This window comes from Chiroxiphia lanceolata, chromosome 8, assembly GCF_009829145.1.
Source record: "Chiroxiphia lanceolata isolate bChiLan1 chromosome 8, bChiLan1.pri, whole genome shotgun sequence".
In the NCBI taxonomy this organism is placed as follows: domain Eukaryota; kingdom Metazoa; phylum Chordata; class Aves; order Passeriformes; family Pipridae; genus Chiroxiphia; species Chiroxiphia lanceolata.
In genome coordinates, this window is record NC_045644.1 from 16857366 (window position 1) to 16959334 (window position 101969).

At 37.8% G+C, this 101969-nt stretch overlaps 4 protein-coding genes and 1 long non-coding RNA gene across 10 annotated transcripts; 3 read left to right on the plus strand and 2 right to left on the minus strand.

Annotated features, from left to right (window-relative positions):
* The first annotated feature begins 1396 nt into the window (after window positions 1-1396).
* On the plus strand, window positions 1397-29589 carry PDE6C (phosphodiesterase 6C). Of its 2 annotated transcripts, none has more exons than XM_032694873.1 (23): window positions 1397-2072; window positions 10494-10646; window positions 10761-10850; window positions 11108-11248; window positions 11758-11832; window positions 11921-11985; window positions 12094-12160; window positions 12889-12936; window positions 13227-13376; window positions 14046-14189; window positions 14274-14342; window positions 17818-17964; window positions 18337-18444; window positions 18551-18660; window positions 20668-20755; window positions 22156-22256; window positions 23339-23446; window positions 24030-24093; window positions 24863-24937; window positions 25065-25148; window positions 26023-26176; window positions 27480-27482; window positions 28941-29589. In XM_032694873.1, the coding sequence occupies exons 1-23, from the start codon at window positions 1593-1595 to the stop codon at window positions 28991-28993; spliced, it is 2577 nt and encodes an 858-aa protein (XP_032550764.1). In that variant the 5' UTR covers window positions 1397-1592; the 3' UTR covers window positions 28994-29589. The 2 variants fall into 2 exon arrangements, with proteins under 2 accessions (XP_032550764.1, XP_032550763.1); XM_032694872.1 differs by lacking the exon at window positions 27480-27482 and adding an exon at window positions 26892-26894 and having other exon boundaries at window positions 28941-29361.
* LOC116790150 lies at window positions 8115-22240 on the minus strand. The gene is made up of 3 exons (XR_004358275.1): window positions 21666-22240; window positions 21209-21416; window positions 8115-8494 (listed from the first exon to the last, which is right to left on the minus strand). It is a non-coding gene; the product is annotated as an uncharacterized LOC116790150 (long non-coding RNA).
* Window positions 25443-66693, minus strand: LOC116790147 (protein FRA10AC1). Of its 2 annotated transcripts, none has more exons than XM_032694879.1 (14): window positions 66473-66693; window positions 47214-47290; window positions 45120-45212; window positions 44990-45035; window positions 44102-44178; window positions 43313-43396; window positions 42752-42836; window positions 39456-39501; window positions 37058-37171; window positions 36044-36086; window positions 34458-34582; window positions 33784-33822; window positions 32410-32494; window positions 25443-31968 (listed from the first exon to the last, which is right to left on the minus strand). In XM_032694879.1, the coding sequence occupies exons 1-14, from the start codon at window positions 66506-66508 to the stop codon at window positions 31926-31928; spliced, it is 993 nt and encodes a 330-aa protein (XP_032550770.1). In that variant the 5' UTR covers window positions 66509-66693; the 3' UTR covers window positions 25443-31925. The 2 variants fall into 2 exon arrangements, with proteins under 2 accessions (XP_032550770.1, XP_032550771.1); XM_032694880.1 differs by lacking the exon at window positions 66473-66693 and adding an exon at window positions 51412-51532.
* On the plus strand, window positions 51639-85168 carry LGI1 (leucine rich glioma inactivated 1). Of its 4 annotated transcripts, none has more exons than XM_032694876.1 (9): window positions 51639-51752; window positions 69863-70311; window positions 70692-70763; window positions 74530-74601; window positions 74705-74776; window positions 78846-78917; window positions 80139-80308; window positions 80728-80892; window positions 80976-85168. In XM_032694876.1, the coding sequence occupies exons 2-9, from the start codon at window positions 70121-70123 to the stop codon at window positions 81794-81796; spliced, it is 1635 nt and encodes a 544-aa protein (XP_032550767.1). In that variant the 5' UTR covers window positions 51639-51752; window positions 69863-70120; the 3' UTR covers window positions 81797-85168. The 4 variants fall into 4 exon arrangements, with proteins under 4 accessions (XP_032550767.1, XP_032550766.1, XP_032550768.1 ...); XM_032694875.1 differs by having other exon boundaries at window positions 51650-51848; XM_032694877.1 differs by lacking the exon at window positions 51639-51752 and adding an exon at window positions 66895-67183.
* A 10798-nt stretch (window positions 85169-95966) lies between these two features.
* On the plus strand, window positions 95967-101662 carry SLC35G1 (solute carrier family 35 member G1). The gene is made up of 3 exons (XM_032695294.1): window positions 95967-96187; window positions 100061-100241; window positions 100755-101662. The coding sequence occupies exons 1-3, from the start codon at window positions 95980-95982 to the stop codon at window positions 101512-101514; spliced, it is 1149 nt and encodes a 382-aa protein (XP_032551185.1). The 5' UTR covers window positions 95967-95979; the 3' UTR covers window positions 101515-101662.
* Window positions 101663-101969: the final 307 nt, after the last annotated feature.

Below are 101969 nucleotides of genomic sequence, written 5' to 3' on the forward strand. Positions count from 1 at the left end.
TGCTGATTTTCATATGCATTTTTAACTCTGTATGGCAACTGCAGTCCAGTAAAAATTAGTGTCATACCTGGTGTTTCATATCATGGTCAGAGGGAAAACTAGTGTAGTGAGTTAGCTACACACCAATCAGTGACCTGTTCTTTGTGCACGAGAGTATCTGTGTTAGTTGCCCATATTGATTCTTATAGATCTGTTGATAAAAACGAATGTTGACACACTGTGGCTTCTGGAAGACAGATGAAGTTGTACTTTGGCAATTATTCTTTACAAATTAAGAATTGCCAAAGGGTGTATGTTTCTTTCTTCTTACATCAAGAATCTCTTTCTGCTTCTAAGCAATGTGGATGCCACAAACAGAAATAAGATTAGTTGTATTGCAATCTTCCTATTGTGCTGAAATTCAGATCTGTTTCAATGAACACAGATAATTTGCTGTTATAGTTGGCATTCAGTTTAAACTCAGCCTTCTCACTCAAATAGCCTTGGGGTGTTTGCTCCTAAAATTCAACAGTTTCCATCATTCCTTTTCAATTCATGTGAGTAATGTTGAACTTCTGATGGTAGGAAACTTTAAAGATGCATAACCATGTATATTTAAGAGCAGAGTCATGATTCTCTCTTTGCCAAATATCTGTCAGTTATTATAATTTTTCTGCTATTTAAGACAGCAGAAATATCAATTTTTTTCTGAAGAAGGCATAGAACCTGACTGGATAGTTATGCTTATAGAATAAAAAATTTTACTGTCTCCTCAACTCAGAATTTAATCAATTTTCTGATTTTGTTTTTTCTTTTAGCTATCTATTTTAGAAAAAAAATATATAACCAAGTCATGTCTGGCTGTGGTGAGTCAAATTCTAATTCTTTTATTCCATCTTCACCTAGCACTTGAGCAAGCTCGGACTTTTGTAGGTTCTTTAGTTTTGTGAGGTCTTTAGGATTTCACCCATTTTATGCATGTATAGCTTAATAATTATTTACTTTCAGTAATCCAATTTCTATCACCTATTCCCTATTTCAAGTAAAACTAAATTTCACAATTTAAAAGATTTCTCCACAACATTCTATTTTCCTGCCCTTAAGTAACTCTCACAAATACACGTGTGTACGTCTGTGCACGTGTCTAATGTGGGATGAGCATCTAGCTCATAATAACTTTTAATGGGAACTTTTGTGTGCATAGTACAATATATATGCTGTGAATGAAGGAGATAACATGCAGGTATACATATCTACACGTCAAACAATTTTATAAGGTCTAAGAATTAATTGGTTAGTTTAAAATGCTAAAATGATTCCCTGAGGATTTATGAGCTAAGAATGCTCAGGGGTTTAGTGTCCTGACATCTCTTTAATTAGCAGTCTCCAAGATCTCACACTAAGAAGATGCTAAGCCAGTGCCTTCTGTCATATCTCAAGAGTTTCAGAAGGCTTGAAAGCCACAGAGGAAGGTGAATGTATTATGTCTGTGAGCTATACAATATGTACAAAGTACATTTTTCTTACTAGTAACAAGTTAGGACTTCTTCCTACCACTCCTGCTTTGATGGTGATGAATTTCTAAAAGAAATCCTAAGAAAAATCCAGCAAAAATGGGTGAGGTAAATAAAGATGCTGTTGAAAAATACCTGGAGAACAATCCTCAGTTTGCCAAGGAGTATTTTGACCGAAAAATGAGGGCAGAAGTGCTGGGAAGTATCTTTAAAGTGAACCCTGGAGATGTGAAGGAAGGAGTCAGCTTCAAAGACATGTCTCGTCTGGAGGAAAGTAACATAATTTTTGAGTTGATAACAGAAATCCAAGATGAAGCAGGTGTTATGGAAAAGATAGTGCACAAGGCCCTGCAGAGGCTGGCACAGCTGCTGGCAGCTGATCGGTGTAGTATGTTTCTTTGTCGTTCCCGAAATGGTATTCCAGAGGTAGCCACCAGGCTTTTGGATGTCACTCCAACTTCCAGCTATGAGGAAAATTTGGTAAAACCAGAAAATGAGACTGTTTTTCCTCTGGACATCGGGATAGCGGGATGGACTGCTCATACCAAGAAGTTTTTTAATGTACCTGATGTGACAAAGGTAAGTGACTTCTCCTGGGGAATGGGTTTCTGTGCATTTGCTTATGCAGTTTCCTACCCAGGTAAAAAGTCATTCTTTCAAAACATCTCAGAGACAAAATTCAGACCAATAACATGAGAAAAGCATCAGCAGATTGCATAAAATCCAGTAGAACCACATCATGTAGCCTTGTGAGGTATTTCCAGTATCCTCATAGTTGTTGTAATGTCAATGACTATAATAAAGGAGAAGAATATTAGATAAATAGAGACCAGTAAATATTTGTGTCTCTGTTGAACAAGGCAGGCTTCTATTCTGTTTTCCAATATGGGCTTGCAAGTGCTCTCCCTTATCATTCTGTGCTGCCATACATCTATCTCTGAATACACCTAATTTGCAGCTTTTGTAATGAAGATGCATCCTTATAAGTAGGTGACTGAGGACAGATGAAGATGATGCCAACATATATGTTCAGGTTCAAGTCAGTGTTTGATTTTAAATGGATCCAATCAAGTAGGTCTAGATCCAGGGCTTTTGTTCAGAACCATCTATAGAAGAAGATTAATGAGTCTGATCTGTTCTGATATTTTTGAAGTTCATATTAAATTTGCACAGAATCACCTTCTGTACTTAAGAGGCTGATAAAGGTTATTATAAATGTTAATTAAAATTATGAGTGACCTAACAAAAATTAAACATGCATGAATGACATCTGCTTTAGAAACTACTCTGAAATATATGGGGAAACATAAATATGCTTGGATTGTTGAAGACTTCTTTAAAAATAGCTAACCTTATATCATCAGATGGTGACATTTTAGTCTTATGTGGAAAAGCTGAGCATAATCAAATGGTGCTAAGATAATTCTCAAGATGACAGTCTGGATTCTCAGTATTTCCTATAGAGTCAATTAAAAATTCCAGGCCGTTTCAGAGATAGAAATTACCTCAATGTCCTAAGCTCATTGTAAATAATAAAAATATTTATAATTGCCATTATCTATGCTTTCCAAGAGGTAAATGAAAAAATAATACATTTTATAAGGCTTATAGTTATAAAGGGCTATTTTTAAAGCTCAGAAACAAATTAAAACATATATATATGTGAAAAGAACATTCTAATATATAGTAAACTACCTCAGATGTAAATAGGAATCACAGGAGCAAACAGAAGAATGACTGATTTGATAAAACAAATCAGTTGATTTTCAACTGACCACTAACGTTTTCTTCAATGACTGCTGTTCTGACAAGAAGAGTCTGACTTACTGCCTCTTACCACCACGTGGGGGGATTGGAGGATAATCCTTCTAAATTCATAAGACTGATTACCTGAGAAAAGATCAGGAGGATCAAGAAAGATGTGCCTCTTATCAGACACTCCACTGCTTCTCAACATCAGTATGCGAGAGGCGCCCAGAACAGGGCTGCCCAAATATTTCTGTGTTTGTAGTAGGATTTGTTCAAAATTTTGTGAGAAATGTCATTTGAATATGCTTAAATGAGAGAAATTTTCTGTCCATCTAATCCTACTAGGTATTTTGCACTCATAAATTAATTCATATCAGCTTGATATCTGTCCAGTTATTATTCAGTCATTCTAAGGTAATTTTTAGTTAGGCACCCATTTACTCTCTTAGGATTACTGAGGTCTATGCCATTAAGCACACACTTAAAAATGCAATTAAACCACAGTCTCTTTAATCTACATTTGGTAACTAAATGTCATATAAATATTTACATTTTATAAGTTAAGTACAAAACTCCCAGAGACTTCTCTGGGACCAAGGTTTGATATTTAAAAACAACCCCAAAGACGTCAAAATTTTCATGATTTCCATTCTATGTGTACAAAATGTTCCTGTCCAAGTCCACACTCCTCACACAGGCAAAGCTCCTACTAATGTCACCAGAATCTTTACCTCCATAGGGAATCCAGAACTGCAGCTTGAGTCAGTAACATTTAAGGAATATGATTAGTCCATGGCAGCAGAAATAGGCAGCCACTGAAGCCTTTATCATGTTTTGAAAGGATGATCATTTTTCAGTTCACTTCATACGCACTTCAATCAAACTAGATTATCTGCTAGATACTAGATTACTCAAGTTCTGAACAAAAAATTACAAACAGAATTAAGCCAGAGAGGAATTTTGCCCCTACTGCCTTGTCAGAATACAAAATGCACAATGACTACTTCTAGATGGCTATAGTACTTCAAAAATGTTGTGTCTAGCCACTTTCTACTGTTGACACATTCCATATCCAAACAGCATAGTGCTTTTTAAATCTTAAGTACATAACAACAGTGACAAACCCACGGTGTGACATTTTCATTCTTTAGTCATCATGCCTTTATAACAAAAATAAATGTAATAAAAGATCAGAACAGCAATAAATCATTGGGAGAAAAAATAAATGACTCCACTTTTAGTGCCTGGTAACCAGTTCTTTAGGGATTATCTCCTTCTTCAACCTGGAAAGGTACCAATAAACGTGAGGAAGCTCCTCATCCTGACTAATGCTTCAGAAAAGAAAAGCAGAGGAAAAGATACAGACCTTCTGTAATTCAATTAGCAGGCAGAACAGTCTCTCCCCACAAGATTATGGACCTGTTGACTGTGAGAGCTAATAGTGTTTAATCCAGGATTTAATAGTTGTGAGAAATAGAAGGCCAGGCAGGACCCTTACCCTAACAATTTGTCTCACATTATTCCCAGGGTCTAGCAGAGTATGTGACTCAAATATTACAAAGGAAAATAATAGGTTGCATAAAAATTTGGTATGTCCATTACAATTCTTTAAATAGTAACTGATAACACAGGCAACATTATAAAGGACAGTAAAATTACTTTACATTTTTTAGTAAGGCATTATTTCCAAATAAAACTAAGAAATAGTTCAACAAGGAGTATGTCTTCTGGGGAATGAAAATCTCACATTCTCATCTTGTAAGAACCAATAATAAATACTATATATTTGCTTTAATCCATAGTCTATTTAAATTATTACACTATTCCTTTCAATTCAGAGGTATCTGAAGACAAGGATTTAACTGAGGGTTGGAAACTCAAGAAAAAATATTCCTGGCTTTAGTAGAATATAAAATTATAAAAATGGTGAAAAAAAATGCTTCTAAAGAAGTGAAAGCTTTTGGATTAGAACTATAAATGGACTGAAATGTTCTGATGCTGAAATAAGACGATGCCTCATTTTTAGAGGTCCTGTACAAACCTCAGTGAAGTGAAGAAACAAGAGGTCACGGAGACATTCCAATTCAGATTAAGCAGTCAGACCAGTGATCTTTGTGTCACTTAATTTAAACACTGGAAATCTATGATACAAACCAACTTAAATACATCTTCAAGTTGCAAGTACTTGTATCATCCCCTTGCAAGCTGATCCAGCTTCAGACTGCAGCTTTACTTCTCTTAATTGCAAGAGTGGGAGAGACTTTAATTCCAGGCCTGTCTGAAGCAACAGGAGTTTCAGACTGATGTGAATGTGCTGGGCCCCAGACTCCAGGCTGTGCCTGAAATGAGGTGGCCTTTCACCTTGGAAGAATGTGCATCGTGAATGTTAATTTCCACTCCTCTGTCTTATCATCTTGATAATAAAAATCAGATTGTCAGAAATTCACACTCAACACAGTAAATATTAACTGGAAAAATGTAAACATGTTCCTATCTGTTATAAAGACAAAGGTTCGGTCAGTTTACCAGAAAATATTTTAACACGGAAACAAATTTCTATTAATCCTGCCTTTCAGAAGGAAACACCAAACAATTCTTCCCTTGACTTAGTGTTAAAAGAGGAAAGCTCCCAAAATTGAAGAAAAAATGCATGTTAAAAATTAAAAGGAAAATCTCCCTTTTAACCTAGTTTTCTTAGTTTATGTGAAAAAATACTTAAAGCAATACAATACAAATCCAATTTAAAAAAGTTCCAAAATAGCCACTACATATGGCAAGTAACAAGCAGGCATTTCACTGACAAAACTGAAAAGTTCAACCCCCAAGTGCTGTTAAATATATATTAATTTCTACTTGATTAAGTTTCACAACCCTAGTGATCTTGAAGATAACAAAGTCAATTTGTTCCGTAATGCTAGTAAGTTACATCTCAAAATGCAATTTACATCCCTGACAATACATGGTTTTTGGAGTGTGGTCTAAGGAATGGCCAACTCATTTAACTAATTGGGTTTGGTCTTGAATCAGATTGATGACATTTTGTAGCTAATGGTAGGTATTCTTCATTTTCTATATTCATACTCAATTACATCATTATGAAACAAAAACATTCATGAGTTGAAATTAGGCTAAGCAGAAGTATGAGATGAAGCAATATAGCACACCAATACCACCTACTGAGTGTTTAAAATTTTGAGAAACCTGAACCAGTGGAAGACAAAAGAGTGGAAGAACAAAATATCAGGAAGAGAAGAAAATACTGCAGAGCTACCAGAAAGAAAACCAGAAACATGTAGAGATAATGCAAGGAAATACAGGAGGGTGACACCAGCTCCTCATGCCAAAGATTCTTGTGGTTCCCATTCCAGTAGTGCTCCACACTCCAAAGGATGATACGTTTTGACCAGTCTAAGCTCATCTATGCAACACAAACCTCCCGCCCAAAAGAAGCAAAATAGTCATAACTGCAAGGGGTCACAGTAAGCCCTTCTTCCTCTGTGCTTTACAAGGAGAAAGAGGTGGAGAAAAACAGGCATTTACTCTCTTGGCCCTATTACTTCACCTGCAGGACTAAGTCTTATCACTTCTGTTCCATTGGGTCACTTCAACCCCATGTGGCACTACAGGTTTGGGGAAGAGTGGCTGGAAGCTGCCCAATGGAAAAGAACTTGGGGGTGCTGGTTGACACCAGCTGAACACGAGCCAGTGTGAGCCCAGGTGGCCAAGAAGGACCAGGGCATCCTGACTTGGATCAGCAATAGTGTGACCAGCAGGACCATGGCAGAGATCATGTCCCTGTACTCAGCGCTGGTGAGGCTGCATCTTGAATCCTGTTTCAAGTTCTGGGCCCCTCACTACAAAAAACATACTGAGGTGCTGGAGCACCTCCAGAGAAGGGCAACAAAGTTGGAGAAGGATCTGGACCACAAGTCTAATGAGGAGCAGCTGAGGGAGATGGGGGTGTTTAGCCTGGAGAAAAGGAGGCTCAGAGAGATCCTTATCACTCTCTACAACTACCTGAAAGAAAGGTGATTGTAGTGAGGTGGGAGTCAGCCTCTTCTCCCAACTAACAAGTGACAGGACAAGAAGAAAGGGCCTCAAGTTGTGCCAGGGGAAGTTTAGATTGGATATTAAAAAACATTTCTTCACTGAAAGGGTTGTGCTAGCTAGCTGTGCTAGGTAGGTGCTGGTGCTACCTTAGTGCAAATCCAGGACACGTTGCACGTCTTGGGATGTATCTAAAGAACTGATCATTGTATAGCAAATGGCTTGGTATCTCAACTTTAAGTGGAGCTAGCAGAAAATGCTTTCAGATGTACTACAGTTAAAGAGTTAGCAGCAGATTGTTTTTTCCATAATTTCTTTTTTAAAGCCTATTTTATGATTTGATTGAGAGCTGAAAGTTCAAAACAGCGCTCTAAAAGACAGTTTGATCCATAAGAGCAGGCTCAAGTAGACTAAATGTCCACATTCATGTAGTCATGGGAATACCAAGATGTTCCTCGGGCTCTGGTATTGCAGACCACATTTCCTCTGAAAAACTCGCATGACCAAATTGCTTCTTCTGAACACTTCTTAACACCACTGCTTGTACCTTCAGCCTGGAGTTATTGAACAAAGTAAGACATAGCAGCTGTGTCCTGCTGATTCAGCTTCTTTGGTATATATACATCCATTTTAAGCATTCAGAAATACAGGGGTGTCTGAAATTTTTATTTATTCCCTCATAGCAGTACACAGTGTCCCTAAAACCAGAAACTTGAGCCTCACCATCATGCTAGATGCTCTTACTGATGCAGAAGGACTACAAAATAGGGTTAAATTATCTATGTGATTTACTTGATTTTCAGTGGCTAAAACAGAGATTTAGAATTTGTTACTGAAGCCCAAAAGCACATCCAAGTCCAGAATGGTTATGTCAGTAGGTAGTACATCTCAGAGAAAACCAAGTATTTCCATGTAATAACATATTTGTTTAGCAGGCTATTTGATTCTTACACAGAAGAGATAGATTGGCATTTTCTGTCTGTTGTGTGAGATCGCCCTATGCCTTTCTCTGAGAAAAACTGAAAACAGCAAAACAGGGAAATTTTGTCAAAAATAGAGAAGACATCCCCTTTTCATGTGGACGATATATTCAAAACTGGCTACACTTTCCAGGGACCCAAACACAGCCTGACACATTGAATGCTATTTATAAGGATGACACAGGCTGTCCTTAAGAGAATCAACTCTCAGTAAGAGAGTCCAGGCTGTAAACATAGAAAAGAAATTTAAGAGTTACTTCCAGAAATTGAATTCCTTTCACCAAAATGCAGTTCTAGAAGGAAACATAAAAGGCAAATGTAGAAGACAGACTATCTAAAGAGTATGAAGAACTGAAGGGGAAAAAAAATCCAACCCTAATATTTTGATCACATAATAAAATTCAGTCTTCCTTCTCAGGGTTGTGTATGCTATAAATTCAAAATATACTAGAAAAAGTTGCTAGACCAAAGAGGGGGAAAGGAAATTAAGAGGAAAGATCTAAATTGCAGACAAAAAAATTTAGTTCTGGCATTTCCGAGTACTGTCACGCTTGATTTTATGCTCTAGAAAATATTTATTTGTTGGGGTTTTTGTTTAAGTAGCTCTCTATATAACTTATGAAAGCTGAAATTCCATTACGTGGCATTCTGCAACATTCTCCAGCCTATCAGCAAGGAAGACACCTTGAGATCCACCACTCAGATCTCAGCTGCCTAAGCTAATGCAGTCATCAGTATCAGTAATATTTACCAGCTTTGTGGGTGGACATGGAGTAACAAGTCAGTTGCTTTATAAGTGGCTTCACAAATATTTGTCAACAGCAGAAGACCGGTAAGATTTGGGAATCTTGATTCTGCATGCATGTCCTTAAAACAGGACTCCGTTGGGCTTGCTCTGGCCAGCTGCCATTCCTATCCATGGTGTCCCAATGTAGTCTGACCTTCCCTGGTTACCAGGCCACTTGCTGCCTCCTGACATTCTTATTTAACACCAGCTGCTCATCACCTTGAGAAATCAGAAGCAGACTTGTTAAAGGAAATTCAAGGAGATTCTGCCATTGACTGCAGATCAAGACTTGAGTGCTCATCTCTCTGAAGAAGTCTGAGCACCGCCCTTTAGCAGTGGCATATGTGAGGGGATGGAAAAGGCTCAGTGAAGACAGCCTGGCTATTTTAGCTGCTTAGTAGAACCATGTCTCTTCTCAGTATGCACATATCAATAGACTTCAACCCCCCAAATCATAACTCACCTCATTCAGGTGTATTTTCATAATAACATCGCAAAACATAACAGCCCTTAACAAACAGATTTCCCCCAAAATTTTTAAATCTCTTTTTTAAAGAGAACACTAAAGCCATTCAAGAAAACACCAAGAATTTCTTCGATATGAGGAAATAAAACAGTTTTCCATGAAACATGAACTAGCCTCTCAGTATTTTTTATATTAAAAATTTAAAATAATAACTTTTGCTAAACCCTCCTAAGCATTCAGTTTCAAGGATGAAACTGGCTGGATAGTTAGTTGTGGCTCATTCATTAGTCACATGGTTTTATTCCCACAGGATCACATACACAACAAAAGCAGCTCTGTGTTCTGATCCCCCTAGTCTTATACCCTTCCTTTCACCAGAAGAGCATGTTGGGCTGGGAGCAACAGGACTGGGAGCCTGTCAGACAGGAAGAAATAAGAAACAGCTCAGCCACATGTGTACATGCAGGGGATGCTTCTCTGCCAGAAGCATTTTTAGCCAGGACAGATGGTAGTTTTAAATACTAGGTGTTGGAACAGTATAATGAATTTTATCTACAGAAATAATTAAATAATAGTAAATATTGACATAGCTGTGAAGTAAATCTCTTACATGCAAGCCATATGTATTAGATTCATGGGTTATCAGGGAGCAGTTCTTATTGTTCTTTCATTTATTCTAGATTTTCACACATTTTTAATTCCTCAAATTCCTCAGCATTAGAATAAAGACCTGCACAGAACTTGGTTTCAGAAACTATCTTCATAGCCAATGCCTAAGTTAAGCTTGTACGTATAACTCTGCAAGATTGAGTTAGATAATGATAAAGGGTTTTTTGCAAGTATAAACCTACTGCAGTGTGAAACTGTGCTCACAGCATTGCAAACAGAAGTTGTCAAATGAAATGATCATTTGGTCTTTGCATGTAACTAATTGTTCTGCATTTAATTTGTGATTTTTTTTTTTCTTTCAGAACAACCATTTTTCTGACTTGCTGGACAAAAAAACTGGTTATAAAACAGTCAATATGTTGGCAACTCCAATTACACAGGGTAAAGAGGTGCTTGCTGTTCTGATGGCACTCAACAAATTAAATGCCCCCGAGTTCTCAAAAGAGGATGAAGAGGTAATAACATTAAATGACACACAACGATATAGCTGTTAGTTCAATTAGTAGTTTGAGTGATTCTATCCCTTGGTTTGATACTTTCATCTTATTTTTGCTCTTTATCATTTTTAGGTATTTAAAAAATACCTCAATTTTGTGTCTTTGGTCATAAGAAATCATCACACATCGTATCTCTACAATATCGAATCACGAAGAAGTCAGGTATAGAAGAATTTTTCTATGATAATACTTATTTATTACAATTATAATTGATTGATTGATTGATTGTGACTTAATTTTTGTGTGAAACCACTCTTATTCCCACTATTTTATATTCTTGCATGCTTACTGAAGTAAGGATACCATCTATTTTTTCATATGATAACAGTAATGCACCTTATCATTTTGTTCTGGAATGCCTAGGATGCATATGTTTCCCACTGCTATGAATATTTACCCTGTTTCTCTTTTGTAAATAGATGCTTTTGTGGTCTGCCAACAAAGTATTTGAAGAGCTAACAGATATAGAACGGCAGTTTCACAAAGCACTGTACACTATTCGAATGTATCTGAATTGTGAAAGATACTCCATTGGTCTGCTGGACATGACTAAAGAGAAGGTAACAACTATTTTGCCTACTTGCTAGAAATGTCCTACTCCTAACTTTAAGTCTCAAAGACACAAAGTTACCATCCTTTCTAGCCCTTTGGGATAATTTATATAAATTTAACCATGTTACAAAGATTACATGTGAAATATAAGCATGGCAAAGGATACAATCATGATAAACCTGAAGGCTAATTTTGAAATAATTTTTCATACTAATAATTCCATATGAGAAAAGGTAGAAGAGGGAAGTGCAGATCTGAAATACCTGCCTTCTAAAACAACAATTAAGCTGTACAACTGTCTAGAGATAAGATTCAGATTAGCCTGCAATTTACTGGTAAACATTGCCTGGATTATAATGAACAATGTTTTCTTAATATTGTCTGAAATGTGACCATAGTAAACCATGGAGAAATAAAAAAAAACATAAAATTGGAATCCACAGATGTGATGTTATCTTTGAACACAGAACTGGTTTGGTTTTTTTCTTTTGCTAAACCCTGTGTATCATTTTCTCAGGAGTTCTATGATGAGTGGCCAATCCGGCTGGGGGAGGCAGAGCCATACAAAGGCCCCAAGACACCTGATGGACGAGTAAGGATATTAATTTTTCTTTTTATGAATCTTAAGTTTGACATTGAGGTTGTACAGGTCACCTACATGTTTTTCTCTTTTCATTTAGGAAGTTAACTTTTATAAGATTATTGACTATCTTTTACATGGACAAGAAGAAATCAAAGTCATTCCGTGAGTATTCACTGGCACCCTGCAAATGTGTGGTAATTAGATATATTGCTGGGATAGAATAACATGTCTATATTGTAGAAATAATTTAATTTCATTGTCTCTCTAAAGGTCACCTCCAGCAGATCACTGGTGTCTTATCAGTGGACTGCCAACATATGTTGCTGAAAATGGACTTGTAAGTTCATAACAATAGTAAAATCTAAAAGTTTTAGTTCATACAGTTGTTCTGATTGAACAAAAAAAACAACCCCAAACCTCCACATGACCAAAATCCTCTACAAAAATACCATGTTGTTCCAGTGTCATTGGTTCCTAGTGAAACCATGTGAATCAGTAGTCTGGATGGAGACAAGGCCTCAGCACAAACGTCCAAAATATCTGGAAAATTTTCCTCTGATTATGGAGATATCAGAGGAAAATGTGTGCATCTGACGTCACTTTCCAGGTGTGCTAAGTCTCATAAAAAAAGTCAAAAGTAAGAAACCCATCACATACAAAGTTTTAAAATTTTCTTTTTTTAAGTAATTCAAAGTCTTGATGTATGATAGCTATTAGTAACCCTATGGTATGTTTAATAGAGCCCTTAGAACTCAATTATTTCATTCTAGAAACCCCCATGCCATTTTAAACTGGAAGTCATTTTCTTAATCATTATGCTTTTGCACTGTGAGACATCCTACATGAGGGAGTTTGCTACAAATACTCCAGAGTGATGTCTGGTAGAATAACCACATCTAATTTAATAGGAACAAAGTTTTAAAACTAAGTTTTAATTTCTCTAGCTGGCTGGGATGTTTACTGTTCCTAGCTTAGAAAATAAACATGCCTTTTTAAAATATCAGGCTAAGTCTTGATACCCATTATATTCCATTTAAACAATGCCTCATTTTCTTTATGCTGCAGATTTGTAACATGATGAATGCACCAGAAGATGAATATTTCACATTTCAGGTAATTTCAGTAATGTTAGTAATTACAGATACGTAATTAATTATAGTTATATATTTATACATATATATTTGTTATATTATAGATATAATATAATTAATTATATCTATATTCTACAATATAGATATTGCAGACAAATATGCTAATGTTTGCCACTAATTAGTTATACAGTTGATTACATAAATAATTTCTCCTTTGTGATGCATGGATCTTGTTGTTGCATTGCTTATATCAATAGCTGTGTTATTACTTTCAAAGAAATATACATTTCCTGGTTTTTGGCTTTCCTACAGAAAGGACCAGTGGATGAGTCTGGATGGGTTGTTAAAAATGTCCTGTCATTGCCTATTGTCAACAAAAAAGAAGAAATTGTGGGAGTTGCAACATTTTACAATAGGAAAGATGGAAAGCCTTTTGATGAGTATGATGAACAGATCATTGAAGTAAGCTTAATAGCATTAGAGGGTTTAAGGAGCATGTAATGTTAATAAAAAATATTATAGTAAAAAGTAATTTTAAATATCTGAAAATTTCCAAATAGGCTGTATTAACATCCAGACAAATGTTTATCTTCTTCACCATACAGTTTCTTAAGAATCAGAGATTTTTTTTGCCTATATAAAACAAAAAAATTATGAGCAATCATTTACATGCCAGTAACAAAAAGAAGTCCCATAAAATTTTATTTTCAATCATTTGACTATTTAGTCATGGTCACCATGGGTAAGCAGAATGGCATGCTTCTTGCCAATGGATATTGAGCCTGTGATCATGGGAGTTCACATAATATCCATGATCATATGTACTCAGGCAAGATAAGATGCTACACAGTGTATCCAAGTCCACTCACCTGACTTAAGCTTCATAAGCCTCAAAGTCTGCTATATAAAGTGGGAATATGGGGCCTTAATTACTAGGCTGAGATAAACAACCTCATTAAAAGCTATGAGTACTTACAGAACCAGTTGATGGAAGATAAAGGCCTCTAACAAATAGAGTGGCACATTGTTTTTCAAAGGGTGCTACCAGAAGCTGGACCCTAAGAAAAGTAAATTCAAATTGTTCATTTTATTGTCCTGGCATCATCTCTGCTTTGTTTGGCTTTGTTCTAGACTCTCACACAGTTCCTAGGGTGGTCTGTTTTAAATACTGACACTTATGATAAAATGAACAAGCTTGAAAACAGGAAAGACATTGCTCAGGAAATGCTTATGTACCAGACAAAGGCCACTCCTGCTGAAGTTGAATCTATCCTGGTAAGTTTCTGTACACAACCATAAAATTAAAGTGGGAAATTTGCTACACAAAAACTTAATTTTCTTACCCTTTTTCATTTTTAGAAATACAAGGAGAAATTAAATGTAAATAGTTTGGATGAATGTGATCAAAAGGATCTTGTCAGGATTTTGGTAAGTCATTAAACTGAAAATTCTGGTGATGTATTTCTGTCAGACAGTAATGTGTCCTCATCATAGAAAAAGTTGCATATAACCAAATCCTGATTAATACAATTGACATTAGCTATCAGTGCCACAGGCTAGATGGAGCTTATTTAGTAATACATGGTCAACCTCTACTGTTCCTGTATGTGAGACCCCACCGTTACCGACAGGGAAACATTCTGTCCCAAATATACATCAACAGACTTGGATAGTCAAGGCCATATAAAGAAGTGTTTATATGAATTAACACTTAAAGTGCTTAACCTTTTAAAATATCCATGGAGACAATGCTATATCTGTAATTGAATTTATTTAATTTTGAAAATAAAAGAAGGGATATTGAAGTGAGGCCTCTTTCATTCTCAGTATGAGTATCATAGAATCATAGAATCATAGAATAGATTGGGTTGGAAAAGACCTCCAAGATCATCAAGTGCAACCCCTGATCCAATTCCAATTACTATATCATGGCACTAAGGGCCATGTCCAATCTCTTTTTAAAAACCTCCAGGGATGGTGAATCCACCACCTCTCTGGGTAGGCCGTTCCAATGCCTGATAACCTTGTTGGTTGCCTGGGAAAAGAGACCAACCCCCACCTGGCTACAACCTCCCTTCAGGTAGTTGAAGAGAGTGATGAGGTCACCTCTAAGCCTTCTCTTCTCCAGACTAAACAACCCCAGCTCCCTCAGCCTCTTGTGCTCAAGTCCCTTCACCAGCCTCGTTGCTCTTCTCTGGACCCGCTCCAGCACCTCAATATCCTTCCTGAACTGAGGGGCCCAGAGCTGAACACAATACTCAAGGTGTGGCCTCACCAATGCAGAGTACAGGGCAGTATGTAGGAGTAATGTAGGAGTGTCAGTGGAACAAACCTACTTTCAGATTAATTTTCCTGCATTTCCTTAGGCGGAGAAGTCCAAAGACAGTGATCCGTGACTTCACAGTGACAAAACAGATTTGACCTAATCAGGTCTCTGTTCTACTACTCTGGTACTACTAAACCAAAAATGAGTCATTTCTTTTCCAGACTGTGCAGTTCTCTGGTTGCCTTAGTATTTCAACCTAGAAAGGAAGTGCCTTTTTGAAAGAAAACTCCTAATTTTTCCCATTTAGTGCACTTCTTTTCTTGTGCAGCAGTCCTGGAGCACATTCACCGGCCTATTTTATCTGAAAAAAAACCTCAAAGATGTGCTCCAGGAAAACACTGAATGAACTTCCACTGCTAATAGATCAAAACAGAGCTAGGCTGAAGAAAAAAGGTCAAATATACACAAATCTGTTGATTTCCTGTACCAACCACTTCACATATTTCCTACTATTACACCACATTTGCTGAGGTACACATAGCCATAGGGAAAAGACCTCTTGAAACTATTTTTAGCTATGTACATGTGCATGCTGGAATGCATTGGTGTTAATGTTTTACTGTTTCTACTAAACAGATACTCAGACAGCTTGCAAGTGGTGAAACAAAAAAATATAAACAGATCATGTGTAGTTTCACATACCTGTTAAAGGAAATTTATTCTGGCTGCATGCAAAAACTGCAAAAAACAATAGATAAACATTATAAAATTTCTCTACTGGTAGAGCAAAACCTGAGTATTATGGTAAAGGCTCCAAATGTGAAAACATAATACTGGTATGATTTTTAAATCTCCAAAAAGCAATTAAAGTGGGTTCTCTCAACATTGTGAAGTCACAAATTCAAAGGTCTAATATCATCTGCACTTCCAAGGCTACATGCATGTGCTTTATCCTATTACAAGACCTGGAGTCCCAGATACCTAATGGGATAAAGCAGGTGTTTCTAGATCTGATGATTCACAAAGTAATGGGTCTTAAACCATCACTTGTCTAGGTTTCTTTGCCCTTGATCTCTGATTTGCGTAGATATAAAGGAAAAACCCAGGGAGAAGAAAATGGATGTTTAGCCTTATTTTTGAAATACATGCATACATTCAGTCATCTTTTTTCCTTATCCAAAAAGTAGAGATCATTTATAGACTGCTATGGAGGAAGGCAGTCATTGTAAAAATATAATCTACTCTTAGTGTTGCATCAGATTTCCTTCAGTTAATTCTTGTTTGGATTGGAGCACATTCTTTAAAATATAATACTGCTCCCCCTAGGCTTTGGGATACACAGATGAAGAGTGTCATAGAAGAGTTCACAAGTGGTGCTGGGTTTCTTAACTTTGGTATCTTCTGCATTTTAGAATTTAGTATATGTTTTATGGAGGTTGTCAGTACAAGTTGGACAAAACTCTGTGTCTGCCCTTCAGAGAGAAAAATCTCGGAATGGCAACCAGACAACTTCTAATGAAATTTAGTATGTGGGGCAAAGGTTCTGTACTTACACAGTCTACTACTTCTGGAATGATCCCTCATTTTCTTCAGTGGTCAGACTGTTCAGAATAGACTGCTGTAAACTACAGAAAGGCAGAATCACCAGCAACTACAGCACTAGAAAGTAAATTACTTGAAGGGATTTAAATAAACCATAATAACAATACATACTATATGCTTGGTACATTTAAGAATTGTAACAATTTTTACTTTGTGCATGTACTGAGACCATTCAATAGTGAAGCAGTCAAGAATCTACTACATCAGACAAATGAGAACATAAATAAGATTTGTGAGTTTATAAATCTGATCTTGTAGGATTTTCCAGTCCACTTTCCATATGTCAAATCAACCTTACAGATTTGTCTATTAAGTGTATATAGACTAGTACAAAGAGAGACTATCACAGGAGAAAAGGTAGGACAGACCTATTTTGAGAGCTGGTTATGGAGCAGAAACAAACAGCTAGCACTCCAGAAGTCAAATAATGTACAGGAATCTTTCCTTGTCTATAGTGTCTCCAAGAGAAGACAAGGTTATGGGTAGGTAGGCATGCAAGGAAACTTTCTGGTAAAAACAAAATGTTGTTGCTATGCTTTATTCAACTGTAATAGTAAAAAATGTTTTGGTCTAGACAGGTTGGTTTTGGTTACTATATGCTTCACTATTCATAAGATCCAAAAGGGAAGAACACTCAGTGAGAACAATTTTGGTTGTGAAAAAGATAAACTGTACCCTGGAGGTCAGGCTAAAAGTGTGAGAATCATTGGATTTTTTACCAGGAAGGAGAATTTCCAAGGCCTGAGGTTTCTAAAATTAGGAAATGTTGAGATGGTCACAACAAATTGTGTTGGAATTCAGAGTAGGAAGAATCTGTCCAAGGCTTTTATTTATTGTCTTTGAGAAGAAAGCCAGCAGTATCACAACTGTGTTTCATGACTTAATACACATTAGTTTGTACTGACACCTGAGGCCTTTGAAGACGCAGTAAGCATACTTTCCTTGAGCAATATTTCTACTGAAGAAAATGAAAAAAAAAGCTTTTCCAACTTTGTTCTTGCCACAAAACCCCTTGTTTTTGATTTTTCCTAACAGAAAGAAGAATTACCTGATCCAAAAGATTTAGAACTGTATGAATTTCGCTTCAGTGACTTTCCTGTTACAGAGCATGGCCTGATAACTTGTGGAATACGACTGTTCTTTGAGATAAATGTTGTTGAAAAGTTCAAAGTCCCAGCTGAGGTTTAGTTTATTTTTTCCTGTTTATATTTATTTTTAAATAGCTGATTTTAGGTACTTTAATCTAGAAGTAGATAATACTAAAATATTAGCGGTATGGTTAACAACCTTCCATTTTTAATGAAACATTTACATATTTGTCATAAAAACATAAAACTAATCTTGAATTGTGTGAGCTATATAGGGGATTAAATCAACATGCATTTCTATAAGAACAATTTGCTGTTTCAATGTTTAATTCAATGAAAAGCATTTATTTTCAAAGAATTGGCACATTATTACAGTAAATTCATAGTACATTCCAGTAATTTTATAGGAATTCCATTGTTTTGTTTCAATTAGCAGCACAGTCTTAATCACTTTTGTTCCCAATAGGTTCTTACAAGATGGATGTACACAGTCAGAAAGGGTTATCGAGATATCACTTACCATAACTGGAGACATGGATTCAATGTGGGACAAACAATGTTTACTCTACTGATGGTAACGTTGCTAATATTAACCTTACATTCATTATTTAGTTTTCTTTCAATTCCAAATGGGAAATTCAGGAAGACACACACTTGGAATTATCTGTTTTCTTTTACAGACAGGCAAAATAAAGAAATACTATACTGATCTAGAAGCCTTTGCCATGGTTGCTGCTGCTTTCTGCCATGACATTGATCACAGAGGGACCAATAACTTGTACCAAATGAAGTAAGTACAAATGCTCAAAAACATGGTAATGTACTGTTTTTCGTGGCAAATGAAAAAAAAAGTCAAAACTTGCAAAAATATAAGGTATATATTCCATATTCTGGCATGAATAAATAATTATTCATGCTACAGAAGGTTTCTGTTTCAGAGCACTTCAGACAGCTGAAACACAAAGACAAAATGCAAAAGCAGAATCTTAGAAGGGTCACCTGATGCTGCATTTTTAAGAGACGCTACCAATGCACAGATTGTAGTAGACAAAACTTTGTGCACGAGGCCACAAAGAAATGAGAAAGGGCATTTTGTCTTTTTCAAGACAAAGGGGCATAAGCACTTTTCTGGAGAGGGATTAAAGATGTGACATAGACAAGTGCCAGTTCAGAGTAAGACAGGATTTTTTTCCTCTTTTTTCCACTGCCTAATATGACTAGCTCAGTTGTTCCTTCTCACACTCAGTTTCCTGACTGATGTAGCTCCTTTCCTGAGGTGTAACCTCATGTTATACAGGATTCTGAGCTAACAAGTTTGAGTTTACCACTGAGTCCACATACCCAGAAGTTACACATCAGGAGGTTCAGCTTTGCAGTTCATGCTCCCTCTTGTTCTGAGAAAATATTCTAAAGGATTTCTTTGTGGTTTCTATTTTGTTTGTTATAAAACAATATGAATTAGCAGATGCTTGTTATAAAATGATATTAATTCATTTTAAATTTACCTTTGTATTACAACAATATATATCATGGTGAGACTCACTCTTGTCTTGAAGAGTGAAGAATCGACCATTTAGTCTCTTACATGATCTGTGGGTTTGTTTCCAAGTGCTAGCCAGAGAACACACGTTTCTCAAAATGTCACGTGTACCAGAAGACTATAATTTTCTGACTACAGTTTCCACCAGCTATGTCTCCAGAATGATTTATCCTCCCCCTCTGACCCTGAATACACTTCTCACAGGAGAGGCATTTCAGCCTCTGTGCTAGAACAGTGACGCAGGGGGATTTTCCGATTATTCCCAGGGATTCTCCAGGTGACGTAGGAGAGAGAGAATGACAGACACTGATTCTTATCCAGTGGACTGCCTCTCATCCAAACAAGTTTAAGGTGGGGTTTAAATCCTCCTACTGTGGTCTTCCCTCTACATGAGGTCATATGCAGTAAAGCTATTTATAAAACTCATTAGGCTTTACCACAACAGTCTTAATCACATCAGAAAATACAGGTATGATGTAGCCCATCCGGGGTTATCTGAGGAATACAGCTATTAGCTGAGGGAAGACAGGAGGGAAATACAGTTCTAAACATGCAGAACCACCTGGAGCCCTTGTAGGCAGGACACTTCTCCCTTCATCCCACCATCATAGTCTGACGCAGAATTTCCTCTGCTTGAAGCTTAGTCCAATGTCAGGGGAACGCTTTTAGTTTTGTGATAAGACTGAACACACATAAGCTGTCAGGACTTGTGTGGTCCATAAAATGGTGATTTTGGGGGGAGGGGATAAGCCCAAGGGCATTAGAGGACTTAAATTCCATTATACTGTTATTTCAGATTTAACTTAGAGTTAACTAGAATCCCAGGGAACATGACCCAGTCATTACGGATATACAAGAGTTCAAAAACCATACCACAGAATAAACACTAAAGGATGGATAAAAGCTATTTTTAAGGTACACAGGATTGGCATAGATTGTACAAACGGCAAAACTGAACATGCAAGACAAAATAGAGGCATATATAATAATACAGCTTTTGTGTTTTGAGGTATCTAACAACACCTTTGACTTTAGTGGGCGCTGAACACCCAGTGCCCTCCAATTTCCGTCATTACTCATTCACAAAAATGAAGGCAAGCAAGTTGGATTTTTTTCTCTGTGTCATACCAATGGTTAACATATACAGATTAAACTATTGAACATGGAGATCAGAAGCATTTCAACCCTAAATACATGAAACCTGAATAAAAACTATTGTCTTCAAAATAATATAAATAATTGCCTATTTTTCAACAGGTCAGCTGCACCACTGGCAAAACTTCATGGCTCTTCGATTTTAGAAAGGCATCATCTAGAGTACAGTAAAACCCTGCTGCAAGATGAGGTACGTCATGGACATTCTGCTTACTACGATCAACACAAAAGATCCAGTTAGGTCATAGTGTTCCAAATTTTACTGGGTCTCATTCATTCCTCTATGTCCAGATTAAGAAATTATGCTAAAATTCAGACGTTTAAGCCAAATTCTTACATATTTTCCACTTTTAGAGAAACATCGGTAATTCCACCAGAAACAGACTCGCTTCAGATAGAAAAGCTTTTCCTCTGGGCCTTACTCACGTGTCTCAGAGTTTTTTCCATTTTCACAAAACAGCTGATATTGAAACCAAAGCAGAAAATACAATATATACATGACAACCACATGTTGTCATTAAACTGCTGTGCCTGAACAGAGAACCCAGTTCAGCTTCAGGCTCTGGCAGCTGAGGAACAAAGGGATGGAGCTGTTTATGGAGGGCCCCCCTGCTGCCAGGCCAGATCCACCCCACACCTTTACCTTGCTAAACAGAGAAGGGGTCTCATGAGGCTCTGCTGCAGCTCCCATTACTGATCTTCCTGCACCAGGCAGTCGCCTGCAGTTGCCCTTCCCCAGGCGCTGCCGAGGTGATGCTCCCCACTGCAGTGTCCCCAGGCCCAGCTGCCCCACAGGCCCTTCTCCTCCACCGGGGATCGGCCTTCCTGCCCTCCTCAGCGCCAGGCTCTGGCTGCAGCAAAAGAGACAATTTACACTCTTTACTCTGTATTTTCCACGGAAATAAGTGATTTAAAGCAAAATGTGCATGCATGCACCCCTTCCATCCCTTGTTTACAGCAGCGTGGCAGGTACCCACTTCCACCCTTATTTTCCACTTCTAATCCTGTGGTGATGCTGTTGCCTGACCTCATGAGGTCATGGAATAAATCCTTATGCTAAGCATTTGTTCGTTGAAAACGAAGAAACAAAACACCTTTACCTTTATTGATGTCAATGTACTTTTTCAAATGTGAGATGCTGGGGACTAACTCCTGCTCTTGGCCAGAGCAGTTGTCAGGACCTCTGGAGGCTCTCACCAGTAGCATTGCTGTTCCCCATGCTCACAAAGGCATTGTCTCTTCTGTTAAAGAAAGAAATAAAGCCAGGACACTCAGAAAACTGCTGAGAGTGACGGTCTCATTCCCTTTTAGAGGAAAAGTGCATTGCACTTACCATGGTAGGCCCCTAACACCACTGCAGGCAATAGTACCAATCCAGGTTAACAGGGGGAAAAGGTCTCTCTACTGGAAAGCTTTAAAAATTCTTGGATAATTAGATTTATGGAGTGTGAATTTTAAATTTGTAGCATTATTTTAATTTAGGGACTGTAGTCAGCCAATTTTGTTATACTATGCTGCGAGAACCTGTATAGTACAAACCACAGACAGTGTTATAAAAGGAATTGAATTCATAAACTTTCCACCTTGCAGAGTTTAAACATCTTCCAGAACCTAAATAAGCGCCAGTTTGAAACCGTCCTACACTTATTTGAAGTTGCAATAATAGCAACTGACTTGGCTTTGTATTTCAAGTAAGTACTAAATTCTGTATAACTTTGTACTGAAAAGAAGTCAATCCTATAGAATGTATAACTGCAATTTTTAATTGTTTATATGCATAGAACTTTACTTAAAATTGTTATTTAGTCTAATTATTGTAAAAACCAAGACATTCTTAGATTCATTATAAGCTTACAAATTAGAAAATACTTAAACATATACAATATTTCGTATAAATTCAGTAGGTCATTTCAATATGCTTTAGTTACAACAAACACTATTCCTGAAGTGTGGATTTGGAAGCCTAATCATAACGTTGTGCACATATGTGATATTTAGCATACCATACAGTAAATACACTAAACAAGAGTATGCTGAAAATGAATATGGTGCTTTACAAAAACCCTACGGACATCAAATGATGTGCTAAATATGCCAAAGACTCCAAATATCAAATCATCCATTCTGTTCCTGTTAGTGACTTGATGTGCTTTTATAATGGGTATTTTCTTTAAAGATATATGGAGCCTTTTGTTTTATGACTGGGGCAATTTAAAGACAGAAGACAGGAAAAAATTCAGAAAGATGTTTAATAACAGTTATTAAATTTTAAATAACAGTAATTCCATTTTTTCATTGATTCTAAACAAAAATTAGAAGATTTATTAAGGAATAGCAAGACACTTTTTATGTTTTTGAAATTTCTTCTTAGTCAGGTCTTAGCAATTCTTTGGATTTTTGATGGGAGGAAGTGAAAGAATATTTATTAGTATTTGCTTCGCTTTTCCCAGTTCAGTATGGTACAGAAATGCACATGTAATACTAAAGAAATGAGAATGCCACCCCAGTTTAATATAAAGAGGTAGGAAATTGGTTATTTGTTGCTTTGTCAGAATTCTGACACATTACTTTACATGTCAGTAGTATATAGCAAAATCTAAATGTCTAGGTTACCTGAAAAGTTTGAGTTCAACAGGAGGGTTTCACTTTGATACTACTATGACTAGGATGCTAGTTTGGAAAAGCATAAATATAGTAAATATGGTTTTCTATTTAATTATTAATATAATAACTTATGTTCTCTAATATATGTTCTATTGGTATGTTTTAACAGGAAAAGAACTATGTTTCAAAAGATTGTGGATGCAATTGAAAAAATGGAAACAGAAGAGCAGGCAATTAAGTATATATCTATTGACCCAACAAAAAAAGAAGTAATCATGTAGGTGGTTAATATTTTACTCTTTATTCAACCAGTTATCTAGAACTAGATTTTAAAAGAATTTGGGCTCCTAAACATGCAAATTAAGACTTGATGTTATTGTCCAATGACAAGCATAACCATGATTTTAAAATAGATGTCTACAATCTTCTCAAAATGTGCAAAATGTGCATCCATCTGCATCTTAGGTATCTAAATTAATTTTAAAATCCAGACTTTTTTTTTTAAATAATTATCCTAACTATCACAGAATCACAGAATACTTATGTTTGGAAGGGACATCTGCATTTAGTCCAATTCCCCTGCCATGTCAGGGTCACCTAAAACAGGCTACACAGGAACATGTTAAGGTGGGGTTTGAATGTCTCCAGAAAGAGAGAATCCATGACTTCCCTGAGCAGCCTGTTTCAGTGCTCTGCCACCCTCAATGTATATTTGTTCTTCCTCATGTTGAGGTGGAATTTCTAGTGTTTTAGTTTATGGCCATTGCTTCTCATCCTGTCACCAGGCAGCACTGAAAAGAGCCTGACACCATCCTCTTGACACCCAAAACTACACTCATTTTGGTTTTTTTTTTCCAAAGGGCTATGATGATGACTGGATGTGACCTGTCTGCAATAACCAAGCCTTGGGAAGTGCAGAGTAAGGTAAGTACTTTTGAAATAGCCAATACTGCATTTACTCTCTGTTTTACTGCCCATCTGTTGTACGATCAATATCTGCTGATATATATTTAAGTACCTGTTGCTTTCAGAAAAGAACCTCTATCTTTGTCACTGTGAGTGTAGGTGGTCCATGATGTCTCTCCTCAACCACTTCACAGGCTGCCAATCTTTCTCTACTTGTCCTTCCTCTAAAATTGGTATCCCAAATTCTGGCAGCTGTATTTTTGTGCTATACAACTTTTACTACTCTCCAGCTATTTTTAAGGTACAGATTTAACAAGAGTATGGTTTGAATTGTGTCTGTTCTGTAGATCTAGCCATAGCTTAAACATGCCAAAAATAAATTCTGCAATACAGCATGGTACATAAGTACTTCAAGTACTCCAGTACTTATCGACCATCCTGCTGAAGCACATCACTTAGGCTTACAGGAAGAAACATGTTTTAACAATGCATAATCAAAATACAACTGTAGGATGCTTGTGGAGTCTTCTTAAGTTCTATAAGTTACAGTACTACAAGACTGTTATGTTGCTAACATTGCCTTGTTCCCACTGACAATAATCTATCATTTACTCAGCATGCATCAGGATATTATTAATTTGCTGGAAAAAGCCTTCAGTACAGCAGATAGTACTGCTGAAAAAAACTGACAGGTTTTTTTTCCCCCATTTTCTGGAAAGCCTTGTTCTTTTATTTATTTAAATTTACTGCTTTCTGCTGATAATTCCACTGAATTGTGATTATTCAGGTTGCCCTCATGGTTGCAAACGAATTCTGGGAGCAAGGTGACCTGGAACGAACTGTGCTACAGCAACAACCTATTGTAAGTACTAAATAATTTAACTGTTAAGCAATATTAACTGTCATTAAAACATCCATGATGCTTACTAGATCATGATACCAAAAAGTATGATATCTACATATTCTAAATTACTGCTCTTCTGTTCTAGCCTATGATGGACAGAAACAAAGGAGATGAACTACCTAAGCTCCAAGTTGGTTTCATAGATTTTGTGTGTACATTTGTGTACAAGGTAAGAGTGACTGGTTTTGTTTTCCTACTGCAGCAGTTCTGACGGTACAATTAGCGACAAGCTGTTGCAGTTAAAAAATTCTAGACAGCAGCAGGACTCTTGGTCACAGGGTGAACAACCATCACAACTGTCATAATTTTTCAAAGATTTCAAATTTTCAAAGAATTGCTCCCACAGAGCAAATGCAAGAGATATGAATCAAATTCATATAAAAGGAAGATACCAGTGAAACTTGAAGGTGCTGAGGTTTTGTTATTACCCTGAGCGACTGAGTTACAAAGTCCAGTTTGATTCTTCACAGTCCCATTTAATATAAGCGAGCAACATGCGGATGGTTACAGAAAGCAGTTAAAGGCACAGCAAAGGGAACAGAAAACTTGAAATACTCTGGATGTATAGATATTCTGTACCTTCTATAAGGCATTGAAATGTCAACATTATTAATCCTTGTCTAGTTTTTTATATTATCCCCAAGAGTCATGCAGAAAAGCGACATGTAATATTTTAACATTTTCAGATATATCCTCATCTGCTTGAAATATACTACAGGACAATAGACTTTTTTATTTTTTCCTGATAATTATACGATAAAATATCATGTATCATATTTATAACTGTATTATATGAGTCAGACTATCATATGTAGGATTAGGGAAGATACTAAAATGTGCAGTATACAATGCCAATATTTTCCTAACAGATTATGTGCACAATAGGGCATTATTATCCCAATATGGTATTTTCAATAATATGCCTTAGAATTAGATCTAACAGAAAAATTAAATGCTTTCTCAGCAGTATTTCCACAATTTCAGGTTTTACAACTCATCAGTGCTTAAAATTTTTAACGTACTAATTTAAATTGTTTGTACAGGAATTCTCAAGGTTTCACAAGGAAATTACACCTATGTTTGATGGTCTTCAAAACAACAGGGTTGAATGGAAAACACGAGCTGATGAATATGACGAGAAGATGAAAGCTATTGAGGAACAAAAGAAAAAGGAAGAAGAAGCAGCTGCCCAAAAAGGTTAAGTAACTTCTTAGATTTTCATTTACATATATTTGTAAGGCAGTCAACATATTCTCTCTCTCTCTCAAATTCACACATGCAGTGCACTTGTGCAATATTCTATTAAACTTTATACTAATAGTATGCAAGTTCTGAATTTGCCAAATTAGCTTTATCTTTACTTGGAAGAAGAGTAAACTTTAAAGATGACACAAATCCAGTATGCTGACTTCATTTTCCAAACTGCAGGATTATATAAAATATGACCATCACAAACGTGAAGGGAATGTAAAATTTCTTTTGCCTAAAGACTTAAAATTGAATGTAATTAAATGCTTATCTGAAATACTAGATATGTATTAAAATTCTGTGTGGCACCAACCTCAAATGTATTCAGGTGCTTTGTTTAAGCTGGAAATGAAAAACATAAGGGAATGGAGGGTATGCATTTGGAACAAAAAAAAGCAGTGCAAATCCCCAATTCTCTTCCAAGTTTAAGATAAAGCTTTGGGCTCTACTTCCCTACCACAAGTTTCTTGGCTGAAATACACTCTCTCATGTTACAAATTTAACACTAATCTTCCAAAGAGAGTCCAAGTCCTGAAATTGAAAGCATGGTTCTGCATATCCTAACCTAGAAGAGAATCTGATTTTACAGAAACTGAGAACCTATCACTCAGGTGTAAGAGTCAAATGAGTCAGTTATTTTTATTCTGTAATGCATGTGCAACAGCAGGTCAACAGCTATGCCAATCAACTGAGATGACTGGTTCAGAGATTAAAACAAAACCACGTGTGATTAAGCCAAAGTGATTAATTGTCAGCTAGTTTGAAGAAGAAAAGTTAGTTTACTCTGTGTTTCACATTTTTAAAACATAAAACAGTACTGAATCATTTATTTGCTCATCAGTGTCTGTGGGAAATAGGTGAGTATTCTTCACAGTTCACACAAAAGAGGGGCTACTCAAGGCCACCCATCAAGTTACTGTCAGTGTGTGAAGTGGAACCAGGATTGTTGGCTCCTAAAAAAATTGATACTAGGTTAAAATAAAATTTTTTAAAAAATTAAAAGTTTTTAATTTTGGTTTAAGTGGTTTAAAAAGTACTTTAAATTACATGATTTAATCAAAGCGGATTTTTGGAAAAGTTTAATAGAATTAGTCAAATATTTTGGCCTGCTCATGCTGTGATACCACTTAAACACACTTTCACAGAAATTACACCCTCCAAATTGTGTCCCAAATTTATTTTCAATGACACTTTTTTTTCTTGAAATTGCTCGTATAATTTTACTTAAGATTAATTTATTACTGAGAACTAGCTGGTTGTCAGTACATAAAAAGTATTCTTTTCCTTACACTGGAATGTAAGCACCTGAACTTCACAGAAATATTAGCAAGACAAAACAAAACAACCTGAGATCTCCTTATACACCTTCAAACCTCCTTACATATTTGCTTTCTTGGCAAAGAGTACAGTTACTAAAATCAGATGTTATGCCCTTAAGCATAAGCTTCTTAAATAAAAACAAAATAATACATTTAGGAAGAGTTGGGTATTTCCACTCTCACTTGAAGTTAGGATCATCTTAGAACATTGGTATTTTGGAATCACTTAAGCCACTGACTTAGGAAGTATTTTCCCACAGGGAAAACAGCCAAGCACAGACTGATTTGCAGGAGCCAAGGATCTGGCCTTTGCATAGAATAATTGGTATCCCAAAAAGAAAGAGAATTATTCTGCATCTTTTTAAACACACACTGGAATGAGGCCATGCACATTTGTGAAGGACAGATCTGACACTGTCAAATCAAGGCCATGTAAATATATGGGTTTGTTAAGTCAGTTCATACAAACAAGAATTTGATACATGCTGAACCATGGTCCTTTCTCTAGATCACACTGACCGGGCTATTCTTAGCCATTCAGTAGACACAAAACAAAATAAACATGTTTGCTGAACCACTACAGTGGAAAGTTCAGAACAGAAAGTAAAACAGAGCAGAGTATTAAACTGAGAAAATCAAATACATAGTTAGTAACATAGTGTTGATTATATCCACAAATTACAGAGGGTAGGACACTGATTATGTGACATGTTTCAATGCAGGTGGAAAGGGTCGAAAATGACCTAGTAACATGGTGATCCACAGCTTTCAAATGTAAGTTTTAATTCTAATATTGGTATCTTACCTTAAATGAACCTGGAAACGCAATTGATTACATTGAAAGAATCTTAACTATGACCAATGAACATCTGTGGAATCATTTGAGAGAGACAGTAACAGAATCAGTAGCTATAGATAAAAATATAAAAACTATCTCTCTCTCTTAACCAGTAATTACAAAGGGATTCACGCAGGGTTGAATAAAGGTTTATGTAAACAGGTCAAATTAAAGTTTTTGTATCATCTGCTTCAAAAATAGATTCACAGATTATATTGATCAAAGAGTTCCTTTTTTTTTTGCATGGCTTGCATTCCTCAGTTTTGTATGTGTGGGACAGTCATATATACTTAACTGCTGAAACTTTCCAGTAAGAGTGGTTCAGTGTGTGTTTGGTCCTTTGAGAAATGTTAGTATCAACTCCTACACTATATGCACATATGTATATATAATGTGTCATTGTTTCATATTCCTATTTCCCAGACAAGCAGTGAAATTTCAGAAGGTCAAACACACATAATATGCATAAAACAAAAGCAACACCTCTATAACAAGAAATTAGAGCAGGTAAAATTAACAGAAAATACTCATTTTACTTTTCTTATCTGTTTTTTAGAAAATCCAGGTGGAGGTGAAGAAGGAAAATCCAAAACATGTGTAGTTTTGTAATTCTTTGTCTCAAACTGTTCCTGCTACAGAAAAGACATCTAGAAAGAACGTCAATGAACCCCAGTGGATTTCTGCTTTGCATAGAATAGTATAGCTTGATCTCTTAACAATCCTCTTAAAACATTTGCCATTTGTTGGAAATAATTTTTAATGAAGTAAAAAAATGATTACAATTAAAAACTGAAAATAATAACGGTGTGAACTGTGCGCTCTAGGTATTTTTCCATGTCGCTCAATTTACATAGAGTGTTTTTATTAAAATAGGTCATTCTGCACACTGTCCAGAAAACATACAATTTTTGGCAGATCTATGAAATTATGGAATGAAATCTAATGTGTACAATTCAAACAAAAAATTCAACTATTGCTATTTGTATACTTAGATTTTTATATTACGTGTCTTTCCTTAATCTGGGATTCCATCCATTCCCTTCATTCTCAACACTATATAAAGTTCTAGAGTAAACATCTCCTTCACTTTAGGAATGCTCAACACAATTCCCTGGCTCTGTTTATAAAAAGCAAGCCCATGGTACACTGTGTTTTTTCAAAATTGCCAAGAGAGTTTGCTAAGATACCAGCATGTCCAAAGTAGGATCTACATTCAAAAGCATTTTAAAAGGCTCACATACTCCCAATGTGCCCTTTTGAAAATGCAATAAATTAAAGTATTTGAAAACCAATTAGTTGGCAACAATTTAATAATGAGAAGGGAAAGGAAAACAGAGGTAGAGCACATTAGAATTCACATTACCTCTCTCTCTACTACCAGAGACAGACTGCACACAAATTAGCTCCTCATAAACAATGAAGAGCTACCAAAACCTGTTCTTGAACAGTGACAGTCCACTCCATACATTCTACTCAGGTCTTGCAAAGCCAGCTCCTCCTGCAGATGGAGGAGGGGAAATGGCTGGTATATTCTGCACAGATCTGAGTTTTCACTGGAACCAGTTCCAAATCCAAGGAGATGGATGTCAAATGCAATTCCTGCAATAAGCAAATTCAACATGCAGACTCAATCCTGCCACTTTTCCTCCCCCTTTAAACAAAGAAGACCCACACTTTTTTTCCCCTCTGAAGGGCCCTCAGTATTCACAGAGAAGGGAGAATCAGTGAATTGCTCTATATAAACCTTTCCAAGAAAGCTCTATGAACAGAAATACTGTGTACAATTATCACTCAAAATTAAAGGAATCCCCCAAAAAACCCCAAATGCTTAAAACATCCTGACTTATAAATGAGCCAAATATTTTATGCAAACAGTTATGACATAAAACTGGGTATCGTGTTATTTTCTGTATTAAATGCAGCTACTAAAGAAAACTATTTCAAGGTTGTTTGATAATGTAATTTTATTCAAACTGTATTAAATGATGTATTTACTATGTATAATGTAAATTTTTATAACTGTATTTTAAAGACCCAAAGAGGAGTTAGTTATCCTGAACACATACTTAATATACAATACTTGAAGCAACAAATATAGCAACACATTCGACAAAAGCCCCTTTGGGCAAGTTGCACACGTGTAAGCAGATTGCTGCAGATTGGATTTGACTCTCAACCAAGCTTTCAAGATGACAGAGAATTAACCTTTAAATCCACCTTCTTACCTAAAGAAGCCTTCATGCAAGGCTACATTTATTTCTTACTCAAGGACACCCTAAATATGTCCTTGTACTGTCATCTATTATGTAAGTACAAACTGTTTAAAATGTAATTTTGTTAAGTAATACTTGTAAATAGAGTTCTCAACTTATTCATGAGTGCATGTAAAATGTTCATAAATACACTGCAACCATCTCTGCTGGTTTTTTTTCCACATCAAATACTTACTATAAATACTTTCTATACATATATCTACAGTGAGAAGTACTTATCAAAAGATATATTTTATATCTTACAATAGTAACTTTCCTCAGAATAACATGAAAATTTAATTTAAAAAAGTTTGTTCTTTGTATCCAAAGTAATTTGCACCTGACAGAAAAAAATACCCACTGTACTTATTCATGTGCAGACTGTTTCTTGTGAAACATAACTGAATGAATCTTTAAAGATATGTTGCACCTTGAAGAGGAATACAAATCCAGTAAGTTTCTCAAGCAATATACATGCTTTACTTGTATATTTAGGATTACACTTTAAAGAAGGATTAACATTCAATTAATGGAAAGGAGATCAGAAGCCACAGATAACATAAAAGTCACATGTACATCTCCAGTAGAAAGCCACATACGTATGTTTTACATCAAAAATTTCACCAACCAACCAAATTTTTATAAATGGAATTATAAGACACATTAAATTTTAGCTAAAATTTAAAACAAAGTCACAATAAACTGAACTTTTTAAAGGATTATGGGAGACATTTCACAATTTACTTAATTCAAGCAGAGTACATATTTGATAAAACTTGAACTTCTCCAGTAGCACTTTAAAATACTTATGGAGACTAATACCTAAATATTAAAGTCTACATGGCCAATAAAGTTAAGGCTATTAACTCTTGTTAAATAAATTAAAAATACAAATATATTAAAGTGTATGGCTTTAAACTACTCACAGAAACTTACAAATGCTCCTTCATAAAAATCTGACAATACCTGAAGTTTGGGATAAAATAAAAAGCAGTGAACTTCTGATGTAATGTCAATAAACCATATTCTTGTTTGTTTAAGTCTGGGTGCCATATATCTTTTGCACTGAAAGAGTTATTTCTCTTGTTTCATGAGTATGCTACCTATCATAAGAAACAAAGTTTTTAGATTTGAAGCCTTCTACAAAGATAATCTACCCAAATGGTTCATATGAGTGACTGTAGAAAAAGTATGCTGGCAGAAAGAGGTCTCCGGTAAATTATGACTGGATTTCCAGACTTCCATCTTGACAATTCATGAAGAAAGTCAGCCTATATCAATTTCAAGGTTTAGAGAAACAAGTCTTGAAAATACTCATCAAACTCCTCCTCCCTGTAGGAACAACAACAACAAAAATGTCAAAGACAGTTCTGCTTTGGATTTTTACCTAGGAGATAATCTTTGTATGAAAAATATTTAGCAAATTTCTTCTTAGAATTGTAGAACGTATAGATAATTTTGAATTATTCCAATACCCTTCACAATTTCTCGACTGTGCAACAGCAGTGAGCTGTTAGGATTTACTTCTAAAATAATTAACAGTATAGTAGAAGGTAAGAGAGCAGTGGTATCAGTGGCTTGAGAAAGGTTTTCATCCAGAATTGTGTATGACTCCTCTTTAAAAACACATTTCTAGGTTAGCATGGAAAAAGATTTGATATAACTTTAAATGTCAGATTATTCATTGAAACACTCAGGAAAAATCTCTGCCTTTGCAGTTCTGAATGGACACTGTAGATTTTACCAGCTACAAGTTCACAGGATCAAACTAACCGTGATTTTTCATCTGCATCTTGTAGGGGACCTTTCCAAAAGTCAGCATCTGAAGGACCATCTTCTGCATCGCTGTTATTAGAATCTGTTAAAAAATTTAAAGTGTTTATTAAATAAATTGTAAAATAATTAATCTTTTTTTTTTACTTACATAGCAAATTACTAGGAGCAATGTTTAACTACAATCATGAGAATTAACACTTTACCTTGCATAAAGTGAAAATGAAAATGTTTTGCAACTGTAATCAATGTAGCATCAAAAATATTCTTGGATACCATGAACTAACATTTTGATCAAACATAACAACAATCGTGTGAAAACATTGCTCTCGACACAACAGCAGCACAGCATTTTGTTCCTAAAATCAAACAATCGCAAACCCAGAGTTACAATACAGTTTCAATTAATGACATTAAATGGATCAATTACCTTATTTCTACTTAAATGATTATTTATATCGTGACTTACAGTGAAATTGTCAGAAAACTGCATAACTGTTTTGTGTAAGTATATAGGAGTGAAAACTCGTATCGGAAACATGCACTGACCTAGAAAAAAATGATCTTCCAATAAAGCTTCCCTGGCAAAACAGAAACTTTGGCCATGGTCCAAGTCATAAGAAAACTGCTTCAGGTCTTCCTGTAGCTAACTGGGAAAACCTGGAGCCTCGAGACATCCTTAAAAATGTACAGCAGAGCACAGAAATCAATAGAAACACTCAATCCCTTCTAGACGGTCTGCAGCAAGAATTGGCATGACCAGAAGATGGGGTTTTTTTAATCAAAAAGAAACTGGAGACTGGAATTACTGAGCTACAGAGACAACCAGTGCCTAAAGAGTTACTGAGACTGAGTGCTCGTGCAACAAGTAGGTCTCTGAGGTACTACTGGTGGTAGTGAAAAGACTTTATTAAAGCCTAGGATGTATTTAAAATCTTTATTTTTTTGAGCAGAGTACATACAATTCTGTGAAGGAAAATGTACTAGTTATTATATCAGAAAAGTACTTTCCTCACACAGCACAGATTACACGGCATACATTTGCACACCTGGACCCATGCAATTAATAACGTACCTATTTTTGCACCCTCTACTCTTTTCTGGAACAGTCTGACCTCTCACTTTTCTGATTATTTCTATTCTGTTATCTGCCCACATTTTCATTCTTTGCTTAAACAATTTCCTTCTTAAAATTCCCTACAGTTTTTCTCCAGGATATATAAGTAATTAATTTGAACCTTCATATTTGTTTGTTTGCACACAGCATTTTTATCTCATAAAATAATAAAAAAGTCAGCTAATAAAACTAAGATCAATCACAAATGAAATAATACAACTTATTACAAAAACATAAGAGATATTAAAATACTTTACCTTTATCAGAACTATCTGAATCTTCTGAAGAAACCTGATCTGTAAAGAAGCACCAAGATAGAAAAAAACCAGTAAGCTTACCTTGGTTATCTGTTATCTTAAATTGTTCACAAGGATTACACACAGTTGTTCACACACATTGTTTCACAATGCATTACACACAAACATGTGCACAAACACACACACACCACACTCAAAAAAAGCAAGCAAATTCCGAAGTAGAAGGATTTTTTTTTTGCATGAGTACAAAGGTCTCAGTTTTAGTTCAATTATGTTATCCCGAGATCTGTGGTGTAAAAAGGTTATCTAACATTTCCAAAAGGCTTTCAACCCCAAAGCCTCATGAAATGAAATACTTCACAACCCTTTCTGGTATGCAATGTCCAATTCTTGGACAAATTTTCCTTATAATGCATATTTTTCAAAAGGTTCTCCCTCTCTGCTACATATAAGAAATTTATCTTTTTTTTTTTGCATCTAGGAAATTTTACCTCAGAAATTTATCTTTTTGACTACCTGTGTTAGAATCAAGAAAGTTACATATCTCTATGTATAACTAAACATATTTATCTATACATAATTATGCGTCTATATCTATGTAGCTATAGCAAAACTAAGGTTCAACTAACACATTTGTATATTTTAATAACTGAAGGTTTAAAACTTAAATGTACCTTTATGGGTCTTTTTTTTGGACTTCTTTTTTGTTGAACGAGAAAATTTAGTCTTCTTATTTTTTGGCTCTTTAGAGTCCTGTACAGCTGTGCCTCCTTTCTTGTGTGTTTTGACTTCTTTCCTCCTTTAAAAAAGATGAATATATACCTTCTCTATTATATGTACTTCTTATGCAACAGGAAATCTGAAGCATTTAATTCAGTCAAACAGTTCTCATTTCTTCAGAAACCTAACAGTAGCTAAACTGAAAAAAATTAATTTGGTTTTAAAAAGAAAAGTTCTATAGAAACGCAAGAGCTCTAGAGCTGAAGGCAAAGGACAGGAAATGCTAAACTCACTAATATGACACATACAGACAACAAAAACAAACATTAAATACAGAAAACAATTTTATAACATGCAGAATTCTTACTTATTTTGAGTTTTTTTCTTTTAGCAAACAACTTCGTATATATGTAGTGAGAAAAACACAGTTAATACAGATTTTAAAATATATTTTCATATTTGATAGCAACAAAACCTGAGGTAGAGGACTCTCAAGCCTAAGAAGCTGCTGCAAACAACAAAGTCATGTGTTTTATTTTCAGCATTACTTATACTGGCTTGTTGTAAGAACACAGGCTAACTTTTTCCTACTTCTTTGTATGAAGAGGTCAGTGAAATTGTTTCAAAGTAAGTATTACTCTGGAACAGTCTCAATGTGTGTCCATGCTTATTCAGAACTCAAGTGGTTTTACTATTTTAGTTCCAAAAATCAAGACAGATCAAACTAATCTCAGCTAATGAACTATCCCTCCTAATATCTGCCTACACAGTGCTCCAGTGAAGAAACTGCGTATGAATTAACTTTCAAAATGGATTGACTACTAGATGCATGTTTGATTTGTGTTACTTTAGAAATCATTGTTTCCTGGCTCAGAGGTTTGCCTTTCATATGCTTTGCAGATAATTGTATGGGTTAATTACTGAGACATGCAACTAAGTTAATGCCACATCAAAATTTAAAAAATCATAAAACCCGAGTGTCAATAGCTGTGGAATTCAATAAGATTACACATACTATATAAAAAACAAATTTAAAAAAATCTAATCTTAATGCACACATTTTGTAGGTTCAAAATATACTCATTTTCTCTCCAATTAATAAGTGATTCTCAAAGAAGAACAAACATTCAAATGCAAATTTTCCGAGCACAGTCGCTTGACTCACACATAAAGCCACTATTCCTAGTAAAAGGAAAAGCATTTCAGCTCTGAAACACAGCAAGAGGGGATATTTAAAAAGTGTTTTGCATAAATGTTCAGATAAGAAAAATAATCACTAGGCTGAAATTAAGCACATGAAACTTCTGTGGTGGTAGGGATGGGATTCTTCCAGTTTGAGAGGTTTTGCACTTTCGTTAGTGCAGTCCCTAACTCTCAACAGGGACAAGCCAGTGACTTTATAAGAACTACAGAACGTTTATGCTAGTTCAGCATAAATGAAGTTCCTAACCATCTAGGTGAAGTCTTTCCCCTATTTGCTGTTCATCATAACTGTAACCTATCAATAATTCACCTCCCATATTTTAAAATATTTCATTACCGGTGATGAAAGTTTAGTTTGTAGGAACATTCTGGACATAGCCCTGAAAAAGAGAAAATAAGAACATTGCAGCCATCATTCTGAAAAGCATAATTAACAAAATTTAGAAGTAGATGTTTCAGTAGCTTTTCCTTCAAAACTGTAGTTACAATGTAAGTGCAGCCAGGATTTAGAAAAATACCACAACAAAATTCTTCAGTACAAACCCAGATTTTACTAAACCTGGAGAAAGATCACAGGTTTAGCATTGGCAACTATTCATTAAAAAAGTATCCGTGCTTATCATGTACAGACATCATATTTTATGGATCTTTGTGGACAGATCAAATTGTTCTATAACACTGAAGACCCATAAGTGTCTTAGAGTTTTGCCAGAGACCAAGTGCTCCTACATGGAGTGTCTTGTGCACAAAAGAAAATAACCACCATTAGCTTGTTTTACACAAAGAACTGTGTAAAAGGTGGTAGGTTTAATTATCTGATGAATGTATCAAAATATACACAATACTGAAAAAGAAAATCCCAGTCAAGATGCAAGAATGGAAAAGAAATTATTTAATTAAAGATAAGAACTTTGTAAGAAAACATAAATATTAAAATCCGTAGAGCTGAAGGTGTGCAAGAAGTTGCCTGGTCCAAAACCCTAAGGACTCCTAAGGGTTGTAACTGAATGAGCAATGACAATGCTGAAACCCTCCCTGCAATGTCGTACTGTCCATTAAAACTAGACATGCCTGTATACAGAAGCTTATAATCGATTATTCTAATTTTATGACATCATTCATTATACAGTATGAAGTGGTCAATCTGTAACAACTTCATTATATATAATGATAATAGCTGTTCTCTCTAAATCAAGACCATCATACTACCACCTGTGATTAAGAAAATTATATCCTATTCTGCATTTCTCACTTTGCATGAACTAATATAATTGAGTCTTGTTCGATGGCTTTTAAAGCACAAGATATTTGTCTACTTTTAAGTGTACCTATCCTTGAAGGGCTGACTTACGCAACTTCACAAGTGCATTCCTCTTTTCACCATGTTCAATGTAGCCAAAATTCACCTCCCAGCTCTTCAGGCCTTCTTGCTCATCACAGTGCTTATTTCCACAAGAAAACTGACCTGTAAAGAGGTCAAAACCAGCAAAGTGTGGTTCAATGATTAACATGCATAGGTTTAGGCTTGTTATTTCCGGTTTTGCTCAGTTTTTGCTTTTCGTGTTCCATTCTTTCAAATAAAAAAGAGTGCAAATCTAAAAATAACATCTAGAGTAAGGAAACAAAAACAGAGAACAACAAAGCAATCAATCAATCAATCAAACGTGCCTAATACTGCCTATTTGCAAAGAAAAAACAAAACTGGAACTCTGTTTTGAAATGTATGGATGAAGATATGCTAAGAAATAACAAGCCTAATACTGAACTCTGAAAAAATGAATGTTACTAGGATACATTCTATATCCTAAATAATTACTAACTTAGTAGTGGTGATGGATTAGGAAGTGTGATAACAGACATGCATCTTTAATGACATCAAACTATTGAAAGCATCATGTACATACCAAATGAAGATGCCCACATTCTTATTGCCTATCTAATTTACCTGATATACCGGACATGCAACTTGTATTCTAATGACCTTCCCTAAACACCTTTCTTGCAAGAAAAGGAAATCCAATTTTGTGAGAAACAATATGTCAGCTTTAATAGCTTCCTTCAGTTCATTATGTGAAAGGCAACGCTGATTTTAATACAATCTGCACATAACCAATGTTGTTTACAGCACTGACTTCCTAATACTGGAGAAATAAAGATATGTTTATTCCTTTTGCAGAAGCCTGATTTGTATACAGGGCTGGTAGAAGGGATGTGAAGGATGTGTATTAATAGGCTCACAAGCAGGACTGTTGGTGAATGATTAACCTCAGAAAATTCTGCTTAAGCTGCTAACTAGTGGATTGGCAGTGTCCTCAGATACTTCGGTTCTGCAACGAAACACCACTTGCAATGTGAACATTTGAAGGCACCAGCAGTGGTTCTCATCACCACTATTACTGACACAGCTAAATTAAGTACACACAATGCGAATTATCAGACAGGCAGGTAATAACGTTTTATTAGATTTGAGTAAATCAATTTATATTGCTGATTTATATTTGAAAATAGCATTGAAGACCCACGCCTTTTTTAAAGGATCGTTTAGAACCGCACTCAGGAAGAGTCCGACATCCGTGAGCGCGTTGGGTTCTCGCGCCCTCCGGTGGTGAAAGGGAGGATTTATCAATTCTTATATTCCATTGTACACTTTCCATCAGCGTTCCATTAAAAAGCTTGAAACATGTAATTCTGCACTTTTTGCCACATTTTAAAATATGGAGTACCACATATTAAAATTACAATGCAGCTTTAAATTCTTTTCCCCCATGAAGACATAAAAATAATTTATTTCTCATTTAATTTTAATTATCTTTTTAAAGCATTCAATAAAGCACACAACAAATGTAACTATCTGGTAACATAATCTGTAGTGCTGAATGCAACATATTACTACAACCACCTTTAGAAGTTCTAATCTTTATAGCTTAAAAATGCCATCATTAATGTTTACGCTTCCCAATGTGATATATACATTTTTAAAAACATAATTTTTTTTTAACTTTCTGTAGTATACTATAATAGAGCTGTTTACAGAATGCAGCTCTCCACAAAACTGTAGCTGAGAGACACTGATCAACAATATCACCCCATACAATTTTCTTGTGTCTGCATCCATGACTTCCAAAAACTACACACGTATGAGGATCCACCCACAGGAAGAGCAATCTATTCACCTCATTTTCTTGCTTGTTCAGCAACTTGAAAATGCCCAAGCAACTAGGCCATGGAATGGGGACTGCTGTGCAAGGTCCCATTAACACACTGGTGAGAATTCACACACAGAATTAAGCTGCTGATTCAGAAACAGGATTGGGAGACATGATAACCATACTCACTATTCCCACTGAGGCTTTCAATTCCAATTTAACCTCAAACAGACATCACACAAGAAACTTTGATTAAAAAGTTAACCTTTTGCAGAACAGCATTGGAGAAACCATTAATAAATAATTTCCTGAGCAAAAGTACTGAGAGACTTCAATTAAGAGTATTCTACATTATCAAATGCGTTATGGTGGTGTTCATTACAAATCTGACCTTGTGAGAATAAACCAAATGTTCTTTTAATGTTAATATATGCAGATCAGTGTGCACTCTAGACCTATGTGCATAAAACAGCGAAGTTGGAAGTTAAGTCAATTTATCGTCCATTATTACCTGATAAACTTACCAGTATTGTCAAATACCGTCTAACAAAATTATGTCAAAAAGCATCAAGAAATGTAATAAAAAATGAAAGATAGTATTACCTTTTCCTGAAATTACTTCTTTCTCATGTCGCCATCTAAATCCAAACTGTTAAGAAACAAAATTAAGTTGTAAATACTCAATGTATTCAGTATTGGAAAGAATAATTTCAGTTGATTGATTTCCTGCATGTGGTTCATCCTTTCAATCTCGGTCAGAAAAATTTAATTTCTTTCTCTTTTAATTAAATATATCTCTCTGCCTCTGTTTGTAGAATGGTATTTTATTTATAAAAATACTTTACATATTTTTATTTTCACAGGAAAGTCTCCATACTGAAAAACAATTACAAAAGCAAAAATATTAACATTTCCAAGTGGAAGACAAGTTGGCCTAGAAATCTGGAAATAAAAACAAAAGAATAAAATGTATTCTATTTAATGACCAGGTGTCAAACAGATTTCAATTCTTGGCAATAGGAGACATTTCCAATCTGTTAAGCTACAAAACAAAGCAGAGACAGCAAATAAGAACTTTTCTAGAAAAATAAGACAACAACGAGAAGAAAACATTTCAAGTCCAATGCATATCAAAGTAAAGCTTAGATGCAGAGCAGAGCTAATGCAGCTCCCTTGTTGCATCACAAAACTGACAATAGAATTAAACTATCTGACAATACAGATGGTCAGTTACCAGCCTGAAAGCTTGCAGACAAGATGCACTGAAGGTTCAAAGACAACCTTGACCTAAAAATTTCTTATCTAGGGAAAATGTAAGGAGTAACAGACCCATCACAAGCAATAGCTGTCAGAACACACTGTCTCTAAGTAGCCTCATACCAGAGGTTCACATCGGCATTTGATTAAAAGGAAAAGATTGTATGTTCTAACCACACAACGAAAAGTGGGATCATGGATCACAGGGTCCTCTTTGACTGCAGTGCCAGCAACCAAGATGAGTGCAGGCGTGCAAGTGAGTGTGTGAGCAGCAGTGAAGACCAAGCCAGACCATCAGCAAGGTGAAGGGCCTGGGAGCATGGAGGGTGAGCGAGTCTGCATGGGTCAGCTCTGGGTGTGAGAACATGTCTAGGGCTGACAGCACAGGGGGTGTGCTGCGAGGCCAGGGGAGTCTCAACCATCTCTGTGTGGATGTGTGTGTGTGTGCACAGCCATGTGTGCACGTCAGTGAAACAGTCTAAACCAGCAACTGCAATGTGGCTGCAGTCTTGAGGATTCATATATCTTAGAGCTTCTTACTGTTTTCTTCTGAGCTTCAGCCTTTGACAAGGTGCTCTGCTTATTTTTCAGACCTCAGGAGAGACGTTCCCATGAAACTTGCCCTTATAATTATCCAGTATTTCAGAAAACATAGTTTTTTCTTGGAAGAAAAATTCCAGAAGAGATCTGAGCTACAATCTCTATGCAGAGATCTTTAGAAAAATTATCTGACTAGAAGATTTTATTGGAGCAAAACAATTACAGCTGTGAAAAGCCAGATGAGCATGTATGTGCGAGTCTCAATCTGTGCAATATAAACGTCTAAAACATTACAGAAAACTGACCTCCAACTTTACTTTGACTCCATCTAAGCAGGATATAGAACCAACAGAATCAAAGAACAGCCCAGGTTGGAAGGCACCTCGACAATCATTGTTGTTAACCTTGTTCAACTATTCATGGGAAAGGAGGCAGAGATGAGATTATCCAGCACCCTGTGCAATTGCAGCTGCAAAACCTCCAGCCCTGGGGATTGTAACGTGCCACTGGGGAGGCTGTTCAGCAAATCAATGCTTCCACTTTCTTATATCAATATGAAGTACCATCATATAAAGTATCAACAACTATCATACAAAAAGTTGGCCAGCTAAGAAGCTTGTTATCTACCCTGCAACCTCTCATAGCACCAGCACTGCAAATCTGAAAGCACAGACTGCATTCCATTGGTGCGAATGGGATCAGCAGCCCATTTCAGACTTCCAAGAAAAAAGCCTGCTTTGAAATCCTTCTCTACCAAACATAGGCATGGATAAATCAGTAATTGAAAAAAATCTCTTGTTTTTCCTATTTTTCTAAGACTTTCTAAGAAAGGACTTTCATATGATCAGAACGTATTTGAGAACAGAAAGTATAAATATTTTACAAACTGCATGACACAGCAGTTATGCTGACATGGCAATTCCAAAAATATAGGTAATGACTTGTATAAATGGGAATTAAGAGTGACCTCAAAGTTAGGACAGACACACTTGAAGTCTGACAGGGAAATACTGTTCACACAACACACATACAAAAAAAATCTAGGGCAGAAGGGTTTCCCCACGAAAGATAGCAAACACACAGAAACTTGGCACAGTAGTGAAAGAAACAAAATCTGTAAGTCTGCTCTAGGGAAATCAGCTAGGGGACAGAGAGGACATTGAGCAATATGAAACAGCTATAGGAAAATAAAATGAAATTTGCTCAAAAAAAGGAGGGAAGGCATCTTCAGCATTTTAATTTTTGTTAATTTTAATTAAATGTTCACATTTTACTGTTCCAATTGTCTTTAGATGACTATCATCTTTTCTGCCTAACAGAGTTAAGCCCAGTTCTTTCGACTGTTTACCAGTTAATGTAGTTTTCAATACTATAAATAGTCTAAAAGAACTATATAGACACTGTTTACAGCACTGGGTTACTGTGTGTTAACACCAAGACACATCTGAGTTTAGCTACACTCTTTGCAAAACCAAAATAGAAAATTCCTGTATGCTCTCTGACTAAGAAGTTAGTCAGCCAAAAACTTGGAGAAAATAAAGGCTGTTCCAGTTAAGAAGAAAACCTGGTGCTGGAACTGGGCTGTTTCTCTTAAGAAATTCTATTTATTTACAAGGCACATACAGATCCTGTTTCCACAAACAGAAAAAAAGAACAACCAGCAAAAGATGCTACTTTAGAATAGACTTTTCCAAAATTGTTTCTGCCAGCATTCAAGTACAAAACTCTTTTTAGACTTTTTTTTTTTAACAGTAACATTCCAGGGTTTTCTAGGCTTCATCTATTGCTCCTCTCCAAGCAACCTCTCTAGCCTTCTTCCTTTAACCCCTTTGTGTTTTCTGCCTTTTTCACACACAATGTACCTCTTCATAAAACACCATCTGACAGAAATGCTCGTATTCCCACAGAAGCACATTTTTGAGGCAGTGACAATGCTTGGATTCAAACTGCTGCTGCTTATTAAGTAACTTGACAAATTCTCACAACTCTTTCTCTAGGGAAGGGGTACAACATTCTGGTTTCACAATGTATCCACAATCATAAGGCAATTTTTAAAAAGGACATACTTCAAAACCGGTGTGATTTACAATAATTAAACATACCTTATTCTCTTTGTATCTGCTGAGATCTGCTATGCAGTATTCTTTGAACAATTTATCATAATACTTCTTTGCAAGCCTCTTCTCCCTATAACAAAAGGTATTTTTTATTAAATATAGAACATGACACAATTCATTTTACATTGTAATGACATTAACAAGATGTTGTTTCATGCAAAGAACACAAGTTGCAGAGAAATGAAACAGATACACACTTACTAAACTAAGGAGTAATTTCCATAAAATTGGAAAAATATACATAAAATAAATCTGCAATACATACTAAACTATGTTTTTTCAAACTCAGATTTCTTCAGAGTTTTCAGAACAGTCATTTGAATCTCAGAGAATGCACAATTATTTATTAGTTTTTCTGTCATCAACTCATGTTACCACTTGAGCAATATCGCAATATGAAAGACCTCCTAATGGTCTTTCATTTTCAAATGCATCAAAGATCAAAGAATGATCACTAAGTATGCACAGTAATTCTTATTAGTAGGGGACACTACAAATTTAGTACAAGTGATCTAAAAATAACATGTTCTATAATATTTTCAGTACCAATTCATGTCTGCTTCGTCTTCTTCATTCCACAGGAATCTATGGTTTTCTCTAATAACATCAAGATCCGTCTTGTCATTTGCTCTATAAAAGGACACACTTTTTTTTAGTACAACGTAATATTAAAGTGAAAAGTCCATCAAATAATAATTTGGTAAGCATCGGTATTTCACAGTTATGATCTCCACCCCACAAGCATAAAGGAATACATTGCTATGAAATAAAACTACCAAAAATGTATTCCCTGGCATACCTGTTCCCAAAAAAACCCAAAAAACCTCAGGGTGGAAAATGGCCACTGCAATTGTGGATGACTTGATCCTATCTGAAAACACTTTTTATACTCTTTATTGAAGACAGTAATTTTAAAAGGCAGTTATATATATCTCTAAAGAAGGTTATCATTATTCTGGACAATGGATAGCATTTCTGCACATTTCAAAAGTATTTCAGACTGTTACTTTGAAGGTACTGACAGATATTTCTCAATGTACCTTCAATTAATGCTCACCTGTCATCTTTCTTTTTGCATAACAAAACAAGAATAATTCAGCTCATGGTAAGGTCTCATCTAAAAATATGCAACCAAAATGAAACAATGCAATTTTGGTTTTTTGGATTTACAATTTACAACTACTGTAGTTACCATTTTTGACCAAAAAAATTAGTAATTTCACACACAGCCACATCCACTTCTGCCCCTAAAGCTATAATATATATTTACCAGTTTGACATTAACAGGGGAGCTTTAGGGTCACTTTTAGGGGAAAGTTTGCTAATGGTTCTCACCCAGTTCGTCGGAAGTCTTCTATTTTGCCACCATAGTATAAAATGTAGTCATGCACTAACTTTTTATGTCTTTCATACTGAATAAAGCAATTAAGGATTGTTTCAGAACTTGTCTTCTTTTGTTTAGTTTAAAACTAAAAAAAAAAAAAAAAACCAAAAAACTTTTTGTATACTTAAGAGAAAGACACTTTTTTCCTCACAAACAGTTCAGTAATTTCCAGAAAGAACAGAATTAATTAGCAACTTTTACTTAATAACCTCTTGTAGAAGCTACTTTCCAAATACAGGAATTCAAGGCAATTTCATGTTTAAAACCTCATTCAGCTGCCAGACCTTTATAAAACTGTCTTCCTTTATCAAACATGCTCTGTTCTCATATACACAGAAACCTGGTTTATTTTCTCAGCTGTAATTTAAACAACAGCTTCTCGGTACTGCAGTTTTGGTTTAAAACAAGTTTGTATTTCTGCATTATAAAAATAGTCTGGTTATTAAAATGGAACAATTTATTACATTTTTACCATCAACATACAAGTAAAAGTTGTATGCTTTAGTTTGGAGATGCAAATCATGGAAAATTATGTAATGCTTTTTAGAACACATTGGCCTCAGAGACATAATTTGAAACACATTTTGTACCACAATTTGAGCAAAATTTGTAATTATTTATTCAGAAAATAAGTCTCTTCAAAAATAAAAACATTATATATGCCTTCTTTTTCAATTAACTTGTATCTCAACAACAAAAAGTAGCTCCTTTGAAGAATGACTCAGTATCTGGTACTGCACTGTCAACTACTGTCATAACTGAGAAATCCCAGTATTTTACCACAATGGATAACCTGTGCTCCACCTTCAAACTTGAAGAAAAATGAAACAGAAGGATACAGCACTCATCGATATCAAGTGAAATCTTCTTTTTCTTGCTTCTTCCCTGTTAATAACAAACATACTTCAGTGAAAGCTATCTTTCCCTTAAGGTAAAAAATATCTCACAAAAGCAGTATATAAAAGATACCTATCACATTCTTCAGCTGCGAATTGTCTGTGAACCACACTGCCTTGCTTTGCTTTTTGGAACGGCTTTACCAGAAGGTCATCTTCCTCTATTCTAAAGGTAGGTGGGAAAAAGGAAGAAAAGTTAGTCAAGAACTTTCCATAAGCAATAGAATTTCCATATGCCAAACCTTCCATTACAAAAACTGTTATATTGCTAGTTTCTACATGAATGAAACAAAACTTCAGAACCAACATCAGCTTGGACTTTACCTCATTTGCAGAACAAAATCAGAAAGGCAATCACTTACAGTTAGCATTTAAAGGAAAATGTTTAAAACAGCCACTTGTAATATTTATTTTTATCAATACTATCACTGTAGAACCACAATGAAAAACCTCCAAAGTTTCACTCTACATTCTAAGTCCTCTACAAATCTCAGCTACAAATCTCAGCTACACAGCAAAGTAGGAACAGAAAGGACAGTGTGCTCACTGAATGAGTGTGACTGCTAATAACCCTATCCCACCCTTCCATGCCAATGGCCCATCACCTCATTAAACAGCTCTACCTCTTGTAGTGCAATCACATGAATCACAAATTTAAAACTCAACTGCCATGTTGTGAACCATACTTGTTCGAAAACATAGAACTAAAAATACCTTAAGAATTCAACAAAGTAATAAAAAGTTAACTATAAAGAGATGCATTTTAGCTAGTAAAGGTATATTTAGTTAGTTTCATTCATGAGTAGAGGTGAAGAAAAGATTTTTCCACAATCATCAGCTGACAGAAAGAATGGAAGTCAGAAACTTGAATAAAGCAAGCCAGAGAATTTGTATTCCAAGCTATGGAATAGAAGTCTAGAAACTAAGGGCATCATTTGCTCAAAAGGACTGTAAGCACAAAATTCCCATAAAGAGACTCCATAAAACAGTAATTTGGAAAAAATTTAAGACTACTATTTTCCTTAAAGTGAAAATAAATATCATCATAGAGCAAGAAGATATATACATAGAGTGAACCCACATAAGAGCCCTATTGGGAATCAGCAGTAGTGTGCCAGAACAAGGATAATGATGGTATTTTTGAAAGGCTCCTGATGGTTAGTTAATATTCCACCTCGAAAGTGGAAGGGTAGAATGTATAATGGCCTTCTAAAGAAAACAAAATCTGAACAAAACCAGTCACTGTTTTAATGGAGAACAGCTATATTTATAAAATAAATGAAACACCACAATGCCTGCTCTTATTCCAGTGATTAAAACATGAAATTTTTTTCCCAGAATGCAGTCAGACACTACAAAACCCATTCTTTCAATTTTTCTACAAAGGAAAATATGCAATAGACCTAGGAAAGTTTCCAGAAAGTCTTCTTAAATAAAGTCCAGTGAAAAGCAAGGGAGAGACAGGAAAAAGAAAAGTACATGCATAATGTGGGCCAAATGTTCAGTATGGTGCAGAAAGTGTCAAAGGACTACACTGCCAAAACAAAATAAATACATAAATAAATAAAAATCTTTATAACATAATGAAATCAGACTACAAATTTCCAGGTCACTAATTGTGGGAACTACTGAAAGAATTAGCAAAAGTCATCTCAAATAAGAGATGTGCAGTTACACTTCAAGGATTGAATGCAACACAATTCACCAATTCCCAGGTCTCTTCACAAATTAAATAATAAAGAAGTAGCATTAGTTCTTCGCTTTATATCTATATATGTTTTATATTTACAAAGCCTGCTACCACTTGGCCTTTCTTGCCTTGCTCTCCTAGCAGTTCCATTTGTCCTGATGGATTCACAGTGAAGTGAACAGTGCTGCCAAATCCCAGCAGTGGATACTAATGCTTGGAAAAACGAAACACTCTGCTCCGAGAACTGAGGAGGATATAGACAACAGATGGAGATGGCAGAACAGATCTCAATCAGCTGCCCCAAGGAGATGACAAGCTTTGGCAAGCTTGACATGAGGAGATGCAGAAATCAGACTGATTTTTTCAAAAACCACTTCAACACCAGACTTTACATACAACAGCATCATCTTCTATGCACACTAAGAGGCCATTTGCACAAAATGTGTAATGCAAAGTGTTAAGTCTATACTACATTACCTTTTAGTTTTTTGCAGAGACTTCTCTCCACTCTCCTCATCACTGAAATCAGAATCATAGCCTCCATGGCCATGTGCCTGAAAATAACAGACCAGTCAATATATCTGCTAATGTAACATGGATATGGCATAATTACAAATTAGTACTGTCTATCATGTATAAATAAAAGAGAAAGACAGAGAGGAAGCAAAAAAGTGCAAATTCTCACATACGTCTAAATGAAGCCAAATTCAACAGACAATGCAGAGTATATTCCAAATAACACAGGGTAAAGAAAGACACTGTCAGTCTGTCTAAAGATCCCTCTATAAATAATTTATATGCAGATGTCCCCATATTTAATCTTCGCATAGATACAGAAAACCAAAAGTATGATAAATACCTTTGGTTTTTAATTTCAAACAATGTTCCTTTTATAAGAAAAAGGTAAGTATTCTCCCCAGAAGCAAGTCTTCCAGGGGGCTGGAGGACAGCAACCAATATGCTCACATTATGAACAAAGAAAGATGGGAACAAAAGTTTCTTGGGCTGTGGTACAGCATTTTAGATCATTAGATCTTATACTGGTAACTGGAAATCTGACTGAAACTGTAACTAAAATACAAACCAACAACATGCCTGCAAAAACATACCACCTAATCAGCACAACATTCCTACCAGGAAATGAAGTCTTTCTTCCATAAACTTTGGGACTACAATATCAAATTAATGCCTTCAGCAACCAAGCACTGACTGATGCCCAGATACATCACCTCCATTTTTCAAAGTACACTACTATGTTCAATTCCTTCGGCAGAAGCAATGGTTTAAGTAGATCCTATCTCCTCTCCCTCACTCTTACTCTGGTACCTTCTTCCCAGTCGCTCAATTACAGTTGTGAAACTACACATGAACCAGACAAAACAACTCACCCAAGTTACAAAGGAACCTATCCAAAAAAGAGTATTTCAACTCAGGTCAGTTTTCTGACAGTTCATCCAGAGCCCCTGCAACCAGCTACACCAGCCAGCTGAAGGGGTAGCACAGGGAGAGGGCAGCCAAAGCTGGGAACTGCATAAACCAGCACAGACATCAAAAAACCCTTTTACACAGCTGAGGTAAAAACAAGAGGGAAGGTTATTATATATCTGCATGTGGAAAGGCTCAAACACACACTACCTATCTTGGTAATTCAGACTGTGAATGAGAAAAGAAACATATTTCATTCAGCTGATTCTTACATCACGTACAATCACACCCCTCCTCAGACAAAAAGCTGAGAAACACAAACTCTGCAAAAAAGACACATCTCTTCAGGATAATTTTGATGAGGTGCCTTCTCTTGTCTACTGACAATCGATTTGTATCATGCAGAGTATGTACAACACAATCTTCTCAAACTGACAGTGAAGGATTGGTTTTAAGATTTTTTTAATTTTTTTTTATTATTGCTAATAATAAACTAATACTGTAATGTTCCTTCCACTCTTGAATTCTCCTAAGGAACACATAGCTTGCATATACATATATATTTGAACAAAAGCAAACCAGAACTTTCTGATTTACCTTTATGCTTTCTATTTCCCAAGAAACAGAAAAATTATCAGTTACCAGACACACAAACAAACAAAAGTGCAGCAGATGTCAGTGGTTGTCATGCACAGAGCAGCAATGGTACTAAGTTCCATAGCTGATGTGGTTCTAATAGTCAGTCTACCACTACTTTTATTAACGAAGCTTATGTGGTCTTTAGAAAAGGTTGAACACTCTAAGAGTGTGCAGAAAATATATTTATATTTGGCCTCTAAATTTAAAAAATATCATGGTAATCCGGGAATGTTTTAAATAGCAAAAGTAATGCCTCCCAGATGAACACTGAGAGCTTCCTTCACACTCAAAAGGGGAGAAGGTCCCAGCCAACACAATGAGCATGAAAGTCAACATGAGACAGAAGAAGTATAGAAAAAGGCCAAAAGAGGAAAGATCAAATGAAAGGAGATTTTCACTAAGTAGTTGACCTTGGATGATGGGGCCCAGGAAAGAAGTAGACATCCTCAGTAATCAGCTCTCAACTGATTCCAGGCATGATTCAAACAAAAAGAAAAAAAGACACAAGAAAAGCTGCTCCAACAGAATCATACTGCAGGGCTCTCAGAAGTTGATGACTGACTTTTGAAAAGTTAACTGTGAATATAAGGGCAAGTATGGCTAAGGCAGGCATAGGCTGCTCTTCCGACAGGAAAACTCTCCACAGCTTCAGACATTCCTCTGAATCACTACAATAGCTCACAGATAAATTCAGAGTGAAAAAGAATACAACCCATGACTGACGTCCTGACACTTCTAGATCACTCCTCCTTCAAAGGCAACAGCAGATGGGCAGGTACTGCACTGAAGCTGAGTTTGGCATCAGCAGCTCCAGCAGTGCCGGATGGCACTCTTGGAGACTGGGACTGAACAATTACTGACCTGATGCCTTACGATGATATCAAGATGACCTGACTTTTAGGTAAAACATTTCATGAACTCCATCAAAGAATCTCATCCATAAATGAATCTTTCCATTTTGGAAGGACAATGTAAACACACACCTGCTTCATACTGTAAAATTTCATGACAGATTTCTTCCCCACAAGAAAAAAAAAACCCAGAGAACAGAGAACCCAGATAAAGAAAATGTATTTAATATTTAACTGTAGTAAAAGAGGGGTAGATACCAAAGCTTTGTGCCCAAGCTAGCAGATGTAGACATGGGCATGCAAAATTGTCAACAATATTTAAAATAACTATTTTCATTATTTAATAAACCCTTTAATATAAACTTTGCTTTGATGGAATTTGTCAGAGACTCAGAATGCTTTTAGTAAATTATTAATGAAAATACCAAGTGTTTTATCAAAATGCAAACCTGAAAGGTATGTCACTTAAATGGTACCGTGTATTTCGTCTGTTGCATCAACTCTGAACTTTTTATTCCCAAACAACAAAACAAATTGAAACCACAAAATTAAAACAAATACCAATATGTTCTGGGGTACATTTAGCTCACATTTAAGTAATCCCAACATCTTGGATTAACTAATAATGAAACAATCGGAGACAGAACAGAGTCCACTTAACTTAGGAGTCCTAAACCCCAGCAATTTAAACACAGTAAATAAATGAATGCTGTACACAGCTGACGGCAGACATAGATACCAACTCTTGATCTCAATACAGGACACTACAGATTCCCCAGCACTGCATTCACAGCAGGTATTTGCATCCAGAGAAGGCACCTCTCTAATGAGGTAAATGGACACATCACAGTTCATGTTGGCTCCTGACCACAACATATAGCTGAACACAAAAAAGCAGTTAAAAAAGAAAAAATAGTCAAAACAATCCTAGACAAAAATTCCCAACTCGTGGTTCCTGACCTCGGCCCTAATCTTGCTACTCCCGTCATAAGCGTCACTCATCCTTCCCTTTATCTGCCCAGCACACAGGTCTGTGCTCATGTCTGCTCACAGCCCAGATGTGGCCCAGAACAGGCCCGAGTGCTCGTTTTGGTACAAACTACTCTGGGAAGGACTGAAGGGAGCGTGGGATCTCTGCGGGGGCTTGACTGGCTTTATCCTGTCTGGATAAAGGGTGCCATGTGTAAAGTCAGAATGCTTCACTGTAACACACTCTTCCCACCCTGATGTCTGTGAGGCTTTGTAGCCGCAACTTGGGGGAAAAAAACCTGAGAGTAAATTCAATTAGCTTCAAATTTACTCTTCCTTGTAAAATCAACTACAAGGAGTGCTTGCATATACTGTACAGTGAACGGCCCTGACAAAGAGAAAAGCACCCACAAGATACTGCCCCTTTATTAAAACTATGAAAGAAGAAGCAGGAGTAAAAGGTAGGCATCAGAAGACCACGACAGCGAGGATTAGAATTTTGTGGAGCTCCACGGAGAAAAGTCACATCGAACGCCGGCCCGTGTGGGTCCGACGCGGCTTTGAAGCCGTTCTCATGCCCTGGAAGCCGCCCAGTCCTCTCCCGGCCCGCCTGACCCGTCCCCCACCGCCGGCGCGGGGCACGGGCGCGAACCCCCGGCAGCCCGTCCGGGGAGGGCGGCGCGGCCCTTCCCCGCCCGCCCCGGCCCCGCCGCCATGGAGGCCGCGGCCTCCGCCGGGCCTGTCCCTGCCGGGCCCCCTCCGTTCCTCCCCCTCCCTCCTGCCCCACTCACGGCCGCGGAGAGGCGCAGCTGGTTGGGCTCCATGGCGGCGGCGCGGCCAGTGCCGCCTGCGCCGCCCGGCCCTGCTCCCGGAGCCGGCACTGCTCCGCGAGCCGCTCCCGGAAAGCGGGGCAGAGGCGGAGCGCGCCCGTGCCGGGGGCTCCCTTCCCTCCTCCCTCCCTCTCTCCGCGGCGGGCGGGCGGCGCGGGGCAGCGGGGCGCGGGGGAGGGCGAAGGCGAGCCGGCACGGGAGGGGAGGGGAAAGCCGCTCATCATGTTTAGGGGCGAGGGGAGTCTCCCTGCCCGGGAACCCGGTGCGCGGCCCCGGCTGCCGCGGTCTCCGCCTCTGGGAAGGTAGGATTCGGCCGCAGGGGCTCGGAGAGGCCTCGGCGCGCCCCTCTCCTCCCCGCCCCGGTTCGCCCCCTCACCACCCCCGGCGCTTTCGGGCAGGTCAGTCCCCACTACGGGGGGCACCGGATCAGAGCCGGCTGCGGGCACCGGGGCCCGGCGGAAAGGGTCCCTCGGGGGAAGGGTCGGGGAAGGGGGGGACGGCGTTCTGGAGGGGACCCCTGAGGGCGAAGGGGACGCCCAGGGAGGAAGGGCCCCGGGAGGTGCTCCGCGGGCAGCAGTTGCCAGGCGTGCCCGTGTCGTGCGGGAGGTGCGCGCTGCCCTCGGCGCGGCACAGCCTCGGCACGGCGTTCTGTAACTCCGATTCTGCTTTTCGGTCGCATCTCGCAGCTAGAAGGACAAAATGTGACCCAGAACGTATGTGACCCAGTTTCTCTGTGAGGACCGACGGCAACTGGGCACTAGAGTTTTAGAGCCTGCGGGTTGTATCAGAGAGAGGAGCTTTATAAACTGAAAGTGTTTTCTGATAAGGTAGCTGGGAAGTACCAGTCTTCAGCATTAAGTCATCAGATACAGCAAGTAGCTGTCAAAGAATGGTTAGTTTCCCATCAAACACAATACCTGAAGCAGCATTTTGACTGCTGAGCTCTGGAATGCTTTAATCAATCCATCACGGATACTTTCTTCTGGACTGCATCAAAGTTTCCATTTGTGTTATTGATTTAGATTCTTAAACCACAGATACACTTAATACAGGGAAATACTTAAAATACTACTGCTGTCCTTGCAGTATGCAGGGTATAAAATACAAGTTATAGGTAGTTGCTGTTACACAGTATGGTGATCACACACCATAGTTGACAGTGTACCTCTTTACCTTGGCTACCAAATCTCCCTTTTAAAAACAAAAGTATTTTTTCTACTGACCTAGTGTTTGTGTTACTCATTATGTTATTGCTGCGAAGGGATATAAAGGTGATGCTAAAGTGTCCCACAGAAAGGAACTGAGTGGGACTATGCTTATCTGAGTGTATGCAGTATTCTGCTGAAGTCCTACTGAATGTGGCCCTTTTCCTCTAAAGGGCAGAGACTGTTGCAAAAATGGAATTCTCCTAATTAATAATTTAAATATCTCAAAATAAATAATGTATACCCTCAAAGCTGTAATAGCAGACATCTTTTTGTTGTTCCTGTCTTATGAAAATGCCAGACTGCTTTAGTGTGAATGAATCCTGACATGATTCTGGAAAATGGGCCAACATATCATTGATTATGCACTTTGAAGAAGAGTGGGAAAGGTAGAGGAAAGATTTACAATTCTTGAATCTCTTGGCATTGTGTTGTGGCCACAAAAGCCTGCATATAGAAAATATAAAGTTTCTGGGACAGGAAAATTCTGCAGTGAGTCCAACTGTAGCAACTGCTGTAGATGCTGAAGTTATTTTATAAACAGCTTTTCTCAGAATAGCAGCTAGATAATTTCATCTTGCTATGCTATGCTTTTCTGATATCTGACTTGTGTTGCTTTCAAATATCACCCGATTGGTTTTTGTATATGGGCTACAGTAAGCTACAGCTGGGAAACTGGATCAGAAATGGCCTCCCAAATAAATTAGAAATTGGAACCGAACCTGTCCTTAACCCCTGGTATGTGCATCATAGTTTGCTCCCGTGGGAGTATGTCCACAGTTTAAATCCAGCAACAGTATGCTTTGACACCAAGAAGGCACTTCTCCCTTATGAGTCCCACAGGACTGGAAGATATGGGAAAAGAAGAGAAGAGAGGGTCATAACTCTTTGCAGGGCAGGAGGTGCTACGGTTTTAAGTTGGATTTCAGTGATTGTACAGCCAAACTTTAGAAGCACAGCTTTCCTTTACAGATAAATCAATCTATGGGTTAGCTGCCGCTGAAGAGAGCATTCCTCTTCTAGAAGTGGCCCTGGTGCTCATCTGACCACTTCTGCTGAACTGCAGTATTTAATTTTCTACCAGCCTAGCTCCTGTGACTATCCTGCTGTGGTGTCTGAGTAATAGTGGTGGGGCAAAAAAAAGGTTAGGATGGAGGGATGGGACAGGAGTGAAGGAGGAGATGAGAAAAGAGTTGCCCTTTCAGCAGCAGCTCTCTATTAGATCACTTAGCAGTAGTGTGACACAATCGTCTTAAATTACAGTAGCCCTGAACTTCATGGTTCACAAAGGAGACATCGCTGTAGTTTTTATTTTAGTCCTGCCCTAAATCTAGAATGAGCGAAGTGTGAGACCTAGTGTATCCAGAAAGCTTAAGTCAGATATGGTACATACATGACAGAGATGCAGAATTCAAAGAATACCAGCATACTTACTGAGCTGTTCCTGAAAGCTTCCAATATAGGAAAGTTCACAGCATAAATAGCTTAATCTATTAACCTCTTAGGTATAAAGGATTTTTTCCTACTATCTAAGAAAAATCTTCTTTGTTGCTACTTGAGATAATTTCTTAATACCCTTCACTAGTTGATACAGGAAGCAAGAATTGATCATCATTTGAATAACAACTTTAAAAATTAGAAGACACATATGCCCACAGCCTTCCCTCTTTGCAGCCTAAGAAAGTACTTTAGCCTTTCTGTATTGGTTACATTTTGGAGAACTCTTATGTTCTATTGCTCTTCTTCAGACTCAGATTTCTCTATATATTTCTAAGAAACAAAAAGTATAGCTGTTTAGTCCTTAACAGTGTTTAGCCAGGAAGAAATACATCAGCCTTCCTGCAGAAGATCTTCTGATAAAGTTGTTTGAACTCAACAGCTTCTGATTTGTTGAATCAAAGTTAGTTTGGTTAGCCAATTAAAACATTGGTCCAATTTTTAATGAAATAAATCAGGAGGCTTTGCCAGCAGGCCTGAAGAGGCAGCTACCACTGGTATAGAGAAAAAGGACAAGGCAGTCAAGCACATCCATTTTAAGAGCTGTTTGCAGGGGACATACCTGACTACATTTGAGTTTGATTATGAGACAGTAACGTGGAACGATCAAGAAGGCTAGTAAAATTGTGACCTGTCCTGTCTAATCTTTCCTTTTTTCTCCATTAAGTCAGTTATTTTGTTGACAAGTGAGGAAATTAGACTTTCTAAAATTATTTGATATTGGCACCTTCCTATCTTCTACATGTCTATGAAGTAAGTTGCCAAATCATTTATTTTCGTGTCTTCATAGTGCAAACAGTACCTCAGCATCTGTCATGTTCCTGATTTTTATCTCCTCCTATCTGAAGCCCCCTAGTAATTTGTAGAAAAGCAAGTAAAACGAAAAATGGATGTTCCCATATGTGCCATGTTTGTGCCATCACATTCAGTAAGTGTAGTTTTTCATTTAGATGTACCCGTGTACAAGTTCAGGGCTGCACTGTGCCTCCCAACGAGCCCCGAGGAAGGTGTACACCTCAGTCAGGCAGCTGACTGAAGCTTAAGACTTCCTGACAGTCAGGGAAAACAAATGGGGCTGTATAGGAGGGACAATGGCTCATGCTTACCAGTTCCTGTCACTGGTACTGGTCACTCCAAACTGGTCATTAAAAGACTAGTCATTTGTAGTCATCTGGAGGTTATGTGGAGAGAACAGGCTGTTGCAATGCACGTTTATTTTGTCAAATTCAGTAAATGGCGTGTTCCACAATTTTTTGTCATACAAAGAATATCAAATGTGGAGCTTAACTAGCCACTAGATGTCAATGTTGCTGTGCTAAAAGGCAAATGCAGTTTTATTTGTTTGGCTGATAACGTAATTTATTCAAGAAAAGCACTTCTGTGTTTAAAGTTATTTCCAGTATAGAGTCAGGTACAAAAAATAATCAGAGGCAAACCCATGCTGTGTCCATTATTTCAAGATCAGCTATGCAGCTATGTGCTATTTTGAAGTTGTAATTACCATTTCAGTGTGTAATCATTGTTAGAAAAGTGCCTTTGGAAAAGCAGCATCTGATTTATCGTCAGTTTCCTTCCTAGTTCCAAAATCCCAGACCTTTGTATGAGTAATGAAAATCATTGTATTGCATTTTAGTTGTTAATAAGATAAAATAGAGATAGTAATATGATATCTAATTCTATTACAAGAGTATCAAATTTCCTAAATTCCAGCTATTGGTGGACATTTTCCTCTTAATTACTCCTGTTAAACATCATTGGATATCAATGTCAGATACATTGTGTGGGGACAGAATTTCTAAAACACTAGGACTTCCAATATGAAAAACAATTTGAAAAACATAGTTCTTTTGCAAAGAGAGCCAACAGATGATGGCATTTTACAAGGCCATACGAGGTAGAATTTGACCCGTGGACCTTTGTTACTCCTGGCTCCTTTACTTCAGGGATGAACAAATCACTGCCAGTCTCCACAACCACTTATTGCCTAATGCACTGAAGATGCTGGTTCTGTTGTCTGTCTACATAGCATTTTTTTTGAGACCAGGATTTGGAAATTAGTATTATAAACATTAATGAAAAGCTCAAGAAGAGAACAGTGCACATCTCAAATTCCAGATTAAGCTCATTCTGCTGTTTGGATAAAAACAAGTATCAAAGGATTTTATTAAAAATGAAGTTGAATCTTTCTGTTCATCTTAAAATCTCCCAAGAAGTCAAATATGAGGAAATTGCACCCTTATTCTCAGCTGATCAGTTTGGTAAACAGAATCCCAGTTTAGGCCACAATGTTAGAAAATACAGCCTAACCTGATTTATTCCATTTGCTCCATCTCCTACGACACAGATAAGGCCTTTCAACTTTACACACAATTCACAAAAAGTTTTTTTGTTATTGTTTGCAGAGGAGCAGCCTTAATCTTCATTATTATGGACTGAAGTAGTTTAAGTCCTTCTCAACAGTTTATTTGATGGTAGCATCACTTCCACTCTTAACATGCTAAAGAATCACAGATACACTACAGAAGAAATATAACTGTTTTAACTTCTAACATCTATTTTAGTTTTCTTGACTATGACTACAGAGTTATGTAAGAGTCTTATAATAATATCTTGAAAACCAGATTGTTTCATTCATTCATTTTGTTGCAATTAAGGGAACACTTCGAGCATCAACCTTGATCCTAAAACTTCTGTGTACTTCAAAAATATCATTAAAATAAAGTTGTCTTTGAGCCCTTATTAAGATGTATAGTGTAAATAACACTAGTATGCTCCTGTAAAGACTGATTAAGTTATGGAAATAATAAATCAGACTTTCATAAACAAATGGTACTTGGAAGCAACCTTCCATGTTATTTCTAGAGTTTGGGATTATTTTTGCAAAATGGAAAGAATTTTACTTGATAAATCCCCTAGAGATGTATTATGTAGACTTCTGTCTAGTGTCCTTTAATTGTCACTGCTAGTGCCACATTTGTTGTGTGGCAGGTAATTTTGGTCTCCAGAGCTTACAGTCTGGCAGCTGTGCTGAGAACAAAGCTCACTAAAAGATTATTATGTAGGCATGCATAAACAAGGGTAGTGACTTCAGCCTGTCAGGAATTTAATTAAAAAGTAATTACCAAAATATACAAAATACTACTTCTTAGTTTTATCAACCTGCATTGAAATAGGTGGAATACAGAAACTAACTCCTTCACCATGTTCCAGTTTTCCTTTGAGGAGATTTTAGAAGTTCATTATGCTTAAATTCCCTGAAGTATGAACAATTTCCTAAGAGAGCAAAGAATGCTTAATCTTACTTTTACATCTAGATCTTCTATGGTGGAAAGTGGCTGATGGCATTCAATTACATAAATACAAGAAAAAGGGAAATCTTTTCCAGTTTGATATCAGAGTTATTATATAAGATGAAAAATGATAGACAATAGTTAGCAAGAGAAGGAAAATATAGTAATGTGGAAATAAAAAAAAACCAAAAAACTGACAAACAAGCAATGTACTTGTTTTCTTTAAATTATATTGTTTCCCAATGGATTTTTTTGGTGGCAATAAAAGAATATGTGAGCAAAATTACAGTCCATTGCACATTTAAACCATAGTGGAAACGATACACATTCTCTTGTTTCCTGACATGCATTTTTGTGCCTAATGTCTACCATGTATTTATATTCATAATATTCACTTATGAGAATTGAGGAAAAGTACAAATCATTGACAGTGAATGTTTGGAATCCAAAGTCTTCTATACAGAAGGGAGACCCACAAATCATGATCTTCTGAATCATGGAAGCAGTTAAGCACAATTTATGTACCTAGTATTCAGCATAACCTGGAAAAGAAAGGTGCTTCAAAGTCTGAGTCTAAGAGAAAGTGTAATAGAGAAATAAGGTCTCATTCCTACATACATGTTCCAGAAAACACCTGGTTTTTTGGGAGATATGTTTCCTCTTAATTTAGAAGTTGAGATCTTAATACAGGAATCAAGAAGACCAGTCCTACAAACTGTATTATGCACCTGGTCAGACGTGTTCATCACAGTGTTTTCCACCTAAAGCTAAGAAAATATGTCAGAGATTATTTGCAGTATACCATGGTGTAGTCAATTGTTTGGAATCTCACAGACAAATTTTAAAAAATAAGGTATAAGAGCATAATATGATGTAATGATGGCAGTCACTTCATCTTATTATATCAGTAGGATTACTTAGTAAAGTAGTACAGTAGCTGCAAGCTGACAGCATCTATGTTGAGGTGATCAGTAGCTGATCCTTCAATGGAAACTCAAGGGTACAGGAATATAAAGAGGCTGCTCTGAGCAGTGAAATAGGATGAATCAGTTAAAAACTCCTATTTCACAGTTTTTAATGAACATACTTTTAGAGTACTGCTGTGAGACCTCATTTAATTAATAATACCATTAGCCATTCTGCTAGAAGTAACCTTTTATTAGTAAAAGTATACTACTGATTGCCAGGTTTTGGAAATAATAGAGATTATATTTCAAATTAAATACAATTTTGTGTTATTTAATCAGCAATATCATTCACACATAAAGTACTGAAATACTATCAACCTTTCTATTGAAAGTATTGCCAGGATACTATTCATTCCATGGCACCTAAGTGGAATGGGAAAGATAGCTATCTTAAATGGGAATAATTAGTCTAACTTAGTTACAAATATCAAGTTTTGTTATATAGCCAGCAACACTGAGCTGTGCAATACCCACAACTCTAGAAGTGAAAATGGCAGACTCAAAAAAAACACCGAGGAAAGTATCTATGGCCAGTAAAAAGAAATATTCCTGCTTGCACCCTGGGGGAGATCGTGCTGCTTGCTGAAGCCACATTCAATTTGTAAGTCAAAACATTAACAGTTTCATATGGAGATGACTGCCTTTCTTGAGTGGAAATAAAACATAACCACATGGAAGATAAGGGTCAGGATGTGAAGTAGGATTTGAGTGAAAAAACATTTCCTTTAGCATTTCATTACATCTTCTCACAAGTTTGCATTACACTGGCCTCAAATACACCATTCTTAAAAGATGGATTGTGTTATTTAAAGTTATGTTAGGATCTGGTTTAATATATTTTAACAATCTTTAGTAAATCCATGCTGCTCTTTCCCTGTACAACTTTTATTTGAACCTCAGCCTTACCAGGGTTGGTATTTGGCAGGTTTCTATAATATGAGTCTGTTAACAACAGGAAAATACTATTCTAACTACCTCATTTATCTTAGATGTGGTCATAATCCAACCACAAGTTTTAAGAGCTAGAAAAATTGGTCTTTCGAGATGAAACATTGAATTCAGTTTCTAATACAGATCTCCTGAAGCATAATATTTATCATATGCTTTTCTGTTGAGTTTCAACTTTTCATTGTAATTTTCTAAAAATCACTAAATTTTTAAAAAAATTAATGTGGCTGAGGAAGTTTAAGATATTCTGTATACAGACATGAACCTGTTTTATTACATGTTTGGGAGCTAATGTATACTGTGGAATGAAATGCCCATATTTCTACACAGGAGTTACTTTAATGGCCAATATTTTGCCATCCATTATTTCTTGAAACTTACCCTTTAATTCATGTATCTTACCTTCACATTCAAGATCAGATTGTTATACTTTGAAAAGATTTTACTACATTATGAAAGAAAAGTAAGTTTTATTCAGATACTTGCTTATCTCCATTAATCCAATCTTCACTCTCCTGAAAGGATGCAACCAGTGATATTCTCCCAACATAGAAAAATTATTTCTAAAAGCTGGAAAACATTTTATGATGCCTTTAGTTGCAGAATATAGAGATAAATATATTCTGGAAAGCATCCTCAAAACTTCTACATGTCCAAACTTGGTAAAATAAAATCTTTCCTATGATTCCAAACCTTTTCTTAGACAAATTTTGTAAATAAAGGGTTAATAATCTTAAGTCAAATGACACTTAACTATTGCAGACTTCACTGTTTTATGCAGTAAATGAGTTGGAAGGTTATGTACAAGCATTTTTTCACTTGCACTATCCATTAAATTGTAGACAGGGAGGTACCCTCCAAAATTAACATTAGCTTTGTCAGTATTGTCACAGGACACACGGCCAGAAGTTCAAAACAATAGCAGTTGTTGTAGTACAGTTTTTAATGCCATTTCATTGTTTTCTCGGAAGTAATCAAGTAAATGATGAATTGTCATCCTTTCCACTATATAGTGAGAAGACTATTGAAACATTTTGATATTTTCTTACTTGAAGACATCAATGCCTGCAGAAAAATGTGCCCATACAACAGACTATTAAATTGTTTTCCTAGTTAAAAAGAAGCTAATGTGCCATTAATATATGAAGGCACTGTTGTACTGTGATCTAACACTACAGTATGAAAAACAAAGCCTTAAACTTGCGACAACATCCATGATTTGTATGGATTTGCAGTTCAGTGCAGTCTTAAAAACAACACAGATACCCCAACCTCAGAGCCCGAGAGTCTTTATGAAAGGGCATCACAGCCCTGGTCACAGCTGCCCGTCAGCTGCATCCACACGGATCCTCCATGGCCTCGGCAAAGAGGGATTTAGCTGTCTTTGGAACATCACTCATTTGGAATCTATAGCAACCCTCCTCTAATATGCGAAGCTATTTTTAGCATCAGGGCAGCCTTGAAAACAGCAGGTAAAGCATGAAAAGAATGAATAAGTGGTTGTGGTGCTTGCCTGTGAATAGAAGCTATATATAGCTCTTGAGAGAGATCTGAATATATATAATGTGTATGTGAAGGGGCATCTGCCTTCCTGAGTGGAGGCAGGGGCATCAGAATATACAGTATTATTACTACTCCTGACCTGATCAGTTATCTGAAAAGTTACTATTTCCAGTTGTTCTGTTCAGGAAAATAAATTGTTAATGGAATCAGGTATCTTGATTCAGTCTTTACTTGCAAAGAATGTATAGCCTTCATTTCCCTGAATGAAGAGCAAATTGAACAGCAGGAGACTATTTGCAGCTCCAAGCTCTTTTCAGCCAATACTTACTCTGAGAAGTTCTCTAGAGACATTTCTCAAGACCCCCTCTCCATGTCTGGAGGCCAAAATCTGTGATGTCTCAACGGTTCTCTTGAGTTCCCACTCCCGGGTTTTCGCTCTTCTCTCTTTCTCTTATATATTTATCCATTTGCTTCTAAAAAAATTCTTAGGAAAAAATGCCACATGTGCCTTTGTTTAATCAGTAGTGTGTGCCATTTATTTAGCTGGGGAGCTATATTGCTTCATTGAGGAGTTTATTACTTCTTACTAATGCCTTATATTGAGACTGGGAATTAGGCCTTCCAGTTTTAATGACTCTTGCCTAAATCACAAGGGCAGCAACAGTGGAAACTTACAGATGCCTACAAGTGATTGGTGTCTGAAAAAAAAAAGTAAGCTGTATGGTATTTGGATTGTTATCTTAGAAAAGTGATAATTAGGAAGCATTTTGAACTCAAAATGTGAATGTTACTATACTCAAGGTGGGGAAAATCCTTGAGCTTCTGAGCAATCATAAATAAAACATGTATTTCTCTTCTGCTATGAGAATTATATTTAAAACTACAGACAGTTCTTAGATAAAGATGCTGTATTGGTTTTGTTCTCCCACTGCAGAGGAAGAGGGCCAGCAGCCAAAAGAGCATCTTTTCTTAAAGCTGTACTGAGTAAATAGCATGTTGGCATATGAGCAAACAGATGTGATGGACTTCTTCTGCCCTCCAGAGTCTCCTCTGCTGGGGGATGTGGCTCATAAGGAGAAGGGAAATTCAGCTTGGTGCAGTATCTTATTTGATGGAGAATCTGTGCTGGGCTTATGCAGTAGCAGCGTGCCTGCCATGGTGTAGGGTGGGGTGTCAGGCAGATCTGGCATTTGCCTGAGGTAGCAAGGATTAACTTTTACTGAAATAAGGTATTTTTCCAAATTTCTTGCATTGTTAAGAACAATAAAAACATCAGTAAAATACTTACGGAGCTATTACCAACAACCCCTGAAAATGTTTCAGCGCTGATCCAAATCCCTGCTTTGTAAAGCATTTTGATTAGCAATGATGAAACAATAATATGTGTTTGATGAGGCATGTCTTTCTTATTGTGCAATTTATTATGTCAGTGGCACTCCAGCAAGGCTTTTACTTGAACTATTTCAGTGACTTCAGTGGCACTAAGATTTCTTTCATTTTGAATTATTCAGGATGTAAAAACCTTGTGTTTTTAACAAGTAAAGACTCTCCTCAAAAGCCTGTTGTCTCTGCGATGTTACAAATAAATTTCCTATGTACATTTAAATAAATAATATTTTGTTACTTTTTTTCTGTCTGCAAAATGACAAGGAAAACTAAAGACAAGTTTATAAAGATTAGATTAATTCTTCAGGGAGCCAATGCCATGAAAAAAGTACAGAAGGGCGTGTAAGATAGCACAGGTCAAAGAAAGGATTTTGTAACATGCCGTCTGCTTTTAATTAGCGTCTTGACAAACTGGAAGAGTTCAAACATTTTTCCATGAAGAAATGTATCACAGACTTTTCTAGCTGCCAATTAAATGGCATTTAGCTACAGTGACAGTAGTATGTTGTTTTGGGTCTGTAGAAAGCACTTGCTCATGCTAGAAAATCTGGGACATTTTGTTTTGGATACAGGGTTCCTACTGGACTGGATTTTCTATCCCTCTTATGCCTCCTTCTGTAGGCATGAAGGATACCTTCTATGAATAATCTATGAATAACCAATAAACTAAGAAATAGTGCAAGGAGTCGGCAGAGATCATAATTATCAAGTGTCAGTTTGTATACACCTGTTGAAAGTCTGTCCTCTGATCAGATAATCACTTTTAAGCTATGCTAGCTAAATACTAGGGCATTTTATGACGTTCCTTTTTTGTCCATTTTTGGTACAGACTGAGGTACTTTGTCACCAGTTCTGTTTTATGGTTCATTTAAATGTTTGTGAGCATTTGTAACATGGAACTGCCCCTCAGGAGTGTGGCTCCCTATACATTTTTTCTAACTATGAAACCAGTGGTCTCTGCCCATTTCAGCTTCTGGTTCTGGCTCTAGCAATTTCTTTTTTTTTCTGGAAAGACTTGGGCTTGTTTAGGGTTTGATTTGTTTTCTTGTTCTTTTACCAAATCATTTATTTAATCCAGTTTAGAGAATAGCATTGGAGCAAGAAACACCAGTAGTGAGCTGTGGAAGAGAGCAGAATCAAGAGTACTTGGAAGAGTGGGTAAGAGAGAAACCATCCCATTAAGGAAAGCATTGCACAGAAGTACATTCTTAAAATCACCACACCTGTTTCTTCAAAAGTCATGAGACCATTTCCAATTATAAATCAAGCACAGATTCTCTCAGTAGTACCATGTTTTTAATGTCTCATCTAGCTATGTAGGGGGGAGAAAGGCAAAAAAGTAACTTACATATTTGAACAAGACTTTTCCTCCCTGAGAGGTTCATATAGAGGCCACTTACAGTAGGATGTATGCTATGTGATGAATGTGATGCTGGTTCCATTGAAGTGGATGGGCATGTTGTCTGTCTCAAAAGTGTCCCCATTTTCAATATGTGAGAAGTTGATCTTCCCTGAGTATAAATCAACTACAGGCAAATCTTCTTGAAAGTTTTCTTGAAAGATTGAAAAAATGCAGATTTGTGCACCAAGTGGAAACCTAGTGTTCTTTTATATTGTTTCTTTTCTTATACTTCCCCCTGTATTAGGTGTGGTCTCAGTTCGTGCTGGGAACCATGAAGTAGCACAGCTTCACACATCTTTGAATTGGGCTCTGCTTTGCTCTTGAGCTTGTATGTTTGGTCTTTCATTTCCCCCTCAGCTCTAAATATCCATTGTTAGGATTTTCAAGGCAAAACAGAGACAACAGAAGCAAAGCAAGAATGATTTGTTTAGGTCTAGAGAAAAGTGGCTGGTAATCAGGACAGCAGTTAACTTCACGCTACTGGATTGTGTGCCACAAAGCACACTGCTTTGTAACAGAGTTTAGGAGCCTTTCCGAAACCTGAGAAAGCAACTGGTCCCAGTCTGCTGGGAAACAGAATGCAGGATCTAGGGAAGAGCTGAGGAATCCCAGCTCTGGGATTTATATAGTGGTCCAATTTTATTTCAAAGAGCAGGAATAGAGAGCCCCAGGAGAAACTGGGGGTCAATACATTACCAGATCAATAAGACTTGTTCTCATGGTGAAGGGCCAGTCCAGTAGAGATTATGTCCATGATCTGACCTGAAAGACAGTTAATGGGATTTTTGGTTTGATAGTTTTGTTCTTTTTCTTTACTTACATAAGGTAAAGCTACCAAGTTATGACACTGATTTGCCTGCACTGGAAGACAGGCCAGCATGTAACAGGCATCTCACAGAATGTGTAAACTCACTTAACATTAGCAGTATTGTCACCATCAGCTGTTCAAAGATGATGGATTAGGTCTTTAAAATTTTGTGACACTGGTTTAAAAGCCATATGATGTCAAAATATATTACATTTTGGATACTTCCTATCTAGCTTCTTAGCCTTTATCCCTCTTGGTTACCCAGGAGGTTGGATGAGGTATTCTCCCAGGGTCCCTCTCAGCCTGAGAGAGCCTTTCAAAAATCACAAAGGGTAGAAATCCCATATCTTTAAAGTGTCTTCTGAGGCAATTTCTAATATTTTCTATTATTTAAAAACCTACAATTGAAAATGAAACATCAAGAATCATAAAGATGTTGAAGGTCCTTGGTTGCAACAAAATAAAACCTAAACATAGATTTATTTTGCCTGGCTTCTCTTTGAATGAAATACATTGTGCATCTGTTTTTCTTAAAGAGAGATCATTCAGATACCACTACATCTTGTCTGACATACTTCTTGTCATCAGTCAAATTATGGTGTACCTAAGGCAGCGAGCAGTTCTCGAGACCCCTTCACACTCACCAGGATATGCTCAGTGGAGTAGGTGTTCTATATCACTTTGCAGTTTTGGCCATGAGAACTAAGACCTGACTCACATCAGAGGTGATCACTTCTAACTCCATGGTGAACTGTGAACTGACTACTTCATGCAAGGGAAAGGAGACCACCCTCCAAGTTTTTCTTTCCTCCAAAGCTGGCAGCAATTAAGTAGCCATTTCCTCGGCTTTTTGGCGCAGGGACTGGCCTGGTTGTCCTGCTTTTAAGGAAACTCTGGTGGTATAATAAAGAAGGATACCCATAACACAAACTTGTATACACAGGATAGGGCAAAGTCAGCAGAATTTTCCAAATAAAAAGTTTTGGGCAGCCCTGTGATCATTTCCATAGCTCATCTGTGCTATGAACTGTTGTAAAGGCATCTCGAGTTTTATGCCTAACCTGCAGAAGGCCTCTTCCTGGCAATGGCTCTTGGTGCCAGATCCACCAGGAAGCATAGTCTTTTCAGAACTGTTTAGAATTCAGAAGACTTAGTTTTGTTTATTGGAAGTACAGCCTCATTCTCAGCTGCTTTAAATTTGCCATTTGCTACAGAATTTGTTAAAAGGGTGGCACTGAGAGAGCAAAAAGCTGAGACTCATGTTTGTAGGAGTCTTTGATCTCAAAATCCTTCTGCTCCAAACACAGTGGTAACATAGCAATGACAATGTTTTGCTCTTTAGGAGATCCTTGAATACTGGGTGTGATTCGGACTATTGCCCATCTGTGTGGTGTAATATTATGGGCTGAACACCAAGCACAGTAAAATTCACTAAAGGCTCATCATTATCATCATCAGTGGGTTTGGGATTAGGCTACATATGTGCAGGCAGCTCCTCCTGAGCAGAAAAAAAGGCAACACAGTTTTCTAAAAGCAGGATGAAATTAAGGACAACTCTAACAGTATATGTATCTGCAAAGGGAAATGTACTGAGCATGAAACCACAGGAAGCTTATTCAAATTTTGTAGTATGTTGATAATAAAAACATATTGGTCTAATACAAATATGCAAATATAGTCATTGGACAGAGATTATCTCTCAAAAATATTAAATATTTTTTTAAATAATTTTTGGTCCTATGTTCTGAACATTTGTGTTTGCTTTCCTCAAATATTGTAGCAAACAGGTTTACGTGTAGTATTCACATTTTAACCACTGGAGAACTGGAGATACTGGAGAACATTTGCTAAAAATGTATGCTTAGTAAATATTAATAATAATAAATGCATATTTTTGCTCTAGAAACCAAGCCACAGAAGTTGTGGTAACACTGCCTGGAACACAGGCAGTGGTGGGTGGTGAATACCTCTAGTGAGAGCAAGCAAAAGTAGCTTTAATTTTTATTGTCAAATACCTGCACCACGCTTGTTACTAGATGGTTGATTATCATCAAAAAATGTTATCAAACCATTTGGATACACTGGAAGAAACAAGCTGTTTGATACCACGTAGAGAGCCACCGCGTGGGGATCGATGGGTCACTACGGCGTAGTTGGCTCAACACCGAAGAGGCGAAATGTATCTGCAGAGTCGTGCGGAAGCACCGGGGCCGCCCGGCTTGGGGCCGGGAGAGCCCTTCCTTGTTGCGGCGAGGGCTGACATCGCGGGGACCCGGCGGTGACGGGCGGCCGGGGCGCTCCCTCAGGCCCTTCGGCCGAGGCCGCGGCTCGGCGGGCGCCGCCCGGGCCCCGGGTTGCCGGGATACGGGGCCGCGGCGGAGCAGCGGAGTAGGGCCCGTGCCGGGCCTCAGCCGGGGTCCCCCCTGGCCGTCCCGGAACATGCCCGCCGGCCGGGCCCCTCCGCCGCACCGCAAGGTGCGGGGTTTTCGGCCAGAACGTCAAGTGATGGGAAGCAGACCGAGGAACGCATCCACAACTCCCTCATCCCCCCTGCTGGAACCTTGCTGAAAGAAAAATAAATGAATTTTGAATCCATTATGCCTACTCAGTACCTGAAACACCCGGAAAGACAAGCAGAGAGTGAGAGCCAGGCGCTGGTCCGTGGGCACAGCAGGCCACTGCCTGCTCCACTGGCCAGCAAACAAACAGCGATGGCATTGCAAAGGGTGAGCCAAGTGTCGCTGGGGCTGGGGAGAAGCTGTGCCACTGGAAATCCACAAACCAATGTGGTTTTAAACTACCACATGGCAAGAAATGAGATGCTGAGCTTGGCAGAAAAGGCCCCTGGAAAATTATGCCTGTCTTTTGATGGAGCTGTTATTCATAACATTTGCAATTTTGGAAAAAGCGGTTGTTTTGGCATGTAGTTTGGAATAGAAAACTAACTTCCAGGCGGTTCTCGGCATGGACAAAACCAGAGTCAGGTTACTCCTCTGCTGCAGAATGTGCTTTTGTTACTGAAAAAAAGGCTACGCTGCAAAGTTTTCAGGAGGTTCGCAATGTGGTCAGAGTATTAACTAAAGAGAAATGCTTAGGTAATTGATGGTGGATTTCACTGAATGAGCCAAAGGAAATAAAACACGGGGTTTCACCATCAATGGCAAAATATTGCCATGGCAATGGGTAGCTTTGCCAGGAATAAACAAACAAACAACAACAGGCCTCTTCTCTTTCAGAAAAAAAAGTTAGAGAATTTTCTGTTCTTACCTCACCAAGTCTGTGCCGTTGGACATCTGGGAGGGGAGAAGATGGTGTACCCTACTTATGCAAGTCCCACAAATCCAGCTCCCTTCTCAGTTATACAATTAGATCATTTCCAGAGCAAGAAGTAACCTTTATATGCAGGGGAAGGCATTGACATTTGCTTAATAATTATTTCAGTGCTTTGGTTACTGTAATTCTGTACCATTTTCTTACAGAAGGTGGAAGGGCTCAAAAATAACATAGGTTTCTGTCATTCTTAGATGAAGTCAATTCTGCTTCAGGAGAATTGCTGATTGCTGACAGGGAAGATTTTCTTAAGAGCAAAAGCATGGGCCCTCACTTAAATTAATAAAGAGCTTTATAAAAACACAACACAGACAGTGAGGGAGCTGAGAAAGCACGAGCTGCCCTTTCTTCCACAGGCACGGATGCCTGGCAGGAAGCCACGCACAGGCACTGCAGTCCTCTCCCAGCAGGGCCTTTGAAGGTGGCCGTCTGCTTCTGAAAGCTTTCTGGACATTTTCGGCTGCACCCAGTCCCTCAGAGGATGCAGCCCCACCAGCTGGTGCGAGCTCTGTGCACCTCCTCTCGTCCCAGGCCGACAGACCTCAGACACTGCCCAGTCAAGGATTCAGCAATGTTGGGGGTCCTGCCTTGTATCCATACACTGAGTTTCTTGCAGTTTTGTAGGCTGTTGTTCCCCTTTGCCATATGCATCCATAGCACATCAAATTCCTGCTGGGCACCCATATCTGGATATGCACTAGGGCCTTGCTGGCATTATTCCTGAAGAAGACAGACATGGCCCAGTGTTGATCTTGAGATTTCATGGCCTGTAGAGCAGGAGTAATGGGCCAGAGCCAGGTAGCCCCTGTGGAATCAAGGGAGAGGTAACCAGAAGTCGAGAGAGATCTTATCAGGAGATCAAGCATCTCCTGGTGAGGAGACAGCATCTATGTGAGCCTGACTGTGTTAAATGTCTGTACCACTGGGTTGACCCTAGTAGGCTTTGTGAGCTGTGTAATGTCAACAGTCCTACGGAGAAGTGTTAAGACCCGTTAGAGTTTGCAAAACTCTTCTAATAGCAATCCTATATTGAAAACGAAAAATTATCCCATATGGCTTTCCAGCCATTTGGCATTCATTAGTTTTGTCTTACCATTCTTAATATAATGACACTTAGATGCTGCTTAAGTTCCCTATGAAATATTTATTGTAGTTTACTGTAAAGTGGTCAAGCTGAGAACTGTATCTTACAGGGTACTCATACCACACCTTGTACTCATTTCAATTGCAGCCTTCAGGCAGTATTGTAAAGATTCATCATTACCACCAAGATCCTTCCCTATCCTGTCACTTTTCAAAGAAGGTCCATTCTTAACTACACGTTTAACGTAACTGGTGTTTAAATAACAATTTTCTTTTTTTCCATCTAAAATGATCAAAACAGTTTCCAAACAAATAAATATTTTAACTTGAACTTCAAATTAATGTTGTCCATATTGAGCTGTGCTTGATCCACTTTATTTAACCAGCGCAGGAAACATGTAACAAATAAGAAGGGTTCTTTTAAAAAAAAAGAAAAAAAAAAGGCAAAAAAATAAAAAAAGCTGCAGTTACTTGGGGTCTTATTTTGCGTGAGAAAATATTTTGTTTAGGAATGACAGTCATAGGCATTCTCTCATACATTGTAATATTTTCCATGTGTGGCAGCTTGTTTTTCAGTGGTATAAATATGTGCAATAAGGGCTAAGGATAAAAATTAATCTAACAGCTTCTGCAGCAATGCTTTTGATGGTTTCACTCGATTTCATTTTCCTGTGGATACTGCCGTTAGTTCTGCTGCTTGAAATATGTGAAGAATAATTCTGAAAGGTTCACGAGGTTGTAGGGATCCAGTAAGAGATGACTGATTTCTCCCCCACACGCATACACTCCACCCCACACCCACTCACCCACCCACCAGCAAAACATAATGCTGTACTATTTTTGGTAACAGGGAAAGGGCCTCCCTGTGAAAACAGAAAGCAGTGTATTTCTCAGTTACATCACTTTGCAATCTAATGCTGTGTTGTGCTCAGTGTTTTTGTGGTGATGCAAGTCTTTTTTTTTTTTTTCCTTCCTTTTTTTTTTCCCTTCAGCCGGTTGGATTTTCCCCATCTTACAGCACCTCGCAGGTCTCTTCTCTGAGCAGTACGTTGCCTGAGTGAGTGGAAACATACAGATCAGCTGCAGGTTTCTGTCTACAAAAACAGAGTGAAAGAGAAAGAAAAGGGTTGGGAAAGCAGAGACAAATATTGACCTGGACTTATAGAAAGACATCCAATGGCTGAATAAAGAACCCTGTTCATGTTTTGGGATATTCTTTCAACTGGCTGGAACGAGAGCGGATCAAAAGAATGGGAAATGCCAGCAGACCCTTTAGAAGAATTGCTTATTTCTTATGCCTTTTATCTGTGCTTTTGCTGACTGAAGGGAAGAAACCAGTGAAGCCAAAATGTCCTGCCTGGTGTACTTGTACCAAAGATAATGCTTTATGTGAAAATGCCAGATCTATTCCTCGCAGCGTTCCGCCTGATGTTATCTCACTGTAAGGGCTGTAAGCATTTGGTTATTTAATTTATGATTTAAAATGAACTAGGATGTGTGGTGTTTTCAGTGCATACAGAAGGATGCTTGCTGCAGGGAGTACCTCCAGCATTCAGAATCATCAGCTAATGTGTTAAAATTGTGTTGCATCCTTGAATCCTGATTTTTATATCTCTTTCATCTGTCTGTCTGTCTGTGTATGTGCACACATCTCATTTTATACCTTCTTCTGTACTACATGAAACCTGCAACATTATTTTTTTGGGGGGAGTATTTTTTTTAACTAATATAAAAAAATTTCTCTGTGATGACCAGATCAGTATTATAACCATGGATATATGATGCTACATTAATTTATGGTTGTTTTTTTCTTCTTTACAGATCCTTTGTGAGATCTGCTTTTACTAAAATCCCAGAAGGGAGTTTTTTGCTCACACCATCTCTGCAGCTTCTGTGAGAAATATTTATATGATATAATTTTTGTTATGAAATGTATATGTATTCATAAATATTTTAGAAAGGGTCTCAGTATTAATTTTATAGGAAACATCAGCAGAAGATTCATTAGATGATAAAATACAAGACTTTTTAGTAATTTGAAAGTGCATGTTTAATTTTTTCTAAGTGTTTTTACTTAGTATTTTGCAAGGCTATCTGTTGTCAGTGCTACTTGGAATTATTACATGCTGAACCTTTGGTGACAGAATGTTTGTTATCTTCATTATACTTTAATTAACATCATAGTAGGGACTTGAGCATTGCAACAACTACTCTTGTTTCTTTTCTGCAGTCCTGGGACCTGCTCCCAGTATAAAGCTCTCCATTTGTAACTCCCATAGACTGTGAGCTCAGAACCCCTCAGATCAGGTCCCTCATTGCAGTGGGACAGATCCTGAGGTCCTTTTCCATGTAAAATTGCCATTGACTTCTGTGGAAGTTTAGTCACTTCAGTGGGAGTTTTGCCTTCATAGCACCTGGATTTGAACCTGTTTGTTATTTCATGCCTAAAAGTAATGAAGATTTTCTTCCAATTAAAAAAATTAAAACAGTTATTTCAAAATTAAATGAAGTATACACAGAAAAAGAATATTTTGGGATGTTTAACTACTAGGTGCATTTCAACATAGGATTTTTACAGGCTCACAAGCTTTCCTAGAAATGTGGGCATACGATTATATAATTGTGAGCTATACAGAGGTAGAGGGGGTGTAACCTGAACTGTTTATAGTGGATGTGCTGCCAGGCTGACACACACCCAGATTTGTCTCAGAAATCCGGCAAGACAGACTCCTCGATGTGATCAAAATCAAAATCGGATGTCTGTCCCAAACTGACTTCCCGTGCACTCTGGATGTGGTCAGAGGTGTAATGTTGATGTATTGGAGCCCTATGACTGTTAAATTAAACGGCTGGCATACCAATAGCTGAAGCCCTGACCCTGGCTGTACTCTGCTACCTCAAGTGGAGCTGATAAGGAGGTGCAGACATACTGTACAATTTTGGATACAGGGTAAATAGGTAAATGCAGTTACTATGGAAACCTAAATGCTTTTCCATGGTGCTTTATTCCAGAGAATCTTTTCCCAGTTGGTCACAAATCACAAAAGGGACACATTTCACATAATTCCCGCAATGGGCCTTTCAAAGGAGAGAAAAAAAACCCAGCAGCATTGGTGGAGCTTGTGTCTGAAGAGAGTGAGTAGGACATCATCTCTCTTGGCTACGATACACCACCTACACTTGGCGATGCCACTGCCAGGCAGGCAGAACTGGGTAGGGTGGAGTAGGACAGACACAGTCATCTTATTTTGAGTTATATAGTGCCTGGCACAGTAGGGTCTGGCAACAGCTTTATGGCCTTTTGGTAATAATAATAATTTCCATTTCTGCCATACAGTGAAACGCACGTTCTACACTGCTGTCTGTAAATGCTGCAACAAAACCTATGACCCCAGAAAAGCAGGTTTTGTTCCACTATGGGCTCTGATGAGTGATCTGGTTTCCAGATATATTTCTAACATGGTAGTTGAGCTGCTTGCCATCTTTGAAACGTCAGGCTGCTGATCTAAGGCTAATGACTCCTTAACACAGACCATAGGAGCAGGATTGTATCTGTGGGGACAATACTCCAGTTTGTATATGAGAAAGAAAAATTTTCATCTTTGGCAGAAGATAGTAAGGGAAATAAAAATATAGAAAACTCAGGTTAATTAAAAATTACAGTAAGTTTTAGCTTTGCATGATTATAGCTGTTTTGGTGCTTTAATTTAGCCAACAGCAAGATTTAGAAGCCTGTATGTATTTCTATATTAATAGAAATACATATAGAAATAGTACTAGTCTCCAGCACTACATTTTTGAAGTCCAAATGTAATTTGGTATCTCCAGTACACCAGTCTAAATATGGAATATGTCTGCTGCTATTATTATTTACTACTATTTTTAATGTAGTAGCGGCAACAGTCTCTGAAAAAATCATGGTCTCATGCTAAACACTACTTGTAACTCCCAGGCCAGGAGAGCTTTTCTTCTTGTGTAGTATGGATGGTATGCTCTGTGCTCTTCATGTGACAACAAAAGCACGAAGAACCTACACAGCTACCGTGAAGTGCCAGCAGGAGTATTTCCTAAATATAGAGAAAATCTCCCTGCTCTCATCTTCAGCACTTGTATCTCTGTGTATCAGCAACGTGCTGAGAGTGCCCTTATAAACTGGTGACATGAAAGCCCATAGAAAGAAGGGAGGCAATCATGGCACCAGGATTTGTACCTGCTATCACTGTACAGTTCCTGCTAAGCCATATAATCCCTGGTTACAGTGCAGTGTCTTCAGTCTCTGTCCCCAGAAGTAGTTGGCTGGTGGGTCTCAGATCAAGCAATCTGGTGTTTGAGGTCAGAGAGTGGGAGAAAACCCACTTTGTGCATCAAATACGTGTGACACAGTCACTGGGGAGAGGTATGAGATGGGAGGCAAATGAGCTCACCAAGTGCAAGACCTGGCAATCTCTACTGTACCTATACTATTTAAAGAGATACCACCCTGTTCTTTACATTATACACTAGAGTAAATAAAAGGAAGAATTATCCAGTGAAATCACATCAGAAAAGTAAAATTAGTTGCAGGATTTACTAAATTGGTCTTTTGGTTCAGAAATTTTACAAAAATACTTATTTTCTCTAAATTTGAAGTATTTCTTATTTCTGACAATAAGAAAGAATTTCCTGCTTATATTTTTTCATACAATTCATAAAGGAACACACTTAAAGTGCAAAAAACATATTCTGTAATAACCAAGTGAGAAAATAAATCAACTGCAATTTTGTCTTAATGAAAACTTCAAAATAAGAGATGAACTCATTAAGTGGATTAATTTGTACTTGGAAATCTTTCATTCCTGAATGTCTAAGGATGTCATAGCATGAATCTATTTATCCATCAGGTCCAACTGATTAAAATATAGATATGTGTCAAGAATTCCACTGGGGTAAAGTTCACCGTAGTTGATGATGTCTCACCCTATTAAATCTGTGGCAGTCCAGAGCTGAATTAAAATGGACAAATGCAAACATGGCTGATAAGCATAAATAATACTGGCAAAATCAATGCTAGTGCACTTTTAATACTTACAAAATTACATAAAATTAAATGTGTTGCTGATATTTTTACTGTTAGATGCACACACTAAGAGCTATCTCCAGAAGGTACAACCTGGTCTTAAAAATAATTCTGATTTGAACACTGCCTAAATGAAGAGATTTTCCTTTTTTTTTTCTCTAACTTCTCAGTACCCTCAGGTTAAATAAGTTTACAAAGTTAACCTATAACTGAAGGGATTTTCCTGCTTGTCAGTGGTGCAAATTCAACCTGATGTCTGGCTAACCAGCAATTTAAACCAAGAGAATTTAAACCTCTGTAGTACTTGAACATCTCATTGTTGTCCTAGTATATCTCCAGAAGCACTTGTACAATCCCGTTGTTTTACTGGCATGATAAACCCACGTTTACATTCCACAGAAGTCAATGGAATTTTATCAGATAGCCCCAGTAGACAATTTTTGGGTCCTTCCCTCTGCAACCACACTATGGTGCAGTATATCAGCCTTAAAGCCTTATAGTGCACAGAAAAAACTATGAAACCAGGCAGTGGAAATTCGGCCTACCATGGCTTGCTGAACCATTTTCTAAAGCTGGTCTTTTGTTTTGCACTTTTTTATGCAGGTTGTTTACGTCCAACACTTTTGATGTTATTAGTGATGATGCTTTCATGGGCCTTCCTCATCTAGAATATTTGTGAGTGGACAAAAGTATATTTCCTGGCATTATTGAATAGAGTGGGTGGGCTTCCAAGTTCCAGGCATTGCTTTGACCAGAATGACTTTACGACCCATTACAGGTTCATAGAGAACAACAACATTAAGTCCATCTCAAGAAATACTTTCAGAGGACTGAAATCTTTAATTCACCTGTAAGTAAAGTGGTTGGATATATTACTTGATATATTTAATATAGTAACTGAACCACTGTGTTGTTGAATTTCTCATTTTGATATATATCTGTTCGTACTTGTTTAAGTATCAATAGCAATTTGATTAGAATGTTAATCTTTGTGTTTCCACCAAAGACTTCCAAACTATGGTATGTGTAGAAGGCAATGACCCAAACAGCTTCCAAGCAGTACATGTTTGGCAGTAGCTCCCTGACTTTCTCTGCTCCGAGCACTGGGGATTTCCAACTGAGCATGTGGGAGCAGAGAGAAAGGAGTTGGGAATCTTGGCACTGGTGAGGTGAGTCCCAGTTTGGGACATGGGGAGGAGGAAAGTGGGAGCTGTGGTTAGGAAGGCGAGAGGCTGAGGCATGAACACACAGCTCTTCCCAGGCTCCCCAGTCTGGCATGGATCCAGAATAATATTTACAGCCATTCCAGGGACAGGCCATCACTGACTGTACCCATGTCCACTTCAGCCACTAATGGTATCCAAAAGACTTTGACTAAATCAAATTTGAAAATTCCCACCCAGAACAATTTTAAATCAAAGATTTGCAACAAGATGCATTTATTATGTCTTACCGATCCACTTATTCCACTTCACTGTAAAGCAGAGCAACCAGACTCCAGCAGGACTGGCTTCAAAGCCCTGCTCTGCACCCTGTCCTCTCCTGCGCGCAAGCAGGAGCACCCCACAGTCAGGACCTGTCACACACTGACACTGAGGTCTGCATAACATTCCTTGTGTTGCTGCTCAGCCCTTTGGCTATCTTGGCCAACCCTTGCTCTCTGACATGCTGCAGCCCCTTGCTGCATTAGCCAATAGGGGAAATTAGTCCAAGGCACTCTGGATGCCAGTTGGGATCAATTCACCCTATGCCCACCCCAGCGAGGGAATTTTTCACACTCTGCTCAGCAGGTGAAAAACACACTGGCAACAAATACCTACAACATTTCACTGCAAACACAGGAGTGGCATCGTTGTGCTCTGAGCTGGTGAGGCAGTTTCTAGACAGGCTTTTGTCTCTTACCTTACAGCAAGTTTATCTTTTAACAAGGAATAAATTTAATTAAAACACAATACACACTATAAGAAGACAGAAAAAAACCCAAAAATAATGGAAAAAAGGGAGACTAAAATGTGTAGTGTGCCTGACATGGGTTTATACCCAGTTCTAAGCAACTGTATTCTGAAGCATCTCTGTTGGGGTGTGTGTTATAGATAGAAGAATGGATTCTGACCTTTTGGCCTTAACATGATGACCTCCAGGAGGGTTTTGAAACAGTGTCATTTAACTTTTTCTTCCATATATTTTGATAGAGGAGAGAAAGCAAAGGTTACATTTAAAATAGTTAATGCATAAACATAACAGTGGAATTGCAATTCACCACATCCTTTACCACCAAGCCTACTGTGACTACTCATGTAGATAAAGTTACTTGTGGAATGGCTCTAGGTCTGAGGAAGAGGAAAGAGAGAGGAAAGGGAAAAAGCTACATAAAAAGGCTGTGCACATCCCATAACGACCCATAGTAGAGGTACAGGCATAATTATACTGTTCTTAAAAAGAGTAGATAATTGGATAAGGCTGGTAACTGGGACCCTATCTTCAAAATATTTATGCACATGAATAGCTTTATATTCACAAATGGGTCCAGTACATTATTTATCATATTCATTTACTTATTTATTATCTGCTGCTGCCAGTGAAAAAATTGCTTTTCTAATACAGAGAAAGGCACAGTTTCTTCTCCACAGAGCATACAGTCCAAGAGTAACATCTTGTCTTGCCTGCTACATTGGTTTCTGGGGAGGCTTCAGGAGTCTCACAAGAGAAAACATATGCAAAAGACAACCACATTTGAGGAACCACTGCCATTTGCACACATATTTTTGGGACATAGAGTTGTGCATCATGCTGCTATTGTCCATGGAGTGCTATTCACAAAGACAATGAGAAATTTGCAGAAAATAACTGCAAAGGCACCACAGAATGTGACCAGTTTAATCTGCTTGCAGAACCACTCCCCATCCTTTGGGGAAAATTGCACATACATTTTAAGAGCAATCATTTGGCACCCTGAGGCATTTTTCATTTAAAAATGAACAAGAGAGTACTTGTGTACATAAAATATATTAAAAAGAATCTTAGTAAATAAGCATACAAATGAGTTTTATGAAGTTAGATAAGATGAACTTTGTTCTGTTTAATCTCTTCACTTCCTTTTCACAACATTAGTTTTGCAATGAGGTAAGCTACCCAAACGTTTGTATTTCTATAATGCCATTAACTTTGATAATTACAGTGTGTCCTTATTGTAAAAGAAAGCCATCTAATATTTATTGTTATGCAACAGGATTTATTTTCTGATCAGAGTAGATTTAAGAAAATAAAAATTGAAGAAAAATAACTTCTTTTTACTAATTTACTAATTTGATGTCAAAATCTTACAGTTAGCACTGGAAAATAATTTCTATTCCCAATATATAATTTTGATTGCATTTCTTTCAGAACTGTGACTGTAGTGTAACTGCATGTTTGAGTCAACCTTTACTCTCTTATTATAAAGCCAATACCAGCACCAAACACCAGCACCATCTAGACAACCCAATGGTTTCTAATAAATAAGTATGCTTTTTAACAGTGAAATATAAAATACATAATTTTCATTCAAAAATTGACAAAGGCATAAACTTATTTAAATTTTTCTATCAGTCATATTCCCATGGCTGTGATGAACCACTGCTACTTCCAACTACATCATCCTTTTCAGTTTGCTATATAACAATATATAAAAACTATACAGGGCATTAAACTTGTCTCAGCTTGCAAGTCCATACAGCTTTCTCCATGTGAGTCACCTCACTTTCAAAAATTGCTCTTGAGCATAAAATTACGCATAAGTGAAGCAGACGATACACACACATACAGTATTGCAATCAGATGTACTTTGAAAGTGGTGAAGTCAGAATGGACTAATGGAATCCTCTTACAGTTACTATTCCTGATAAGACAAACAATTTTAAATGAGGCAGCAGATCTAGTATCTCTAGGCCTGTTCTTGAATTTAAGTTTATGCTTAAGTGTCTTTGCTTGACTAAAATAATTGTGGTTAATAAATAACTTTTATGTTTACAAATGAAAACAGAAGAGGTTCTAAGTCCTACTAGTTGCAAATTCTAACTGGGATCTTAAACTGGAATGATTTCTTTCTATTTTTGTTTCTTCTCATAAGTAATAAATAATTTTGTTAATTGAAAGAGGTGTAAACGATACCCTACAACATCATTCTTTTTCTGTCATGCACTCTAAGACATCTCCAAGACCTTTGGTGGACTCACACAGATATGTCTGACTGAAATGTTATGTATTGTTTGTTTAAAGCCTGCTCACATTTCCTCGTCACTTTTTGTAGCTAGAATACTCACTGAATTGAAATGAATTCTCCCAATATTAAAAATTGGGAATTAATGGCAGGTTTTTGCTGGTCCTGTACACACATACACACACACACACACACACACATGCACATTCCAGGATAGAAATTCATGCAATTTATTGTCTATTACTGCATATTTCCAAAAACTATGAGCTAAACCTAAACCCATCACAATGTAACATAGTACCAAGATTTTCCTTCCAGAAAAGATTACAAGAAAGTGGGGAAAGTGCAGTAATATGAACACCATGTATTGAGATCTCTTAAGGAAAACATCGGTAGATCCAATCATGACTAATTGTTTTAAAACGTTAAATGGCATTGGCAAAACACCAAAGGTGATTGCACTTTTTACTCTGCTAAGTGAGGTATTGTAAATGCTGCAAGGCTGTTGAAGAGTGTGAAAGTAGAAGGAGGCTTGGCAGTTTAGCAGAAGGAAAAGTCACAAAGTAAATGAGCTAGCCTTAAAAGCAATCTTTTACAATGAAGTGCTGGAGAATACCAGTGTTCTTTACCTTAAGAAAAAAACCCCACACAGTATATTACACCTTGCAAAAATGTGTAGTTTCATGAACTAGTACTAATACTGAAGTGTTTTCTTTTGCAGGAGTCTTGCAAATAATAATCTCCAGTCCCTTCCAAAAGACATATTCAAAGGCTTGGATTCTTTAACAAATGTGTAAGAAAGCAATTAATTAATCTATTAATTATACTAAAAGTATAAGGAGTTTATTTTAGAGGACATTCTGAGTAACCATTCAAACCAGTAGCAAGTAAGGGGATTTTATTACTGGATAGAGACTACATAGAATGAGTAGGATTCTTTTTTTACCCACTGTTGTTGAGAATTTACATTCGTTCTGAATATTCCACCAGTTATGAAGATAAGTAATATTGTTAGTAGTTATGTAATAAAGATGCATGTTCATTAATACTTTGTGAATAAGAAGGAAGTATCCTTAGGGATGCATGAGAGAACAAGGCATGAGGGGAAGGTTTTTAATGGAGTAACATTTTAATGCGCAAGCAATTTCTGGGAAAGCTATCTTGTATCACAAAAGCAAGTGTCTTACTAAGTACCATATCCCCTGCTAAATCTAATTGCAACCAAACCAAAACATCAGCTTGTTTAAATATAACCAAATACCAGTAAAAATACAAAAGATAGATAAACAGGTAAATTCTGTAGTTGCTTCATTGAAATAGATCCTGTTTACACTATTCAAATCTCGGTTCACCTGATTTGGCATAATAAGCACAGAAAAAGCCTGCTCCCTGTATTCACAAGGTAGGCTGAATTCCTAGTGTAGAGCTGCAGTAGTAAGATATGGAGATGGTCAGTGTATCTGGTAGCATTACTTGGCATGACTGACCATGGCCAGGTGGTTACACAGTTTGGTCCTGGCACTTGCCTGTTCCTGTACATACGATCGGAAGTCTAACTCAAGACAGCTGTAAAAGACTTGAACAGAACACCTTTGCTTGTGTCTCCTAAAGCTCTAAATGAGTATATCTAAAGGGGACAGTGAATACTGACTGGCTGACCATAAGGTTATGTTAATTCCTATTTTGTTATCTAGAATGCTCTTATAAAGTGTAGTCCAAAAAAACCAGGGGTCAATAGTTTGGTAAGCTTTTGAGTACCTGTAAACTTGGGGAAATCAACAAAAATGTCTGGCTGATCATCAAGTTAAGGTCTCCTTGTTTACCTTACTATAATTAAATCTCTGTGTGTGCTGGTATGTGGATTTAAATATGAGTCAGGACAAATTGAGCCAGGAAGGCATCAAGTGAGAATAAGCAAGAGGACACATATTTAACATGAGCCTGTTTTTTTGTTCTACAAGGAGGAATACATCAGCTGACTACTTATTTTCAATGCATGATTGATTTGTTGTAGAGATCTTAGAGGCAATGCATTTAATTGTGACTGCAAACTGAAGTGGTTAGTGGAATGGCTGGGCAGCACCAATGCAACAGTCGAAGACATTTACTGTGAAAGCCCAGCAGAATATAAGAAGCGCAAAATCAATAGCCTCTCTCCAGAAGAATTTGATTGCTTTATTACAGGTAATGTGCTTCAAATTATTTAATCTTGTTAAATTGAAGTCAAAGCTATAGTTTTTCATTCTCTGCTCATTTTAGCAGGAAGTCTGCATAGTGGATGGAACTTCCACTAAAATCAATATGAATCCTGTGCAGGTGTAAGTGTGGCATGGGAATCATTTGCGAGCGGGGTCTTATATTGCAGCATCTACTCAGACTTTAACATGTTACATAAGGATTTGGAGAACTGGAACATAAAACAGCACCTCTTTCGATTAAGAAAGATTGAAAACCAAATCGCAGTGCTCCTTTATCAACAGAAAAATTGGACTAGTGATGAAACACTGTAATTTGTAAAAAATTGCTATCTGATAAGCAGATTTTTTTCAGTACAGTATGTAAAGTATCCCTATAATTATCATCTGTTGTGTGCACTTTTGCAGAATTTGTAGTTTATCAGTCCCTGCCATACCAATCTCTGTCAGTAGATACTTTCTCATATATGAATGATGAACACGTGGTTATTGCTCAGCCTTTTACTGGAAAATGCATCTTTCTTGAATGGGACCATGTGGAAGTGATGTTCAGGAATTATGACAACATTACAGGTATGACTACAGCTTGACAAATAACATTCCAACAGCTGATCCAAAAGTGGTGCTAACCCTGTCTTTTACTTTTCTTTTCATAGGTACTTCGACTGTTGTGTGTAAACCTATAGTTATTGAGAGTCAGCTGTATGTCATTGTCGCACAGCTGTTTGGAGGCTCCCACATATATAAAAGAGATATTTTTGCTAATAAGTTTATAAAAATTCAAGATATTGAAATCCTTAAAATCCGAAAACCCAATGACATTGAAACTTTCAGGATTGCTGAAGACTGGTATTTTGTTGTTGCAGACAGTTCAAAGGCTGGTTTCACCACAGTTTACAAGTGGAATGGGAATGGATTTTATTCCCATCAGTCTCTGCACGCCTGGTACAGAGATACTGATGTGGAGTATCTTGAAATATCTGGCAAACCACATTTAATTCTGTCAAGTAGTTCCCAAAGACCTGTAATATATCAATGGAACAAAGGAACCAATGAATTTGTTAAGCGGTTTGATATCCAAGATATGGAAGATGCATATGCAGTGAAACATTTCAAAGTGAAAGAGGATGTATACATTTGCTTAACAAGATTTATTGGGGACTCTAAAGTAATGAAATGGGGTGGTTCAGCATTTCTGGATTTACAAAGGATGCCATCCCGAGGGTCAATGGTATTCCAACCACTTCAGATAAGTAATTATCAATATGCCATTCTTGGAAGTGATTATTCTTTTACTCAAGTCTATTATTGGGATGCGGAAAAGGCAAAATTTGTGAAGTTTCAAGAATTAAACGTACAGGCACCAAGATCTTTCATACATGTCTCCATCGATAAATCCATAGATTTTCTCTTTGCTTCAAGTTTTAAGGGAACTACATTGATTTATAAACATGTCAGAGTTGACTTAAGCGCATGACACTCATAATTCTGAAATTACATGAGACTTTCTACCGTAAGTGGACAAAATGAACTAAATGCATGATGACTCTCTTATCTTACTTCCAAATGAATGCCTTTAAAAGTTGAGATTGCTAGAACAAAGTATTACTAGTATCTTCATCTTTAATTGTCAAGTCTAGTGGTGTTGGAAGTTGCATTTTTTAACAAAAGGAAATTAAATTAACTGTTCTTTGCATCCACAATATGTAAATATGCGTGCAACTGCATCTGTTGCTATAAAGAATATTAAGATGTACTTTTCCATTTATTTATTCACCTGTTTGAAAAAACTGCCAAATAAAATGTTTACATTTTGTGTCTTTCACATTCCAAATATTATTTGCAGGTGATACTTTTTATTTGTGTATATATTATACACATATAAAATAAACCCAAGAAGGCATGTTGCCCAACACAATGTTGTACTGCATAGAAGATGTCCAATATTGAAGATCAGGTGGGTTTTACATACAAAAAGAAGTTCTTGATAAAAATACTGCATTGTAACACAAGTCTATAAATTATCACCTGGACATATCCTTGCAGTTATGTGAAGCTTCACTAAATTAAACAGAACTCTACCCAGAAAAAAGTATCTAGTTATATAGATCTGGCTATAGGATGAAGGGTTCAGTAATACACATCTAATTATAGGATGGGGATTTGTACTGTGTATAGCTGGAAGCACCCAATTCACTAAAATTTATAAAGAAATCTGCAGAATAAAAGACAAGGTAAAGGTCTGTCTTTCTCCACCTGATGCTGAAGCAGCACAAAACAAATCTCTTGTATAACACTGGGGCTGTTAACTGTGCTGAAAGCTAGAAGCACAGCTTATTTTTCAGCTAGCAATATTTCTATAGCTGAACTGTCACACATCACTTGCATGAATTCTGTGTGTCCCTGTCAAGTCTTTTCACTGTAATTGAATTATTTAGTCTTCAATGAATTTATTCCTTATTCTGAATGAAGCTAGTGAATGCGAAGTAATTTTTTTCTACTATCCTGCACTGAAGTTTAGTAACAGATCCTTCTGAAATTCAGGGAATTTTGAATTTGGCAGAATAAATTCAGTTTGTATAGAATATGCAACTCCAGGAAGGATACCTATATCTGTTAAGCTGTGCCAAGTTCGAATTTGGCATCAAAATCTATTACAAACTCAAAGTTAAAATAGTCTTTTGTTTACATACATCTAGTGCATCACTTGTGAGAAACCTACACTGCTGCTGAAGATAATTTGGTAGAGCTCAGGAAGAGAGCTCAAGTTTATTTTAGAAACCTTTGCACTTCACTTGAAGTTATCAAGCATTGTGGCTCCAGTGCCATCTTTAAAATATACACATGAATACCATGTATATTTATACACATTTCTAACATTTCTAACATTCACAAATGTTGACTGGCAAATAAGACTAATCATATGCATGTCAGCTAATCACATGAGCTGATTAATGTGTATTTTAAGAAGCCAGTCCTAAACACTATGTTTCTATTATAAAGAATGGAGGGGGTTTATATTAAATGTTATTTGAAAAGAAAAAATTTCAATTGAACAATACCATTCTAATTGGTAATTTTTTGGATACCTTTTTATTCATAGCTGCCTGGGTTCTGGTCAGTAATTGGCTTAATAACTACCTATTCCATAAGTATTTACAGTGTGTCTAGAAAGATTTTAAACTATGTTTCACAGCTGAAACGTCCAATTTTTTTCTTAATAAATACATTTTCAAAAATCATCTTGATAAATCATCTCTTGTTTGACAGGTTTCTTTTATATGTCAAACTTTATTTTCTTTATATATTTTTAGCTTTTGTATGAGCATGATTTCAAACCCCAGATGAACCCAAATAATCTTTTTTAATATTTCTCACTGTTGGCTGCACATCTGTGATTATGAACTCAGTTTGTCCATTTCTTCTTCAGTGCTTGCATGGCAAAGAAATGAAATGCAAAGTCGTGAACCCATCTCCAATCTACCAGCAAATCATGAAGTGTTTCCTGCTTCATCTTGTCTTTTGTTTCAGTCTTTTACTTAAGGTCCTATTGAATTACATGAGCTGATTTTGATCTGATTTTTCCTATTATACTTGCCTACATGCTCTCTCTATCAAATTATAGAGGTAATAGCTATGTATCCCTCTTATTATGGACATATTATGAATTTAAGTGGAGTTGGAGAACCTTGCTAATCTGCTACCAACATTTATTTACAAACACTATTGCCCAATATATTGTCTCACAATTCTACCTTGAGAAAGTTGTTTCATGGAGTCATATTTCAGAGCCAGCCAGCCATGCTGGCTATGCCCTATGCTACAGTAGTGCTGTGATTGTTTTCCTGAAATAACATGACAGACTTATGAGAATTCACTGTTACTCCTGGGTTTAAAAGAAGAGTTTAAAAGCCTGCAAGGGTGTGAGTCAGTAGACTTTTACATTCATGATGTCTGTAAAGCTAACAGCAGTACAGTGGAGGGTAGCAAGAGATTAAACTGCTGGAGTATGTAACTGCGTTATTGGTTTAGTTGTTCCTGCAGAAAATTTGACCTGCAGTCAAGTCATAATTCTTTTGGAAAGTTCTTAATGCTTATATCCTTTTTGGAACGTCAACTAATGACTATAAAATGCTGAATATAAATCTGTTCTCTTCTGAAAATCCCTTTCTCTAGTCAGTTTATGTCAGGTGGATACTCACAGGGACTACAGGCAGTTTCTTATTGTGCAAGTATAGCATTTCTTTGCACCACATGAGGAACTGGGTTATTTTTAGAACGGAACTCATAATCCTGAACGTAGAAGAGTGTAAAGGCTCATTAGGTGGTTCCCTATGCTGTTTCTTTCTAATTTCAGAGACTGGGCATTTTAACAGCTCATCTGAGCGTAAGGCCATATTCCATCCTGGCTCTCTGCTCAGGATTCCCTCTGGTATCAGTGAAAGACTCAGACAATAACTAGAATAGAACCTTTTATCATATATACATTGATACTTCTTAAAAATGTTGTTTAAAAAACCCCTTTTCTTTCAGCAAAGTCTATCTTACTTGTGGCTGACTGGTTGTCTTCTGTAGTTGTAATGGATTTTCTAAACTCCCTAATTATTTTGTGTATGACTGACAGAGTATGTAAAGTACTAATTGTATTACAGAAGACAGTCCTGAAGGTTATTAATGGGTACTGTTGATCCTTGATGCTGCTTAGTTGTGTTAACGTCTAAGACATAAAAAAAAGGTTAGTGGAATTGTATTGTATTCCTACAACTACTTCATTATTTTTAATAGAGCAAAAAGAATATACACCTCTTTACTCTGGAAGAGATATATAAAATACATTCAGAATACCTGACACTACACCACGTGTAACTTTTTATTTTGTCTATTGTAATGTCTAGGACTTGCGGGTTTTTTGTTTCTACTTATTTTCCATTGAAAAAATATTCCAAAATGCACTCTTCCTACACTCTTTCCTTCAGAAAGGAAAAATCTTATTGTGTAAGGTAACAAAACAAACAGAAATGTATTATTGGTTTGTATTTAATTTTAACTATAACTTCTCTTTATTATCTTAATTTTTTTACCTTTATTTGAAGGGGTTGTAACAGCCATTCAAAGTACACTTGAGGATGGGAAACAATTATTGGCATAATTAATAAGATGTGTGATATGCTTTGATATGTTTTAGTGGGAAGATCACTGTCTAAAAGCTGTATTTATGTATATGAGCATAACAATATATTGTGTTAGCATTCAATGGAAAATAAAGAATATTTAAACCACAGAATTAACAAACTGTCCTCAGACTTACAATAGCACCAAGAGAAAGCAGAGAAGTCATCATGCCCAAAATGTTACAAGGGACAGAGTATCAGCCCACAGCAAGTCTCAGGAGTCTGGAAATTTTCCCTTTCAAGGAAGTATTTTCCTTACCGCAAAACCAGAATGTGTTCCTCCTCTGTGGGGACCCCTGAAAATCCAGACAATCACCCAGCTCTTGCAAAATATATTAAGAGGCTTATAGACTTAATGCACTACATCCTTGATCCTAATATGTGGAATTTTTTCCTTTTGACACCTCTTTGTTACATTAGCCTCAACCGTGGTGACACATATGGAGTGGTAAGCACGCTACCGCCCACCGCAAGGGCCAGGGCCCTGCCAGGGCTGGACAGAAGTTAAGCCAGGTTCAGCAGATGGAAAATGCAAACCCAAACACTCAATTCACTCAGCTGCTAATGCCTCCCTCACTGCCTAGCAGGCTTTCTCTCTGATTTGTTATACATATTGCCAACACTTGCCGCTACCTTTCATATGTCTGCAAGCCTTCTCCTCACATACTCGCTGATCTGGAGACCTGAGTGTGGTAGTAAAGCTGTGATTTAGACTTCTATTGATTAGAATGGCTGAATGTGTTTTTGTGGCCACGAGCTGACCGATAAATGTCGAGGTCTCAGGGAGTTCAATTCCTCAAGACAGAGCTGCGGTACACTGCCTGACTTACTGCTAATGGCAACTTTTCTTCATTACTGATGACTCTGAATTCTAATGGCTGCTGTTACAGGCATGTCTCTGTTTATAGTTCACTTAAACAAAGTGCTCAGAGGCGAACCTAACCCTATTTCTATTCAGGAATTTTCCTGAAATGAGCTATAACTACAAAGACCTCCAGTGTGCTATACAGAAGTAGTGTTGTATTTGCGCTTTGAGACTTTGAATCTCTCCAATTAGTTATGGCAGTGTAATACTTCTGTCTTCAAATTTGTTACAGTAGAAAGCAATTTGCCCCTAAATACGCATATTTATATTCATATAATTGTTTATTTATACTCCAAATAAACTGAAGTGGATGATGGCAATAATTATGTTACTGTTTCCAATTTCCCATTCATCAAATCAGTTTCTGAATTCTCAAAAGTTGTTTTCAACTCAGCCTTACTTTATGCCTCCTACTGAATTATTTCAATTGAAAAAGGACTTTCTGACCCATTCTCACTTCCTGTTTGAAGGCCTGGATAGTGACAGCAGTATGTTAGCAAGTTGTCAACCTGCCCAGATGGTGAGCATCCAAAAATGCTGAAAGAGCTTCAGAATAAACAGGCTGATCTGCTAAGAATACACAGTCCTTCATTAAAAACCATTTATGTGCAAAAGAACTGAAAGTAACAAATATAATGTCTATTTTTATAAGAAGTTCATTGGATAACCAGTGGAGTTTCAGTCCGGTAAGATCCACGTTTATCTGAAATTATAAATGAAAATGGAAGTGTAAAATTTCAGGAGAAATGAGGTACCTCAGCATGTGGGACAAGCTGAACAGTAAGTTGAGGGGCCAGAAATGCAAAATACTATACACAGGAAATAAATGCTTGCAAAGTTTAAAATTAGCAATAAAGGAAGTCAACTTGATATTGTCCTGAGCAACTCAGCAAGTCACTGATCTCAACATACAACAACAGGAAAGAATAAATAATGTTACCAAATGTGCAGGGTAATAGGGGGAATACAATACTACATGTCATGGCAAATCAATGGTGTTGCCTTATCTGAGATGCTGCATGAAATACTAATGTAAACATCACAAAAAAACACACTGCAGGATGATTAAGGACTAAGAGATATAGAAAAACTCATTGAAGATGTGGAACAAGATGACACTTGACACTGCTAAACACCAAGCCATAAATTGAAATACCTTCCCCCCTAAAATAAACTGTGGCATTTGTTGTCATAGGCAGTTGTTGAGTACAATAACATAGCATTCAGAAAGTCAAACATGGACAAATTACATAAAAATTGTAATTATGTTTTTTAGTACTGAACATAATTGCTATTTATTAGGAAAGAGGAGGTTCTTTGCACTTCTGTCAGAAGCATCTGGCTGTAGCCACTTTGGATGAAAAGCCAAGAAGTGGGATAATGAATATGCTCCAGTGTGGTATTTCCTACCTTCATTTCTTGAGACACATTGTTGAACTTCATTGCTGAGGTCCAAAAAATAAAATACATAAGTTGTACATATGAATTATCTGTTCAGAACCATTTACAATGCCAAAAAAATCTGGAAGATACAGGCAACGTAATTCCTTGAAATTATGTCAACAACTAAAAAAATTTGGCAAACTGTTTGCAAACACTTGAGAATGTAATTGCACAACTTGGGCCGTATTCAGCTGTTTTAGTCCTGACCAAAGTAGACTCCCGTGGGAAGAACAGAACTTAGCCTTTTTATAAGCTTATTATTAAGATTTGAACATTAGAGCTGTAGGAATATTAGCTGCAAAGTACGTTATGATTAACCAGGTAATAGTATTATCCTGTGAGGCAGTAATTTCTAAATCACAGGAACAGATCACGAATTTTGGGAAAACAAACAAACAAACAACCCCAATGTCACAATTTCCAAATAACTGAAATTTGAAACCCCTATCCTGCTCCCTTTTTGTCCCCCATATACAATAACAAAATGATACTGCCCATTCAGGAAAAATACCAGTGAATATGTTGCTCCAGAGTGTGAAACAAAGGAAGAAAAAGGACAAATCTGGAACAGAAAATTTAATTGCACCTGTGAATCTCTAAATTTTCTGAGATATAGATTATTCCTGAAAAGAGAACATCCTTTTAATGTTTACATTTGAAAGCATTAGCTACCTGGATTATAGACTGCAAACACAAATCAAAATCCACTGCTTTTAAATAATTCATATGCGCTGGCACTAGTCCAGTCTTAAATCCTATCTCTAACTTTACCTTAGCATTATTTAAAATAAAAATAACTCCTTCAAACTAAACTCACTTAAATATCTGGTACAGCAACTGCTAGGAAAGCTCTGCCTTTCTATACAGGGTTCTGGAGTTCATCAAACTGCAACAGCAGTATGATAATCATATTTTATTATCTTGAACCAAATTGGAAATGAATGTTTGTTCCAGAATTACAACTAATTTCAGAATTTCTGCAAAATTATTTTGAGAACAGTGACAATATCAGAGGATTTAAGAATAAGAAAAACGGAAGATAATTTCAACTGTTTCTCAAAAAATCCTATGGTTGTGACTGTTGTCTAAAAGCTGCATAAATGTAACCAAGTACAGTTGCAAAATAATCAGTTAATTCAATGACATGAACTGTAAATTGTACCTGGCAAGACTATTACATATCAACTATGCTAGAGCAATATCACTGTATACAACCAGAGCTCTCTTAAGCCAGTAATTGGAGAGGTGTTTCCTTCTCTGAGAGCACCTTGTAGCCCTCCTTGTGCCTGTGCAAGGAGCAGGCAGCCCAGAAGCTGCCCTTGGAAGAAGGGAACAAGCTCCATGCAAACCTAGACAGCGACAATTTCCTGGAAGTACAACCACAGACCGGAGGCATTCCTCCCAGTGACAAGGACAACTCAGCAAGGTCTTGAGGGCACCAGCTCTTGCATGTCAGAACATTGCCAGTTTTGCTGGTATTTCAGAGGGAGTAATCAGCTTGTGTGTGTCATCAAACCCGAGCTCACTTAGCATCCACTTGCTGGGGAGCCAGGAACAGATTGCAGAGATCAGCACACTGTGCAAAAGCTTGGTCAGCCCATTCCTGAGGGGCTGCCACTCTGGCACTGCTCACAGGATCTAAGCTAGCTGAGGTTACAGGGACCAAAATAACCACTGGAGTTAGACCTGGGTTCATGTGCTCCAATGTCTTCCCTCCTCAGAAGTGATGCTTAAAAAAAACAAACCAACAGTATGGGAATTTCAGCACGAGGATTTCCCAGGATACCCCGTCAGCCTCCAGCAAAGAAGGAAAAGAAACCATGCTTCTTGCCTTAAGGGGGTATTCTTGTGGACAGCAAAATGCCTGGAATAGATACATTCCGCACGCATGGCAGCAGTAGGCTTTTTTGCTATAACAAGGAATGCTCTTCTGCATTGCAGCTCCTGGAGGTAATGAAGCCCCCACTTATGTCTGTGACAAAGGGAAAGGGTTTTAAACCTGTGTTGCAAGGTTTTCTTTCCATAAAAACAGTTGGAGTTGCATTTCAGATCACTCCCCTTTCAACATACTAGTACAAGCAAACTGAGAGGAGTAAGCATTGCTCTAGCTTGTCGGAACAAGGTGAGAGGTGCACAGGCTGAATCATGTTAGTGTTTTATATAATATATAGTGTTTTATATACTTATATATTAATATATAAATGTATGATAGAGTTCCAATACAGTAACAGTGATCCATCAGCTGTGACAAGGTTACGTACATAGTAATTTTTGTTCTGAGGACAAGTAGAAGCTAAGGAACAATAATTTCCTTCAAGTAAGGCATGTAAACAAATGCTTAATAATTCGTAGGAGTTGCAAGTAAGGAAGTTTCCCCCTTCCTGCCCTGCAGAGCAGCCCCAGGCAGATAGCTTACAAAATAGGAAACATACTGTGCCAGTGCCAAGAAATGCAGCTGATTGAAATAGTTCTCTCCCTTTCCACGAAGAGAAACTATACATTCAGCCATCTCTACTGCTGTAAAAAGTCAGTTAGAGTGAAAAAATGTAATTGAACAAGTTATCTTCTTTTAACAGTCACAAAGGCCATCATAGAACAGAACAAAACAAGTGAAAATAGCAACTTTGATCAATTCCCACTTTTCTCTCTTCATCTTCGGAAGCTCTGATATTCAATGGCACTCAAGCTGTACTTCTGCTCTCTGAGTTTTGTACTGCACTGCCTGACAGAAATCTCTGGAAAGTCACCACAAAGTTACATGATTTTTTATTTTTCTTTCTCTTCTCTCCACAGTGCTGAGTGCCATGAAGAAGGAAGAAAGCGCTTCCCCTCATCTACTATTAATTCCCTAACCAAGTAACTTAGAGCATGAATTTCATTATTACATTATTTCTATTCAAACGTTGCAGAATGATAACTGATAACCTGCTGCCTGCTCCTGTTTTCTCTGTCTGTGGTTCAAAGAATATCTGCCCTCCCTTTTCCAAGCCCTTTGGCTTTTGTACCTGTGTTGAACAGGCTTGTTGAACAGGCTTTTATAGTAATCTCAGCTATACATAAGCAGCAACTTGCACTAAATAACAGGGCAAATTCTTAGGTGATTTCCGAAACCTCTCCAAGGAAGAGGTGGAAAAAACCAAGCAAAGTTATCAAAATTGCCAAACACAATTTTTTGAAAGGTCCAGAAACAGGGATGGATTTGGGAAAGAATTTTAAATGAAAACTATGTTGGAGGCTTATATTGTTGAAACATTAAATTTAGAAATTTCAAAATAAGTAATTTTATTTTGAAAATATTTAAATTTAAGCACGTACCAGGAGGAGATGCTTATCAGGAGAAGCACATACCCAGCGGTGTGTTTAAGCTATCTGAGGATAGAAGCAATGCTGCATGACCTTTATGTGACCAAAATCAGCTAAGCAGCACACCTTTAATACTGGATTGAAAGCACACTAACAAGTACAGAAGCAGGATTTGAATATTGTCCTGCTTATCCATTATTTTTCAATTCTTCAGAAGTAAAAAAAAAATCATTCTGAAAACCACAGAATTTTTTTTTACTCCTTACTTCTACCTGAAGGTACTTATCTCAGTACTTCCAGTCTCCTGAAGAGCAACTGCTCATAGTGCAGTCTGAAAAATGCAGCTGAAAATAGCCCCGGGATATCACCATTATATTGACCATAATTGCAGGATTCCCTATTATTACAATGATCCACCCCGTCTCCTGTTTTATAGCACTATTCAGTACAACCATAAGCTCAAGAAGAAGAAAACTGTGATACTCTGAACATACTGTGGCACAAGATTAAACATTTGTGCAACAGTCTTTTATATATATATATACATGTGGAAACAATTTGTGGTGATGGCAAAACTGAGAATCATTTCCCATCCACCTTAACAGGGAAGCTGAAAAATATGAGTCTCTTCTAACACATAAGATGGTCATAAAGCCCACTAAGACAGGCACTGGGAATTTGATGGAGAGACAGGAGCTTACATGGACCACATTTTCACTGGGCTGAAAGACTATAAGTGTTTATTCATTTTACACATAACTTTTTTTTTTTAATGTGAGTGTGATTGAACACAGGAGCATGTTGCACAGGGAGGTGGTGCAGTCTCCATCCTTGGAGATATTCAAATGCCCAAGAGACAGTCTTGAACTCTAGCTGACCCTGCCTTTAGCGAGGGGGGGGGGGTTTGGGCTAGATGACCTTTCAAGGCACCATGTGACCATCAACCTCAGCTATTCTATGATTCCCAAACAACTCTGGGTTGGCCAGAAGTTTGAATGACTAACCAGGAATGAAACTCCTTGGTGCTGCAATAACCATCTGTTTTATGGCACTCAGGTGCAGAGGTAAATGGTTATTACAATGCACTTAAAAGTTGGATCCATTTCAGAAGCTGATAAAGTAATTCTTATCTATTTTTTGTTAAACCTTTTCAGAAGGAAATGAAAAAATGCAAGTTTATTATTTATTGTTCCTTCCTTTTCATTAGTCTATAGTAGTTTTAATAAATTTATTGCTAGACAACTTAAATCCCAAATTAAGGTCTTAAAAGTGGTTTTACAGAATTAGCATTTTTACAGAATAAAAGCCATCAATACAGACTGCTGTTTTGATTTAAATCTTCTACTATTTTTATAGCTTAATCAGTACCTAATTGTGCTGACACAGCTATGTTCAGATCAAAGTGGGATAGATGTCACCAGGGTGTTCCATGTGCAGTACCAGGAGTCCATCCTGCCGTCTTTGCCACTGGAGCTCTGCAAAACCTTTAGTGCTGCCCTTAAGTGAGGTGAATAAGGGCTAGGTCAGTTCCAGGGCTCCCTTAGTTTATATTATTTAGTTCTCACTAACCCCCCAAGAGCAGCAGCGTCCCAAAAAGCTTATTAGGGTATCTCAGCGGTGGATGAAAGAAGTGATGTGATAGTGGATAAAGTTCTTATAATCTCATAGAAAACTCCCACGGTTCTCCACAAAACTCACTTAATTGCTTTGTCATTTGTGCTTGTTAAAGTTTCTGAAAAGCCACTCTGAGGAGTCAGAGAGTGCACTTGCAGGCAGGGAGAGGAAAACAGGACGCTAAAGGGTCCCTTACCAGACACACAGACCCAGACCAGTGACTCGCTACAGTACTTTAAAGTACCTGTCAGGTTTGTATCTCAACGTGCAGAGAAGTACTGCCTCGTTCCTGGCATATATAATGACGTAAAGTGTCTGCCTAAATTCTGGATGAGATGATAATATTCTTCCTTTGAAAAAGAGTAACCCAAGAAAGCTCCCTTTGGGGAGAGTGGTGACTGTGCAGGAGGTATCTCCCTTTCTGCACCTATGGTACTTTGGAAACCAAATAAATGCCATTCTAGTTTGATGCTGTAGTTTAACTTTTAATGATCAAATTGCTCAAGTTTAATAAAGCTTTTTCTTATACACTTTGCACTCAGGGAAGAGGCTATAGGAGGTCCTTACTGCTTTACTATGGCAAGCTGATGATGTACTGGAGAAAGGAACAGCTAGTTCTAGGCACAGTATTACACAGACAAGGCTTAATCTGTACTTGAAAGGGCTACATAAAACATTAACCTGTCACATTAATGCACCTACTTAATTTTCTAATCTAGGGCATCATGATTGCAAGTTACATTTGCCTGCTGGTTAGTCTGGGCAGCTGCAACTGCTCTGACTCCTTGCTCAGAGAAGAGGGCTGTGCTTTACAAGGAGAACTTGGAAGCTCTCAAGCTGAGACAAGTCTGGCAGTTTGACCAGGAGCAAACAGAACACTTTATGTATCTTGGCATAAACAAACACTGCCCTTAGATGGTCCCTTTCAGACATGGAGGAGTATGGAGGGGGTTGTTGCAGTCTCTTTGAAACTCTTTACAGCTCAGTACTTGGCATTGTGGCACTTAAAAAATTTACTTTGGGTTTCATAGTGGCAGTATTATAAAATAAATATATAATCTGTGTATTTTAACAAGTTTATAGACAAATAGCCAGAAATGGTAAGTACTCACTATATTTTGTTCTGTGTCTGTACTGTGGACTATGTTCTAGCTCTGGTTTTCTTCACAGAATACTCAAGTTAGCCAGCTGCCTCTGCTGTTGCTGCCTACAGAGGTAACTCACCTAGTCACTGTGACAACAGGCCACAAAAATCTGTGTGGGTGCACTCTGCCAGCCTGTTTCACCCTTGCTGGGCAGGGGGTGTGCCAGGTCTTCCTCTGAGAGACCTGCAGGATTGACACCCTGGGACGGCTGCTGAAAAACAGAATCTCCACTGTTCTTTCACCAGAACTTGTCTGGGCAAGGCCAGCTCTAACTTCGTGTTGGTAATTCATGGAACACTGACATGTAAAAGCTGCCTTGGAATACAGAGAAGTTTAAGTTTCTTGGGAAAGCAGCAGGCTGCCAGGTTTATTTGCACCTCCCTCTCTAAATTAAACCAAGCTCTGAGGGATAGGGAAGTGCATTAAGAAAAAAAAACTTCTTAATTAAGGCTCTCTGTTTGGAAAGTTTTGCTGGCCTGCTTGTCCACTCTGTGGGACAAGCAGCTGCAATTGCATCTCCGGGGAAAAGATTTAGTAAAGCTTTCAATATAGAATTTGTAGAGGGCTATGCTGATAAGAGTTTTAATAAAAATTATTTATAACTAGTGTATCATATATTTATTTTTTTTTGTTTATAGCACTAGGAGATCAGCTAATGTAAATATTTAGAAATAATTCTGATTCCAATACAACCTTATTAATTGACTTATCATTTTAATAATGGATATAGCACATCTAATTTTTAGTTAAGAGTAATTTGTGAAATAATTCTGGTCATATTAATCAAATGCTAGCTCCAAGATAATGAAATACTTATGGCTTATAATGAAATACTTATGGTGGGTTAGCATGGACTATGTGCTAAATTAGTGGCAAGGAAAGCTTGAAATAGCTTTTATGAGGTAGTTGGAGGAAAAACTTAAAACTTTGCGTGAAATAGTTTGTATTTACCATTTAGTATTCATTTTACTAAAGCTATATATTACATTTCACCTTGTTAAGAATAAAGAAATAAACACAGATTAATTTATGCACTTAAGAGATTAGTGTGAACATAAATGTCTTTTTTGAACAGAAATGTAATTATTGATAACAGCTCGACTTGCTCGAAAGGGAAATTTTTTGGTATTTGAAATTTATTCTGCTTCTTTTACTCTGCACTTTTTGATTGGTAAGCAAAAAGGGCTATTCTGTATTTCTTTGCATCCTTTTCGATTCCCCGACCCAAAGACATGACGGCATTGTTTCCTTAAGGAGAATACACCACGACAAGGTGGTTAAGTGATTTCTGTACCCAACTAACAATCCTGAGTCGCCTGCCAGGTTCCCATCTCCACTTGGACCCCTGAGTGCAGCCGGTGCAGGCAGCAGGTATTCCAGGGAGTGATGCTCTGCCCCTGCTCACTGACACGGCAACACTGACGGGCCCACCGAGGGTCTCCCTGGCTATTCCAATGAGGGTGGAACCTGGTCCGGCGGGATCACACTGTGACACCCGCAGAGGCCGTGACAGGTGCTGCCTGTGCTGATGAGCCCGTACGGGCTGAGGAGCGCCCGCTGTGAGGGGTCAGTCCCGCGTACAAGAGCAGCGAGACGCTCATTTCGGGCGCGCACGTGACGCAACAACGCCCCCAAAACAACTTCGCGTCGCCGTTTCCCGGTGTTTTGCCTCCTCTGCTCGCGGCAGCCGCGGCCTGTGCGGCCCCGCCGGGCACCCGCTCTGCGGCGGGCTCAGAGCTCCCCCTCCCGAGGCACCGCAGCCTCTCTCCTCCCCGGCACAGCCACCGCTGCCCGCGCCGGGTCCCTCTCGGGGGGCCGCCGGGGAGGAAGCGGCGGGGCGCTGCCTCCTGCCCTCGGAGGGGCGCTCGGCGGCCGCCGGGCAGCCGGTGAGGTACGGCCGCGGGAGGGCACGGCCACCCGGCTGCTTCCAGGCGGGGCCTGGCGGGGGGTGGCGGAGCCGGGACCCGGTCGCACCCCCCCGCCCCGCGGGTGCCCAGCGCTGCGGGCGGGCCGAGGGAGGGCGGCGGGCGGTGCTGGGCGGCCGCGCCGCATGCGCAGCAGGGCAGGTGTCGCCGGCAGCCGAGAAACGCCGGGAGCATCGCGGCAGCCCCGCGTCCTCATGGTGCCGGGTCAGGGCGACGAGGGCGCCGCTGCTCCGGCGGCGGGCGGGCAGGAGCCGGAGGTGCAGCCGGGCCAGGAGGACGGGTCGGGTGCGGGGCAGCCGTGCCTGTGCCCGGCGCCCGGCATTGAGGCGGCGGGCGCCGAGGAGCGCCGCGCTTGTGACTGCAGCTCGGGCTTGCCCTGGCCGCGCTGCTGCGAGGCAGCTGGTGAGGAGGGGGAGTGGGACAGGGAGGGCAGCGTCCTGCCCGCTGTCGGGGTGACATTGCCGGCGCGGGGGCAGGGGAGCGGCCCGAGGGCACCGGGCTGTCCGCACGTGGCGGCGGAGCGGAGCGGGCTCGGGCGGCCGCAGAGGGCGCCCGGCACCTGCGGCCACCACGCCGCTGCCGTGGCGGGTCACACCTGGTGCCCGCCGGGTCACCCGGGAGCGTGCTCGGCCCCGCCCGCTTCTTCCCGCTCCTCTTCCCCGGGCAAGCTGGCCCCCGCGGAGAAGTGCGTAGGAGCGGCAGGCACGACCTCTTCCGTGCCCCTCGCGCCGGGTGCCCGGTGCCCCCCCCGGCAGCGGGAGCGGGCAGAGCGCTGGGGCCGCTCATCCCCAGGGGTGGGCGGCTCCTCTGTCGCCTCTTGAGAGCGCTTCGGGAGCGATTATCCCTCGGCAAACAGTACTTCCTGTTGTCAAAGTTTTGAAGAAAGACCTGACAGTTTCGGGTAAATAAGAGGCACCTTCTGGCGGTGTGAACTTCTGGCACTGTTAAATACGTTTGAGCAGGGGCACGAGTGCAGTTCAGCAAGTCCACGAACTTGTGGCTGTGACTTCCTGGGCATTTCTTACCATGCTTTAGTGTGAGTGTAGTCTTTGTTTTGTCTTAATCCGTGCTTCGCTTCTTGGTCATTTTCAATTGTTAAAGCCACAAACTTCCTCTGAAATACCCAACGTGTGTCAGTTTTACATGGAGTCCTTTTAAAACATAAATGCCGTCTTAAAATAACTTCTGAAATTGTTATCTGAAGTCCTTTAGCATGTGTAGTTTTTAAACAACATCGCTGAAAATGTATTTGTCATTAAATTGACTCTAATTAACTTTCTAGCGGAAAATAGATTTGATAGTGTGCTGTGGAGGCCTCAGAAGAGATGAGTGTACTTGACCAGTGAAATTCCCTTTAGTGTCACTTCTGAGGCAAAGCGGGGGGGGGGGGGGGAAGCAACCAGTGTTTGAACTGAGAAACTTGCATTAACTCACCAAGAAAAGTACTTTGTTTTTGAGTAATCTGTCTAGCAAAATTTTTGACAGAGTCTATGACTGAACTATATGAATCACCCTTAGATCCTGTTTGCATGACCGTGATTAGTTCATACGCAGGCTGTTGTGCTCCTGGCACTTAACAGAAGACTGTAGGAGAGCTGTTCTGCTTTTTATTATGTGAAGAATGGATCACAGTCTTCTGCCTTTCCTGAAGGTCTGGGCAAATCATCTTCTTGCTGACCACCTTCGCAATAGCCAGTACTCTTCTGTCTCTGCTGCTATTCTTGAGATGCATATATGTGAGAAATGTGATTTTCTTCGCTGTATGCATTTTGCAAGTATAAAAACTTTTTAGAACAAAGCATGGCATTAAAACACCAACGAAATTTACACATAAAATGGTGTGCAGTGGGAGGCATTTGCCTAGGACTTAAAACAGGAGTGGAAAATTTTTAGAAAGGTTGGAGTTGGCCAGAGAATAAAATTGGAAAACCAAATCTTTAGCCACTCAAAAAAGATGACTTGGGTACTGCTTGAAACTTTTTTATTTCCAGGCTCCTGTAGTCTTAAAAAAGCATGAATGCTTGAGTGGTTTGATGGTGTTGGGCTAGTATTTAGAGGCTTAAGATTTTGTGGGGTGGGAATATTATCTTAACCTAACTTCTCCTTACAACTAACTTTGAAATAAGTACTCTTCAGAACTGCAGTTCTTGTTTTTGGTGGAAGAATTTGTACCATTTTATTTTTAAAAGGAAATAAAACGCTTTCTCATTGCAGTGAGTACATGCCTTGGCAATGCAAGATGTTGATGGTTTAAATTCTAGTATTAAAAGATTATGTTTCTGGTAGGCTTGGTATATTGGGTAGCTTACAGAAATGAGTTCCTTCTGCTTTTTCTTTGTTCCTGCCAGTGCAAAGCTTAGTTCTGGGTATAAGATCCTTTCAGCATATTTTGCTTTAATTGGATTGGTTTTCCATTTCAACACTTTCATTATTTAGATTGGCTTTGTTCTGTAGTAATCAGACAAGCTATCATGCCTGAAATAAAAGTTAATAGTTCTGTTTGTGCTGTGTTCATCCATAAGCCACCATGGGTTTGGATTTCCCATTTCAGTTACAGGCCAGTTTGATTCCTCTTGCTTTAATATTGAGACGTTGTTGATTTTGTAGTTCTGTCGTGTGACTGTGTGGATTAGGACATTACATAATTCATGAACATTTTTGAAACCCACTGTTTCATAGTTGGTAGATGTCCCTGTCCAGTATTGGTGGTAGTTTTTATAGTCACTTTTATGTAAGTGGCTGTTGCTAAATAGAAATATTTCTAGTAGAAGCTGTAACTCACTTTCAGTTGCAGTGTAGCAGGATCCCTTGAGAAGCAGGCCTTTTGCCTACTTCAGATCTGTTTTAAAGCCTGGGCCTCTAGAACTGTGTCAGCCCACAGTCTCAGCTCTTAGGTAGTAAGATGCGGTTTCTCAGCCTTGAGTGCTGATCTCGAGGAGGATCAAAACAGTTTGTGACAAGTTTTGTTAATTAAAAAAAACCAGCCACACACCCAAAACAAAGCAAAAAAAGCCTCTCAAAACCATATTTAGTTGCTAAGCAACTCACAGCAGTACCCTGCTGATTATGTTTTAGAGGATCCATAAGGCTCACAGGCTGCTGCACTAATGTGAGATGAGGCACCTTTTATCAAAACACTGTCTCTGGGACATGGAGTTCTTCCTCCTATCTTTAGAGAGTGTTGTAGAAGAAAAGGTAACTCCCAATGTTTTAGGCAGACAGAGAAAAAGAGATAGTGAGGTAACATCCCACTCAAATTTTTAGATGGGTTCTCTTTTTCCATGGTGTTCACCTCTAGGTTCAGTGGAAAGGCTGTTCCTTTTATGAAACAAAGCAATTGACAAAAAAGGCTAATTTCTTTGGAGACGGTGTTGAGGTCAGCAGCAGCAGTTCTCCTTCTGTGTTGGCTTTTTTTTTTTTTTTTAAATAGTTAAGGGTGGAGAAAATGAGTGGAACGAGGAAGAGTATGTTGCTGAAGAGAGCCTGAGGTATCAGGAAGCTCGAATAGGAACATTGGACTTGGGACACTATTTCAGGAAAGACGAGTATGATAAATAAGCATAAACTATGGTCTTCATGGAATTATGATAGTCATCAGACCTATGATGCTTTACCATTAGTCACTTGAGTTTATTCTGTTTAAAAATGTATATGTGATGCCTATTTGAAAAACATATTTCAATTTTTACAGCAAGATAAAAATGTTATATGAAAATTCTGTAGGTCTAGGTCATATTTAGGCTGAGTTAGCTACAAAGTAAACATGAGCTATAACAAAAGGGATGGTCTTTACACAGCTTTTATATGTGTGGATTGGTGAGAAAGGAAATTAAATACTAGCTTCTGAACCTTAATTAACTAAGGCAATAAGGTAATAAGTTTCAGAATCTGACCATAGGCCATTTTGTAGTCAGTTACTTTTACTGGTCCTTGAGCAGAATCATAACTAGTCCCTATAGTAAATCACCCATACTAGTCTGATAGCTACAAGAAGTAAAGTTAACTTGTGTAGAACTATGAGAACTTTTGTATCCCAGGTGTTAGAGTTCATCTCTTATGCCTTGTTTTGAGGAAAAAAAGAGACCTGTGGTGGTCAGTGAAAAATATTTTCAAGGTAGATCTGGTAAATACGTGTAATATTTGCATTTGTTTCTTTGATCCCCCTGTCCTCTACCGCAAGACTTGCTACAGATGTATGGAGCACTGCAGTGGAGAATTACCTGATCAGAGAAGTTTTCTAATAGATCCTTATTAACTGTAGTATGTCTGTTGCAGGAATAAAGAAGAAAGCTGCATGTCCAGGACTTGGTCTGTTTTATACCGTACTGTCTGCCTTCCTTTTCTCAGTGGCCTCTCTATTTCTTAAAAAACTGGAAGATATACATTCAGTGGAAGTGAGTGCATTTCGATGTATTTTCCAAATGGCATTCGTTCTTCCTGGTTTAATATATTACAAGTAAGTATAGCAAATGTTTAAATTTAAAGTTATTTCTTAAAAGTATATCTACAACTATCACTCACTTAAATCAGATTGCAATATTATTTTAATTTGAACTTCAGTTGCATAACTGCATTGTTTTGGATTAGTTGGTAGTTTCTTATTATGATTCAGAAAACTGAAAATCTTTGACTCCCTGAATTGTAGCATTTTCTACAAGGATTATCTTATCAAATGCTTTGATCTTCCATGAAGTGGTGATCTTAAAAAGAAGGTAATTTGTAGATACTCTTGGCTTATTTTGCACACAAAAAATTAATAGCAAGAACAGGTTCTGAACTCTGAATGTGATTGGGGATCATGATGCAAGTAAATTGTTCTGTGATCAAACAGTTAAAATATCTGGATATCGAAGTCCCTTATCTAGAAAGGTGTGTACCATCTAGATGGATGCGTACCTCTAAATGTGTTTGAATGTTAGTCATGACATAAGCAAGCCAGTGACATTAATGTGACATTTCTGTTTTTCAGAACAGGGTTTTTGGGACCAAAAGGTAAAAGAATTTTTCTTTTCTTCCGAGGATTCCTTGGCTCTACTGCAATGATTCTTCTCTACTACGCTTACCAAGTCATGCCACTGGCTGATGCCACTGTTATAACTTTTAGCAGTCCTGTTTTTACGTCATTGCTGGCGTGGATCTTTCTCAAAGAGAAATACAGTCCTTGGGATCTTCTGTTTACCCTCTTTGCAATCACTGGAGTGATTCTTATTGCTAGACCACCATTTCTGTTTGGGTCACATGCTGCAGGGATTGAAGGAAGTTACACAAATCACCTTAAAGGAACTATAGCAGCAATTGCAAGCACAGCATCTACAGCTTTGACTATTGTTATACTAAGGAAGGTGGGAAAATCTGTGCATTATTTTTTGTCAATTTGGTATTATGCAGTCATTGGTTTAATTGGATGTGTTATAGCATTGTTTGTTTTGAATGAATGGCGTTTACCACACTGTGGTAAAGATAGAGTTTTTCTAATATTAATAGGCTTGTTAGGTTTAGGGGGTCAGATATTTCTCACAAAAGCATTACAGATAGAGAAAGCTGGACCTGTATCCATAATGAGAACAATGGATGTGGTTTTTGCTTTTATTTTGCAAATTCTTTTTCTCAATCATCTGCCAACTTGGTGGACTGTGGGTGGTGCCCTGTGTGTAGTAGCCAGTAGTTCTGGAACCGCCATTCGCAAGTGGCGACAAAGCGTGAAAAAAGCTAAACAAAGTGAAATCTAAGAGTATAGACGCTAATTCGTTGCAGAAACAAGCAATCTTGAGATATATATATACACACAATATTTATTTATTTTAAACATCCCATTTACCAAATTGTAGTACCAAATTATATCCAATAAAATAAATGGATTTTTTTTTTTATTTTAAACCAAAATTGAAGATGTTTTAGTAATTGATTAGGTATATGCTTTTCTTTTTCATATTTAGGCCTGAAAATATGAGCAGTGGAAAGATACTTTAAAGTTGTTGCTTCCTATCAGAAGTGGACAACACTCTCAGGCACATGGCCTGAGATTCTTAGGGTGTCCTGTGCAGGGCCAGGAATTGCATATGATGGTCCTGATGGGTCCCTTCCAACTCTGCATATTCTGTGATTCTATGAATATTTATTTTCCTAAAGTTCTTGACTCCCCACTTCTTAGACCCTTTCTTTATTCTTCAGAGCAGTGGAAATA

Excerpts from the sequence above, each read along its gene's own strand:
- LOC116790147 (XM_032694879.1), bottom strand. The coding sequence starts at position 66,508 with ATGATAATCAACCATCTAGTAACAAGCGTGGTGCAG. Across the intron at positions 45,036-45,119 it reads GCAGCTGAAGAATGTGATAG|GGAAGAAGCAAGAAAAAGAA; the intron begins GTATCTTTTATA and ends TGTTATTAACAG. Across the intron at positions 44,179-44,989 it reads ACTTGATATCGATGAGTGCT|TATGAAAGACATAAAAAGTT; the intron begins GTATCCTTCTGT and ends TGCTTTATTCAG.
- LGI1 (XM_032694876.1), top strand. The coding sequence starts at position 70,121 with ATGGGAAATGCCAGCAGACCCTTTAGAAGAATTGCTTATTTCTTATGC. Across the intron at positions 74,602-74,704 it reads CTTCCTCATCTAGAATATTT|GTTCATAGAGAACAACAACA; the intron begins GTGAGTGGACAA and ends GACCCATTACAG. Across the intron at positions 80,309-80,727 it reads ATTTGATTGCTTTATTACAG|AATTTGTAGTTTATCAGTCC; the intron begins GTAATGTGCTTC and ends GCACTTTTGCAG.
- PDE6C (XM_032694873.1), top strand. The coding sequence starts at position 1,593 with ATGGGTGAGGTAAATAAAGATGCTGTTGAAAAATACCTGGAGAACAAT. Across the intron at positions 18,661-20,667 it reads AATAACTTGTACCAAATGAA|GTCAGCTGCACCACTGGCAA; the intron begins GTAAGTACAAAT and ends ATTTTTCAACAG. Across the intron at positions 24,094-24,862 it reads CTTGGGAAGTGCAGAGTAAG|GTTGCCCTCATGGTTGCAAA; the intron begins GTAAGTACTTTT and ends GTGATTATTCAG.
- SLC35G1 (XM_032695294.1), top strand. The coding sequence starts at position 95,980 with ATGGTGCCGGGTCAGGGCGACGAGGGCGCCGCTGCTCCGGCGGCGGGC. Across the intron at positions 96,188-100,060 it reads GCGCTGCTGCGAGGCAGCTG|GAATAAAGAAGAAAGCTGCA; the intron begins GTGAGGAGGGGG and ends TGTCTGTTGCAG. Across the intron at positions 100,242-100,754 it reads CCTGGTTTAATATATTACAA|AACAGGGTTTTTGGGACCAA; the intron begins GTAAGTATAGCA and ends TCTGTTTTTCAG.